Genomic DNA, 144,179 nt, shown 5'->3' with positions numbered 1-144,179 from the left:
TTTAAATTAGAGACCATGTCTCCTAAGGGATTAAATATAGAATATCCGTGTGGTCCACATATATAAGGATGGGCCCTCTATTCTCTCCCTAAGATCGATAGAGATATGATTGGTTGACGTTCTCATAGGTGTAATTTTGTGTTCTTGATGTATGTTTTTTGAGGTCCGATTTTGACCTCTTTTCAACATGCATTTTTATATTTATATTTGTTTTTATATTTCATATACATTGTGTATTTTCTTTTTGTATATTTCAGACACACAATCACATGTCAAGCAATTCTTGAGAGATATTGGAAAGCGGCAGAAGTCTTCTTGTTTCTATTTATAAAAACGTCAAATTTATGTTTGGATTATACATGTATTGAGCCACATGAGATAGCTTATTAAAAATAACATGAGTCGTGGAGAATCATATATTTGGATCTTATGGTCCTCATATTGTGGATGTTTGTATCTGCATTTTGGGCATCTGTATCTATGTCGTATTATTTTTTTCAAAATGTGGGCGCAGTATCAATATTTAACGCATACTGTCTTATTCAGACAGATGCGCTTTTCCTTGAAGGTGACATTCACGTGGGAATGTTATATTCCTGTTTGAATGTTAAACTTCCCTTATAGCACAATATTTCCATTTTTTTGCCCCATTGGTGATCATAGTTAATAACAGTGATCCATTATGACATACAATTTGTTCTTTCTATCAGTGGGGGGCGCCAGAGTACACTATTAGTAGTGTCTTTTCAGCTCCCTTTGTCTAAATCTCCCGATTTGGTTCTAAACCCATATATTTCTGTGGGGGTTGAACCTTATAATCCACGATATCATGTGGATTACGATAAATCACAGCTTTGTTTTTAATTTAGCAATCTCTGCTCTGCATATCTTACGAATCCCAGCTGGCGCGTGCGCAATAGAGGTGGAACGCATGTTCCGATTTGGCGCATGCGCAGTGGGGATTTACTGCCAGATGCGTTCCACCGGACTTAATATCCGGTTTGGGCGCCATCTTGGGACATGCGCAGTTGACACACATGTGTGTGTCGGGCGCAATTCCCTATCCTCGGCATGGACAAACGTTTGTACAGTAAGTACACTTCTGGTTAGATTTAATGAGCCTCTGCCTGCTTCCAATCATTCACAATTGCCCCTAATCATAGCACTTTGTTTGTTTATCACCACACTGTTATATGTATCTCATGATATCTATATGCTTTACAGTGGGAGAATCATGCACATGTTTTATATGTCGTTTTGCATAACTGACACATTTCTATGTATATGTTTTGATGGTATTATGCATTTAATTATGTAATTGCCAATTTATGTATACTCCTCCTATAAATACTTGACACTTTGTTTAGTTTGTTATGGCTTGAGAAAGGTTCCTGTTGAACCGAAACGTTGCTTTACTGAGGTGAATAAATCCACTTTTTGCTTTCATCTACTCTGAAGTCCTGGTGCCGTTGCTGTGGTCTATGTTTCTCTCTCTATATATATATATATATATATATATATATATATATATATATATATATATATATAGTACATCTTGCACAGATAGTGTAATGATGGGGGTAAGGATACAGACAAGTGAGCCCTAATCTACCCACCACTCAGTCCCTGCCTACTTGCAACGACCCGCCCTAGGCGACGGGGTACAACTGGGCGACGGTCCCTACGCTCAATAAGTGCAAGACAGACAAACAGACAAGGGTACACAGAAGCAAGGGAAAAGGGGCAGTTGCCCACGGCAACACCGTGAGCAACAAGAGTGGTGAACGAGCCGAGTCAAACCAGGAGTGTACGAGGTACCAAACGCAGAGCAGGAGAGAAGTGAACAAGCCGAGTCAAACCAGGAGTGTACGAGGTACCAAACGCAGAGCAGGAGAGTAGTCAGTAAGCCAGGGTCAATATGAAGCAGGGTCAAATGGTTCAAGAAGCTGCAGCAGGGCCAGGAAACCAACAGAGAAGAATCACAAGCAAGGAGGAACAGGAAAGGCAGGTATAAATAGACAGAGGGTGGGAGCTAGCGCCGTCTGGCCAGGCTGTGATAGGCTCTCCCACTCCTAAGCCTGCCATCCTGAGTGGTGGAAGATGGAGTCAGTCTCACAGACATAGAAGCAGGTGCAGACTGATTACCTATGGGCGTGGATACAGAAGCTATGCCTGGCAGATCCTTAACAGATAGACATCATGATATCTACACAGGATAAGGATATATTCTCTAGGTCAGTGGACAATTTTTCCATGGACCGGTAGGGGGGGATCATGCTCATTATAAAACAGAGTAAAGTGCATATTATATAATTGAATTATTACATTTATAATGTAAATGTGATTTAAGTCACCATAATGCAGAACCAGTGGGAGCACTGAACTTGTTCCCCTGCAAAGAAACGGTCCCATCTTGGGTTGATGGGAGACAGTGACATCTGAAGAGTGTTCCTTATATCCAGTCTACTCCGTAATCTTGTTTTAGTTGCTATCACTGCAGAAAAACCTGCTTCACAAAGATAGGATGTTGTAAATGGAAATGGGTTTTCAGTGCTTTTGTGGCGATCTCAGGATATTCTGTCTTGACTTTAATCCAGAATGTTGGGAGATCTGAAATCTTAAACATACTTTTAAGGCCACCATCATTTGTGATCTCAAGCAGTTGGTCTTCTTCCAGCACAGACAAGGTCTATTCACCCGGCTTGTTCACAAATGGTCGCAGATCCATTTCTTTCTAGTTCGCAGGTCTTTTGTCGTTGGAATGTAAAGCTCAAACTCTATAAAAGCTGAGATGTTCTGGGAGTGCAGTCAAAATGAGTAGAAATATAGTCAAATAATCTTAAAGGGGTTTTACAGTCTCAGGATAGGCCATCCTGAGGATAGGCCATCCATTTTTAGGGACTGGAAAATCCTTCTAATGTGTCATAGATACATGTGAGAAGATCACATTGGTAAAGTTTGTTATCTTGAACAAAAGGGCTCTATAGAAAGTTCAAACCCCTTTGGCACTGTTCAGAGATTTCTGTTATTGGAAATCTGATACAACTTTCTATGAAAACGTCCATTCAAATCAATGGCAATTAGAATGTTGTGTCAGATTTCCAGTAAGAGAAATCTCCAAGCAGTGTCAAAAGGGTTTGAGCTTTCATTCCAGAAATAAATAATAGTCTGAGATAGAATTCACCAATGTCATCTTCCCACATGTATCTATCAGATATTACAAGATCATTCTTACTGGATTTCCTTTAAAATGTGCATGTGCTCCCCATAATTCTGTGAGTTTGCTGATTTCCTATTAAAAACCCTCTGAGACAAATGTTAGCCGAGGATTTATGCTGCAGGGGTGACATCTTTGTAGCCAGACTTCCATATATACATAGCCACCCTAACTTGTCACCTGCAGACAAACCCTACTACTTACGGGGCGTAACTAGTAAAGACTGGGCCCCATAGCAAACTCTTGACGGGGCCCCCCCAGGCGCCACACAGAGCCCCCCCTTATAGATATTGCCATAAAGCCCCCTGTATATAGCACCATACAGCTCCCTCTGTATATATAGTGCCCCACAGCCCCCTCCCTTGTATATAGTGCCACACAGCCCTCATAGTAGATAGTGAAACACACAAACCCCTGTAGATTGTGCCACACACAGCCCCCTGTAGATAGAGCCACAGCCCTCTGTCTGGTAAATAGTACCATAAAGCTCCTAGTAGATAGTGCCACATAGCCCCCGTTAGTTGTGCCACACAGCGCCTTGTACATAGTGCCACACAGCTCCCTGTGTATAGTGCTGCACAGCTCCCCATTATGTATAGTGCCACACAGCCCCCCTTGTATATAGTGCCACACAGCCCCCTAAATAGTACAAGGCAATGGCGAATCCGAGAAAGGGTGATGTCAATCAAACAATGAAAGGTGGGTTTGGAGGCAGAACTATGTGACTCTTCGGGGCAGCGTCACCACCCCATGACCCTTTAAACACTTTTTGATCACTTTTTATTTAAATTTTTGGAAGACAAAGTGACAAAAAAAACAGCAATTCTGGTAGTATTCTTTAGGTTTTTTTACGGCGTTCACTGCGCGGAACAAATAAAATATTATTTTTATAGTTCAGTTTGTTACGGATGCAGCAATACCAAATATGTATGGTTTTATTATTTTCTTCAATAATAAATCGATAAGGGAAAAAGGGTGACTATTTTATTACTTGAAACTTTTTTTTTATTTTTTAGAACTTTTATTTTTAAATTTTTTACTCTTTTTTTTTTTTTTACACTTTTCTATAGTCCCACTAGGGCACTTGTATATCCAACTGTTTGATTGATTTTCTAATACATTGTACTACCTATGTAGTGCAATGTATTAGAACTGTCAGTTGTTAACTGACAGCAAGCTGATCAGGCTCCGCCTCCTGTCAGGGCCTAATTGGCTTCCCTAATATCAGATAGGAGGCCATTGTTAGGCCTCCTGTTGCCATAGTAGCAGGGCAGGCTGCCGATTTGCTACAAACCACTAAGATGCGGCGATCGCTTTCGATCGCTGCATCAAAGGGGTTAATGGCAGGGATCAGAACTAGCTCCAGTTCCTGCCATTACAGCGGGGTGTCCGCTGTAACATACAGTGGGCACCCACTGCTAATGACGCCGGCTCAGCTTCTGAGCTGGAAGCTGAGTCGGCGCCATCTTGCCGATGGTACCGGAAGACTTTAAGGGCATGACCACACGTGGCGGAATTGCTCTGGAATTCCGCTGCGGACAGTCCGCAGCAGAAATCCGGAGCGTACACGTTTCTCCATAGCCTTCCACAGCTTTTTAGTTGGGTTCGTTTACACGTTGCGGACAATTCCGCTGCGGAGCATGGGCTGCGGTGCGGAATTTGGTGTCCGCAGCATACACTGGTTGTTGCGGACGTGTAGCGGACTTGTTGCGGACTCATTGCGGAATTTCTCCATTGACTTCAATGGAGAGTCAAAATTCCGCAATGAAGTCCGCAGATGTTATGTGTGCTGCGTAGCGTATTGGTTTTACATCCATGACATTTCTTCATTCTGGCTGGACCTATGTATTTCTAGGTCTACAGCCAGACTGAGGAAGTCAACGGGGCTCCCGTAATTACGGGTGACTACGTGTGTGCACCCGTAATTACGGGAGCGTTGCTAGGCGACGTCAATAAATAGTCACTGTCCAGGGTGCTGAAAGAGTTAAGCGATCGGCAGTAACTGTTTCAGCACCCTGGACAGTGACTTCCGATCACAATATACATCAACCTGTAAAAAAAATAGAAGTTCATACTTACCGAGAACTCCCTGCTTCTTCCTCCAGTCCGGCCTCCCAGGATGACGTTTCAGTCCAAGTGACGGCTGCAGCCAATCACAGGCTGCAGCGGTCACATGGACTGCCGCGTCATCCAGGGAGGTCCGGCTGGATGGCGAAAGAGGGACGTGTCACCAAGGCAACGGCCGGGTAAGTATGAATTTCTTTTTACTTTTACTAGGGAAAGGGCTGTCCCTTCTCTCTATCCTGCACTGATAGAGAGAAGGGAAGCCCTCTTCCCCTCAATACGCAATGGCTAGTCCGCATCAATTTAATGGCCATTTTAGGCAGAGCCGCAACAGAATCTGCAACGCAGATTCTATACGGCATTGATGCGGACAGTGGCGGAAGAACTCCGCCACGTCTGGGCATGCCCTTAGGAGGCTTCCATTGCTGGCCAAACGGGAGGCCAGTATTAGGCCTTTGGTTGCCATTGCAGCCACCGGCAACCCAGCGATCACGTTGCTGAGGTGCCGGTGGCTACAAATCCCTCACATGCTGCGATCTCTATTGAACGCAGCATCTGAGGGGTTAATCGGCCGGATCGGAGGCTAGCTCCGGTCCTGGCAGTTACATCAGGGTGGCAGCTGTAACATACAGCTGGCACTCGGCGGTGTGGTAAGGGTATGTGCATACACACTAATTACGTCCGTAATTGACGGACGTATTTCGGCCGCAAGTACCGGACCGAACACAGTGCAGGGAGCCGGGCTCCTAGCATCATACTTATGTACGATGCTAGGAGTCCCTGCCTCGCTGCAGGACCACTGTCACGTACTGAAAACATGATTACAGTACGGGACAGTTGTCCTGCAGCGAGGCAGAGACTCCTAGTATCGTACATAAGTATGATGCTAGGAGCCCGGCTCCCTGCACTGTGTTCGGTCCGGGACTTGCGGCCGAAATACGTCCGTCAATTACGGACGTAATTAGTGTGTGTGCACATACCCTAATAGTACTGCGTTTATACGGCGGATGTCGGGAGGGGGTTAATAACGAAACAATTTTTTACGTTTTTCCATCGTCGCATTCAAAGAGCTATAACTTTTTTATTTTTCGTCGACATAGCTGTATAAGGACTTGTTTTTTTTAGTAGCACCATTATGGGGTACTTATAATTTAATGATTAACTTTTACTAACTTTTTTGTTGGGGTAATAGGAAAAAAGACTGAAATTTCGCCAAGCTTTTTAGTGTCTTAAATTTACGCCGTTTACCGTGTGGTATAAATAACACAATAACTTTATTCATCGGGTCGTTGAGATTACGGCGATACCAAATTTATATAGTCATTTTACTACTTTTACACAGTAAAAACACTTTTTTATTTTAAATTATTTGTTTTTATATCACCGTATTTTAAGAGCCATAACTTTTATCATCTTCTGCTGACACAGTTGTATGAGGGCTTTTTTTTTGCGGGACAACTTGTAGTTTTTATTGGCACCATTTTGGAGTAGATGCGACTGTTTTTATAAAAAAAAAAATTTGAAGGCAGGATGAACAGAAAACAGCAATTCTGGCATTGTTTTTTATTTACATTTTTACGTCATTCGCCGTGCAGGCTAAGTAATGCAATTTTTTTATAGTTGGGGTCGTTACGGACGCGGCGATACCAAATATGAGTAACTTTTTACTTTTTTTCAGAATAAAGTATTTTGTAAGGGGAAAATGTGGGTTTTTAAGTTTTTTTTACTTGGGACTTTTATTTATTTATTATAAACTTTATTAAACTCTTTTTTACTTTTTTTTGCTCCCCGTAGGGAACTTCACTATGTGATCTTTTGATCACTTTTATAATACACTGCAATACTTCTGTATTGGTCTCCGATCGATACCCTGCAGCCAAAGGCTTCAGGAGTACCCCGCATCATGCGGTAAAACTTTTTCTGAAGTGCATGAAAATTAAGAAATTAATCAGCACAGAATATTGGACCTAAAAACAACATGGCGTTAAACAGTGAACATTCACTTTAAAACAAACCTTGGTGAACCTTTTGTTATAAACTAGAGAATTGGAGTATCAGATATCAATTATACAGTATTTCTGTTACCCCCATTTTTATGGGTGGGAAATGATCAAGGTTATTAGAGACAGCAGCGAGAAAATTTAATTCCCTAACCTTTCTCTTCCTAGTGATTTCAAAATTCAGGTATTTTTTTTTAGCACTGCCTGTACTCCATCAATGGAGAAAACAGAGGGACTAATAGCCACCATGATACCTCTACTACTCTCTCCATTGACAGACTGTAAATGACATAGACCCTTTCCCAAATTGCGCCTTTAGAATAAAGTGATATAAAAACTATGAGAACCACTGGTTCAAAACTGGCTTTCCGTCCAGGCATCAAACCTACAGTATGGTTATGTCATGACCTGTATCCATGGCAGGTAGACTATTAGGTAACAGGGCTATGCACAGTATTTGATAATGGTGAAGAGAAGGTCTAGTTATGCTAAGCATCCCCAAAATGACATGGAGATTTTAGCATCATCTGGTGTATGAGGTGCAAAAGAACAAGCGGAGAGTCGTGCGGCTCCATAGACTAACATTAGCAATAGAACAGGTCAAACTCACATCTTAGAGGAAATGCACCCAAAACAAGTACCCATCACTGGGTCCGAATTTATTATGTATTTACACCAGCATTAAAATAATTTAGCATGTATTAGGACAGGTTCTCTAAGGTTGGGTTCACAGAAAATCTGCCTCAAAATTCAGTTTCGAATTTTGAGGCAGATTTTCCTTTGCCTGCACGCCGATTTTCACTGCAGTTTTCACTGCGTTTTTGAGCGCCGCGGGCAAAAAACGCCGCAAAATACGCTTTCTTTGCCTTCCATTGATGTCAATGGGAGGTCAGAGGCGTAAACGCCCGAAGATAGGGCATGTCCCTTCTTTTTCCCACAAGCCGTTTTTTTCCGCTCGCGGGAAAAAACGCCTCCGCCTTCCATTGAAATCAATGGGAGGCATTGTCGGCCGTTTTTTGGCACGTTTTCCGGCACGGTTTCCGCGTCAAAAAAACATATAAAAAAACTCAGTGTGAACTGACCCTAAGAAAGGAGTATAGGTAAAGAAAGTGAAATGTTGCATTACATAAGTATAAATATTGATGCATTTTAGTGACATCAAGAACCTGGCCTATATGATGATGAAGATGTGCCATATGTGCGCCAACTTGCTAAATTTGTTAAAAGTACTGACAATTATTTTAACATTAAAGACTATGCACACTTTTTTTCAAAAATGTTTTTCCAATAAAACAGTGTATCGGTGTGATTGGTGCAACTTTCTAATTACTTTTTCATAAAAATAATTTTTACTTTTTGCGATACAGCTTCTTCTATCCTGTATACAGAGCAGCTGTATCTAGCGCTGAGACCTGAATCCGTCAGGTCAGCGGCACTGACGGGTTCAGTGACAGCAGGTCCTGCGTGTCTCTGTCACGCAGGATCGAGCTGTTATCGACCATATCTAAGTTCATAACTATCTGAAAAAGTAAAAACTGTTTTTAATAAAAAGTAATTAGAAAGTTGCACCAATCACAATGATACGCTGTTTTATTTAAAAAAAAAATATATTTATTTATAGACTTTAAATTCATCATGTAGGATTTTATAAATGTCGGCTATTCTGTTTATCCCATTCTGTGAAATTGAAACCACCTAGAGTTAAAGGGGTAAGTAGAAAAAATCTGAGCTTTGTGGATGGCAGTAGAATGAGTGCAGTCCTAATGCATAGTGCCATCCGGCAAATATAGTGGAGGTAGAAAAATGGTCTACTATTAGCTTCTCGCGGTTAGTTTCCACCAATGACATTCCAGAGCAGCAGTCGTCAATCCATGGCTCCCTAGCTGTTACAAAACTACAACTCCTAGCATGCCCTGACAGCCTCTGGCTGTTAGGGTATGCTGGTAGTAAGAGTTTTACACAAGTTGGCCACAACCGTTCTAGAGAGTTGAATGACTTAATTTTGGTGCTAAGAGGGTTGACAGATTCAGCATAAAATGTACAAACCACACTCAATGGAAGAACTTCCCTGACCTGCACAGAACCCAGACCCCAATTCCTATTGATCTGAACTCAATTACCCTCTATCAAATATTCATGACTACAAGTATGCAAGTGCAGAATATGTTTGTAGCCTGAAGTTCCAGTTCTCCAGTGCAAAATCAGTACATGTGCCCCTTATCTACCCCCAGCCATTTCTGGTACTAGTGCCCTCTTATTTGGGAAAGAGACCTTTGTGCCCCCTCAGGCACAAGGACCTCTGTACCCTCTATAGCTATACCACTGTCTGTTTCCATTTAATGGATAGCTTGTATTAAATACTGGTTCATCCCACATGAATGCTTCTCATACACAGTAGCACTTTATATAAAGTGCAAAAAGTATAAACCGTAAATTAAAAAGTAAATCATAAAATGTTATATTTAATGTTACAGTCAGCGATATAATACCATGATGCAATAAATATAGAAAATAAATACATAGACTTTATAACATACTACTTTGTATTCACAGTAACTATATCTATATCGTTATACGTAAGAGCACTTGATTCATTAAAGCAATGAAACCAACCACCTTTATGAGGTAGAGCACTACAGACATCAATGTAGGGTATGTATTATTCTGCTGGGGTGGGGGTAGGGCTGGTAATGTTCTGCTACACACGTTGGGCACTGTGGACATCTCACAAGCAGCATATAGGGCTTTGTATCATGAGTTGCTTTTTTGGTATTATGTGTTTTAGAAACATTGAGCAGCTTTACAGAAGGATTACTCCGTCTCACGGACAGCAATGAGTGATTATAGCAGTGGATGCCTTATTGTGAGCCGGTTTAACCCCTTCAATAGCAGATGGGAATCCGGTTTAGGTTTTACATTTATATAACATTTGGTCTTACATAACCTGCTTGTTAGTTGAGTAACGGTGAAGCTTGATGGCATCTGGAGGGACAATAAAGCAGATAAAATATATTAAGGGTTCCATCATGGTTTTACTACAGAGCAGCTGGATGTTATTTCAGGCTGCAATAATATAAAAAGAAGTGCAAATAAAAATAATGGTGCTGGCCATGACAAACAATCAGATAACAGGCGGACCGGGCTAGTAGATAAAGGAAGACATCTGGCTGCGTGTCAAGGACAACATCACTTGTCTTCTTCTGCACCACTTTCATGAATGCCCCCAATGAGATGTTAGCTATTGCTGTATCATATATATATAAGACCACTCTTAGTAAGACCATACGTTAAAGATAGGACACCTGGGAGTGTGGTACCATGACCCGTGTATTGCCAACATGTTGGCTTAGATGGGCTTGGATCTCAGTAAAGTGCTTAGACCAAGGTCTAGTTCTTATACATATTAATGAAATAATGATATTGTCCCCGTATATACAACACACGAACACTCACATAACTTTAATATACGTATACCATAGTGTCATCATAACTTTCTTATTTCAAATGTAAGGGAATGAATGATGGCACCAAATGATAATATCACTATAACCAGACATGACTTGATCAACAAGAGATACTGTTTAATGGAATCCATTTGGCATGGAAGGCGTAATTTTATGAAGTGAAATCTCTGTTTCACAATCCAGGTCACACATGGAACTGGTGGCCATCTCAATGTTTGCAGAGGTTTGTGAAATCTGAGACATGCGGTCAAAATTCTCATCATTGTCATCTATACAATCCACCACATTGGGTATCATGTTGACATAGGCTGTCACAATATCCTTGTGGAATATAGTATCTTGGTTGTAGGATATTAGTTCGTTGCTTATGTTGACTGTTTCTACAGGGGTGGTAGAACACAAATGTCCACATCCAAGAAGACTGGAGAAGACCTTGCGGAAGTCAGCATTGAAAGCATAGATAATAGGGTTCAAAGAAGAGTTAGCCCAACCAAACCAGACAAAGATGTCAAATGTGGTCTCACTGACACAGGGAAGTCCAGCTTTGGGATCTGCAGCAGACCTGTCACAGAATGGAACCATGCAGTTCAAAATAAAAAATGGCAACCAGCAACACACAAATACCCCCATGATCACAGACAGTGTTTTTAAAACTTTTGTCTCCTTTTTGATGGAAGTTCTCAGGCTATTATGGTGGTTTCTGCAGTCAACACGGTTGCTCCTGCAGCTTTGGGCATGTTCAGCTGCTCTTTCCAGGATTGATATTCTCCTGATCTGGATCTGTGCGATCCTATAGATCCTGGTGTAGGTGACAATCATAATAGCTACAGGTATGTAAAAACTGATCAGGGAGGAAGAAATTGCATACGTCCTATTCAAGCTAGAATCACAATTTTCTGCAGTCTGGTTATTCTTTGTTGGAATATCTTTCCTATTTCTATGCCAGTTTAACTGAACTGGTATAAATGAAATTAAGATAGACAAAGTCCAAGCAGCACTGATCATCAGCATTGCCACCTTCTGGGTCATCTTCCTCTCATATCTAAAAGGGCTGGAGATCGCCCAGTACCTGTCCACACTAATGACACACAGGTTCAGGATGGAAGCTGTGGAGCACATAATGTCAAAGGCCACCCAGATGTTGCAGAACCCTCCGAATGGCCAGTGACCTGCAACTTCTGCTACAGCTTTCCAAGGCATCACCAGGAGGGCTACCAGAAGATCAGAGACAGCTAAAGACACAATAAAAATGTTAGTTACTCTGTTACGCAAGTGTCTGAATCTCATGACAGCTGTACATACCAAGATGTTACCAAAAAGGGTCCAGAAGATGAGAAGGGACAGAAGACTCCCTGTGACTACTTGTCCTGCCACCAGTTCCCTTCTCTGCTGCACTTCTTGGAGAAGGCTTATATTCATTACCATCTCTGGATACTTTACGCAGTGTTACTCCTTTCCAAGCAGAAAAAGGGAAAGCACAGAACCCATAGTGCCACCCTGGTGGAATGGGCAGCAGGATGGGCACCCTCCATGTGAAGCAATCTTCTTCTAGCCCCCGGCGTTGTCTTCTTCTCTGGAGAGCTTGCAGTCTATGCTCAGTGCTGTCTGTATGGCACAGCTGCAGAAAGCAACCCAGCTGGGTGCAAGAGCGCAGCTGGAGACAGAGCAGCTTCCAGATCCTTGTGCCTCCTTATACATTATTATAACCAAAAGCTTGCAATCCACACCCTTGGGCTGACACTCTTCAGCTGCTCTTGGGCAATTTTCTTAAACACTTGCTGGACTCATAGCCATCCATCATGAAAAGTCCAGGTTGCATCCACATTCTGGAGCGCATTTTACAGACTCTTTTCCATTCTGCCTCCAAGTCTGCTCTGCTGCAGTCTAATCATTAACTCTTTGAAGGTACCAGGCACAATGAGAAAGACCTGCCTTGTGGCTCTGGTGTGTGGCAGTGAATTCCTTAGGACACAGCTAGAACGTCACTCCAGATGCAGTCAGCCCCAAGTGAGATATGAAGGACATTTATTGATGCCTTAAGGCCAGCTGTGTCCTCCACCCCCTCCTCACACAGTGCTGGGCTATTTCTGCTTCACATAAAAGTGTCTCCATCAGTCATGTTTTATCCAGGTTTTATATAGTAATGACATTATTGCAACAAGCACATACACAAAGCTTCTTCCACCTCTAAAACCGTCACATTGTTACGCTTCTTGGTCATTTCCATCTCAACACCCACTTTGTGCCCAGATTGTATGACTGTGTGCGGCTATTTTTTGCTGCCTATGACCTGAAACCTTCTGAACCTATCAAGATCACTGGTATTTTCCACTTCAATATCACCAGTAAAAGATTTCATCTTCATAGGGAGAAGGCAATGAAAAAGATTTCTAAATGCAGAATGACAAGAGTAACTGTATATAGCACTATTGTTCCGGCATTGTATAATGGGGTGATAACTATCTTCTATACTGGTGTCAGTGTCTGCAGGGACATATAGCGGGATGTCTTCTTTTATGGTAAAACTACAAGTTCCAGCCAGCCCAATAACTTCCTATAGTCACATTTACATCCTACAGCTTTTTATATAGTGTGCCCTGTAAAAGAGGGTGACAGTAAAGGGTTCTTAAAGGAATATCTATTATAACAATAATACCTATGATATATTTCTGTAGGAGCAGTCAGGTGTATTGATAGAACTGTAAGTCCCAGCATGTCCTACTAGCCCCTGATCTATAGCCATTACATTATTCAGCTATTACATAGTATGCACTGTAAGAGAAACAAATACATTATTTTATCACATTACTATATAGACTATATGTGTATAGGAGCAGTCAGACAGACGTGGTAGAACTGTAAGTCCCAGCATGGCCTGACACATTTATAGCCATCATTTATATGTACAGTAACATACAGTATGCATAAGTCTCAGCAGGCTTTAATAGTCTAATCTATAGGTACCTTACAGCAGTTTATATAGCGTTCCCTATAAGACAAAATAACAGTAAGGAGCTCGATGTTATAATAATACATTACTTTACTGTACAGTGTATCTCGATCAGTCAGCATGATGTCAGTGGTATTCGCAGAACTGTAAAGCCACATAGACACGTTGTGTATTTTGCTGCGGAAAATACGAACCAAAACCGCAGCAATACGCAGGAAATTCGCAGGAAAAAAATTAATCATGCGTTTTTCAGTGCGGTTTTTACATTTTGATGCGTTTTCGGCACGTTTTCATGCTGCAGGTTTTGCTGCGATTTTCTACAGCACTAGGCAGATACAATTCTAAGTGGAAACGCCAGATAAATTAACATGCTGCAGATTTTAAAATACGCACCGCAATTTCCGACCCGAAAAATATTACAACGTGTGCATGAGATTTCCTGGAATCTCATTAGCTATGCTGGTACTGTATTACGCTGCGGATTTGCCGCAAGCAAATCTGCACGGCAAAACAGCACATAATACGCATCGTGTGCATTGAGCCTAAGGGCTTGTAGACACGTAACGGAATTGCTGCAGGAAATGTATGCAGCAATTCCGCAGAATTTCCGCTACGGCAAAACCGCATTATTTCCTGCGTTTTTTACTGCTGAAAATGATGCGTATTTTTCTGCATTTTTCTCAATGCTGGTACATGGTGACATCTCCTCTGAAAAACGCAGCAATTCAGTCCACTTTCTGCAGCACTTTGACATGCTGCAGTACGAAAAATACGCACATGAGGTCAATTTCTGGTCTGAAATTTTACGCAGTGTGTGGATGAGATTTGTTAAATCTCCCCCACTATGCTGCTACTGTATTCTGCTGCGTATTTTCCATCTTCAATTCCGGACGGAAAATACGCAGCAATTGCGCTACGTGTGGACAAGCCCTTAGGCTCAGTATGCCCTAATGGACTCGGCCTAGCTATTAGCCACAATTACATTATTCTATGGTTGCTTAGGGCATGGCCAGACGTGGCGGAATTGCTATGGAATTCCGCTGCGGACAGTCTGCTGCAGAAATTCGCAGCGTACACGTTTCTCCATTGCTTTCCACAGCTTTTTAGTTAGGTTCGTTCACACGTTGTGGAAAACTCCGCTGCGGAGCATAGGCTGCAGTGCGGAATTTGGTGTCCACAGCATACACTGGTTGTTGCGGACGTGAGGCGGACTTGTTGCGGACTCATTGCGGAATTTCTCCATTGACTTCAATGGAGAGTCAAAATTCCGAAATGAAGTCCACAGATGTTATGTGTGCTGCGTAGCGTATTGGTTTTACGAACATGATAGTTCTTTATTCTGGCTGGACCTATGTATTTCTAGGTCTACAGCCAGACTGAAGCACCATGCACACTAACGTAAAAAGGCCCGTAATCACGGGCCGTTATTACAGCATGGGCAGGCCCATAGAAGTCAATGGGGCTCCCGTAATTACGGGTGACTACGTGTGTGCACCCGTAATTACGGGAGCGTTGCTAGGCAACGTCAGGAGATAGTCACTGTCCAGGGTGCTGAAAGAGTTAAACGATCGTCAGTAACTGTTTCAGCACCCTGGACAGTGACTTCCGATATCACAATATAGATCAACCTGTAAAAAAAATAAAAGTTCCTACTTACCGAGAACTCCCTGCTTCTTCCTCCAGTTCGGCCTCTCGGGATGACGTTTCAGTCCAAGTGACGCCTGCAGCCAATCACAGGCCAATCACAGGCTGCAGCGGTCACATGGACTGCCGCGTCATCCAGGGAGGTCGGGCTGGATGTTGAAAGAGGGACGCGTCACCAAGACAACGGCCGGGTAAGTATGAATTTCTTTTACTTTTACTAGGGAAAGGGCATCAATTTAATGCCCATTTTAGGCAAAGCCGCAACAGAATCTGCAACGCAGATTATGTGCGGCATTGATGCGGACAGTGTCTGCAGAAATACGCCACATCTGGTCATGCCCTTAGGAGGAACAAATACAATAGATTATCACACCACTATATAGTCTTTATCTGTGCGGGAATAGTCATCTATCGGCTGTTTCCATCAGTCCCGTAGACATTGAGGCTCCTCCTTACTGCTGGGGAGAGGGGTGCAGTGAGGAGGAATGGGGGGCTCAGGACCCACATTCTGGCGCTCGGTGGGGGTCCTATCGATGGGGGTCCTGGCGGATAGGTGATAATTGTGGGACAACCCCTTTAAGTCATGTATGGCTTTAAAATGTTTGCCTGCTCTTACAAAATAAAGTAGAACATTGGCACCAGTGGTGTAGCTACCACTGAGCAGCCATAGCGGCTGCTATGGGGCACGTGGCATGAGGGGGCTCCACCATGCCGATAGCTCCGCTAGCAGCAGCTATGGCTGATACAGTGGTAGTGACACCACATTCAATAGTATCTGCGTCCTTAGAACGCAGATACTATTGAACACTATGACAGAGCAGTGATGACGGCACTGCATCACGCCGGCCTATGCAAGGATCCCGTTGGACTTGTGGAGCAACTCCGTTCATCGTGGGAACGGGGCCTAGGTAAGTAGAATGTTTTTTATTTTATCTGTTTGGGGGGCAATATATGGCACTATCTACAAGGGGGAGCACTCTACAAGGGGGGCTGTATAGCACTGTCTACAGGAAGGAAGTATAGTACTGTCTACAGGGGGATGTATAGCTCTGTATACAGGGGGAGGCTGTATAGCACTGTCTACAGGGGGGCTGTATAGCACTGTCTACAGGGGGAGGCTGTATAGCACTGTCTACAGGGGGAGGCTGTATAGCACTGTCTACAGGGGGATGTATAGCTCTGTATACAGGGGGAGGCTGTATAGCACTGTCTACAGGGGGGCTGTATAGCACTGTCTACAGGGGGAGGCTGTATAGGACTGTCTACAGGGGGAGGCTGTATAGCACTGTCTACAGGGGGGCTGTATAACACAGTCTACAGGGGGGGCTGTATGGCACAGTCTACAGGTGAGCACTATCTACTAAGGGTGTAGCACCTAGGGGAGGGGAGGGGGCCCAGTAAAAAGTATGCTATGGGGCCCAGTGTTTCCTAGTTATGCCCCCCCTTGTCCCTTTTTGTGTGTCCACCTAATTAACATATAAATGTGCATACAGTAATTTACGTATGAATGCAGACTGTAGCCCCAGGACTGCCTATAGGCACAGGCCTTCATATAGAAAGGGGCATCCTTATACTGTATAGTGCCCTGTGTTGTACCTTCTGTCGGCATCCCTCCCCCCTTTGGTGCACTGTTATACAGTGTTTCAATAACCATACCATACGGTGCCCAAGTTTAAATGACAATAAGTATGGTGCCCAAATAACAGTGCCATACATTAGCCAAATAATACTTCCATACAGCCAAAATAATATACTGTACAGTGCCAAAGTTGTAAAGACACACAATGTAAATACCCCAACATTCAGTGACCAAATAACAAATAGTCTAATAACAATGCAAGATCTGTGGTGGTCACAAGCCTCATGTCCCAAGCCATATGAGGTAAAAGGTTGCACGTTCCTAAGACTGGCCCGTCCTATAGGCAAATCCAACCCTGCTTATATGTCAGTATGATGAATTAGTTTATCTTAAAACCGATACAGAAGTCAAATCCCAGTCCGTCATGGTGCAGAATAGATGCAGCTTTCTATTCTATGAATACATTGTTTAGCAGATCCACATACAGTATATAAATATACACATTGACAATGGTAACAATTGTATTCACTGTCTAAATCTATTTCATAAGTTATACCTGTATTTTCCATTCCTCACATGAGATAATATCATCAGTTTCTGTACCAGTATCGTGATTTTCATTAATTGACCTGAATTTCCCAGAATATAAATAGACGGAATATGTCATTGATTAAATAAATCAAGAATGATACCTAACGTTAGATAAAGTGAATACAGGCTGTATTGTTTTTACTTTAGAGGAATAGGGGCACTACTACTGTCACCCATTGTCATTGTATAGCAGACTGCTGTATGAGAACTCTGAAAAGCTGAGAGAGACAGTACATGTCCCCACCAATAAAGGATAAATGTACTCCCCTGTAAATCGAAACATCTACTATTGTGAGGAAACGTCACTGCTTATGCCAAGTAGTCTGAACTGATTTATTAGAGACAGATATGACGTTTTAAAGCTGAGGGACTTTGTAGAAACTGCATTCCAACAATTAAATTACCTAGCAACCACCTGACTTCCTGCCTCGGTGACTACCACTTACCTACAAGTAATCAGAGGAAGTTCTATTTGCTGTACGATATTTGTCTCTCCAAGCTGTACAGAATTTTCTTATGCCCCCCTCACTTGCCAAAAAAGACTGCACAACAAATCTTGCGGCTTTATGACATCATACGTGGACAGGAACAAGAAAGATTGTAAGTTATCTGCTGTTGCAGCTATGTATTGGGAGAAAACATTTTACGGGGTTGTCCCATCAGGAGAACCCTTGTCCATAGGCTAAATAAGGGCACATGGACATCAGAGAGGAAGTCCCCTACTTGGAAACCCCTCTATGAGTCTTTAAGGGATTGCAGCCACAAAAGTGAACTTGGACATTGTTCCACACCCCTTACACCGCAGTGCACTTAAACTGTTTTCCTGTTGCTCTACACTCCAACAGTTGATGTCTCAGTGAAGTTATCTGGTTCTGTGCTAGGGTAAAGCCAGACTATAAAGGTGTTTTGGCATACTTTGTGGTCAGTGTGTCCAGTGTGATTGGGGAACGTACAGAGAGAGCCCGACGGGTGTGATTTAAGAGGTTGTGTGTATCCACCATTTTTGGCGTAAGTCCTGTACTCAGGGTGTCACCACTACCTGCAAGTGTGACCATTGACTAAGTACTAGAGACTGTAACCGCCAAGTACTGTACTGTGTCTGCTTCTATTACTGCACCATACTCAGGTGGGGTCCTTATGAGAGTTAAGGGCCAAACTAACTTAATACTGACATTCCTACAAGCCAAACGATGAGCCGCTAACAAGCACTGGCTCTCGCTCTGGAGGACTAGGGCTGTCCATGTAATACATATGTAAAACTACATTTCCCCACCAGACCGGCAGCTTCAGTGGTGTTGCCCGGCTGACTGCAGCATCCCCAAAATAAGCTGTTAGCTGTTTGATCCTGGCCAAACCCTCAGCGATAAGCTGGTTGTCACGGTGGCTCCAATGATGGAGGGGTTATTTGTGGTGAGACAACACCTTTACAGGTGTTCAGATAAAAAATACCTTTTGACATGGTACACAATCACAATGGAGGAGTCCGTAACTACCATCAAGAACATTCCAGAACAACAAGCGGTGGTACAATATGGATCGGTTAATTCCCTTAGGCATATTTAAATTGAGTGAAGATCTCTGACAAAGAATTCTAAAGCTGGCCATCATCGCTTACAATGATCGACCGACAATCGACCAACTGGTGTCTGTTGCAAAAGGGAACGGTTGTGTTGTTTTTTTTTAGCCAGTTTTTTGTTTGAGGCAAAACCACAAAAACATAGGTATGCAATGATGAAATGGATTACAGCTGTCCTTAAACTGCTACGCTGGCATGTTAATGGTAGGATAATTCTTACTAGAAAGCCGATATACCGTTGATAGGCCACATAGGAAAATTGTCTCGAGGTGGATTATGTGTTGCCATGTTAGGGAAGGCACCATTAAATTAAAGAGGCTCTGTCACCAGATTATAAGTGCCCTATCTCCTGCATAATTTGATCGGCGCTGTAATGTAGATAACAGCAGTGGTTTTTATTTTGAAAAACTATAATTTTTTTAGCAAGTTACGAGCAATTTTAGATTTATGCTAATGAGTTTCTTAATAGACAACTGGGCGTTGTACAGAGGAGTGTATGACGCTGACCAATCAGTGACCAATCAGTGACCAATCAGCACCATACACTTCTCATTGTTCCAGCCCAGCTTCTTTCACTGCACAGTGTGATTGTGCGGCACGATTGTGCAGTGAAAGAAGCTGGGCTGGAACAATGAGAAGTGTATGGTACTGATTGGTCACTGATTGGTCAGCGTCATACACTCCTCTGTACAACGCCCAATTGGTAAAAAGTAAAAACACGCCCAGTTGTCTATTAAGAAAGTCATTAGCATAATTCTAAAATTGCTCATAACTTGGTCAAAAATGATCGTTTTTCAAAATAAAAACCACTGCTGTTATCTACATTACAGCGCCGATCAGATTATGTAGGAGATAGGGCATTTATAATCTGGTGACAGAGCTCGATAATTTAGGACTTTAGCTGAAAATCACAGACCATTGGCTTTTTCCAGCATGTTTTAATTACATGGCAGAAGATCACTTTTTGGTGGGATTTCCCTTTAAGAAGACATTGCTGTTTTATGGTTATTTTTGCAAGCTGTGATTATATTTATGTGTGGTGGGGGGATATATTTAATAATTGTATGCGGTAACCTCAGATCATGTCTGTATTATTGGTTTTTATTTTCTATTATAGACCCTTTTATCTTCTAAGAAATGCTTTCCCCACAACCCAGAAAACGAACTTTCCCAATGTGTCCAATTATAACGCAATTATAATACCAAACGAAAATTTGCTTGTGCGACACATACTGCAAGATTTAATCAGACAACTTTTTATGTCACCTTTTGAGATTAGATTATAAAGTATTTCTTCTTTAGCACCTTTACAAAAAGTGAGATATTGAGATATTCGGAAATGCAAATTGACACTTAAGAACACTGGGAATATTGATGGATGATGGATTTCATATAAAAGGAACACTCTCCCTCCCAACCAATTCTCACAACTCAGGGATGTAGTTATTAGGGGTGCAAATGTAACAATCAAACCCAGGCACTGGTGTCTGGGGAGGCCCAAAGGCCCCTCTGCCACATATAAAGACACCAGTATTATAAATAGCACATGACAGGAAGGGAGCCCCACCATTGAGCTCCATGGTGACGGAAACGTTGCTAAAGGTTTCCGTTTGTCACCGTTGTGACGGGGTTCCATTCTTGACGCAACCAATAGCGCAGTCGGCTGCGCTATTGATTCAGTCAAAACAACGGAACCCCGTCACAACGGTGACAAACGGAAACCTTTAGCAACGTTTCCGTCATCATGGAGATCAATGGTGAGGGAAACGGAAGCTGAGTTTTCAGTTTTCCTTTCCGTTGAGGGGTTACCCGAAGGAAACCTCAGACGGAAGGGCAGCGGTGATGTGAGCAGGCCCTTACTAATGTTTTTTTTTTTGTGTTTTGTGTTTTTTTAAAGGTTTGGTCATTGGACTACTTTGGATTCGAGGACTACTTAGATGACGGCTTTTTTTATTATCAATAAAATGGTTAATGAGGGTGTGTGGGATTTTTATTTAAATAAATCTGTTTTTTCTATGTCTTTGTATTTTTTTAAACTTTATTACTACCGCCTTAGTAATGGCCGCTGACTGATTGACATCATCAATTACTAAGGTGGGGCTTAATTTTAGCCGCTACAGTGGCTAACACTAACCCCCATTATTACCACGGTACCCACCGCCACTAGAGGTGCTGGGAAGAGCCGGGTACAATCCAGTACCCGACCATCTGTAGCATAGGCTGGGCACTGGGGTGGCCGCAGGCTGGTATTATTAGGCTGGGAAAGGCCAAACACAGTGGCCCTTCCCCCCCCCCTGGCAATGCTAGTCTGCTGCTGCTATGTTGTATCTGGCTGGTTACCAAAAATGGGACCCCACGTCATTTTTTTAAAATAAATAAATAAATAATTGGAAAGAACGATGTGGGGTTCCCCCATTTTTATAACCAGCCAGATACAACATAGCAGCAGCAGGCTAGCATTACCAGGGTGGGAAGGGCCACTGTTTTTGGGCATTCCCAGCATAATAATACCAGCCTGTGGCCGCGCCAGTGCCCCTCCTTCACTACAGATGGTCGGGTACTGGATCGTACCTGGCTCTTCCCGGTACCCCTGGTGGAGGTGGGTACCGAGGTAATAATGGGGGTTAGTAATAGCCTCTGCACCGGCTAACACTAAGCCCCGCCTTGGTAATGGACGTTGTCTACTAGCCAGCAGCTATTAATAAGGTGGTAGTAATAAAGTTTAGATAAATACAAAGACATAGAAAAAATATTTTAGTGAAATAAAAATCACACACATCCCTCATTACCATTTTATTGAGAATAAAAAAAACGCCGTAACCGAAGTAGTCGTCGAATCCGACGTAGTCCAACAACCGAACCTGTAAAAAATCATAAACACACAAAATAATTAGTAACACATAAAAAAGCAAAACACTTATTATACTTACCTTTCCTGGGTCCAGCGCTGGAGCCACAATGTCAGCGAGCTGGGCCCTATATCTAATCCTATCATGTGTGATACTGTCTGTTGAGCCAATGTATCTAATCCTATAATGTGAGATACTGTCTGATGAGCCACTGTATCTAATCCCATCATGTGTGATACTTTCCGCTGGGCCTTATATCTAATCACATCATGTGTGATACTGTCTGCTGAGTCACTCTATCTAATCCTATCCATAGCTATAGGGTTGTAATGCTATAGATATGCTGTCTCCTATATACACATATAGATATACACACACATATACATACACGCACACATTTTTTCGGGGTGGACATATGTATTGGGGCTATTCTCCTTGACGTTTTAAGACCTTAGCTACGCCCCTGGCTGCCAGTGCTGCATTGTTGGATCACTTAGGAGACCCAGCGATGCAGCTAAAAGCTACGGGCCTGGGCCAATGAGAAGTTTGGGGGGGCCTTTGCATTGGGGCCAATGAGCCTTTAGCTACGCCCCTGGCGGTGACCTAATAAATGTATGCAGGATTAATACAAACAATTGTCTGATTTTCTTTCTAAGTTTTGTGCCATGCCATTTACAGAATAAGATCAGGTGCAGAGACAATGTTCCTGATACAAATAAATAGCTTTACGTCTCTTATGTGTGGGTGCAAGATGCTTAAAAAAAACTGATGGAAACAATATCTCAAGCTGAGAATAATGTGTAGCCATAGATAACAATATTGGAGTAATTCTTCAAGAGAATGAGATCAATAGTACAGTAATTATAGGGTCAAGAAGGATTATGCTGGTCATGCACATTAGGTAAAAATTCGGCTGAACTCTGGAATTTTGGCACGATCGGCCTACTATCTTATATGTATGGGGCCTCATGACTCTCCCGCGACAGTATATATGTCAATGAAAAGTAGGATCAGATTATTGTATTTCTGTATCAATCCTTTATTCCTGTGGATTCCCCTCACCCCGGGTAAAATAGCTGTTGGCCTAACAAGCATTCGTCCCACAGCTAATGCATGGAGTATGGCTGCTTTCGTTTTTTTTTTTGTTAGGTTATATTTAAAACTGCTTTTCCATAACTTTGATCATACTACTTCTTGATCAACATGGCCCATTAGTAAAAAAAATAATACAAAACTATAATATAGGTTTAAAATCCAATAGATGTTGTCCATGTGAATATTTATTTTGTACTTTCCTATTTCTACTATAGTCATTTTGCGTGTCTTTTAATGTTTTGTCATCTATTGAATTCAGAAAAACAGTCACAACGTACTTATTTTACAATCACTAACAGTGGTAGTAAAAACGTTTAGTTCTTACAATTGGAAATCTGCTTTATTGGTCACAATACTTATCATTTACGGTTCAAAAATGTCTCAGTTATTATTGGTACATGCTAGGATGGACCAAGAGAAATGAATTTTGGATCAAAAAATGTAATGATATTTCACATAATATGAAGAATTATCATTTGTATCCTGGGAAATATTTTCCCAAGGAGAATTCACATCTGAAAAAAAATCTGAATCTTATCGTAACTAAATCTTAATGTCAATGGGCAGCTTTAGTCTTATTTAGAGGATGATACCTTATAGATTTGTAGGGCATATGTGGTGATGTCTAAAGATGTTGAAATTATGATGATCTAGCAATTTCAGTTAGATCTTCTAGTTAACATTAATTTCTAGTGCCGAAAGGTTTTATATTTTCTTTCCCCTGCACAAAAGTAAGGGGAAAGGAGAGCGGTGGAAGACACAAGTCAAGTAAATGTTTGATTTTGATGTTTTGCCACTCTGAATTATGAAGTCAAGACGCAATTCAAGCTTATGAAAGAATTTAGTTGAATGTTTTTTTTTTTGTGTATTTATCCCCTAGTTCTGTAATTCTACAGAAATGCTGATTGAACCCATAAATTCAGGGTAGAACAACGCTCTACCAGAACATTTAATATATAAATACTAGAGGAAAAGAGTCCATAACTATCAAGTTTGAAAAATATATCTTTATTATTAGCAAAAAATGAGAATCTAAAACACGTCTATTTCTGGATCAGCGTTTTTTGAAAAAGCTACATGCGAAACGCGCGTAGGGGCGCTACTTCACTCTCCTGGTTAAGCTATCATGCCACTGAGCATGGGTAAGCATACCACCAAGGTTCTGTCAGGTCTTATATATAGCCACTGCACCTGTTATTTTTATCAGATGTAAGTTTCTATTCCGAGCTCTTTTACTTTGCTCCTTCTGTCCTGACACATACCTACCTATGTGGATGTATTCCTGATTTGGGATATAACTATTGCATGACTCCCTATGCTATACATTGTGTGTACATATATTTGTTAATTGTACATGTAAATGCTGACCCAGAAATAGACATGTTTTAGATTCTCATTTTTTGCTAATAATAAAAATATATTTTTCAAACTTGATAGTTATGGACTCTTTTCCTCTAGTATTTATATATTAATGTTGGAGTTTCTATCTCTAATAAATGTAGTAGGTGGTTGTGACTTTTGCTTCCCACCTTGATATTTATGTGTCCTGTGAGACTTTTTTGTCTAATTCTACCAGAACATTGGCTGATGAAATGTCATGGTGTAATGTTTTTTGTCTGAAGACTTCCATCATTAACATCATTCAGATTGCTTGATATTTCCTGTACATTGTGTCACTATGCTAAATATTCTTGTGATATTTCATATAATTTTAGGGCAAAGTATCCGAAATTATTAAATATTAGGAAAAGTATATAAATTTGCATTTGACATTTTCAGTTGACCTTTTAGAAAACTGTATAACCATAAATCTAAATTGGAGTCAAAGCTATTACACTGTTCTCCTTTACGTTTGATGTCGTTCTTAGTCATTTAATTATACTTCTTTGCTTTCAACTTTTTGCAAAAAGGACATAGAGGTTCTTCATAGTTAAGGTAGGGTGAGTAGGCTTTGCATTCATTGATTAAGATGACCGCGTAGATACTACATGGCTTTATAATTTCTTGAATTTCTTCCTACATTTAGTCTTCTTTGTGGATCACCAGGCTTCTAAATAGTGTTCACGATTTCTGTGATGAACTGCCCGGACACCATCTTAGTTTGTGTACTGAAGCTTTATAACACTGCTAGGACGTTGCAACATGGCTCTGCCCTGCGTCCTGATACTGGGGTACATCGCATACCTATAAAAGGGAGGTGTGTCTATCAATGTGTGTTTGGTGTGCGGGCAATGTAGCAAGAACAAGTTGCTGCAAAGAGCTGCTAAGGGAGAAAAAGATGTTACCCATGTGTGTTTTAACTTTTTCTTTGGTAATAAAGGGGTGAATATAAGAAATGTTTTTAGGTACTGGAGTGATAATGGAGTTGTTGACAGAAATCGAAAAATCAGATGTTGGTGTGCTGGTTGTAGATAGGAAAGCTAGAAGTTGTATTTTTAGCTAGATTAAGTAATAGTGGGATTACATCATATAGGAAAAAGTCTCATGTGTTCTGTATGAGCGAAGGAGCAAGGTCAAGAAAAGAGACGTAGAGGTATGAAAAGAGACGTATGACGTAGAGGTCATATTGGTAGCCAAAGTTGCTGTTGAACTTGCCAAGGAGAGAAGAGCAGATTGAGAAAAGAAGCAGGAACAGGACAAAGCTATGAGGCACCACAAACTATGGAGAATACAATGATAAGGTAGAAAACACTAAATGAGCGGCTAGACAGTTAGAAAGAAAGCCTGGATAGTACAGTTCCACTTTGTCGAAGGGAGGAAGAAGAATTTGGTGATCTACGGTGTCAAAGGTTGCAGAAAGATCAAGAAGGATGAGCAGAGAGAAGAGACCTTTTCCCATAGTGCACAGAAGATCATTAGAAACTTGGTGAGGGCAGGTCCTGCAGAGTGCATTGAGATGGAGAGTGTGTGTCGTGAGATAGCTGGTATGTCTGTTATAGACAAGTCTTTCAAGAAATGTGGAAAAAAAGGTAAGTTAGAGATAGGTCATAATCATCAAAAGAGGGGGGATCAAGGAAGGAACTTTTAAGATTTGGATTTAATAGGGCATTTTTGAGGGAAGAAAAAAAAATGCGGCTGTGAGAGACAGATGTTCAACCAATAAAGCTGCACTTTCTGTTGTCCCTATTGTAAAATTGTCCACTACAACAGAACAGAAAAATATCTTTGTATGTAAAAGAAACATAATTACATATGTGTCCAGGGGCGTAACTAGGAAAGACTGGGCCCCATAGCAAACTTTTGACTGAGGCCCCCCCCTCCCCTGAGTGTCCCACAACCCCCCCTGTAGATAGTGCCTTTTTTACAGCCCCCCCAGTAGATAACGCCATACAGCCCCCCTGTAGATAATGCCATACAACCCCCTCTGTAGATAGCACCATACAGCCCCCCTGTAGATAACACCATACAGCCCCCTCTTTAGATAGCGCCATACAGCCCCCTCTGTAGATAGCGCCATACAGCCCCCTCTGTAGATAGCGCCAAACAGCCCCCTCTGTAGATAGCGCCATACAGTCCCCCCTATAGATAACGCCATACAGCCCCCTCTGTAGATAACGCCATACAGCCCCCCCTGTAGATAACGCCACACAGCCCCCTTTGTAGATAACGCCATACAGCCCCCTCTCTAGATAACGCCATATGGTAGTTACGCCACTGTATGTGCCCTTCCTTACCTTTTCTCATATCTCGACATATCCTGAGATGTTTGGCTCGAAAACACCAGCTTTGAAAAAAAACATGATTTCGTGATACTCTCTCATGAGATGTCTATGCTATATGTGTCTATGTCTGGCTACCCAGTGGTCTTGATGTGGATTGCAGCCTTTCAAGGGTTTTGCAAGAATGTTGCGATATTGTATTGAATTTGTTTCATGACAAATTAGAGTCCTTAAAGGGGTTTTCCCACGAGAGACATTTATGATTACAGATGATTAGTCTTGCAAATGGTCCCTTAGTTGTTATCCTGCTCCCAGTGTTCCTGTTTCCTGTATGCCGTAATTGTGCTTGTACCTGAGCTGTATCTAGATTTGCAGTCGTGTTGTTATCTACCTTGTTCCGAGTCATTGGCCACCTCTGGTATCATCTGCCACGTCTGGTTTCATCTGCTACGTCTGGTGTCATCTGCCACGTCTGATATCATCTGTCACATCTGGTGTCATCTGCCACATCTAGTATCATCTGCCAGGTATGGTATCCTCTGCCAAGCATCACCTTTGCCATGTGTCTGCTACTCCGAGCATCTGTCTGAACATCTTCCCAGGTACTCTTACCCCAGAGACTGTTATTGATTTTAGTTTGGCCAAATGCTACTCCGCTGCAGCGGAGCGGCATAGTGGATCCACATACCCCACAGTCATGACAATTCTAAAGTATTGTGAGGTAATGTACAGCACTATACTCAAGACACTCTTGTGAAGGAATTTCAAACTTCTACATGTACAAGTTCTAAGGCAGAATCCATCAAATGTGTTCCATTGTTCCAAAGTGACAGACAGGGCTGAGCCCAGTACAACAAGATACATGGCAATTTGTCAGTGCTAAGAACATGAACATACATCCCTAGTTCTATTTTTTATTTTTTTTACTTGGTTCATAAGGGAATAAAGCCACATCAGATTAAATTGCATGTTACTAACATTGTGATTTCAAGAAGTAGCATTTACCAGCACCGAGTACACATATACTGCAACCACTGATTTTATGATTTTAAAAATTAAGATGAGTAATTAGAAAGGAAATTCTGTTTATTTTAAAGTAAATGTCCACATTTCAACACTGTGTCTAACTCTAGGTCCAACACCCTGTGCTTATTAACATCTTAATATTTATTTATAGGATCCAGAACTTATTTTCGTGATACAGAGCTCCAAAACCCCTAAATAGGCAGTCATACACAAAAATGATAAAATTCTGAATGCCTTTTGCCACCACTAGGGGGGGCTTAGAAGCCTACTGCATACTGCATGTTTTAGTATTGAGTTCAATGCATAGACAGTATGCAGTAAGTTCCTAAACTCCCTCTAGTGGTGGCTGAAAAAGACAGAATATGTTTCTGTAATTCATAGTCGGAAATCACACGCTTCAGATGATATTCAGTGATATGTCATAAATGTCTCTGATGGGAAAACCCCTTTAAGGGTGCTGACTGTTGTATTTAGAGAATTTTTTAAATCAGGACTTATATGCTACTTTTTTCAAGGTTGAAACACTGATATATAGTTTTCTATGATTTTATTCAGTATTTTGATGTAAAAAGCCCCCACCTACACAATATATGTATATAAATTTATACAGTTAGAGCTGTCAATCACTGTGTGGTATTTATTTAAACAGCTTTATACATGAAAATACTGAATTAAATCATAGAAAACTATATATCTCCGATAGAGATGAGCGAACTTATGAAAAGTTCGGTTCGGCTGGTTCGCCGAATTTCATGAAAAAGTTCGATTCGGACCGAACTAGTTCTGACAGAACCTGTAATACAAGAAAGCCCCTAAAAATCGTGTATAACACTGTTTAAAAGCCCTAGAAGCTCTGTATAACACTCTTAGGTCACCCATGAGTGTATCCAAGTACTTTGAGCTGTCTTTAAGGCAAAGTTAGTGTCAAAGTTACGCCAACATGTATGGCTATAGGAAAACGGATGGGACACGGTGATAACTAACAGAAACCACTGCACTTGTGCATGTTGTATGCTTAAAGAGGCTCTGTCACCAGATTTTGCAGCCCCTATCTCCTATTGCAGCAGATCGGCGCTGCAATGTAGATAAGAGTAACGTTTTTTTTCTTTTCAAAAACGAGCATTTTTGGCCAAGTTATGACCATTTTTATATTTATGCAAATGAGGCTTTCTTAAGTACAACTGGGCGTGTTTAAAGTTATGTACAAGTGGGCGTGTATTGTGTGTGTACATCTGGGCGTTTTTACTTATTTTACTAGCTGGGCGTTGGGAATAGAAGTGTATGATGCTGACGAATCAGCATCATCCACTTCTCTTCCTTAACACCCAGCTTCTGGCAGTGCACAGACACACAGCGTGTTCTCGAGAGATCACGCTGTGACGTCACGTCCTGCCCCAGGTCCTGCAACGTGTCGGACGAGCGAGGACACATCGGCACCAGGCGACAGAGGCTACATCGACTTACCTGCAAACGCCGATGCTGCTGCAGAATCAACTGTAGCCTCTGTCGCCTGGTGCCGATGTGTCCTCGCTCGTCCGACACGATGCAGAACCTGGGGCAGGAAGTGACGTCACAGCGTAATCTCTCGAGAACACGCTGTGTGTCTGTGCACTGCCAGAAGCTGGGTGTTAACGAAGAGAAGTGGATGATGCTGATTCGTCAGCATCATACACTTCTATTCACAACGCCCAGCTAGTAAAAGAAGTAAAAACGCCCAGACACACAATACACGCCCACTTGTACATAACTTTAAACACGCCCAGTTGTACATAAGAAAGCCTCATTTGCATAAATATAAAAATGGTCATAACTTAGCCAAAAATGCTCGTTTTTGAAAAAAAACAAAACGTTACTCTTATCTACATTGCAGCGCCGATTTGCTGCAATAGGAGATAGGGGTTGCAAAATCTGGTGACAGAGCCTCTTTAATGCATTGTTAAAAAAGGTACAAAAATTAACCATTTTTGGCGGCAGATGCCTGCCAGGGTTCATACATATAAGGTGGTAAAAGAAGAAGCAATGGCTTTTGACAAGCCCTCAAAAAATTTACCCTTTATGGTGGCAGATGCCTGCCGGGGTTCATCCATACATGGATGTAAAAGCAACAAGCAATGGCTTTTCACAAGCCCTCCAAAAATGTACCCTTTTTATTGGCAGATGCCTGCCGGGGTTCATCCATACATGGATGTAATGTAAAAGCAACAAGCAATGGCTTTTGATAAGCCCTCCAAAAATGTACCCTTTTTATTGGCAGATGCCTGCCGGGGTTCATCCATACATGGATGTAATGTAAAAGCAACAAGCAATGGCTTTTCACAAGCCCTCCAAAAATATACCCTTTTTATTGGCAGATGCCTGCCGGGGTTCTTCCATACATGGATGTAAAAGCAACAAGCAATGGCTTTTGACAAGCCCTCCAAAAATGTACCCTTTTTATTGGCAAATGCCTGCCGGGGTTCATCCATACATGGATGTAATGTAAAAGCAACGGCTTTTGACAAGCCCTTCAAAAGTTTACCCTTTTTATTGGCAGATGCCTGCCGGGGTTCATCCATACATGGATGTAAAAGCAACAAGCAATAGCTTTTCACAAGCCCTCCAAAAATATACCCTTTTTATTGGCAGATGCCTGCCGGGGTTCATCCATACATGGATGTAAAAGCAACAAGCAATGGCTTTTCACAAGCCCTCCAAAAATATACCCTTTTTATTGGCAGATGCCTGCCGGGGTTCATCCATACATGGATGTAAAAGCAACAAGCAATGGCTTTTCACAAGCCCTCCAAAAATGTACCATTTTTATTGGCAGATGCCTGCCGGGGTTCATCCATACATGGATGTAATGTAAAAGCAACAAGCAATGGCTTTTCATAAGCCCTCCAAAAATTTACCCTTTTTATTGGCAGATGCCTGCCGGGGTTCATCCATACATGGATGTAATGTAAAAGCAACAAGCAATGGCTTTTGACAAGCCCTCCAAAAATTTACCCTTTTTATTGGCAGATGCCTGCCGGGGTTCATCCATACATGGATGTAAAAGCAACAAGCAATGGCTTTTCACAAGCCCTCCAAAAATGTACCCTTTTTATTGGCAGATGCCTGCCGGGGTTCATCCATACATGGATGTAATGTAAAAGCAACAAGCAATGGCTTTTGACAAGCCCTCCAAAAATTTACCCTTTTTATTGGCAGATGCCTGCCGGGGTTCAGCCATACATGGATGTAAAAGCAACAAGCAATGGCTTTTAACAAGCCCTACAAAAATTTACCCTTTTTATTGGCAGATGCCTGCCGGGGGTTCATCCATACATGGATGTAAAAGCAACAAGCAATGGCTTTTCACAAGCCCTCCAAAAATATACCCTTTTTATTGGCAGATGCCTGCCGGGGTTCATCCATACATGGATGTAAAAGCAACAAGCAATGGCTTTTGACAAGCCCTCCAAAAATGTACCCTTTTTATTGGCAGATGCCTGCTGGGGTTCATCCATACATGGATGTAATGTAAAAGCAACAAGCAATGGCTTTTGACAAGCCCTCCAAAAATGTACCCTTTTTATTGGCAGATGCCTGCCGGGGTTCACCCATACATGGATGTAAAAGCAACAAGCAATGGCTTTTCACAAGCCCTCCAGGCCTGCTTGTAGCAGACGGCAGTGGAGGTGTATTGGTGGTAGTAGAGGTAGCCAACGGACAGCAAGGGTGGTAGTAGTAGTAGCAGCACATTAAAAGAGACTGGACAGTCACAGGACAAAGCCCTGTGGTGGGGCAGGCCTCAGGCCTGCTTGTAGCAGACGGCAGTGGAGGTGTATTGGTGGTAGTAGAGGTAGCCAACGGACAGCAAGGGTGGTGGTAGTAGTAGTAGCAGCACATTAAAAGAGACTGGACAGTCACAGGACAAAGCCCTGTGGTGGGGCAGGCCTCAGGCCTGCTTGTAGCAGACGGCAGTGGAGGTGTATTGGTGGTAGTAGAGGTAGCCAACGGACAGCAAGGGTGGTAGTAGTTGTAGCAGCACATTAAAAGAGACTCGACAGTCACAGGACAAAGCCCTGTGGTGGGGCAGGCCTCAGGCCTGCTTGTAGCAGACGGCAGTGGAGGTGTATTGGTGGTAGTAGAGGTAGCCAACGGACAGCAAGGGTGGTGTTAGTAGTAGTAGCAGCACATTAAAAGAGACTGGACAGTCACAGGACAAAGCCCTGTGGTGGGGCAGGCCTCAGGCCTGCTTGTAGCAGACGGCAGTGGAGGTGTATTGCTGGTAGTAGAGGTAGCCAACGGACAGCAAGGGTGGTAGTAGTAGTAGCAGCACATTAAAAGACACTGGATAGTCACAGGACAAAGCCCTGTGGTGGGGCAGGCCTGCTTGTAGCAGACGGCACTGGGGGTGGATTGGTGGTAGAAGTAGTAGCAGCACCAACAGCGGCACATTAAAAAAAGAGTGGACAGGACAGAATCCCGTAGTAGCAGGTGGCAGCAGCAGGCGGCAGCGGCAGCAGCAGCAGCAGCAGCAATGTCAGATCCAATCAGTGGCATCAGGCACAGGGGTTTTAAAATCCTCACCAATCCACGCTTGATTCATTTTCAGAAACGTGAGATTTTCCAAGCTGTTGGCGGACAATCTTGTTCGCTTAGGGGTGACGAAGCCCCCTGCCGCACTGAATACCCTCTCTGACGCTACACTGGAGGGTGCACAAGACAGTACACCCATGGCAAACTGGGCCAGTTCTTGCCAATGATCCAATCTGCTCACCCAGAAGTCCATGGGGTCTGGGATCAGCATTTCTGACGGAGAAAGGGCACAGTCCAGGTACGAGTGAACCTGGTTGTTTAGGTGCTGCACCTGGTGATGGTGAACATCCCTTTGGTGACTACGATGTGTGTCAGGTCGGGGTATTGGATCTAAAAATATTGTCATCATATTTTCCAAACTGAATTGGCTGCTGCTGCTGCTGCTGCCGCCTATTGCAGAGGTAGCTCTGCCAGAGGCGGTGGAACGATGAGACAGTGGGGAGCGGAGAGTGGCCCCCCGGTCAGACATGCTTGCAGAAGGTGTTTGCCGTTTGAAAGCCGTGACAAGCTGGCTGCATAGCTTCTCTCGATAATAAGCCAATTTTGCCTCCCTCTCGGAGTGCGCAAAAAACTCCCCCTTTCTGGCTCTATACCGAGGGTCTAAAAGTGTGGCTATCCAGTACTCATCTCTTTGCTTCATGCTAACAATACGACAGTCAGCGCGCAAGTAACGAAGCATACAGCTCGCCATCCTGGCCAGCGTTTCAGAGGGCCCGGTTGGTTCCATCTCTACCCCATACTGCCATGGTTGTCCATCATCAAGGTCGTCGTCAGACTCGTCATCACCATCACTGTCATGCGGCTGCCTCGTCCCCTATCCCTTCCTGTGATTCCATCTCCAAATCCAGCTCCTCTTCAGGTCCTGTTTCCTCATCCTCATCCTCCTCCTCCTCCTCCTCAACATCCATAGCCAGATGTGATCCTTCCTCCATCCTTTGCTGAATCATCGCTGTGAGCGTTTGCTCCATAATGAATATCAGCGGCATAACATCGTTCATTCCGCTAGTGTCACGGCTCACAAATCATGTGGCCTCTTCAAAGGGCCTCAAAACGCGACATGCGTCTCTAACCAGCTGCCAGTGCCTGAGCTCGAAATTAGACTGGCTCCAAACGCTGCCCGTCTGCTGCATCAGGAAATCATTCACGGCTTTCCGCTGTTCATACAGATGGTCCAACATGTGCAGGGTGGAATTCCAGCGTGTTGGAACGTCGCAAATCAGGCTGTGTTCTGGGAGATTGTTTTGACGCTGCAAGTCCAGGAGGGCGTGCTTAAATGCATACGAACGTCTAAAGTGAACGCAAACCCTACTGGACATGACCAGCACACCCTTCAAACCAACATATGACTTTAAGAAGCGTGTTATGACCAGATTGATCACATGTGCCATGCAAGGAGCGTGTGTCAGGTGACCTAGACGCAGTGCAGCCACAACGTTATTCCCGTTATCAGAGACAACATTGCCCAATGTGAGTTTCAGAGGAGACAGCCAGCGTGCGATTTCCTCCTTGATGCACAGCAGCAGCTCCTGCCCTGTGTGGCTTTTCTCGCCCAGGCTTAGCAGGTGTAAGACAGTGTTGTGGCGCTTCACCTTGCACCTATGAAAAGAGGAGGGAGGAGGAGTGGAAGATACGCTGTGTCCTGTCGGGGACGGGAAGACCTCCATTGAGGAGGGCAAGGAGGAGGAGGAGGAGGATGGTAGGCACCTGGTGTCCGGAGTTGAACCAGAAAGATACAAGCGTGGCGGTGGTAATGCCTGGCATTGCTGCGGTGGTGCATCGGACTGCAAAATATTGACCCAGTGGGCCGTGAAAGACATGTACTGTCCCTGCCCATAGTTGCTGCTCCACGTGTCGACGATGGCATGTACCCTGCTGCACACGGATAATTGCAAGGACTGGCACACCTTTTCCTCCACGTGCTTGTGCAAGGCAGGGACAGCTGTTTTGGAGAAGTAATGTCGGCTAGGTATTCGCCACCTAGGCTGAGCACACGCCATCAATTGCTTGAAGCCGGCGGAGTCGACCAGGTGGTACGGCAGCGACTGCACCACCAACAACTTAGCCAGGTGTGAATTAAGCCGCACGACAAGTGGATGACTGGGTATATATTGTTGCTTATTGGACAACGATTCCGTAATGGATAACTGACGGGACGTAGGAGGAGCACTAGATGACAGTGATGATGATGATGACAACGACATGGTGGATAAGGCCTGGCTACTACTTAGATGACAGGGACTCGGAGCAGCAGCAGCAGCGGCAGAGGGGTCTTCATTAGATGTACATGATGATGGTGGGGCATGTCGATTGTCCCACATGGCCTTGTGATGCCGCTCCATGTGTTTACGTAGAGCGGTAGCTCCTACATTGCTGCCCTGCCCACGCCTTACTTTCTGCTTGCAGATACGGCACTGTGCCATGTTTTCGTCCTCCGGGAAGGTACAGAAAAATTGCCACACGGCAGAGTACCGTAAAGAGGTAGTACCACGTCCACTACCACCACCACCACCACCACCACCACCACCCGAGCTTGCCCCTTGTTTGGCAGGCTTTTTTCGGGAGCCTACACCAGCATCAGTGTCGCCGTCACCGGCTCCTGAGCTGATCCTACCGCTGCAACGTTTTGCAGATTGACTTCTGCCCCTACCTCGGCTTGGCTGTTTATCACTGCCAGTGCCGCCACTACTACCCTCCTCCTCTGACGCCGTCATCACCTCGTCACCTGGTTCCCACGTCCTGTCTAAAACAACATCATCATCATAGCCCTCCTCATCATCCCCGCCACTTCTGTCACTGTGTTGTGAATGTGATGTGACATCATGGCGGGCTCCATGCGCCCCCTCATTACTGCGTCTGCCACCACGGCTACCACCACCAACACCCCCACTACCACAGCTATGCGTCTCGGACACCGCTTCCACCTCTACCACCGCCGCAACACACTCCGTTGGCTGACTCGCGGAAAACAAATCATCATCACTATGTTGTTCAGTATCTTCCTTCGCACCCGAGGAGATGTCTCTTAGGACTCTCAGGAAAGATGGCTTCCCGCTAGGAAGGGGGAGTGAAGACATAGATGATGGAATGGAAACGCTAGAAATACCCATATTACTACTGTCACTGTGCCAAGGAACTGTAGAGGATCTGGAATCCAACGAAACCTGGCTTGAAGCCAGATCGTCAGAGTCTTCCTGCTGAGATGACCGCGAGCCAGACAACCAGTCCACAATGGCCGTATTGTCTAAAGTAACCCGCCCACCGGAGGAGATGGACAAGTCTTGCTTGCTGATACTGCTACTACTACCAGCAGGCACATGGCTGCTGCTACTAGTGGAACTGGGCACATGTCTTGTGCCACAAATGCTGGTACTGGGTTTGGCACCAACAGATCCAACATTTGGACTGGAAGAGGACACGGCATGGGTGTTTTTTCCTCTACCCCGTCCTTTCACAACCTTTTTTTTACCAGACATTTCACTGCTGGAGTGCAGCAAGTTGAATCAAAACCCGGGGGATGAGCCCCTTCTAAAAGCGTATTCACACACTGGCTTGGCAAATGGCAATGAATGAGAATTTCTATCAGCCACGCCGCGGTGCACTCAGGGAATGCTGGGCGTTGTAGTACTACTACAAAGGCTGCCTGTATTGCAAGTTGGATTGTTATTTGTTTGTTATGTTAACGGCCGGGGATGAGCCCCTTCTAAAAGCGTATTCACACACTGGCTTGGCAAATGGCAATGAATGAGAATTTCTATCAGCCACGCCGCGGTGCACTCAGGGAATGCTGGACGTTGTTGTAGTACTACTACAAAGGCTGCCTGTATTGCAAGTTGGATTGTTATTTGTTTGTTATGTTAACGGCCGGGGATGAGCCCCTTCTAAAAGCGTATTCACCCACTGGCTTGGCAAATGGCAATGAATGAGAATTTCTATCAGCCACGCCGCGGTGCACTCAGGGAATGCTGGGCTTTGTAGTACTACTACAAAGGCTGCCTGTATTGCAAGTTGGATTGTTATTTGTTATGTTAACGGCCGGGGATGAGCCCCTTCTAAAAGCGTATTCACACACTGGCTTGGCAAATGGCAATGAATGAGAATTTCTATCAGCCACTGTGCACTGACTCAGGGAATGCTGGGCATTGTAGTACTACAAAGGCTGCCTGTATTGCAAGTTGGATGCAACGGGGATGAGCCCCTTATAAAAGCGTATTCACACACTGGCTGAGTAGTGAGTAGTGGATGAGCCCCTTCGATTGCTGGATTCCTGGCTTTTAGATTCCTAAAGCTTTCCCTTACTGCACAGAGATGCTATCCCTACAGCTCCTGTCTCTAAAATGGCCGCTGAGCTCCGTGCATAGACTTTTATTGCAGGCTTGAGCCCGTCCCTATGCTGCCTCCCGATTGGCTGGGAGAGCCATTTGCAAGGCATTATGGGGTAGCCTGATGTCAGGTGATATTGTGAAATCCTTCATTTTATATCTAACATGTGGCAGGTGCCAAAATGTAGCCGGGTTCGGTCAAAACGGGGTCGGCCGAACCCGGTGAAGTTCGGATTTGCTGCGAACCGAACTTTTCCCGATGTTCGGACCGAAACCGGGTTCGGTTGTCCCGATTCGCTCATCTCTAATCTCCGAGCCTAGCGCCCCCTTCCCGGTCATATGTTCAGCTAGAGTAAACAGAGTGTCACGCGGTCCGTAGACAGAGTGTCACGAGATCTGCAGAGGATGGTGTGAACACACAGTTTTACCAAGGGATTTAATGTGACGCTAAACCTGGAAGCGGTTTCTAAGGGGACCCTTATTACTGTTAATACCTGTTCTCCATTGAGTTGTATTATTCTTTTTTTGCTTTATACCGGTCGTCTAGCCTCAAACCTGTAGACATGATTTATAATAAGAAAATATTCAGCACTGCATGCTTATTACAAATTTCTGTGGGAAGTCCGCAATTTCTTGCCATGCAGAGTAATCAGCTGGAAAATTTCCATTAGGAAACAAAAACACAGCTCAGTTGTCACAAATGTAATTATTTTCTTGTTCTTCACGTGGAATGTAAATGATGTACATTAATTGTTTTACTGTATGCCAGCGGTGACTCACTGAGTAACACACATAAATAATGCTCAAGGATTGATTTTTTTTAAACCTGTTGAATGTCCATTTTACACCATAAAGTTTTAAAATCCAGCATTCTGTGCTGATTAATGTCTTAATGTATCTTTACATGGGTCGTAGCTCAGTTTTTCTGATAAAATGCGTAAAAACTCATCTTAGCATAAATTTAAAAGATGGAATTCTGTCTGCCTACAACCACCACCAGGGGGAGCTTAGGAGCGTACTGTTTTTATTTTATTTTTTTAGTTCAATGTACAGTATAACTGTATGCAGTAAGCTCCTAAACACCTCCTAGTGGTGGCTGTCGGTAGACATAAATTTACCATTTAACTCTGTCATTATTTCACTGTGAGTGACAGCACTTTGAAGAAATGTAATTTGATTTCGGAACTGAAGTTGACATTATAACATCACAATGGGCAAGGCTATATTGTAGTTTCACTCTGCATTTGGAGTCACCTATATTTGCTGATCCGGCAGCAGCTGCATTTCTGTGGAGCCTACATTTCTTTACTCGTCTCCATATGTGTTGGAGTTGTCAATATGTTCTTTATCATGCCCTTCCATTACTATACCTAGGTCCTTTACCATGCTGGATTGACAGTCCCCGGCCAAGATTGATTATATGTAAAGGTTCAGATAGCACCAGATACGTGGAAGGGTGAGGTTTTGCACGGATAGGGGCCCAACTCAAACATAAATATAAAAGAGTATCCGGCACACCAATATAGAAAAAAAGGTATTTTTTATTTTGTTTTTGTTTCTAATGCCAGTGGCAGAGTGCGATGTTTCAGGCACTGGAATAATTAAAGAACAGTAATCAATATGAGAATATATATCATACAATACAAGATATAGGGGAGGGGGGGGGGAAAGGGTAAAAAATAACTGCATAAATACATGTTACTCTGAACAAGTGTATAAAGACGTTACGTTTTATCAAACTCCAAAGGCAGAGAAAACAATAATAAGCGAAATAATAAGTAAAAATAAACATAACTACAATCAGGAGTGGGTAGAAAACATCCAAATACAGGTATGGATAAAGCATTATATTGTCATAGCAAGAAATACATCAAAATATCAAAATAAATTTGAACAAAGTAGTACAATTGAGTGGTGGTATCGTGGTGGTTTAGTGGGTCTATGGTGGTTCTTGGTGGAACAGGGTAATTCAGTCAGCGTGTCTGGAGGAAAAGGCAATTGTATGGTCATGGTTAGAGCTACATAACAGTTTAGAATATATGGCAAATTAGGAAACAAATGTTGTATACAGTATGTGACTTTATAGGAAACTACTGAGTTCATAGTCCCTGTTCAGTCCCTTGGGTTCTAATGTTTGTAGTTTATGAATCCAGAATGCTTCCCTATGTTTGAGGGTTTTGATCCTATCGCCCCCTCTTCTCGGGGCTGGGATATGTTCAATAACCTGAAACCTGAGTTGTGCAATGTTATGATGCGCTTTGATGAAATGTGCTGGGATGGGGAGCAGTGTCTTACTGCATCTAATGTTAGACTTATGCTGACTGATCCGGTCTTTAACGCACTGTGTGGTCTCACCTACATAACCCAAGCCACACGGGCATTTTATCAAATACACCACATAGTTGGTGTTGCATGTGAAAAAGTCATGTATGGGTATACCTTGACCAGTCTGTGGGTGCTGTATCTTATCACCTTTGATGATGTGGGAACACTGCATACAGGATCGGCATGGGAAGGTACCTTTTTTGGGTGTACTCAGGAACGTTTGGCGTGGTAATTTTTTGGTAGAGCCTATGTCCGCCTTGACTAATTTATTCCTAAGATTTGGTGTTTTTTTTGTACATGGTAAGAATGGATTTTTGAATTCATCGATCTGTGGGTACGCTTCTTTGAGTAAGGGCCAATGTCTCCTTATTATGTGGTGTATTTTTTGTGAGCAGGGGTGGTAAGTGTGTACAAACGGAATACGTTTGTTTTCTTTGTTGGTCCTGACCGAACTGTTTTCCCTTGCCTTGATCAATGTGTCAACAGGATAGCCTCTGTTCCTAAATTTTCGGGTCATTTCATCCATTCTTTGGGATCTGGTGTGCTCATCATCCACAATCCTTTGTACTCGGTTGTATTGAGATTTGGGTATGGAATTTTTTATGGATTGGGGGTGGCAGCTAGTGTAATGGAGTAAGCCATTCCTATCAGTTTCCTTGATGTGTAGATCGGTAGTGAGCTTACCAGCCTCATTTTTTATGACCCGTGTGTCAAGAAAACTAATGGATGTGGTGTCATGAGTCATGGTGAATTGTAATTCAGGCCACACATTATTGAGGTAGTTAGTAAACTCCACTAATCTATCAAGAGGGCCGTGCCAGAGACAGAATATATCATCGATATATCTTTTCCACATGATTATATGTTGTTGGAAGTCAGTATGGGGGTAGATGAAGTGTTCTTCAAAACTGGCCATATAGCTGTTGGCATATGGTGGTGCAACATTAGAGCCCATAACCGTGCCCTGCTTCTGTACATAGTAGGTGTCCTCAAAAAGGAAGTAGTTCTCAGTGAGTATCAGTGTGAGTAGATCCGTACAGAGCTCAATAATTTTAGGGTCTTTACCTGATCTTGTCAAAATCTCATGTACTGCAGTCAAACCTTTGTTGTTTTGTATGGATGTATATAGACTGCATACGTCAAAGGTGACTGAGAGAGTGTCAGGTGGGATCTCATTCAGCGTATGTATGGCTATCAAAAAGGCGCTAGTGTCTAGAAGAAATGACTTCGTGTTTTTTATCAAGGGGGTTAGAAGTTTTTCCATAAAGATGGCTAGTGGTGACAGTATAGAGTCTGTGGAGGCTACTATGGGGCGTCCTGGAGGGTTCTCAAGTCTTTTATGGATTTTAGGTAGTGTGTAGAAGACTGGTGTGATCGGGTGTTGGTTGGTTAGGTAACTGGCTGTGTTCTGATCAATTGTGCCCGCCAGCGTGTGCTTCTCTATAGTAACCCTAATTCTGCTGGCTATCTTATGTATGGGGTCCTGATGGATGGGTTGATAGACCGTTCTATCTCCCAATTGTCTATGGATTTCCTCCACATAGAGGGATTTGTCCATAATCACCAACGCTCCTCCTTTGTCCGCTGGTTTGATGACCAGGTCTTTGTCATCCACCAGTGAGGAAAGAGCTTGTCTATCCAGGCTGCTGAGATTGGCTTGGCACTTGTAGTAGCCTAGGCCAAAATCATGGCTAAATTGATCCACATCCCTGTGTATCAATTTAATGAAAGTCTCAAGGGGAGGTGAGTTTTTAGGAGGTGAGAACAAGCTCTTGTTCCTTAGTCCCAAGTCTTTTGAAGTGACCATCGGGGTCACTGAGGTTGAGGTCCTTTCCTCATGTCTTGGGGTCTCCTCCTTATTGGAGAAAAAGACCCGGAGGCGCAAGGACCTATAGAAACGATTCAGGTCCATGTCAAGCTGGAACAGATCGTATCTATATGTGGGGCAGAATGACAAGCCTCTCTGTAGGAGGAGTAATTGTGCCGGGCCCAGGGATTTAGACGAGATATTCACAACTAAGGATTGTGTCGTAGGAGGGTATTACGGTATAAAGCATTTTTACCTATCCACTAAATAGGGGATACATGATTAACAGCACCCCCACCAATCATCAGAACTAGGGACCCCGGTCCCCCATTCCCTAGTGCAAACAAATGGCTAAGAGCTGTTTCAAAAAAGCGGCAGTCAAGTCTCGAGTTCATTTATGCTGTTCTAAATGGCGACTTTTAGAGAAAAAAAACTCTGTAACAAAACGTGTAGCATAAAAACACTTGCAACGTTTCAACCAATGCTTGATGAAGACCCATTCATGGGTTGAAACGTTACAAGTGTTTTTATGCTTGGTGAATAAATCAAATACACTTCTTCAGATAATCTTGAGTGCTGCAGTTACTTTCTTCGATTGCATATTGATGATCTCCCTTGGTCCTGGGATTCTTTGCTGCGTGCACCACCCCTGTTTGGGGAGTTGTCCTTTCACACTGAAGAATTTTTTGTGGCTGTGCTGCTGTTTTTTTGAATATCGTTATGTCTGTGATGTCATGTGCCCCGTGATGTCATGAAATATTATGTGATGTCATAATGACTGCCACTGCTATTTCATATTTAAAGTTTACAATAATAAAAGAAAATTTTAATTGGTTATTAAATTTGTGAAGGGGGAGTTGTAATTGCAATCAATGATTTTATTTACTATCATTGGCAATTTTTCTATGTTGCAGCTATTATAATCGCTGTTTATTCTTAGAGATACCATTTAAACAGGGTTTCTAAAGTTTTATAAGAACAAGACAAAGGACTTAACCAACACAGTTGATGAAATGGGCCACCTGTTTGCTACGTCTTACCCCTCAACCCAACCAGCTCCAAGACAATAAAATTGCCATGATCCCCACTCCAGTTCCTATCTTGTTTGCTATTGCTTCAGGGAATATACCTGGGAGTATTCCATGAAAGAAGACTGACCACTGTACGAGGGGGTGATATTATAAATTCCGAACCAAAAAGCCAAAACCTTCCAATATTATGTGGGTATCTATACTGAATGATGCATTTCATGTTATTTCATTTCATTTATTTCATTTCATTATTATATACATATGTACAATGGGTTTGTTATGACTTTTGACCCTTGAGGTACCTGTCCTATATTCACTGTCTACAAATTGGTGGTTAATAAATCTACTTTTACGCTTTATTTACTTGCATTTTTAATGCCTGAATTTTATAGAGGACAAGCCCTGTTAACATTATTTGCAGAGACATGAACCGTGTTTCTTGAATTTAAAATGTTACAGGGTGTCTGACATTTGAAAAGCTTCACTGCAGACAAGGCCCCGGGTCTGTTGTTTCCTTGGATATGTTCACTTCTTCAGTTATAATGTGGTCCTCAGTTGTATTCCACAATGTTCCCGAAGGTCTCGGTTTGACAGCGTGTGACTAATATCTTTTGATTTTTAAGCAGATGTAACGTAAAAAAAATGGAAATCCAATCAGGGCTTGGGAGTATTTGTTTTATCACATCAAGAAAGTTGAGTAAAACTGAGCCAGAGATTTTATTTAAAAACATACGTAATAGTCATAAATGTCAGATCAATGGGGCCCAACGGGACCCTCTAAAGAGCTCGAGAATAAGAACGTTCTAGTTTCCAACCTCTAGTTAGAAGAGACTTTACAAAAATTTCATACCCAAAATGTTTTGTACATTTTTTATAAACAGTCCAATATATTACAAAGTTGCAGAAGGGATTTACCACACGAGAAGTCTTCACTGTATGGAGTTCTGGGTGGTAAGGAAGAAAAATGTAGATCAAAAAGCTAGATTTGCATGTTGGTATACAAATGATACTAAGGACCATAAGGGCGGGTTCACACATGGCGGAATTGCACTTAAATTCCGCTGCGGACACTCCGCAGCGTTAATCCGCAGCGGAGCCGTTTCTACATTGACTTTCACTTTAATTTCGCAGTGTTCGTTTACACGATGCGTACAATTCCGCTGCGGAGCATAGGCTGCGGAGCGGAATTTGGTGTCCGCAGCATGCTCTGTCTGTTGCGGAGCAGTGGCGGACTCATGGCGGAATTTCTCCATTGACTTCAATGGAGATTCAAAGTTCCGCAATGAAGTCCGCAGCTGTCATGCACATGTCATGTGTGCTGCGGATGCGTCTTGCTTTTTTTACTTGACATTTCTTCATTCTGGCTGGACCTATGTATTTCTAGGTCTACAGCCAGACTGAGGAAGTCAATGGGGCTCCCGTAATGACGGGAGCGTTGCTAGGAGACGTCAGTAAATAGTCACTGTCCAGGGTGCTGAAAGAGTTAAGCGATCGGCAGTAACTGTTTCTGCACCCGGGACAGTGACTACCGATCTCAATATACATGTATCTGTAAAAAAAAATGAAGTTCGTACTTACCGAGAACTCCTTGTTTCTGTCTCCAGTCCGGCCTCCCAGGATGACGTTTCAGAGTAAGTGACGGCTGCAGCCAATCACAGGCCAAGCACAGGCTGCAGCGGTCACATGGACTGGCGCGTCATCCAGGGAGGTCGGGCTGGATGCCGAAGGAGGGACGCGTCATAAAGACAACGGGCGGTAAGTATGAATTTCTTTTACTTTCACTAGGGAAAGTGCTGTCCCTTCTCTCTATCCTGCACTGATAGGGAGAAGGGAAGCACTTTTCCCGCAGTCCGCAGCAGCTAGTCCGCATCAATTTTCTGCACATTTTGTGCAGATCCGCAGCCGTAATCCGCAACCCGGATTAGGTGCGGCATTGATGCGGACAGTTGCGGAGGAATTCCGCCATGTGTGGTCATGCCCTAAGAGTTGATGAGCTGGCCAAGACCAAGAATAGAATGGTCCACGAACAAACCCTTGAGAAACATCAACAGAGACGGTGAGTGTTGGAGGTCGTATGCAAGTGGGACAAATTAAACATCTAGCCCGACAACTTTGAAGTCATATGTGTTATCTGTGATACCAGGTTTTATACCATGGGATACGTGGTCTGTAGTAAAGGGGGGTGTTTGACAGTGTCAAAAGCTGGAGATGGGTCAAGCAGGTGAAGAATGGAGTAAGATGTATTCAATTTGCAAGATATGAGATCATGCGACTTTGATGTGAGCCATTTGCTGGCTAGTAGTGGGATTTAAAAGCCAGATTGTACCGTATATTTCGGACTATTAGCCGCACCTGACCATAAGACGCACCCAGGTTTTAGACAACAGAGAATAGAAAAAAAAATATTTGTTCAAAATTTTTTTATTCTGTGAGCCAAATTTTTTTTATATTTTTTTCATCGATTGAGCGGTGTCAGGGCTTACGTTTTGCAGGACGAGCTGTAGTTTTATTGGCACCATTTTTTGGTCCATACAATTTTTTTGATCACTTTTTTTTTATTTCATATTTTAAGCACTAAGGTGACCACAAAACTATTTTGATGTTTTACATTTTTAAACTGACCGATACCAAATAATTTTATTTTTTACATTGTGCTTGGGGAAAAATGGGAAAAGTTTTTTGTTTTTTTTAACTTTTAATATTTTTATTTGTATTACACTCCTGAAAATGTATCTAACATTTTTATTTTTTACACATTTTATTAGTTCCCCTAGGGGACTTGAACCAGCGGCCACTTGGCTACATGTTGAGTTACTGAAACAGCGTAACTACGCTGCTTCCCTAACTCCCATAGTAGTGAATGACAGTTATGGAAGAAGCGTAGCATGCGAGCTACGCTGTTTCCGTAACTACTGTTCAGTTCTATGGGAGTTAGGGAAGCAGCGTAGTTACGCTGTTTCAGTAACTCCACATGTAATCAAGTGGCCGGGAGAGCACAGAAAGCTAGAACAGGGTTTAGGGGGCCCCATTCTAGAGATCGGTTTCGGGTTCCAGAGGTGGAACCTGCATCTATCTGACATTTATGACATATCCTGTGGCTATGTCATAAATGTCCTTCATAGAAAAAACCCTATAAATGCCACGGTCGCTATTGATAGGGACATTTAACTAGTTAAAGGGGTTTGCCATAAAACACATTTATCCCCTATCCACAGGCTAGGGGCTACATGTGAGATCGCTGGGGGTCCCAGCAATAAGAACAGGGGACCGAAAGTCACCCAGAGCGCTACATGTGAAGCCTGGACTTCCGGGTTCTGTGTCCGTCTTATCTGTTCCGCAGCTCCATAGAGATCAATGAAGAGCCGCTCGCGCATGCGCAGAAGAATCCCATTGATCTCTATGAAGCTGCCGGACACAGAACGCGGAAATCACATCTTCTCATGCAGCGCTCTTGGTAACTTTGAGTCCCCGTTCTTATCGATCACACATGTATCCTGTGGATAGGGGATACATGTGTTTTATGGCACAACCCCTTTAAACTCCCAGGAACAGCGAAATTGCTGTAGAGCAGCGTGTCAGAATCTGACACCTGCAGTGTATGGAGGGGGCTCAGTGCGTGAGCCCGCTCCATACATTATCCTCCGCACTCCATGATGTGCCGGCATGGGTCGGGAAGGGGTTAAGTAATGAAGCGATCATGGCGCCCGGCGATGCCGGGTCCCTTGACTGCGGACTATAAGACGCAGGGACTTTTTAGCAAGATTTATTCTTGCTAAAAACTGCGTCTTATAGTCCGAAAAACTTGTCACTCTGTTACATTCTACTTGTACAAAGCAAAAACACCGAAGATCCACCCAGTCACAACGTCATCAGCCATCTTTTCCTAATTTTGTGTTGTAATTTTACATATATGTGTGGGAAATTAACCCTTTGAGGACCAAGCAAATGTTTATGGTTTTTTTATCATCGCATTCCAGGAGCCGTAACTTAATTTTTATTTTTACTTTTTGTGAGACAAGTTGTATTTTTTAATGGTAGACATTTTTTAAAGTTAACATATTATTTACGCTGCATAGTAAACGGCGTAAATTTATAACGTGAAAATCAATGCTGGAATAGCTGCTTATTTTCAATTCTCTCCTAAAATAAATTTAATAAAAGTTAATCGATATATTATAAGCATCTAAAAAGGTACAATTACAAAATACTTGTCCCGCAAAAAACAAGCCCTTATACGGCTATGTCGACGGAATAAAAAAAAAGTTACGACTCTTGGAATGCGACCGTGAAAAAACAAAAAAATAATCCTTGGTCATTAACGCGCAAAATGGCCTGGTCATTAAGGGGTTAAATAATTTGTTTTTGTGTTGCTGTATTCCAAGAACCATAAAATGTTTGTTTTTCTGTCAACTAAGCTCTCGGAGGGCTTTTGTTGTTTGCAGGACAAATTGTAGTTTTTGTTTGTATCATTTTGGTACACATATCACTTGTTGATCACTTTATGTTAGATTTTTTGGGGATGCGGGATGAACAGAAAACAGCAATTCTTTCATTATCTTTTAGTCTTTTAGGTTTTTTTTTAGTGTTCACCGTGCAGGATAAATAATATTCTATCATTTTATAAGTCGAGTTGTTCCAGACGTAGCATTACCAATTATGTGAAGGTTTTTTTTTCTAAAATCAAGGTTTTTGTTAGGGAAAAAGGCGTTTTTGAGACTTTTTTAATTGTCGTTTTAGCATTACTGTGTATCAACAGATGTTCCGTTCTAAGAAATGTAAAGGCAGGGCATTGATTATTGTTTTTTTTTTAATCTATAAATTGCATCCCTACCTCAAGCCAGGAATAATTATGGTCAGGAATAGACCATGTGATGCCGTCAGATCGTCCTTATGCAAAACATTTGCATTTCTGGCCCAGGAACAGGTATCAACAACTACAGTTATGCCAGATGATAGAAAGACAACTGTTTATTCCTTATTAAGATGGGCTGCTATTCTAACAGTCCTTTCTAGACCTTATTATTTTCATTATTTCAGCAGAATTTGAGAATTTGAGACAGATATATAAAACCGCCTCCATTGTGTAGCTCTAATTTTGTGCAGCATGTGTATGGACTACACAGACACATTTGATTTATTGACTTTCCTGTGCCAACATTTTGGATAATTGATATTATGATGACATCCATTGCAAATGTAAAATATCACCATATGCTTCCCTTTAACTGGTGTGTTCATTATAAAGTGATCATCTTGTAATATTGTATTATCTAGGTGAACGGCAATGTCAGAGGAGTCTTAAAGAGGCTCTGTCACCACATTATAAGTGCCCTATCTCCTACATAAGGAGATCAGAGCTGTAATGTAGGTGACAGCAGTGCTTTTTATTTAGAAAAACGATCTGTTTTTACCACGTTAGGAGCAATTTTAGCTTTATGCTAATTACTTTCTTAATGCACAAGTGGGCGTGTTTTTACTTTAGACCAAGTGGGCGTTCTACAAAGGAGTGTATGACGCTGACCAATCAGTGACCAATCAGCGTCATGCACTTCTCTTCATTCATTTAGTCAGCGTATAGTGACACTGCGTTGTTCACTATGTGCTGTCTTATACTGATACATTAACGTTACTGAAGTGTTTAGACAGTGAATAGACATTCCTTCCAGCCAGGACGGGATGTCTATTCACAATCCCGACACTTCGCTAACCTTTCTGTGGGACTTACAGCAGAGCAAAGCGTAATCTCGCTGTAACCTGTCATTTACAGCATTATCTCGCGAGATTACGCTTGCTCTGCTGTAAGTACCACAGAAACGTTAGCGAAGTTTCGGGATTGTGAATAAACATCCCGTCCTGGCTGGAAGGAATGTCTATTCACTGTCTAAACACTTCAGTAACGTTAATGTGTCAGTATAAGGCCTCATTTACACGAACGTAATATACGCGCGTGCGACGCGCGTGCTTTGCACGCATGTCGTACGCACCTATATTAGTCAATGGGGCAGTTTAGACGATGCGTGAATTGCGCTCAGCGCGTGTGCGCAGAAAAAAACTCACGACATGTTCTATAATCGTGCGTTTTTCGCGCACTCACGCACCCATTGAAGTCAATGGGTGCGTGAAAACCATGCATGCCGCACGGAAGCACTTCCGTGCGAACTGCGTGATTCGCGCAAGAGCTGTCAAACTCCTGAATGTAAACAGAAAAGCACCACGTGCTTTTCTGTTTACAAACATCCAAACGGAGTGTCAAATTCGAGATGAGCGCACCGAACTTCACCGGGTTCGGCCAAACTCGTTTTGACCGAAACCGGTAAAAAATGTTCGGGTACGCGACGTCAGGAGACAGTCACTGTCCACGGTGCTGAAAGCGTTAAACTGGTTCAGCACCATGGACAGTGCCTTCCGCTCCGAAAATCCATGAACCTGTAAAAAAAAAAAGACGTTCTGACTTACCGATAACTCCGGTCCGACCTCCCGGGATGACAGTTAAGTCCAAGTGACAGCTGCAGCCAATCACAGGCCAAGCACAGGCTGCAGCCAATCACAGGCTGCAGCGGTCTCATGGACTGCGGCGTCATCCTGGGAGGTGGGGCCGGATGACAAGAGTGGGACGCGTCACCAAGGCAACGGCCGGGAGCCCGGACTGGGGGAAGCAGGAAGTTCTTGGTAAGTATGAAAGTCTTTTTTTATTCACAGGTTGGTGTATATTGTGTTCGGCATTCACTGTCGAGGGTGCTGAAAGAGTTACTGCCGATCAGTTAGCTCTTTCAGCACCTTGGACAGTGACGGGCGTCGACTAGCCTCATCTCTATGATGGCGGCTGCGCGAAAATCACGCAGCCGCGCATCATACACGGATGACACACGGAGCTGCCAAGTGCCTTTTGCGCGCGCAAAACGCAGCGTTTTTTTCGCGCGCAAAACGCACACGCTCGTGTAAATCAGGCCTTAAGACAGCACATACTGATCTAGCAGGATCCCTATGCACTAAGGAAATTAATGGAGAGAAGTGCATGACACTGATTGGTCACTGATTGGTCAGCGTCATACACTCCTCTGTACAACGCCCACTTGGTCTAAAGTAAAAACACGCCCAGTTGGGCATTAAGAAAGTAATTAGCATAAAGCTAAAATCTCTTGTAACGTGGTAAAAAATAGATTGTTTTTCTAAATAAAAAGCACTGCTGTCACCCACATTATAGCGCCGATCTCCTTATGTAGGGGATAGGGCACTTATAATCTGGTGACAGAGTCTCTTTAAGTAACAAATGTTAACAAAATCCTTAAAAGGTACTTGTCATCAGGTCCCAGGGGTCCTATATTCCCAAGGAATCCTTTGATTTGTAAGCTGACTACAAGGACTCCACATGCATCTGCACAAAGCAGTCAATGCTAATTATTTCACATCTGTATTACTGTACTTGACACCCAGCAGCAAGACAGGAGTGTTTAACAGACTAAGCAGATTTGGTGATTTATTGCATGACCTATATAATAGTCGGATACATATTGCTTCCTGGGAATTAATTGTCAAATCCCACATAATATGAACTAGCCCTGGCGTATAGAAAAATATATATATTCAGGGTTTGAGAGAATATATCAGTTTTAATTTATTTTATTTTTCTTCTTTTTATTGGCCTCTATTGATTTTGAGACAACATCCCTGTATTCAGTGTAGAGCTCTGCCAAATGTACTACAATTAAAGTTAATGTCCACCATTCCAGGTTTAGGTACACTATTCTAAGCTGATGAATTTCATAACATACTGTATCTGTTAGGCCGTGTTCACATCAGCGTTTGAGATTTCTCTAGGGGCCACCGTCGCAGATCCGGACAAGATTACGGACTTGCATGGTACGCTATTGTCTCCGGTAAAAATCACAGACACCCCAACGGAAAGCTGACACAACCCATTAAAGTCAATTGGTTTTCGACGATCGTTAGTGGTGTCCGTTGTGCTTACGTTATTCCTTTGTTCTGCTCCTCTGACGGAGCAAAACAACGGAGCACACCAACGCAGGTGTGAACATAGCCTTATAGGGGAGCTCTGTTCTGACTTGCTAAATTACTTAAATCTGGCTGCATGCACCCACCATTCGGGGGAGCTAACTGCATATGGATTTCGTAGTATAGTTTTTAGTAGAAACTATTTAAATGGACACTAACTTTTCAAACAACTTATGCTAATCTAAGAGGATACCTGATAAAGAACAACTTTGTAATTTACTACTGTTAAAATTGTGTTATTCTATCCATGCAAATTCTGTGTGAAGTTATTGCCACTAAGGTAGTTGTCTCTCTTGTGTAATCTGCTGTCCACCCCCTTTTGTCAAGCAAAATCCACTCCTAGTTATAGAACAGAATTGAGGGCTGTAGAAAGTTGGTAGGTGTCTCTTCGCCTGTCTATACAAGTCCATGGAGAGGGGGAGCAGGAGGATTGTGCAGAGAAAGACACAGACGCGCTGCCCATACAACTCTATGGAAAGATAAGGGAGGAATAGGGGAGGAAGCAGGATCAGAGGGAGAAAGACACAGACTGCTAGTAAGATTTCTATGTCACCCCAGTGATGGATTCTCAGCTACATTGCTCATTACTGCTGTATAATCTCCTCCATGCTGCAGCAGCTTTTATTTATATAGCAGAAAAAAAAAAAATATATATATATATATATACACATACATAGGGTCAGTTTTAGACAAAGCTTTAGTTTTAGACAAAACCGTTGAAGAGGCTAACACTAACCCCCCATTATTACCCCGGTAACCACCGCCACCACGGGTGTCGGGAAGAGCCGGGTCTGAAGTGATGGTCAGGCACTGGGGCAGCCGCAGTCTGGTATTATTAGCTGGTAAAGCCCAAAAACAATGGGCCTTCCCACCCTGGTAATGTTTCCACTGCTCCAGAGTCCAGCGGCTGCTATACACCATTCTAGCCGACGCTTGGCATTGTGCTTGGTGATCTAGCTTACATGTAGCTACTCGGCAATAGAAAACCATTCCATGAAGTACCTGGGGCACAGTTTTTGTGTGGATGTTAATGCCAGAGAAGGTTTAGATCTCTGCAGTTATTGAGTCAGCAGAGCATTAGCAACTTTTATGCACAATGCACCTCAGCACTCGGGAATCCCACTTTGTAACTTTATGTAGTCTCCACTTCATTCAGTTCCTGTCGTTCCTAAATGCTTACATTTTGTAATACTACCACTCACATTTGACAGTGGAATATCTAGGAAGGAAGACATTTCTGAAACTGGCTTGTTACAACAGTGACATCCTATTACAGTGCCACGCTGAAATTTAGTGAGCACTTTACAACAACCCATATTTTCACAAATATTTGTAAAGGCGACTGCATGGCTAGGTGCTGAATTTTCTATAACACTTTTGTCCATATAGTGTATGTTCATCTTTGAACGTAATTTTCTAATACTTCCTTTCTCCTGTGGTGGCGCTGCAGGGTAATTGAACACATGATGCCAAATTCCACTCCACATTACGGCTGATCACTTGGGGTCTACTAACAAGAAGGAATTGTCCAAAGTGGACAACCCCTATAACAATGAGACAGAAAACAAAGCTGTCGTCAGATATACTGTAAGATCTGCCTTCTTGTATATTTATCTACAAAAGGAGGCACAATATTAGTAGTGTTTAATGATAACCGTAATATAAATATTAATATGGACTAGACATATATAATATATGCAGACATTGATATTGAGTATTCAGAATGGCCTCCTGCATCATTTATAAACTGCTATAATAGTGTCAGATTGAAGCATCTGGAGCGTTTCTGACATGCCGGTTTTAGTGAAATACAATGAAATAAAAGTCTGTTGTGTGTTATTTTGTACCCACTCAGTAAGTAAAGGTCTGTGATAATGACTAGTAATGATGTGCGGCTCTGAGCATCTCTGATAATGACGAATCTTTGGAACACTCAATGACAAATCTACATTTTACCCATCAGTCATGTGCATGCAAATTATTTCTGAAACACGGTAACCAGCCAGGTGGCGGAGATAGAGACAGGTTTTATTCCCTATAGTCCATGTATGAATGTGCTCCGCTCTTTATTTGCCTGTTTTAAACACTATACTAAATGTTGCAACTGCAAATCTAGACAATGATTAGATGGTCAATGGAAACTGAAATATGCAGATGTGCTGAGTACAGGGGCGTCCGCTCCTGGGGCTGGATAGTGACAATGTGATTCTTGTACTATCCGCAATTGCTATCATTGTGGTGTCAGTTTAAAGCCCTGAACTGGTTCACACCGCCATTAAGAAAGGGAATGGTGTTGACTTGGAATGTGGGGGTCAATTATGCACACTGCCTGTGACATGAATGCAGCTGCATAGGGCACAGCGCGCAGCCATTCATGTGCCTTTTTTTGTTTCTTAGACAAGCATTTGCAGCTCTGCAACATTATGCTTATGATGTATTCATTGATCTATATTATTATAGGTTTGATGTAATCTAGTCACACTGCCCTACGTGATGCGTCGGTACGGCATCATGAGATATGTTGTTACTAGAGCTACTCCCTGCAGAAAATGATTTCTGCAATTAACACAGAGATTAAATTATTCTCTTTTATATTATCTTCCAAAAAGCAAGTCAGAGACGGATATTGAAGATCATCCCTGTAACGGGACAGTAGCTTTGTGCTTGTTGATCTTCATACCCATCTCTTGCAGAACAAATGGTACTTATGGAGAGGTAGCCTTGTGTAAGTTCACACTACTCATGTAAAAACAGGTCCTTCATAGGCCATATAGCAGCCTCTTTGGCAGCCTCTATGATATGTATGCCACTGCAGCAAAGTAGAGGCAGAATGGTTGAAAACAGAAGAATACGGTTATATCGTGGGCTGGGTTAGGCGGTGGTGATATTTATTTCATGTGTCTGCTGGATTTTCTCTTTTAACAGGGTCTCCCACAAACATTCATTGCATGTCAATCAGGTATGTTATAAAAGTAAGACCAGGGTGGCAGTCTTCATTTTTAGTGGAAAGGTCACCACTCAACCATATACAGTAGGCTGTTATCTTATTAGGCAGAAGGAAAAAAATGGTAGTCAATAGTAATTAGCTCACAAAGGATTGCGAAGACTTCAGCTTCTGGATTTAAAAAAAAGAAAGAGAATGTATCCATTCACTGACAGTAAACAGTGATCTTGAAAATGATAAGGAATGTTGACACCCAAAGTATATTAGAAGGCGGCAGAATATAATATCTTAAGGCCCTTTTACACCGGCCGACACTCGGCCGGTGCAGTGAGCGCCGATCAACGAGACATTGTTGCTCGGCGCTCACTTGCTCCTGTCACACGGAGCTATGGATGGGGACGAGCGGTCATTACTCCGATCGCTCGTCTCCATCCATTATTATCATGCCGGCAGTACGTCTCCCTGTTTACACAGGGAGATGTGCTGCCGACAACGATAATATTTTACTTTATTAAAACGATACGACCAGCAGATGATCGAGCCAGGGCAATTATGTGCAATGAGTGTTATATTAACGCTCGTCTGCCCGATAATCGTCCCGTGTAAAACCCCCTTAAGACTGGGAATGATTAAACCCTTTAGAAGACCCCTTTGATTTGTATAGATAGAGCTAACAAGTTTTTCTGCTCCCCATGCTGCATGGTGTGTAAATATCCTCACAGCTTCCTCTATGTCTCCTTAGTTCCTATATTTACTGTGTTGATTCCCTTTTGTAAAGAAGTTTTTCTATTTTTTACAGCAAACAAAGATCTTGAAAGTGGTGAGGAATAGAAACACAGCTTTACTTGTCCTTCTTAATTCTTGGTAGATTAACTTCATTTTTTTGTACATTTTAAAGCCTAGTTTTGCTATAATATTTATATCTTTAAGCATAATGGTCATGGGCGTGAAGTTAAAAATATAATACTCAGTATATATTTTAGCCTTAATATTAACTATTCACACCCAAAGGCTAACTAGCCCCATATTGTTAACAGCACATGAGCAAATAATCTATACAGATGGACATTTTCCTGGGAAAAATCTCTAGACCTTGGCACATCCCTGGATATTAGGAGAGTTACAAACTGGGAAAGAAAGTGAAATGTTTGGGAGGCTCGCCAATGTTGGCAACAGTTTATGTCTTGAACGAACGCAGCTCAAGCTGTACAACTATAATAACTCACTATAGTCGGCTCCTGAAGGTATACATTCAGCCGTTACTAATGGATCACAGCTTCTGTATTATGTTTTATTATATCACTTTGAATTTCACTTGAAAACTCTTGAATTTGTTACTGGCAATCTCCTAATTTTAATAGCCGTGTGCAGACAATTTACATACAGTTCTTTATAAAATGCATTTTAATAATACTACACTGCCCTCTAGTGGACAATGTAGAAATGCATGTAACATAACTTCTTAAAGGGTAACTAAACCTTCAGCAAACTCATGTCATAGTGACATATCAGAAGTTTTGATCGGTGGGGGTCTGAGCAGTGTGACCCCCACCAATCGCTAAAACAAGGCAGCTGAAGTGCTCGGGTTATTTGCTGATCCACTTAGTTTCTGATCAGCTTTTTTCGGAAAGGCGATGTAGAGGTGTACAGGCCCAGAGGCGTAGCTAGGTTCTCCAGCACCCGGGGCAAAGATTCAGTTTGGCGCCCCCCCCAACCTCTTTCCCGACATCTCCTTCCCCCTCACCATATTTGTTTTCTCTACCAATCAATGACATGTCATTTATTTTCCACATTTCTTTTTATGTAACGCGAGCATAAAAACATTTGTACATTTTACAAGCAATATAGTTCTATACACAACACCAGAATAGTGCTCAGTACATAAATACAACCCCAGAACCAAGCTCAATACATATATACATCTCCAGCACAAATACAGCTCAATTTAGTGCAACCCCTGCTGTACAGGTTTGTACGGAGTAAAACTACAACTCCCAGCATGGCCCGAACAATGGTGAGGATATGCTGGGAGTTGCTGTTTCACAAAAAATAAATCCTATCATAATCACACCACCCATCATCTCGCTGCAGATCATACAGTGACTACATTACTGATTAGAGGCAGAATAAACATTGACATTAAGTGACTCACCGGTGACGTCTCAGATTCTAGTTATTTTTCTCGATCCGGTCCAGACCTCTATGATGACTTCTCCCAGTCACAGCCCATTTCTGCAGTTTGCTGCTCAGATGTCTTCAGCTTCTCACTTTTCCAACATTTCTATTTCAAGTTCTCAATATACCACACACTACGCCCCTAAATATAATAGCGCCATACACTGCACCTGTAATTATAATAGCACCATGCACCATGTCCCCCACACACACACTGTGCCCCCTGTAGATAGTGTCTGCCATAGAGCCCCCTGTAGATAGTGCCCCCATATAGCCCACCCCTGTATATAGTGTCCCACAAATAACTCCCCCTATAGTGCTCTACAGATAGCCCACCCCTGTATATAGCCCCCTGTAGATATAGCCCAGCCCTATATATAGTGCTCCACTTATAGCCCAACCCTGTATATAGCCTTCTGTAGTTATGTGGTGCTCCATATATAGCCCACCCCAGTATATAGCCCCCCCTGTAGATAGACACCCCCCCCGTAGATAAAGCCCCCACGTGTAGATAAAGTCCCCCCGTAGATAAAGTCCCCCTTGTAGATAAAGCCCCCCCCCGTAGATAAAGTCCCCCCTGTAGATAAAGTTCCCCCGTAGGTAAAGACCCCCCCATGTAGACAAAGTCGTCCCCCCCCGTAGATAAAGTCCCCCCCGTGTAGACAAAGTCCCCCCTCCGTAGATGAAGTCCACCCCCGTAGATAAAGTCGCCCCCGTAGATAAAGTCCCCCCGTAGATAAAGTCGCCCTTGTAGATAAAGTCCCCCCCATAGATAAAGTCCCCCCTCCGTAGATAAAGTCCACCCCCCGTAAATAAAGGCCCCCTCCGAAGTTAAAGTACCCCCTCCGTAGATAAAGTCCCCCCTCCGCGCAGGTCTCCTGGGGGTTGAACGCAGCGTCTATGAAAGGCGCTGATTGGCTTAGCAGGATGACTTTCCCTGTCACTCAGCGCCTTTCATCGACGGAAGCTTCACTGGTACAAAAGGTACCAGTTGCTTCACTGGTGCAAAAGCGCTGAATAGCCGGGCACGTTCCGTGCCCGGTCATTCATTGCTTCTAATTGTACCTGTGTCCTATAGACACAGGTACAATTATAGTGCAGGAGGTGGTGGCGCTGGCGCCCCCCCCCCCCCCTAAGTTGCGCCCGGGGCACATGCCCCACCTGCCCTCCCCCGTAGCTACGCCACCTATGCAGGCCTATAGTGACATGTCAGAAGTTTTGATTGGTGGAGGTCCGAGCACCGAGACCCGCACCGATCAAAATATCTGACATGTCACTATGACATGTCAGAAGTTTGTTAAAAGTTTAGTTACCCTTTAAAGGCTATATAAACCTTTGCACACTTTTAAAAAAAAAAATTTTTTAGGATACATAGAAACTGTATCTCAAAAAGTAAAACTGTTTTTTTAATAAAAAAAATAAATATTAAAAATCTGTTTAAAATACCATAAAACATTGTTTTATTTAAAAAAAAAAACGTCTGCAAAGCATTTAACCAGGGAAATTGACCTTTTACTATAAATCATGTTCATAAGATGAGTGGTATACAATTTTTACAGTGAATAACTGTGTAGCAGGCATCGCTTTCCTATACAGCAAAAAAAAAAAAAAAGGTAAATCAACATATACAGTACTTGCCTAGTGGATGACAAAAGGAGACTCTTTTGACACCTGCCGTGAGCACCTTCATAGTTGTAACGTCTATGGTCGCGGACCATCGTCCTGACTTACCCTCTGACGGCCGCAGCCATGGACGAGTGAGTTCCCGGCGGCATCTCCCTCCCGAGAGACGCCGGCACTCACTTCCTGGTCCGGACACTGTCTACGCATGCATGGCCTTAAAGGGCAGAATATCTGCAATTAGCCCAGAATGCTGCTGGACTATAAACGGGGCTCTGCCCTCTGGATCCTTGCCTGAGCGTTGTTGTGTTACCTAAGTTTGTAATTGCAAATGGTCTCCTAGTGTTTTCCAGTTCCAAGTGTTACCTGTTCCTGCTGCCTGTACCCTGTATCCCGTGCTACCGTGCCTCTGTGCAGTCAAGAGTTGGAGTCGTATTGTGTCCTCCGCTGCATCTATTGTGTCGCACCCCGCCGAGTGTCTGTATACTGTCGGAGCCTCATCTTAGCCTGAATCCACCGCTACTGTCTACATTGCCTCAGGTACCCTTTCTGGAATATAGACATTGTATTGCACCTGTTTGGCCAGCTGCTATCCCACTACGCGGTACGGCCCAGTGGGTCCACACCCTGTGTCGTGACAGTTCGCTCAGGCCATGGACCCCGCTGGTCAATTCAAGGGCCTGTCAACCTCCCAAGCCATGCAGGCGGACCTGCAGGACCTGCGAGAACGACAGGATCGACTTCTTGTGGCAATAGACTCCATGGCACAGCAGCTAGGGGTGCTTCCTTCTCTGCTCCTGTTCCAGCTTCTCAGACTGATCCTCCTGCTACACCTCCTGGCAGCACTAGCTCTGATTCTCGGTTCTCTCTGCCACTGCCACCTCGTTTCCATGGAGACGCTAACGCGTGCAGGGGATTCATTAACCAGTGTCATATCCACTTCAACCCTGGACGCCATAGAATTTCCTTCAGACGGAGCCAGGATCGCCTTCATTATGTTTTTACTTGCTGGCAAGGCCCTGGCATGAGCGAAACCAATCTGGGAACGACAGGGCCCGAGACTTCCAGGGGTTCATACGGTTATTCTGCACTGTGTTCGAGGAACCTGGACGAGTCTCGTCGGCAGCTACTTCTATGCTGAACCTTCGCCAGGAGGACACCTCTGTGGGCGAGTACACCATCCAGTTCCAGACCCTGGCAGGAGAGCTGTCCTCGAACAACGAGGCGTTAGTAGCCTCCTTCTGGCATGGTTTGTCGTCCGAGATCAAAGACGAACTGACTGCTCGTGATCTACCACCTACCTTGGATGACCTAATTCTACTTGCCACCCGAGTGGACATGAGGCTCAGAGAGAAATTCCAAGAGGTTTGTCAAGAGAGAAGGCTTCCTAGGTTGGCTCTCAACTTCCAGCAACCCCTCTTGTCTTCATCTGCTGCTCCACCCGAGGTCCCGATGCAAGTGGATTGGCTTAAACTGTCTGTCCAGGAAAAACAGCGCAGGCGCACTTCTGGACTCTGTCTATATTGCGGCCTCGCTGGCCATGTCGTGCATCTGTGTCCCCAGAAACCAAAAAACTCCAACGCCTAGGATTGGTTGGAGAGAACTGTCCTCCAAGTGGTTCATCCCTGTGACCATTGTCACTAGCGAGAGGCCCCATCTGGTCTCTGCCTATCTGGACTCTGGCTCCGCAGTCAATTTCATATGTAAAGACCTTGTGGATCTTCTTCACTTGCCTACTACCCTTCTGGAGAAGCCGTTGGTCATTGCCTCGGTGGATGGACTGCCGCTGCCCGACCCAATATTGTCTGTGACCAAGCCGCTGAGGCTTCAAGTGGGAGCCCTTCATTCTGAGCTCATCTCCCTGTTTGTCCTGCCCAAGGCCGTCAACACCGTGCTGCTGGGTTTGCCTTGGCTCCGTTAACATGCCCCAGTCCTGGATTGGAACTCCGGAGAGGGTCTCCAGTGGGGTCCAAAGTGCCTCAACCGCTTTCTGGGACATATCCATCAGCTTCAGCCTCCTCCGCATCAGTCATTGGCAGGGTTGCCCTCCTGCTACTCTCAGTACTCGGATGTCAAGAAGGAGGCGGAGACGTTGCCACCAAATCGAGCGTATGATTGTCCTATTGACTTGGTTCCTGATTGACTGATACCCTCTCAATGAAACCCAGTCAATGTCTGCCTATATTAAGGAGAATCTAGAGAGGTGCTTCATACCCAAATCCTCATCCCCGGCCAGGGACGGGTTTTTCTTTGTCAAAAAGAAAGACGGATCCCTCCGGCCCTGCATTGACTAACGGGGTCTCAATCAGATCACGGTAAAGAACAGATACCCATTGCCTTTAATCTCTGTACCGTTTGATTGCATACGGGGGGCAATTTATTTTTCCAAACTAGACCTACAATCTAATCCGGATTCGTCAGGGTGATGATTGGAAGACTGCATTTAATACACGTGATGGACACTACGAATACCTGGTTATGCCCTTCGGCCTATGTAATGCACCCACGGTTTAAAAAAAATTTGTCAATTACATTTTCCGTGATCTTCTCTATATCTGTATTGTGGTGTATCCCGATGACATTTTGATTTTTTTCCCCAGATCCAGTAACTCATCATAGACATGTCCGCCTAGTCTTGCTTCGATTAAGGGAGAATCACCTATATGCCAAGCTGGAGAAGTGCGTGTTCAAAAGAAAGTCCCTACCCTTCCTGGGCTATATCATCTCCGATCAGTGCCTCAAAATGGATCCTGAGAAGGTAAAGGCGGTCTTGAAATGTCCACGCCATCAAGGCTTAAGGGTCATACAGCGCTTCCTGGGATTGGCCAACTTCTACCGGCTGTTCATCCCCAACTTCTCCTCACTGACAACCCCCTTCATAAATGCCAAGGTGTGGACTCCAGAAGCAGAGGCCGTGTTCAAAAGCTTAAGGAAGGCCTTCACGTCAGCCTCAATTCGTCATCATTCTGATGTATCCCTGCAGTTTTCGTTGGAGGTCGACGCCTCCTCTGTTGGTGCTGGCGCACTTCTGTTCCAGAGAGGTTCCAAAGGCAAGTCTGGTATGTGGCTACTACTCTAAGCTTTTTTTCTCCCGCAGAGCGCAACTACTCGATTGGGGATCGGGAGTTACTGGCCATCAAGCTGGCTCTGCAGGAGTGGAGACACCTACTAGAAAGCGCAGCTCATCCAATCCTGGTCTTCATGGATCACAAGAACCTCACCTATCTCCAGATGGCTCAACGGCTGAATCCTCGTCAAGCCAGGTGGTCGCTGTTCTTCGCTCGGTTCCAGTTTGAGCTCCACTACCGACCTGCCGACAAGAATGTGAGGGCTGATGCCTTGTCTAGGTCGTTTGAGACAGAGGACACTGTGGAGTCCCCACAGAATATCATTGACCCTTCCTGCATCATCTCTGTCAACCCCCTGCAAGTTAGAGATATTCCTCCGGGAAGTGCCTTTGTACATCTGGCTGACAGAGGAAGAATCCTTTGCTGGGGACACAATTCCAAGCTTGCCCGTAAGACCTGAGAACTAATTGCCCGTCAGTTCTGGTGGCCTGAGGGGACAAAACAGTGGAAACCCCCCAAAAGTGACCCCATTTAGGAAACTACATCCCTCAAGGAACTCATCTAAGGGTATAGTTAGTATTTTGACCCCACAGGTTTTTTGCAGAAATTATTGGAAGTAGGCCGTGAAAATGAAAATCTAAATTTTTTTCAATAAAATGTAGCTTTAGCAAAACTTATTTCATTTGCACAAGTACTAAAGGAGAAAAGGCACCCCAACATTTATAAATAAAATTCTCCTGAGCACAGCAATACCCCATATGTGCTTATAAACTGCTATTTGGACACACGGCAGGGCTTAGAAGCGAAGGAGTTCTATTTGGCATTTCGATTTTGCTAGATTGGTTTGTGGCGATATGGCGATATTTGCTTAGTCCCTGAGGGACCAAAACAGTGGAAATCCCCCAAAAGTGACCCCATTTAGAAAACTACACCCTCAAGGAACTTATCTAAGGGTATAATTAGCATTTTGACCCCACAGGTTTTTTTGTCTGAATTTATTTTAATTAGACCGTATATATACTGGTATTTCAATATATAATGTCGGGGCATGTGTATGTTGTGAAAAGCAAATCAGAGTATAATAAAGGGGTACATTAATAATAAAATTAATAATTCATAGATGTGTGGTAAGCCGTGAAGCAATCCTTTATGCACAGGCCAAGTTTTTCGGGGCAGGTGTCGCACTAATAAGTGGTGTCCCTTCTTATGCCCCTTTTGCTACACACTCTGAACCTTTTTTGGGATCTTCCCTTGTTTTTAGTTTGGGAAACGATGCCGGCAAAGTATTGCCCTGGTAAAATACGGGCACCCTCGCTTTCAGCAGATGTGCTTGGGCCCTTCCCTGCCTGGTTTTCAAATACAAGCATCTTGATAATCTCCTCTTGAAAATTAAGGAATGACCCTGTCTGGCCTGAACATTTGTATAGCAAGTAAGCGTTCTATAATTCCATCTGTACCATGTGCACGGCCACCTTTTTGTACCACACCCTTGTTTTTCTCATGGTACTATACGGCTCCAGCACTTGATCTGAGAGATCAAGCCCTCCCATGTACATGTTATAGCCCACAACGCAATCTGGCTTGTGGGTCACTGTGGTGGTACCTCGTACAGGGACAGGGGTACTGCCGTTCCCATGTATTGTGGAAGAGAAGGACATCCGTCTTGTCTTTATACTTGACGAACAACACGTTCTCGCTGCATAGTGCCCTCTCTCACCCCTTCTGACACGTTGGCCAAGCAGTGTTTTAGGGAGACCTTTCTGTTTTTTGCGCATGTGCCGCATGCTGCAGTACTTCTGGTGGAGAGGCAGTTAAATAGTGGGATGCTGGTGTAGAACTTATCCACATAAAGGTGATACCCCTGGTCTAGTAGTGGGTTCACCAAATCCCACACTATTTTACCAGTAACTCCCAGGACGGGGGGCATTCTGGGGGTTCAATCCTGGAGTCCTTCCCTTCATAAACCCGAAATCTGTATGTGACAAACATCATACTATAAATTTCTAAAATAAAGTTGTATTTATTATTTATTTAGTTATTAATGTATTTATAATAGAAATAAAGTTCCCACAAATAAAATGTAGATATTAGGCATATATTTTGAAATAAGGGACTGATTTTGTGATTGTAAATATACATAGGATTTAGGGATAAAAGTTGCATTCAACAAATTTCGATCACACTTGAGTTTCCCATTGTTAGAGGCTGTCTCATCTCAGTTATCAATGCCATATTCTCAGGAAATGTCATACATGTCTGACAACTGGTTGTCCCTCCTCCGAAAACCCCATGAGAAATCCGGGGGGGGGACCCTGTCCAGCAAGTCAAGGCAGCTGGCAGTGGTGGTTTACATGAGAAGTACACATACACTGTAAAGAGAGAAAGCCCACATCTTCAGGATGCAGCTGCCACCGGCTGTCTTGATTTGCAGATAAGTGCAGCTTCCAGAAGTGGAGCCAGTAGACAGATATTTATGCCATATTCTGTGGTGATACCATAAAGGTGGGACAAACCCCTTAAAGAAACTCTGCCCTAAAAATAAGACTTGTATATGCTCATCAATTATGTTCTTTTTCTCTTGCTTGCACAGTACTTTACTTTATTAAGAAGCAGTCTGTGCTCCAGAGCTGCTCTTCTTTAATTAGGGAGAGGACGTTATAACTATTGTGAGCCATAGTTACACTCCTGTGCACTCCATGTCTACTTGGATTATTACTACTACTTTTATTATTACACTGATCATATAATGTTGTAAGAGTGCATCGGAAGGTCCAGCACCACAGAACAATATAAATAGTTGAAAATATACTAAGCTAATCTTTAAAAAAAATACTGTAACTTTTGGCTAGAGACTACATTTGGTTCACTATTAAAAATAATCTTAAAAAGAGTGAAGCGCACTTGAGGCTATGTGCGAGTTAGAGTCATCTCTAGCATTAAATAGGATTGGGACAACATGCCAGTAACATAGAGTCCCCTACAAATATGTAATATGGAATTAATAGGAACTAAACTTTGGTTATAAAAAAGGGAATGGTGGATATTAAAGGAGTTGTCTGTTTAAAAAAAACCTTGTCATTTATCCTGTTAAGAAATTATTGGTAAACAGAGGGGGACACTCATTTGGGACTTACATCAATTAGCTACAAAAAGCATCTCTTGCTCACTCACCCTGGAGGACCTGGCATGTCCATTATTATACAGACAGCCCTTTGTTTTCAATTGGCTCCATGTAATGATTAATTTCCCCTGTGGTGGCGCTGCATGGGAAGTGAACACTTGATAACAAGATGTACCTCAGATTACAGCCATACTTACCAACATTTGCAAAGGGACATCAGAGAGATTATGGCAGGGGACTCACATTTTTGGGTTTGTGCCCCGCCCATTTATATGACATGTCCCCAACCTACTGCATTTGAATTCCAAATAGTGCATATGACGAAGGATCACATCCCAAAATGAATACAGTCTTCCTTAACGGTTACAGACACTAGACCCCCTAAATAAATACAGACCCCAGACCAGACACCCTAAATAAATACCGGACTCCTTACATAAAGACCCTCTAGAGCCCTTAAACTAATACAGATTATGGCCTAGACACCCCCTAAATAAAGAACCCAGGCAAGAGTCTCCGTAATTAAAGACTGCAGACCAGATTAACCCTAAATTAAGACCCCAAACCGGACTCCCCCTACATACAGACCACAAACCAGACTCACCCCAAAAAATAGCCCAAACCCGACTGCCCCTAAAAAAAGACTGAAGGCCAGACTCCCCCTAAAAAAAGACTCCAGACCAGTCTATCCCCTTATACACATCCAGACCAGACTATCCCTTTAATACAGGCATGCAGAATCTCACCTCTCCCCGTTCTCCGTCATTCCTGGGTGACACTGCAGACAACGTCCTGACGCTAGGACCAGCATCAGGTTGTTTTTTGCAGCGGAGCACAGGAGTCAAGAGAAGTGCAGGAACGGGGAGAGGTGAGTACAGCATATTCGGTGTCCAGGAGATTTGCCTTTTCTTCCAAGTGAGAAGTGGGGGTAGGCCCTATTATGAATTTTGCTATTTTCCCCTATAATTTCTGTGTACGCCCCTGCACGGAAATGATGATGATATATTATATTAAACCCCTAATTCTTGATGAGTTTCAGGAAGCACCAATTTTACAGTACACGTCAAACAAGGCATAACTTGAATGCATTCTGTAGAAGATGGAAAAGGGGACGGCAACGTCAATAACAATAATCCAGGGTATGAACCCGAACACAATAGCTTCCAACCCATTATCATACTGGGGACGACATCCAAAAGCTGGAGGAATCCAGAGCTGGAAAAAAAGAAATGGTAAAAAGCATTCTTCAATAGTCATTATTAGAAATAACACATGTTTAAGTTCACTGACTCTTCTAATGCTAGCTGGCTGACTAGACTTTTTTTTTTTGTCTGTTTTTCCTGTTTTTATAAAGAGTTTTTCTTATGTTAGTTTAATCTAAATTTTTATTTTGCTCTTGTACTGTCAATATGCTGAAATTATTCACATTTAGGGCATAGTAACCTACTGTATCCCTAACACCAACAACATTATTAGATCATTTTAAGGTCCTCTCTAGGTCAGAGGGGCTTTCATATCATGTATAGTAAGACACCTCAAGTGAAAGGGTATATATACCATAGAGGCAGCTCCTGGAGAGAGGGGCCCATTCCAGGTCACCCATTTTAATGGGTGATGAGAACCTTCTCAGGGATGTGTACATTAGAGTCAGTGAAAAATGTACTAGAGTCATGAAAATGAGATGGTAGACACCAGGACGTCCTGTTTTGGGTGGCGAGGTGGGTGGTGTTGTCAGGCAGAACCTATAAGGGGCCTAATTGTTTATCTTTCTATGGGGCCACCCGCCCTCTATATACACCATTGCCCAAGTAATAACAAGGTTTCCAATGAGGAATAAAGTTAGGTTCTAACATATGAAAACAAGGGCTTTCTCTTATTTCTCACCATTAGAATAGAATAGAACGTCCTGTTTAATATCATGTGCTGCAGGAGTGCTGTGTACTTCAGGATGTACATATATACCGTGATGTGCTGTCCCTACCAATTCATGTAGGAATGTTTACTGCATCATTGGTGTTGATATTTAGCTATATTTTCTCTCTCGTATATGTGCAGTATTAAATTCCCGCTGCATCATTTAACGGTTAAATTGCATTACATCTAAACCCTCAATAATAGTAATTAGTCTTCAGTAGGTGCAATATACTTGGAGGCTGCATGTGGATGTTTATTACCTAAGAAAAAACAGACCCAGGTTGTTCTACTTCATCATACCGTTGTGTTATATGCAGAATGAGACCTCAAGCATACGAGCATATTATGACTCAGAACAACCTCCAAGTTGTATGGAGCCATAATAAGGCATATGTAACAGTCTATGTATGACTCAGATTTCCTACGGAGGTATACAGAGGATGCCTTATTACATAGGACCTCGTATTATAGAGGTATTCCCCCCTAGTATTGCTTGTAGCCAAGAATGTTTCCATAATACATTGCCATATGGAGGTCCCTGTGGGTAGAATTGGGAACAATGGCCGGACTGGTGTGTGACCCTGATAAAGATGAGGCCTCAGATAGCATGGCACGTGAGGCCTGAGACCACCACAAATCTTCATTTTAATTATATAGCAGAATTATTTTGACATATACCACTGTTACTAGATTTCTTTATGCATGAAGCTGCTATGTGGTGACTGTACGTTGGCATTATTTGAGCACTGTATGCTGTTATTATTTGAGCACTGTATGTAGGTATGTACATTGTGTGGCACTAGTACTTAGGCACTGTATAGTATATTATTTTTGCAGTGTTTGGAGGTGTCAGCCGTGTATAGCAACATTATTTAGGCAACTGTATGGAAGTGTTATATGGCCAATGTGTGGCAGTTATTTGGGCACAATTCTGTATGGCACTTATAATTAGGCACTACTGGCTTTTTGTACACTGTATGACAGTTTGGCATTTGAGAGTGTGGGGTGCCAACAGGGCATCATTCAACATGAGGCCGGCCCATGACGGTACAGAGTGTACACACAACCATATTCCGTAAAATAATTCTAGAGAACTCTGAAACATGTTTTCTTTATCCAAAACTGGTTTGATTCTATTCAACTGAATATACTTACTGAAATGTTGCATAGAAACAAGGCAACCGTAATATTTTTCAGCACGACTGTCTTAAATATCCCGGTATTTGAGTTTGAACTGGGATTTTGAGGCATATCAGTAGGAGAAATACACTCTTGCTGTAAGGTGTTGTGGTTGTTGTGGTGGTTGCGACTGTGGTTTTTCATCTTGTTTTCATTGCCAGCTCTAAATTCTGTACTTTCAGAAGGTACGCTGATTTCCCCTGATACCGCAGGTATTTCCATGTGTGTTATTTCTGTATTGTGCTTGTCTTTTCGGTTCAAGTATGTAATTATGAACAGGTTTTGTACATATTTCTCCAGTATCACTAGGATGGAGTAGGGTAGGTTGTACCAGGTGTAGGCGGGGTGGCTCTCTGCACATACTGTTGCAATAATGGAACCCCATGACGTAATCCAAGATCCAATGGCAGAACCCACAAGTAGGTCTTCATCCAGCTTTATGGATGGGCTTTTCTCTTTCATTGTAGGTATCCTATCCAGTTTATATATCACAAGACCAATTAGCGAGGCAATACACATGAAGCCTAGGACGGCAATTGAATAAAAGTAGAAGATACTCAGAGCAGACTCGCTGCTGTTCTTAGTGCGTCCAATATTCAATAAATATATTACAACTATCACAATTGTGGCAGCCATGACCATGAGTCCTAAAAGAGTACCAGTGACCACCCCTTGGAAATTAAGCTTAGATCTTCGACGGCAAGGTCCAAGGTTGTTCCCTATATTCTTCCACAGTACATACAGCATAGCTGAGGCTAAAACCTGATATTCAATGAAGAATGGGTATATGTAGTAGATTCCTTTTTTAAAACTCTCGCACAGGTTATAGGTACAGTTACACTTTACGTGGTCTTCATCTGTAATATAAATGTACACAAAATAAAGCCAGAGTAAAAGTTGGAATCACACATGCAGCTTTTGTGAAAGTTTTCATTGAAGTTTTTGGTGCAAAAAGTGGATCCGAATGGAAAGGAAAAGTATAAATCTCCTCGCTTTTGTATTCACTCTGGTGTTTAGTTAAACAAAACTGCATGAAAAAAACTGCTCCAAAGACTGCATCGATCACTGCATGTGTGATTTCAGCCTAACTGCTCAGCTGTTGGATAGTAACTTTTTAAATTAAATGCATACATGATATGTTTGCAATTAAGCAGGCAAATATTTAAAAGTAGCAAACTATGTTTATAATGTTTAACACGAAATTAAAGTATATTTCCACGTTTTCCAACAATTTTTTTATTACTCCAATGCATCTAAAATAAAAATACATTTACAGATGTAGCCATCTTTATCTTGACTGTGATAACTTCCTGCAGCATGATATCACACAACAAAAGCCATTGAAAAGTCATTGAAAACCTCAAGATAAAGGATCTTGCCACTGTGTATTTAATGCATTAAAAGTCAAGGTAAAGATTGCTACATCTGTAATGTTTAAATACCTAAGGGGTACTGTTTCAGTGTGTAGGGAACTAAGGGGACACTTTTACATTGCATGTGGCGCTTAGGGGGACAGTTACAGTGTGTAGAGTACTAAGGGGAACAATTAGTGTGTTGGGCACTAAGGTGGCTATTACTAAGGCACTATTACCGTCTGCGGCAATATTTGGGCACTATTACCATCTGGGACTTTATGTGGCACACTACTACTGTCTGGGGCACTGGGAAAGGGAGAAGCCAAAGATGCTTTGGCAGGAAACTCTGCAGAAACAAGTCGTGGCTGGAACAAGTCTTAATGGAGATCTGGGCAGGAAAGAAAAGAAAAGGGAAAGAGAATGACTCCAATCTGAGAAGACGTCATCAGTGAGTCACTGGTTGTTACTGTGCTGTAATCACTTATTTGGTTTGCAGAGCGTCTAAGTAGAACTGGTATCTATCACTATATAGTCACTGTATGGTGGTAATATGAAATGATCTGCAGAGCTCCTGTAAAGGATCTGCCAGACACAGCTTCTGTGTCGATGCCCGTGGGTAATCAGTCTGCACCTGCTCCTAAGTCTGAGAGAGTGACACGATCTTCTACCAGTCAGGCTGGGAGGCTGAGGAGTGAGAGAGCCTATCACAGCCTGGCCAGACGGAGCTAGCTCACGCCCTCTGTCTATTTATACCTGCATTTCCTGCTCCTCCTTTGCCTGTGATTCTTTTCTGTTTCCTGGCTCTGCTGCTCCTGCTATGATTATTGACCTTGCTTCATTTTTGACCCTGGCTTTACTGACTACGCTCCTGCTCTGCGATTTGTACCTCGTGCACTCCTGGTTTGACTAGGCTCGTTCACTACTCTTGTTGCTTACTGTGTTGCCGTGGGCAACTGCCCCATTTCCCTTAGCTTCTGTGTACCCTTGTCTGTTTGTCTGTCGTGCCCTTATTGAGCGTAGGGACAGTCGCCCAGTTGTACGCCGTCGCCTAGGACGGGCCGTTGCAAGTAGGCAGGGACTGAGTGGCGGGTAGATTAGGGCTCACCTGTCTGTCTCCCTACCCCGTCATTACAGCTCCTATGTAGAACTGGTATCTACCACTATATAGTCACTGTATAGTGGTAACATGAAATGGTCTGCCGTGCTCCTGTGTAGAACTGATATCTACCACTATATGGTCACAGTATGGTGGTAGTATTATATGGTCTGCAGAGTGCCTGTGTATCAGTCACTGTATGGTCACTGTATGCTGGTAATATTGGTCTTAGTATAGTGGTTCTTATTCAGTAACAGTATGGTGGTATTATACAGTCACTATGTGGTGGTAATATGTGAACATGATGTAGTGGTATTATTCATTAACAGTATGGTGCTAATATTCAGTCACTATGTGGTGGTAATATGTTATAATGCTGTGGAGGTATTATTAGTGGTATTATGTGGTAACTGTGTGTAACTGTGTGAATGTATTATTCACAGATATGCTATTATATATACATTAGTGTTTATGACAGGGCAAATCATTTGGGGGCAGAGCTAATGCATCTATTGTTGCGTGTTCCATGCCCCACAGTGCTGATTTTCATTATAAAATAATATTCAGGGACAGTCTTATAGCTATGCGTTCTTGACTATATTTTGTAATAGCCATGTGCTACTCCTTCTCATCTTCTTTTTCTTGTTAACCTACAAACAGTAAAAGAGGGGACAGGAGGATCAGAGGGTTTGTTTGTAGTTTATAACCATGAAGACATATAGGTCTGCATTGGACCTATGTACATAAAACGGTAGGAGATTTTTAATTTATTAACGTAACAAAGTTACTTAAGGTATTTTTTAATTTTAGATACAAAAGTATAATTTTAGATACAAAAGTGTATCCTTGAAATTAGGATTTAATACTCTCAGGTAAAATTGATTCACTGAGTCTTCACACAGAACATCTGATTCTATCCTCACACCCTCTTCAAGAGAGGAAAACAGAGAAACGTCATAAAAACATGGGAAGATACAATCTGAAAATGTAAAGTAGGTCCACTGTATTGTGAACATGTGATCTCTATTCCTTGCCCATATTAAGTTTTAGAGGCACATCCTAACAATCTAATGTTAAAGAGGCTCTGTCACCAGTTTATAAGTGCCCTATCTCCTACATAATCTGATTGGTGCTGTAATGTAGATAACAAAAGTGTTTTTTCTTTTGAAAAACGATAATATTTGAGCAAGTTATGAACAATTTTAGATTTATGCTAATTAGTTTCTTAATAGTCAACTGGGCATGTTTTAACTTTTTTACCAACTGGGCGTTGTAAAGAGAAGTGTATGACGCTGACCAATCAGCGTCATACACTTCTCTTCATTACAGCCCAGCTTCTTTCACTGCACAGCGTGGTCTCGCGAGATCACGCTGTGCTGTCACATACTCCCACACTAACTTTACCGAAGTGTCTTGAGAGTGAATAGATACTGCCTCCAGCCAGGATGGGATGTCTATACACACTCCCGACACTTTGGTAAAGTTTCTGTGGGACTGTGAGTACAGATGGACATGGATGACAGTGTCACATTGGGTTCGTGGACCCACTGGGCCGTACCGCCTTGGCAGTATGGCAGCTGGCCAACAGGGTGCATCTATATTTCATATAGGGTACCTGTGGCAGCTCGGATAGTAGCAAGGCAGGCTCGGCTGGGACTAGGCAGCAGGTAGATGTCAGGCATGGTGAAGCAGGACAGGCATGGTATACAGCACAGCACGACTTCAGCTAAGCACGGCACTTGACCAGGAGAGCACAGGATACAGAAGCAGGGAACACTGGGAACTGGGGAACACTAGGAGACCATTTGCATAGACAAACTTAGGGTATGACAACAATGCTCAGGCGTGAGAGTAAGCGGCTGAGCCCTTGTTATAGTCCAGAGTGCAATAGGCTAATTAATCAAGAAAGTCCGGTGCGCGCGCTGCCCCTTTAAGAGCGGGCACGAGCATGTGCGCGCTCCCTATGGGACCCGGCCGAGGTGAGCGGAAGTGAGCGCTGGTGTCTCCTGAGCAGGAGACTGGGGCTAGCGCTCGCAGATCCATGGCAGCGAGCATCATGAGGTGAGTGAGCCTGACGGCCCGCGGCCATGGGCATAACAGACAGCACAGTGTAATCTCGCGAGATCACGCTGTGCTGTGTGAGTAAGTCACACAGAAACTTTACCAAAGTGTCAGGAGTGCGAATAGACATCGCATCCTGGCTGGAGGCGATGTCTATTCACTCTCATGACACTTCAGTAAAGTTAATGTGTGAGTGAGTGACTGCACAGCGCGATCTTGAGAGATCACACTGTGCAGTGAATGAAGCTGGGCTGGAATGAAGAGAAGTGTATGACACTGATTAGTCGGCGTCATACACTTGTCTTTACAATGCCCACTTGGTCAAAAGTTAGAAAAGCGCCCAGTTGGGCATTAAGAAACGAATTAGCATAAATCAAAAATTGTTCATAACTTGCTCAAAAATTATTGTTTTTCAAAATAAAAAACACTGTTATCTACATTACAGCGACGATCACATTATTTAGGAGATAGGGCACTTATAAACTGGTGACAGAGCCTCTTTAAGGATCAAAAAGGTTGGATTGTTACCGGTCCCATCCTATTGTTTCCCTCATTATAAGTGTATAAGAGGTGTCAGGCAGTCACTTATCTCTTCTATTGAGGCAACATACACGTAGCTGAGCTGACCATGTAAGGTTGCGTTCACATTCCCATTGGGTTCTGTGTTCAAAGCCTCTGTAGCAAATTCCATCCGATTTGTCAAAACAACAAAAGCCACAATGGAACTCGACGGAGTACATTATTAGTAAAAGGGGTCAATCCGGTGCCGGTGGTATCTGCTGTAAGATGTGAACAGAGCCTCAATAAATTATTGAGATATTTATATATTGAGACGTAGAGTCTTCTTCTCAACTTTGAAAACCCTAATGAACCGGTTTTTGTATGAATCTCAGTATGTACAGGGTCTATCATTAAATGTCAATGTATTATAACTTACGTAGAGATATGTTAACAAAGCCGAGGGACGTCAGTCTACCCATGTGCTCTTCCAGTTGATGGTCAGACTCGGTTGCTACTGCACTGGCCCAGAGGAGTAAATTTGTATACACAGAATGGATTAAGCCAAACCTTAAAATGTAGAATAAAAAGAAAACAATAACAGAAATAATAAGACGAGCACATGGTTGATTTCTTCATTTAGAGACAGACAAATATTTGTATGGCTGCTGTTCTAGTTAATCTGGTCTTTATGTATGATACAATATACAATTTGTAGAACATTTATCATTCACACACTATGCAGCTTATTGTATGGAATAATGTCCGCCCATGACCATATACAAGCACAAGTGTTGTTATAAAGGTCAAGGAGTGCTATAAATGACGTCTAATATTGTTTATAAGTCAAAGAAGGAACTCATTATTCTGTAGAATACTAACCTCAGCTGCTCGATTAACGAGTGCAGTCCCCTGCACTCACAGTTCTTGTCCACCAGGCAATCAGTCCTTCTGCCACGGATGCTGGGACAACCATCTCCCATCTCTGTGTACTTGACTCCACTTCAGCTTCCTTTACAGGCTCCACCAACTGAGAAGCAATCGCTAAGGCCTCATGCACATGAACGTATTTTTGTCCTCCCGTAAATACTGGCGTAAATACGGGTCCTTGGTCACACGTATTCGACCCGTATTGCACCAGTATTTACGGGTCCGGTGTCACCAGTATTCCATCCGTATTTACGGGCAAGTTTTCGCTGCAAAATTGCACTGCACTATTCGGCAGCCCTTCTCTCTATCAGTGCAGGATAGAGAGAAGGGACTGCCCTTTCCGCAGTAAAAGTAACAGAAATTCATACTTACCCGGCCGTTGTCTTGGTGACGCGTCCCTCTCTTGACATCCAGTCCGACCTCCCTGGATGACGCATCAGTCCATGTGACCGCTGCAGTCAGTGATTGGCCTGTGATTGGCTGCAGCGGTCACATGGGATGAAGAAGAAGAGGAAGAAGAAGATTTCTGGATAAGTTAACTTTTAATACTATTAGCTCCAGCGGTAGTCACGGTCCCAGGTGCTGAAAGTTACTGCCGATCACTTAACTCTTTCAGCACCCTGGACAGTGACAATCCCCTGACGTCGCCTAGCAACGCTCCCGTAATTATGGGTGCACACACGTAGTCACCCGTAATTACGGGAGCCCCATAGATTTCTATGGGCCTGCCCGTGCCATAATTACGATCTGAAATAGGACATGTTCTATATTTTTCAACGGCACGGGCACCTTCCCGTAAGCATACGGGGAGGTACCCGTGGCCAATGGAAGTCTATGGGCCCGTAATTACGGGCCGTAATTACGGCCTGTGATTATGGGCGTTTTTACGTTCGTGTGCATGGGGCCTCAAGGCCAGGCATGCCCCTCTCTGGGCTGGACACAGAAGCCAAGACCAGAGCCCTTGAGTTGATGGCACTGCACCGCCTTGCCACACACAGGACCATCTTTCAGTCCTGATGTTGTTATCTGACAGGAAGGTCCCCTGCTGGCCCCCGCCAGACTGGGCTTGTCGGATTCTGGCTGTACTTGTAAAGGAAGTTCTGAGTGAGTCATTTGTTGACTGGACTTGTCGACTACTGCATAACTTTTGACTCTCAAACTCTCTGTAGTGGCCACTTTCTTCGACTTATAGGAACACAGACATGGCCGTTTCTGGTGAGGTTCACTTTAACTGGGGCCCTTCCTGAAACAGTAACATCAATAGCCAAGTCACCCTTTTCGCCTTCGACTAGCACAAACTCTACCGTCTCTCCCTCTACGAGACTGCCAGGGCACTTGGTCATACGGCTTTCCTTCAGAGCCGTTCGGCGGACAAATATAGCTTTATAAGTGAAGCTCTGGCTTATGAATCCATATACCCTGTGAGCATTGAACCACTTTACTGCCCCTTGTACACGGACAGCTTGCACTTCTCCCAATGCCTGATTGTCCTTTGAGGTATTTTTGTTCAATTGGAGCAACATGTTTTCTGTGGCCTTTTAGAGACTGACACCTTCTGGAAAAATGTTCAAGCTGACCACTCCTCCAGCCACTACGAGGGCTGACTACTTCCTCACTGGGGTCATGGACACAACCTCCACTGCTTGTACTTGCCTCTTTTAGCTGGGCAATGTCTGCTGCAAGTTCTTCTAGCCAGCCCACAACATCTTCTGCAAATTTCAGGAACACTGTCGCAGGGACTGTGGGTACATTCGTGGATGATGCAGGGGGTTGACCCATGGAGACTCATCCTGACGACTACGCCAAGTGTTAGAGGGTGCATGGGGGGGGGGCCACAAACGCAAGTGGCTAACTTATCAAGTCTGGTTTGCCACTAAATATTCCACACCAGGAGAAATTGCAGGCCCCCTTTATACAGGTATAAGAATGTCGCAGACACAGTTGATTCAATGTTCAAACTTTACTGGAGATAAACTCTCTTGGAGAGGCAAAATTCTTGAACGTTACAAATGCAATAACACACTCTCTTAATAAATGCAACTATATACATTGGCTGACAACCTGGTCATTACTAGCCCTTGACGGCTTGTGCCCCGCATGGCAATCCAGCACTTATATCTATTCAGCGGCTCCCGCCCCGCCTGGCAATCAAGCACTGAGGCTTATTCAGCGGCTCCCGCCCCGCTTAGCAATCCAGCACTGAGGCCTGTTCAGCGGCTCCCACCCCGCTTGGCAATCCAGCACTTAGGCCTATTCAGCAGCTCCTGCCCTGCTTGACAATCCAGCACTTAGGCCTATTCAGCGGCTCCCGCCCCGCTTTGCAATCAGCTAAGCACTGCACACACATCCTTATCTGTAATCCGGGTGGCCATCTATTGTGGTCACTTACTTCACTCGTGTCCTCAGGAGAACAGTCCGTGGCTATCAAAAGGGGAGGACAAGTCTTTCCATATGTTCCATAAACTGGCTTGAATCTTCATGTCATTACTCGGACTGAGTGGTACAGCACCCCTCAGTACTCAGGGTTTTCAGGTCCCTCACTCAAGCCCTTGCCACGTGTGTATATTGCAGCTCACCCGCTTACTCCATGGTGTCAGTGTTTGGGCCTCCTTGCTCACACACTCAGCAGCCCCTCAGAGTCTGTCTCCAGTCACACTGCACTGCACGTCACTTCCTCCTTCCTATCTCTTCCTGCCAGTATGGAGCCATGTAGTGGCCAATGTAAATTATTACAGCAGATACACATGCAATACATACAAGGCAAAACAAATAGACAATGGAACAGACTTAATAAAAAGCATACACACAGTTCTTTTACATAAGGGGAAGTACAGAGTACGACCCCCTTACATGCAGATCCTCTTTTTGAAAAGAGGGAGATTTCTGTATACCATTGGTTGATATGAAATGCCCTAATCCTTTTCAAAAAGAAGGTCTGCAGCAGCTGGGGTTTGTATTATGTTGCTCTGCAGCAACAGGGATGCAGAACTGTATGAGACATACTGCAGCTGCTGACAAACTTATTTTTTAAAAAGAGGAGGAGCACTACGTGTCAGTTAGTGATTGCCACAGGAGAAGGAACTGAAAAAGCGATCTGTCACAAACTGCGGGAAGAGAAAAGTAGTAATAGTGGTTTCCGTTTGCCTTTGTTGTGCACTGGACCCATCGTTTTGCCGGAAGCAATAGCGTAGTCGACTACCTCTGGTTTTCGTTTGTGTCAGTTTGCATCTGTTCAGGGTCCCGTTCTGACGGAAAGCTCAGACGGAACGTCAGAACGGGACCCCAACGCAGATATGAATGAGTCCTAATTGCTTGATTCTGAGATGAGAAGACGATGTGGAGGCAGATTGTTACAGCAAGAGCAAGTGTTCTCTGACCCTGCAATCCAGTATTCCAATGTGGGTTACTTTGGCATCACATGCATTCATACAACGACATTACACACTGCAGTCAGCATGGCTCCAGATACCTGAGACAACCTATCAGCACCTTACACCTTATTGAGTCACTCCCAGCCGGTCTGGCTGCTGTCCGTGCTGCACACGGCGGTTACTCTGGATATTAGCTGCTGGTCACAATATTGTGATTCAAATGTATATATATATATATATATATATATATATATATATATATATATATACACTACCGTTCAAAAGTTTAGGGTCACTTAGAAATTTCCTTATTTTTGAAAGAAAAGCACAGTTTTTTTCAATGAAGATAACATTAAATTAGAAAACACTTGAAAACGCTTGTGCAATTATGTTAGCACCGCTGTAAACAGTTTTGCTGTTTAGAGGAGCTATAAAACTGATCTTCCTTTGAGCTAGTTGAGAATCTGGAGCATTACATTTGTGGATTCGATTAAACTCTCAAAATGGCTAGGAAAAGAGAGCTTTCATGTGAAACTCGACAGTCTATTCTTGTTCTTAGAAATTAAGGCTATTCCATGCGAGAAATTGCCAAGAAACTGACGATTTCCTACAACGGTGTGTACTACTCCCTTCAGAGGACAGCACAAACAGGCTCTAACCAGAGTAGAAAGAGAAGTGGGAGGCCCCGCTGCACAACTGAGCAACAAGACAAGTACATTAGAGTCTCTAGTTTGAGAAATAGATGCCTCACAGGTCCTCAACTGGCAGCTTCATTAAATAGTACCCACAAAATGCCAGTGTCAACGTCTACAGTGAAGAGGCGACTCCGGGATGCTGGCCTTCAGGGCAGAGTGGCAAAGAAAAAGCCATATCTGAGACTGGCTAATAAAAAGAAAAGATTAATATGGGCAAAAGCACACAGACATTGGACAGAGGAAGATTGGAAAAAAGTGTTATGGACAGACGAATCGAAGTTTGAGGTGTTTGGATCACACAGAAGAACATTTGTGAGACACAGAACAACTGAAAAGATGCTGAGAGTGCCTGACGCCATCTGTCAAGCATGGTGGAGGTAATGTGATGGTCTGGGGTTGCTTTGGTGCTGGTAAAGTGGAAGATTTGTACAAGGTAAAAGGGATTTTGAATAAGGAAGGCTATCACTCCATTTTGCAACGCCATGCCATACCCTGTGGACAGCGCTTGATTGGAGCCAATTTCATCCTAAAACAGGACAATGACCCAAAGCACACCTCCAAATTATGCAAGAACTATTTAGGGAAGAAGCAGGCAGCTGGTATTCTATCTGTAATGGAGTGGCCAGCGCAGTCACCAGATCTCAACCCCATAGAGCTGTTGTGGGAGCAGCTTGACCGTATGGTACGCAAGAAGTGCCCATCAAGCCAATCCAACTTGTGGGAGGGGCTTCTGGAAGCATGGGGTGAAATTTCTCCCGATTACCTCAGCAAATTAACAGCTAGAATGCCAAAGGTCTGCAATGCTGTAATTGCTGCAAATGGAGCATTCTTTGAAGAAAGCAAAGTTTGAAGGAGAAAATTATTATTTCAAATAAAAAACATTATTTCCAACCTTGTCAGTGTCTTGACTATATTTTCTAGTCATTTTGCAACTCATTTGATAAATATAGGTGTGAGTTTTCATGGAAAACACAAAATTGTCTGGGTGATCCCAAACTTTTGAACGGTAGTGTGTATATATATATATATATATATATATATATATATATATATATATATATATAATAACAATAAGCAGACTTTAGCCTCTCAAAGCACTGTGGCGTAGTAGCACCCATGATGTACTATTAGGTCAAGGGAAATGCGTGGCCACTTCACTACTGCTTACGTTTGATTCAGAAACACATCAATTCGTAGTAGGAGTCAAACAATAGAGCAGTCCCATGATACGTTCCCTTTAAAGAATGATTCCAATATTATAAAATGATGGTATATCCCAAGAATATGCCATCACTTTCTTATCGGGAGTGTCCGACCTCTGGCACCCTCACCGATCCTGAGATTAACCAGTTCAGGACCGGGCTATTTTGAGCCTTCAGGACCAGACACCGTTTAGCACTTTTTAGCACGTGTTAGTTAAATGGCTTTAACTTTTTTATTTGTTGGGCTAACGACGTGATTTTTGCGATGTTTTTTCCATAGACAATGCAGGTTTCTTTTTTTTATCGTTTTTATACACATCCTTTTTGCTATTTTAGAATTTAAAGTTTGAAAATAATAGTAAAAAAATAAGCTTTTTTACATTTCAGCTATTTTTTTTGGGTAATAACATAGTTTTACCCTAAAATAGACCTTTTATTTGTGGTCGTCATTGTCTACCATAAATTTTAATATATTACATGTCTATATTAGGATAATTGGGTCAGCGCTAGAGTTACAACAATGATTGGCGGGGGGGAACGTTTTTTTTTTGTTGTGGATATTTTATGTGTATTATTATTCATTTTTTTTGCACTTTACTTTACTATTTTTTTTATTACTATGGTCTGTCCCTCAGAGGTCAAAAAAGACCTTTGGGGAACTCTATATATTTTTTTTCTTTCTTTTACACCATGCTTTTCCACTGTAACTGGAGCTGCACAGCAGCCCCAGTTACAGGGGAAATCAGCCCTCTCATAGTGACGATTGTCATTAACTTGGCTGTGCTGGGTCTAGTTAGACCTAGCATCAGTCTGCCACTAGCGGCATCCCGGCGATCATGTGACCAGTCACATGAACACCGGGAGATATAGAGACAGCGGCACGGCCGCTGCCTCTATTCCTATGCACAGCATTCATTGAGCGCTGTGTAAAATAGATCGGAGAAGACAGAAGACAGAAGCTTCTATTCTCTCCTCAGGGTCCCCGGCAGTCACTGACAGCCGGAGACCCGACATTCAGCTGCCCGATCGCTCGGGCAGCAAGTTAAAACCCGAGCCGTAAAAAGTCTATGGCTCGGGTTTTAAGGACCCTGACCGCTGGCCGTAAAAACACAGCCAGCGGTCGGGAACCAGTTAAAAGGGTTGCAGCTGATTTAGCACTGAAACACTCAATTTCCCCAGTACAGCAGCACCCCTGGTACCAAGCTGTGGAGGAAACCTCAGCCCTCGCCATTCACCTGAATGGGGCAGTAATGCAGTTCCCTGTACAGTGGGTGCGCGGGCTGTTGCTGTGGCAGAAAAATAGTAAAGGGGACACAGCGCTACATCAGTGCTGCAGCCTCTTCATACTCAGGATCGGTTGGGGTCCTAGATTCCCACTGATCATAAATTGATGGCATATCCTAGCGATATGCCATCACTTTATAAGATGAGAATAAACCTTTAAAGTGGTTCTCTGCTTTGGCCAATCCCTATTTGTTAGAAGGGTCCTTTGACAATAAGCTGATCACAAAGTGTCACAAAGTGTCCCCTGCTGGACCCATAGGTCAGCCATAATCTGTGGGGAAACCTAGCACCTAAGTCTTTCATTTTTCTGCAGCGCCATCACAAGGAAAATTAAAGAGGCTCTGTCACCACATTATACATTCAAGAGAGGAAAACAGAGAAATGTCATAAAAATATGGGAAGATACAATCTGAAAATGTCAAGTAGATCCCTCTAGCCTGCCCACTGTATTGTGAACGTGTGATCTCTTTTCCTTGCCCATATTACGTTTTAGAGGCAAATCCTAACAATCTAATGTTAAAGATGCCCTATCTCCTAGATACAGACAACCCATTGGTATGAATGGACACTGTGTAATGTTTAAAGAGGCTCTGTCACCAGATTATAAATACCCTATCTCCTACATAATCTGATCGGTGCTGTAATGTAGATAACAACAGTGGTTTTTATTTTTATTATTACATTTTTATGTTATTATTTAAGTTATGAACAATTTTAGATTTATGCTTATTAGTTTCTTAATGCCCAACTGGGTGTTTTTTTTAAATTTTGACCAAGTGGGCATTCTACAGAGGAGTGTATAAGGCTGACCAATCAGTGACCAATCAGCGTCATACACTTCTCTCCATTCATGTCCATTTGTACTCAGCAAAGCGAGATCATGCTGTGCTGTCACATATACTGACATTAAGTTTACTGAAGTGTCTTGAGAGTGAGTAGACATCAACTCCAGCATGCTATCATTCACAGCGTGATCTCGCGAGATCATGCAGTGCTGTAAATGAAGTCCCACACAAACTTTACCGAAGTGTTGGAAGTGTGAATAGACATTGCGTCCTGGCTGGAGGTGATGTCTATTTACTCTCAAGACACTTCAGTAAACTTAACGTGGATATATGTGACAGCACAGCGTGATCTCGCTGTGCTGAGTACAAATGGACATGAATGGAGAGAAGTGTATGCGTCATACACTCCTCTTTACAACGCCCACTTGGTCAAAAGTTTTAAAAAAAGCCCAGTTGGGCATTAAGAAACTAATTGGCATAAATCTAAAATTGCTCATAACTTGCTAAAAAATGATAGTTTTTCAAAATAAAAAACACTGTTGTTATCTACATTACAGCGCCGATCAGATTATGTAGGATATAGGGCAAATATAATGTGGTGACAGAGCCTCTTTAAACATTACACACTGTCCATTAATACTAATGGGTTGTCTGTGTAATACAGGACAGGTCAGGTCCTCCAGAGATTTTCTTTGTAACCGCTCTCCACTCTGGTCAAGAGATGAGAATCCTAACCAGAGGACCCCGTATATTAACTCAGAATTTCCTAATAGAGTATATGAACATGGGTTCTCTCAACTGCACAACCCCTTTATGTAGCCATATGTCAGGTGTTCTATAGAGCATTCAGAATAGTCTTCATGTGAAATAATCTGAATTATTTTTCATTGAATAACGACAATTTGGGTTAGTGCTTAAAGAGGCTCTGTCACCACATTATAAGTGCCCTATCTCCTACATAAGAAGATCGGCGCTATAATGTAGGTGACAGTGATGCTTTTTATTTAGAAAAACTATCTATTTTAAACCACTTTATTAGCAATTTTTAGCTTTATGCTAATGAGTTTCTTAATGCCCAAGTGGGCTTGTTTTTACTTTCGACCAAGTGGGCGTTGTACAGAGGAGTGTATGACGCTGACCAATCAGCGTCATGCACTTCTCTCCATTCATTTACACAGCAGCATCGCGTTCTTACTAGAACACGATGTGCTGCCACATACACACACATTAACGTTAATCAAGTGTCATGATAATGAATATACATGACCTCCAGCCTGGACGTCATGTGTATTCAGAATCCTGATACTTCTGAATCTTTTCTGTGAGATTTCCAGCAAGGCAAACGAAATCTCGTTTACATCGTAATCTCGCGAAATTACACGTGGCTTGCTGGAATCTCACAGAAAAGATTCAGAAGTGTCAGGATTCTGAATACACATGACGTCCAGGCTGGAGGTCATGTATATTCATTATCAGGACACTTGATTAACGTTAATGTGTGTGTATGTGGCTGCACATCGTGTTCTAGTAAGAACACGATGCTGCTGTGTAAATGAATGGAGAGGAGTGTATGACGCTGACTGGTCACTGATTGGTCAGCGTCATACACTCCTCTACAACGCCCACTTGGTCGAAAGTAAAAACACGCCCAGTTGGGCATTAAGAAACTCATTAGCATAAAGCTAAAAAAATCGCTAATAAAGTGGTTTAAAATAGATAGTTTTTCTAAATAAAAAGCACTGCTGTCATCTACATTATAGCGCCAATCTCCTTATGTAGGAGATAGGGCACTTCTAATGTGGTGACAGAGCCTCTTTAAACAGAACATTCTTTACTGACTGAAAACCCTCACCTTACTATGACTGACATTTACAATAGGTCTACTGGATATTCACAGCACAGCACTATAACATAGAATGTTGCCCATTGAGTTGCTTTACTTTACTCTTCATTGCTCCTTGTATCAAGTTACAGTTACATTGTCCAGGTCAGTTCAATAAGCAAGTCCAGTTTTATTATGAGAAATGCTCAAGTTTCCTATTCCTTCCCTATCCCTATTCTTGACTCATGGAACCAGGGATTTCACAACATACGAGGAACCTACAATTTAAGATTATAGGCATTAATTGTAATTAATTGGTAGCAGCAAGATATGTAGACAATGACTGTTTTATAACATCCCGGAAATTGCACAGAAGTCCGACAGAAAATTAATCTTCTCAGTGCTATGGAAAGGTTATGAGCAAGATGTGTCAAGATACGTACATACAGTAGATATGAGATAGATAGACAGATAGATAGATAGATAGATAGATAGATAGATAGATAGATAGATAGATAGATAGATAGATAGATAGATAGATAGATAGATAGATAGATAGATAGATGTTAATTCGGTAGGTTACTCGTAGCAGGGTTATTATAGTTTGGAAGCTTTTCTGAAGAGGTGGGTTTTCAGGTTGCTTTTCAATATTTGAAGAGCAGGGGTTCCAGAACAGAGCCTTGAGAGACACCAACAGAGAGGGGGCGAGACGAGGAGGTAGTGTGTGAGTGGAAGACACTAAATGACCGGTTGGTGAGGTATGTGGAGATCCAGGAGAGGATCAAGTCTGTGATACCAAGAGATGAGAGAATTTGTAAAAGGAGGGAGTGGTTGACTTTGTCGAAGGCAGTGGATGGGTCTAGGAGGAGGAGCACAGAGTAAGTTTGTGAGGTTAACAGATCATTAGTGACTTTGGTTAGGGTTGTTTACAGATAGATGGGGTCGGAAGTCAAATTGTAGATGGTCAAAAAGGTAGTTGGATGAGTGTTGGGACAGCTCAAGGTGGAAATGATGTTCAAGGAGTTTTGAGGCAAACGGGAGGAGTGAGACAGGGCGAGAAGGACGGGTTGAAGGGTTGAAGGACGGCTTCAGGTAAGAAAAGTACAGCACTCCAATGCAAACGTAAGCTGTGAGTATTTATTAACTCCACAGCACAACAGCAACATTTCAACCCTTAAGGGTCTTTATCAAAGTCCATGGAACTGGACCTGATACCTGCATATTCTTCTGAAAAGAATTGTATGTGCTGCTTTTCTTCTGCATAATATATTCTTAAAGCACAACATGGTGTGATGTATAAAGCGGGCTAACGCGCTGAGCGCACTTAATATGCTTCGGGTGTCAGCTCTGTATTACAGCTGACACCCTGCACTAACGGCCAGGAACAGTGATTGTGAACAGTGTTGTTCCTGACCGTTTAACCACTTAGATGCCTCAGTCAATCAGAACTGCGGCATCTAAGCCAGTAAAGGTCCCCAGGACTGATTTCACTCTGCCTCTGTTAAGCCCTGCCTGCTTGTAAAAATGACAATACACCGCATTCCAAATTATTATGCAAATGTTATTTTTCGCTGATTTTCCTAAATAGTCAATGCAAATGACAGTCAGTATAATCTTCAAGCCATCAACCGTTGGAGTATAATGCGAATTTTATTGAACAAAACTAATGATAAAAGATTTTTTTTTAGAATTAAAAAACTCAAAATGCACTGTTTCAAATTATTATGCACAACAGAGATCAAACCATTTTAAAGGTTGTAAAGAGAACTAAAATGGTAATTTATTGAATTTGCAGCATCAGGAGGTCATATTTACAGAAATCAAAAGCTCTTTCAATCAAAAAAACACATAGCAGTCATAGCAGGCCAAGTTACATGTTAACATAGGACCCCTTCTTTGATATCACCTTCACAATTCTTGCATCCATTGAATTGTGAGTATTTGGACAGTTTCTGCTAGAATATCTTTACAGGATGTCAGAATAGCCTCCCAGAGCTTCTGTTTTTATGTGAACTGCCTCCCACCCTCATAGATATTTTGCTTGAGGATGCTCCAAAGGTTCTCAATAGGGTTAAGGTCAGGGGAACATGGGGGCCACACCATGAGTTTCTCTCCTTTTATGCCCACAGCAGCCAATGACACAGAGGTATTGTTTGCAGCATGAGATGGTGCATTGTCATGCATGAAGATAATTTTGCTACGGAAGGCACGGTTCTTCTTTTTGTACCACGGAAGAAAGTGGTCAGTCATAAACTCTACGTACTTTGCAGAGGTCATTTTCACACCGTCAAGGACCCTAAAGGGGCCTACCAGCTCTCTCCCCATGATTCCAGCCCAAAACATGACTCCGCCACCTCCTTGCTGACGTCGCAGCCTTGTTGGGACATGGTGTCCATTCACCAACCATCCACTACTCCATCCATCTGGACCATCCAGGGTTGCACGGCACTCATCAGTAGACAACACGGTTTGAAAATTAGTCTTCATGTATTTCTGAGCCCACTGCCACCGTTTCTGCTTGTGAGCATTGTTTAGGGGTGGCCGAATAATAGCTTTATGCACACTTGCAAACCTCTGGAGGATCCTACAACTTGAGGTTCGCGGGACTCCAGAGGCACCAGCGGCTTCAAATACCTGTTTGCTGCTTTGCAATGGCATTTTAGCAGCTGCTCTCCTAATCCTATTAATTTGTCTGGCAGAAACCTTCCTCATTATGCCTTTATCTGAACGAACCCGTCTGTGCTCTGAATCAGCCACAAATCTTTTCACAGTACGATGATCACACTTAAGTTTTCTTGAAATATCCAATGTTTTCATACCTTGTCCAAGGTATTGCACTATTTCACGCTTTTCGGCAGCAGAGAGATCCTTTTTCTTTCCCATATTGCTTGAAACCTGTGGCCTGCTTAATAATGTGGAACTTCCTTCTAAGGCCCTGTTCACAAAGAGTTTTTTGACAAGTTTTTTGACGCGGAAACCGCGCCGCAAAACTCCTCAAAAACCGCCCGAAAATGCCTCCCATTGATTTCAATGGGAGTTGGACGAGTTTTTTTACCGCGAGTAAAAAAAACGTGTTGCGGTAATAAGAAGGGTCATGACGGATCTTGAGGCGGTTTCCGCCTCCATAACCCCATTTCAATTACTCAGAAAGAGGGAAAAAACGCCTTAAGTAGTTTTCCTTTGATTGGGCCCACCTGGCAAACTAATTATCACAGGTGTCTGAGATTGATTACAATGATCCAAAGAGCCCTAAGACACAATACCATCCATGAGTTTAATTGAAAAACTAAAAATTAAATGTTTATGACACTTAAATCCAATGTGCATAATAATTGGGAAAACACTGTATACTGTAATATATTAGTATTGCAGTGTATTGTATCAGCGATCAAACGATCGCTGGTTCAAGTCCCCTAGGGGGACTAATAGAATATGTAAAAAAAAGTTAAATAAAGTTGTTAGTAGTGAAAAAAAAATGATTAAAACTTTTCTCTAAATCGATGTAAAAAAAATAAAAATAAAAATAAATTGGTATTGCTGCGTCCAAAAAAGTCCAAACTCTGGTTTTTGGTCAATTTAGCGGTCGAAAAAATAAAAAGTGATCGAAAAGTTGTATGTACCAAAAAATGGTACCAATTAAAACTACAGCTCGTCCCGCAAAAATATGCCCTCAAACTGCTCAATCGACAAAAAAAAGCAAAAACTTATGGCCCTCGAAATATTTTTTTTTTCAGTTCCCCAGTACATTATATGGTACTTTAAATGGTGCCAATAAATACTACAACTCCTCCCGCAAAACATAAGACCTTACACCGCTCTATTGACGGAAAAATATAAAAGGTATGGCTCTTGAAAGGCAAGGAGTGAAAAACAAAAATGAAAAAGGGAAGACGCCAGTAACTAGTTAAAGAGAATGGTTAGGACTGGAATGAACACAGCAGTATTGTTGGGGAGATAGAGATGAGATAGAGATGAGAGATGAGAGATAGAGAGAGATGAGATGAGAGAGAGATGAGAGAGAGATAGAGAGAGATAGAGAGAGATAGAGAGATATATATATATATATATATATATATATATATATATATATATATATATATATAGAGAGAGAGAGAGAGAGAGAGAGAGAGAGCCTCCCTATTATAAGTAGATTTAGCATATAATGCATATTTGTTTATATTTAGCGGTTTAGGTTACATTAGTGTTCACAGTGTGCTGTCGCCATTTTTTTGTTAGATAGATAGATAGATAGATAGATAGATAGATAGATAGATAGATAGATAGATAGATAGATAGATAGATAGATAGATAGACAGACAGACATGTGAATGAACATACAGATAAACAGTAGCTCATGTATTATGTATTATGTGAATTCTTCGAGTGAATCCTGTTGGACTTTGCTAAAGAGTGAAGGGGGCCTTCACTTCAACCAGGGGTGTAACTATAGTGGTTGCAGAGGCTGCGGTCACACCCGGGCCCTAGAACCTGATTGAGCCCAAATAATGCCTCTGCTCCACGTAAGGAGACCACTAATATAAATTGTGATTCACAGTTGGGGACACTGTTGCATTGGGGCCCAGGAGCTTCAAGTTACATCTCTCCCTCTTTCCATGTTCAATACATCACTTTCTGCTGGAGTCATGGTCATGAAAAAGTGCTGACCCATTCCAGCCTTTACTTTGAGGCCCCATGGTTATGCCCCTTTTGACAAAAGATTATCCAGTCAAAGAACAATTTGTGCCAATAAATATAAAATTTGATAGAAAGTAATTAATTAATGCCTTGTCGTCTTGATATGATTTGTGAGGCTCAGGACATTATGGAAGTTATAGGTTTCTAACCAGGTACATTGTATAATCAAAGTAACAAATAATCAGTTGTGCAATGAGATTCTGAGTCATTTCAATTAGGACGATCCTCGTAGCCGGTTGTGGAGCGATATATTATTGGCTAGCTAAATCTATAGACGTGCTGTTGTACATGTCGCTATGGCATTTACATTTACCAACGGTGTTGCCAATAACAATAATTAAGGTAATTATTGTCTTAGAAATGTTTCGTTAAATTAGTTATTTAAAAAAACAAACTATAGCCATGGGTTTCGTCATACTGCAATAATTCCCATCCCAACAGGAAGAATAATATGAAATCTAATACTCTTACCTTTCAAATGTTTTAAAGGACTTGATAATGTCTTTTGAATGCCGCCAAAGGAAATATACCTGTAATTTAGAAAACATGTATAAATATTTTGTTTTGCCAGAAACACATACATCTTAAGATGTATCACCAGCAACAGAGGGAAAAAAAGTAAAACTTTAAAAATAAACTTGTTCTACTATTTGTTTAAAGGGGTTCTTAAGATAGGTCATCAATTTCAGATCCGTGAGGGTCGATCTCCCGACACCCCCACTGATCAGCTGACTGAAGAGGCTGCGGTGTTTGTCAGTGTTTACCAGGCACAGCGCCGTACACATCCGTAGCAAATGTGCCTGGGATTGCATCCCATTCACTTGAATGAGACCGGAACTGCAATCCCAGGCATATTTGCTACGAATGTGTACAGCGCAGTGCCTGTAAACTGTGAAAAGGCCGCGGCTACAAAGGCCATGGCCTCTTCACTCAGCTGGTCGGTAGGGGTGGCGGGAGTTGGACCCCCACCGATCTGATATTGATGACCTATCCTAATAACTCCAAATCCATGACTCTTAATATTAAATTGCCTGACCATATGATTAAACTATTAATCTTCATTTTGACTATCAGTGGCGGAGTACGAGTATTCCGTATCTCAGAGTCCATTTAACCGTGACAATTGAGACTTTGTGTAATGCACACGGACGCTGGCAGTTCTCACTTACCGGCAGCCACGACCGCAGGTCTCTGAAGACTTGCCGGCGTCTCCTTTCTGGCCCCTGCTCTTAAAGGGCCAAAGCCGCACCAGGAAATTCTCCCCCAACCTATCCCAACACACCTGGAATTTGAAAAGGAACTCTGCCCACTCTCTCTTTGCCTGAGCAATATTGTGTCTTCCCAATGTGTATCTTGCAAATGGTTCCTGTATACTGCATGCCGTATCCTGTATCTGTGTCCGGTTCTTTTTTTTTTTTTAAAAAACATTTTTTATTAACATTTTACTTGCAACATTTTTTCTTTCTGTGTTATTACAAGGCACAAGGTATGGCATTGCCCACATCTTGTCAAAAGTAAATACATACATAGTTGTTCATATCAGTATATTTGTTAATAACATCAGAAGCAGATATGTTGGTTTTTCATTACATTGCGAACTTCAACTTAAACAATAAACCTTTTAACCATTTAAACCTATACCCTTGGTAGTCTTATTTATGCCTTATCCTTATTTCCTTTCAATGCATCTATGCATACCCTTACTCTCTCTATTTCCATCTACTTTCTTGGTGGTTTGACTTTCAATTTCCCTAAGGATCCCTTCAGATCTTCTGTCAGATACCATTTTGTTTGTTGAAATCCCGCCATTACCATCTCAATATCCAGTTCTGACATCTGTTCCAAAAACGGTTTCCATTTCCTGAAAAAACTAGCCGTTTTCTGCTCTTTGTGTATTAGGGCATCTGTTCTATCTGAATATAGACATGTTTTCAATTGCTGTATGAGTTGTTCTAATGTCGGTGCATTGGGTTCCAGCCAGTTTTTCAGTATACATCTTTTTGCAATGAGTATTATTATATGTGCTAGCGGAGATATGTGCGTTACCGTTCCCTCTTCCTCCACTTCCATTGATGCTCTGGAGTGGAACAAAAGAAGTATGGGGTTTAGCGGCATAGATTTATCCCATAATTTCGCCATAAATGCCAGCACTAATGACCAATATCCTTGTGTATTCGGGCATGACCAAATTCCATGATGCAGATCTGTATGTGGTTGAGCACACTTCGGGCAAACATGCAATCGGTCTGGGTTGCTATCATTTGGCGGTATGTTAAAAGCGTAAATAGCTGCATGCATTAGTTTAAACTGTGTCTCCCTCCACACCTCATTAACTACATGCTTTCTCACTGCTTTCCATCCCTCTAGTATTTGATCGTTTACATCTGTTGTTTGAAAAACACGTCTCCAATAAGGGAATTGTTGTTTTGGGTCTATTTTTATGTAAATATCCTTTATTGCCCGATATAGTACCGACAATGACTTCCTATATGATTCTTCTACCAGTGTATCAAAAGGATTATCTACTATCTCCCTTTCCAAGTTTCCTACCTCCCTAGCACAGAAAGATTTAACCTGCATGTATTGTAAAAAGTGTGTTGGCTGGATCCCAAATTCGTTCACTAGCTCTGGCAGCGTCTTTAGCCTCGGTTCCGTTGTGTGCAGTATCTGCTTTACTGTGGCTATCCCCCTCTGCTTCCATGTCTTAAATAAACTACTTGTCATGCCCACTGGAAACTGTATATGTGACCATAATGGTAAGTATTTAGATAACTGAAAAGATAGGCCCTGCTTTTTCCTCACTTCCTTCCAGCACATAATTGTGTCTCGTAATATGACTGAGGATTTAACATGGCACGGGAGGTGCTTAAGTTTTGTGTGCAATAATGCTTGCAGGTCATATTTACCTGCCAGTGCTGACTCTAGTTCCTGGTTGGAGTAATGATTAGTTTTGTGTATCCAGTCTAACACATGTCGGAATAGACTGGCTATATTGTATCCCCTTAAGTGCGGAATGTTCACCCCCCCCTGCCAGTGAAACCCCTGCAACTTCGTTAGCGATATCCTTGGCCGTTTATACGACCATATAAATTTCGTTATAGTGGAATTAAAAATTTTGACATCCTTATGCTTCAATAGAACCGGCAGTGTTTGCATTGGGTACAATAATCTAGCGAAGGAGATCATCTTGACCAGATGACATCTACCGAACATAGAGAGCGGCAATGTCCTCCATCTTTCAAGTTCCAGCCTTATTTTGTGGAAGATGGGTTCATAATTCAGATGATATAAGGTTCCCGGGGTTTTCCCGATCCGTATCCCCAAATATGTTATTTGTGATTTAGCAATTTTTATGCCTAATTGCTGTAACCTCTCATCTGCTGTATGATTATGCTGTGTCAAACCTAATAGTTCGCTCTTGAGGGGGTTAATTTTGAGACCCGCGAATAGCCCATAGTTATGTATCACCTCAAAAACCCTAGGGAGATGCCTAGACGGTTGAGAGAGAAACAGCAGGATATCATCTGCAAAGACTGCCGCCTTAACCTCAACCTCGCCAACTCTAATCCCATTAAATATCCGCCCCTGTTCCAGGATCTGTATCAGAGGTTCCAATGCTAGGTCAAATAAGAGTGGTGATAGTGGGCACCCCTGTCTCGTTCCCTTATGTAGCTTAAACGTCTTTGACTTGATTCCTGGCGTGCACACAGCCGCCGTGGGGTTCTTGTATAACGTTTTTATGTAATTTCTAAATGCCCCTTGTATGTTAAATTTATCCAAGACCATGTCCAGCCACTGCCACTCAACATTGTCAAACGCCTTTTCAGCATCCAGCAACACAAGTGCCGATTGGTTGAATGACTTTGGCTGTGCTGCCACCCCATCCATAACTCCTAATACTTTTCTAATATTTGTAACTGCCGATCTAACTTTAATGAAACCCACCTGCGACGGCCCCACCAGACGAGGCATTATTTGGGCAAGCCTATTTGCCATGATCTTGGACAATATCTTGATATCCTGATTTATTAAGGATATGGGTCTGTATGAGCTCGGTAGTGACAGATCTTTCCCATTTTTTGGTAGCACCTTGATGTATGCTGTATTTGCTGCATCAGGAATGTTCCCACCCTCCAATAGAGAATTAAAATATGCTAATAACGTCGGCGTTATTTGTTCCTGTAGTATTTTATAGAATTCTGCCGGGTAACCATCAGGTCCCGGCGACTTCCCATTTGCTAATGACTTTATGGCTGTCTGTAACTCTACCAGTGTTATTCGTGCGTTCAAGTCTTCTAATTGCCCCTGGTCTAAGGTAGGTAATGTGATATCTGCCAGAAACCGGTCACCCCGCACATCGCCCGGAACCAATGTGGTTTCGTACAGCTGCTGATAGAAAGCCTGAAAAATGTCATTCATCTTTTTGGGTTCCGTTTGTACACAGCCCTTGTGATCTCTTAGTTTGGTTATATGTGTGGGTGGCCGAAATCCCCTAGCCAATCCCGCCAACAGTTTTCCTGCCTTGTTGCCAAAACGAAAAAGTTTGGCCTCATAGAGTGATCTCCCAAACTTCTCCCTTTTATCCAACCATGACTCGAAGTGTTTCCTCGCATCCACCCATTTGTGTTTTTTATCTGTCGACGGATCAGCAAGGAAAGAAGAATAAGCTGTTCTAAGGTTATCACTACACTCTCTGTATTTTTGTTGGATCTGTTTTTTCTTAAACGTTACGTACGATATGAGCCTTCCTCTCAGGACCGCCTTAGCCGTCTCCCAGTACAGGGCCTGATCAGCCGCATGTTCTGCATTATCTATAGCATATTCTAACCACCATCCCTTTATTCGTGCTTGAAAATCTTCATCTTCTGCTAAATTTGCCGGAAATCTCCACTGAGTAAACTCCCCCCTGGGGTGTGTATCTGCCAACACCAATCGTACTGGCGCATGATCAGATATGATCATGTCTGTGATGTCTACCTGTTCTACTCGTTGTAACATATGTTGGCTTAAGTAAATGTAGTCTAATCTCGACCAGGACTTGTGATATGGTGAGAAGTAAGTGTATTCCCTGTCATCCGGATGGCTGTATCTCCAGCTATCAGTTAGTTGTGTGGTTTGTGAGAATTCAGGCAATATGCCATCTGTAGCCAGTGTCGGTGCCTGTGCATCTCTCTTCCTATCTTCATCTGCATATTGTACTGAGTTAAAGTCTCCCCCTACCAGCCTCATTGCACATGTGTCAGCTAGGAGTGTAATCTGGAGGTTCTGAAAGTAAGTGCGATTATTTGTATTGGGCGCATATACATTATATATACTAACTTCCCCCCATTGTGTGTCTAGCAGGATGTGCATCAATCGTCCCTCTGTGTCCACATATTTTGAGCGTAAAGTGAAGGCAATATTTTTGCTTATTAAAATTATCACTCCATTTTTTTTTGAATAGCTGGGGAACCATAAACATTTCCCACCCAAAGTTTACGCATTCTAAAAAAATCTTTTTCTTCCAGGTGAGTTTCTTGAAGCAAAGCCAGGTCAGCCTTCAGTTTGCCAAGGTGACGCAGGACCATTGACCTTTTGTGTGGGGACAGTAGTCCCTTAACATTCCATGTCACTACTCTCATAAAGAGAAATTAAGTTATTCGTTAGCGGAGACTGGCTATGCTTCTGCATCATATATAGGATGTTATGTATTAATAAGGAATAAATTGTGACTCTAATGTCTGTGCAACTCAGCCCCCTTGAACTAGGGCTAATACGACTACCAATCAACCATTGATCCCCACTATGTGAGAACACATTAACTCTCCCCGACTCCCTCGGAGAGCCCCCATTTTCCCTCTCATATTTCCTCAGGACTTCTCTTTTTTCTGCCATGTGACTTACTCTCCTCTACCTACAGATAACATCTCGTCAGCATAACACATTTAACATGGTTTAACAATATCTCAGCTGTCAATATATTTGTGCTTATCTTTCTTGTTCTAAACTGTTTTAAATTAGGCCCCAATGTCATCACCAAGTAACTTCCTTTGTTACATACGTCAGCTATTAGACACGTTAATACATGAACAAGTTCCAATTTCACTCGACGGTGGTACTCACGACTCTCGTCTGCCGAGGAGTCGACTGACAGTTGATTCTGGGTGTACACTAGCCGTGTCGTGGAGTCTGTGGCAGTCTCTTTTCCTTGGGTGGCTGACCCTTCGGATGTGTCACGTTCTGCTGTGCGCTTCCTCCCGAGAAATCTCCATCTGCTGCTGTAGGCGCTGTTTCCCTGAACAAATCTTTGTACACTGCCTCCGCTTCCTGGTGATCTGTATAAACTTGTAGGGTGCCACTTGGAGTTGTTACCTTTAGAATCGCTGGGTATAGCAATTGGAACTTAAGTCCCCGCTTGTGGAACGCTGTGCAGATTCTGCTGAATAGCTTTCGTTTCTTTGAAACTTCCGCGGAGTAATCACTAAATAACATGACTGTGATGCCGTTTAATTTCGTCGGGCCCCGTCTGGTTTTGTACATGCGTAGCAGCACTTCCTTGTCAGCATAATCAAGATAGCGTACTATGACTTGTCGCGCTCTCTTTAGTGCGCCTTGATGTTGCGGCAGTGTCTGTCTGTCTGGACCCACTCTATGCGCTCTTTCAACTTTACATGGCCCCTCCATATTCAGCATCTTTGGTAGATCATATTCACAGATGTGCTTTAGTTGCTTGGCTGGTACTGATTCTGGTATTCCCACTATTCGCACGTTGTTTCGTCTCGATCTGTTTTCCAGATCATCTATTTTGGATAACATCTTTTGTTTTTCGGCCAATAGCTCCTGAAGTGCGCCATGCGTGTCTGCTGCTTCATCTTCTAACAGGGATATTCTTTGCTCTACTTCATCTAGACGTGTACCCTGTTGTGATACCTCGCTTTGCAGTGCCTTCAGTGAGGTTGATATGGTATTAGCCAGTGTGTCTTGTATGTCGGGTGTTATACGCTTGGCTACCTCCATAGCCAGTTTTCTGTAATCAATTTTCATTGAACTCGAGGTCTCCTCCCCACCTTCCTCATCTGACATTGTCTCTTCCTGGTCTGTTGATGGCCTACTTGCTGCCTGCTTGTCTTTTCTGGTGACCGGTGGCATTTTTATTTGCACCCGTTGCTCGGCCCCTTGTGTCCGGTTCTTGTGCCAAGTCAAGTGTCCGTGACGACTTCACCATCTGTGTTCGGTGTCCGTGCCAAATCAAGTGTCTGAGATTACTTCACAACATGTGTCTGGTATCCGTGTCAAGCCGAGTGTCCGAGATGACTTTACCATCTATGTCCGGTGCCCGTGCCAAGCGGAGAGTCCGAGATGACTTCACCATCTGTGTACGGTGCCCGTGCAAATCGAGTGTCCGAGGTGACTTCACCATCGGTGTCCGGTACCCGTGCCAAGTCAAGTGTCCAAGATAACTGCACTACTCCTGTCCGATGTCCCAGCCAAGTCCATTCTTCTGGCCGACACTTTTATCCAAACTGTGCGTTCCACAGCACCATGGTAACCTCCTGTGTGCGTTTCAACGACCGATACGACAAAACCTCGTAATGACGCAGGCGCATGCACAGTACATCAGAGTACGCAGTCAACGTCTACTTGCGGCTACGATTTAAAGGAACACACAATACAGATATCCGCATTGCATATAGAGCGTGTGGCTGACGCCTCAGTACCAAGTCCTACATTTACTTCCAACAGGTAACAGGATTCTCCTTTAATAACATACCTCTTTACTGCTTCTATTTACTTACCTATCCACACCACCGCTATCTTATGGTAGGTTCCTGAGGGGTACTTTGACAGTACCCCTCCATCTACTAAATATGTATTATTTCTATGTTTAACAAGTTATTAAATTTAATGTATTTTGCTGCATGCGATATCTCGTGTATCCTATTATTTATAGGCAATACCGTTAAACTGATATATATTTTGTGTGTTTTTCTTGTCATCTATTTATTTGCTTTGTAACATATCTCTCAATAATGTACGTCAACGTGAGTGGAATATGTCTCCTCTATATGTATTTTCCAAACATCCAGTGAACATCTTGTTTTTTTGCATATCTTGTATATATATATATATATATATATATTGTATGTATACATTATTACTTATACTTAGTAATTAGTTAAAGCGATTGTGATAAAGGCCTGGATTGGCCGAAACGTCCAAATAAATCGCCTGTAAAATAAATGCCTTCAAAACACTACTTGAAGAAAAGTATTTGTTCAAAAAATACCTTTGTGAAGAAAAAACTAAATAAAAAATATTACATTCATTTATATGCTTGAGTGTTTGGGTTGTTTGTTCTGCATATATTGTGGGTTGTCCAAACCCGAACCCTCACAGCACCTGAACATTCCAGCCAGGAGTGCCATCCATCATTTTTTACCTACTCTGATTGTCTGGCACAAGCCCACTTCTGACAATCCAGGTACTTTCACCTCACTGACTGCCATAGACTTTGTTGATCAGCAGCTGCTCTGTTACGGTGGAGTGGCCCAGTGGGTCCACATACCTGCTAGTCCTTACACTTTGTAACAGACCAATTACCCATCTCTATTACGACGTTTTGAACAGGAATTTACCCGGGGGTCCATTGGCAATTTGAAGTGGCTTGGGAGGATACACGCTATAAAAATGACCTAACTTCCCTAAATCTTTTACCCCTTCTGCACTCTCCCTATCCCAAGACCTACAATGGTTCTCAAAAAACTTCAAGTTCAGCTTTCTTATTTTATTTGGTAGGCAATTTGTTGCTGTATTCCTCAAAGCACTCTTTATTCACCTTGTTTATCTGGTGGCTTGGGGTTTCCCCATTTACTTAAATACTACCATGTTGACCATAGTATAGACATCTCATTTTTTGGGTGACCATTCCCGTATTTTTTCACATTTTCTTCATACCCTTCATTTAATGTGTTTCCCCTGTAATGTCTATCTTTAACCCATATAATGATAATAGGTAGTTTGACCCTATGTCAATAATGGCGGTTTTGGGTTTCAATATTCTTTGCAAAAAAGACTTTTCTTATTGTATCAAAAGAGATTCAGTTAACATCAATAAATAGGAGTAATTTAACTTCACCCAGGGTGCCAAGCATTGAGAAGGTTGCACCAGCATAGCAAGACGCCAATTATCCCTCCTCGTGGAGTCTCTGCACAGTATCCATAATTCATGGAATAAATCCATCTGGAATCTTTATGGACTTTTGGCACCTTGGGTGAAGTTAAATTACTCATATTTTATTGATGTTAACTGAATCTCTTTTGATAAAATAAGAAAAGTTTTACGTGCTTTACTTCATTGCCTTACCTTTAAAGGGGTTTTCTCATCAGAGACATTTATGACAGATCCACAGGATCTGTCATAAATGTCAGATAGATGCGGGTCCCACACCTATCTCTAGAACGGGGCCCCTAAACCCCGTTCTGCCGCTCTGTGTTGTGACTGAAGCGTGTGATTTTCTACCATGAATTACGGATACAGTGTAACTCACTGAGCTACGCTGTTTCCTTAAGTCCCATAGAACTCAATGTTAGTTATGGAACAGCGGAGCTCGCATGCTACGCTGCTTCCATAACTGGCATTCACTACTATGGGTGTTACGGAAACAGCGTAGCTCAGCGTGCTACACTGTTTCCGTAATTTATGGTCGGGAATCACACGCTTCAGTCACAACACAGAGCAGTAGAACGGGGTATAGGGGGCCCCGTTCTAGACAGGTGGGACCCGCATCTATCTGACATTTATGAGAATATCCTGTGGATCTGCCATAAATGTCTCTGATGGGAAAGCCCCTTTAACTCACGTCTTGTCTTTCTCTTGAGTTCTAGTTCTTGGGCTTTAATGGGAAACCTTACATTCTCCTCTGCACTTTATTATGACAACAGGGAAAAGTGTGATTATATATTTGTTAATATACATTCCGGTTTTCCTTTAGGCGCACCTTTTCGGTGGAGATGTTACAATTACAACTATCCTGTATTTTTGTGTTATATTTTTTGTAACCTGAAGCTCCAGAAGATGTTTTTATGGTTACATATGTATATTAGATATTTTTGATTGATGCCTGTTATCTATTGTGAGAGCAGAGTTCCAGTTTTCTGATACATTGATCCAAATCCCCTGCATACATATAGAATTACGTGAGAATATTCTAGCTGCTGGCAGCCACCACTAGAGGGAGCTAACTACATACTGTTATACATTGAACTCAATAATAAGACAGTATGCAGTAAGCTCCTCCTAATGGTGGCTGAAGGCATTGAAAGTTTGTTATCATTTAGTTCTATGCTATGCAGGGAATTTGGAGATCTATATTAAAAAAATGGAACTCCGGCCGCTATAAAGATATGTACTCGCTATCTCTGTCAGTACCATACTCTTTGAATGAAGCGGCACCGTGCATGCTTCACCACTAAATTTTTCTATATACATTTTCACCTATAATGCTGTATAGGTTTTGACCAAGACCTTTTGCTGAATATTACCTGTCAGTCTCATTCTTCAATTGTACTTGTGGAAACTGTTTGAGGGTTTTTTTTCTTTTAGTTAACCAATGAATTCTTTACTTTTTGCCATTTGCCTTAGGCCGAGATCGGTTTTACATACAAATTTATAAATATTTGAGGAATGTATAATTACTGGATGCACTTTCTTTTCTATGAACCTCATTGTTTGCACCTGTAACTAAACAGCTGAAATACTGTATTGAATTACTGAACTCTTTCATACTATTGGTTTACATGTTGTCAACATTTCATGATGCGATGTATGTTAGGGCCTGTTCACATCAGAGTTGGCTTTCCATTCAGGGGTTCCTTCGGAGGTTTCCGCCGGGTGAACCACTCAACGGAAAGTCAAACGGAAACCTTAGCTTCCATTTGCATCACCATTGATATCAATGGTGACAGAAACATTGCTAATGGTCGACTGCGCTATTGATACAGTCACAAAAACGGAAACTTACCGGAATTGTGACAAACCGAAACCATTAGCAATGTTTCCGTCACCGTTGATATCAATGGTGATGCAAATGGAAGCTAAGGCTTCCGTTTGACTTTCCGTTGAGGGGTACACCTGACGGAAACCTCAGACGGAACCCCTGAACGGAAAGCCAATGCTGATGTGAACAGGCCCTAACGCTAATACTTCAAATAACCATTATTTGTGATCTAAAAAAAATAATAATCTTTCTTTGTTACCAACAAGCCATCTGCTCTTTTACAACCAACACCAGGTACAAAATAGTGGAAATACTGATTTGCATTCTTCATAGCTAGTTCAGAGACAAGAACTGCAAATTTGTTGTACCATTTATCAGAAGAATGAACACATTCGTTAACAAATTATAGAACACATGGGGAGAGATGTATTAAAACTGAGGAGTCTTAATAAAAATCAGGCTGGAGTTTACCTCTTAATAAATATTGTTGTATCTTTGGCTGTCCGTGCGCCACTGAACAGATTTCAGCTATATATTATGGCAGATTCTAGCGTAAATTATAGTAAATGCATTGGGTGTCGAAAGGCCACGCATCCTCCTGAGCTCTGCCCGCTTTTTTTTTCAAAGTTCGTGACTTTTGGGATGTTTCTACGCCAGAAAACCGACATAGAAACGTTCTTACATTTCCCCAAAAGAGTTAAGTAATAATATTCTAGTTGTTGGCAGCCACCACTAAAGGAAGTCTTAATTTAAAAAAAAAAATATTCGGCAGCTTTTATTTAAAATAAAATTAAGCAAGAATGGGGAAAAAAAAACTTGAGGTGGCTAGATAATACTTATTTATGTTTAATTTTAATTAAATCATGACTGCCTATTTTTACATAATGACAGAAAGTATTTAATGTACCAGGCGCTGCTGATCATTAAAAAAAGAAAGCTTAACCCGGGCACATCCAATTTTGACCTTGAGGACACAGGAAATTTTTCAGTTTTACCTAATTGCGTTTTACTTTTTTATTTTTCGATTTACATATGAAAATATGTTTTTTTCTGTACAAGTTATAATAATTAAGGCCCTGTTCACACAACAGACTTTTTGCGGCAGAACACACTGCGGATTCCGCCACAAAATTCCACCTCCCATTCATTTCAAAGGGAGTCGGACACTTCTTTTTCAGGACCCACCACATAAAATCCGCCGTGAGAACAAGGCCTAATAGCACCATTTTGGGGTAGATACATCTTAGCGTTTAACTTTTATAATGATGTTTGGAGGGTAATGCAAAAAAAAAAATCCACTATTTATTTATTTATGCTGTTAACAATGCAATATAAATAATATGTTAACTTTATTCTGTATATGTGTCGGTTTTTGTTTTTTTGTTTGATCATCCCTTTTATTTAATACATGCTATTTTTTTTTTAACTCGTTTTATTGAAAATAAACTGTCAGAGTCAAACTGTCATATACAGCAGTATAACAGAATACAGCCATCCATCTAAATACAATAAGAATAGATACATATATACAGGTGATCAAGCAAGAACATACATAACCTGTCCATGGTACGCAGATCACGTAGTCACAATACAAATGAATCAAAACAGTATTATTAAATGTACATTCAAATACAAGAAATAAATGCCTGCATTCCAATAGCATTCAGATAAGAACCAAACATCTCATATACAAAAAACATCTGGATATGCATCCACCCTTAACCATGTCCGCCCCCGGCATGTGAAAAAGCAGCCGACAACCCTTGGACCGTACAGTGAGTGAGATTCGATGAGCACCAACCACCCCAGATCAGGTCAAATTTAGCCGGTCTTCCCTGATGTTTATACACCACTTTTTCAAATGAAAGAATGTAATTAATCAATTTACACCACTGTGCCACCGTCGGTGCTCTATCCGCCATCCAACGTATAGCTACCGCCTTCCTTGCCATAAAGAGTGCTTCCCTAAGAAAGGTCCTTTCGTGTACCGACCACTGCTCCTCAGAGATCAGTCCCAGCAAACACACCTCCGGCCTGCGAGGTACCGTCTTCCCCATCACTGCCGTTAATAATACGACCACCTCCTCCCAGAAGCTAAGGATCCACCGACATCCCCACATAAGATGAATAAAATCTGCCCCCTCCTCCCCACACCTGTGGCAGTGTGAGGATGCCATCCATCCCATACGGTGTAATCTAATGTTAAATAACATTGGTGTAAGATAAATAGTTGTACTAGTTTATTATTAGCAGCAGGTGAAACCAGCAAATTGGACCACTGGGCCTCCCTCCATTCCTCATTTGTGAGTTGTGGAATAATTTCCCGCCATTTATCCTCAACCGCTAGGGGTTCAAGGCGCAATTTAGCGTCCAGTAAAAAGGAGTAAATTTGAGATACAAATCCACACATAGAATGAGTACCCAAACGTGTCACAAAGACATAGCTAGAGAAAATGGTAGAATTCGGTGGAAATTGTGCTAGCAACGCATGTCGAAGTTGTATACAGTATATCTCCTCCCCCGGTGGTAAATTAAAAGCCGCTCGAATCTCACTCACCGACATAACAGAACCGTCCACTGTAAGCAGTTGTGATAGGGTATGTACATCTCTTGAAGTCCAATAATTCCTCCCCAATAAACCAAAAAGATGAGAAAAGCTCGGATTACCCCACAGCGGACTCTCCGCCACCACCCCCTCAAATCCCAGTACATCTTTAGCCTGCTGCCAAACACGCCTGGCCAACCTATGCAATGGTAACAGAGACCGGTGTCTAAAGTCCTGCGGCTCCAATATCGGCCATAAGCTTTTCAATCCCAGGACCCGAGCCAGATAACACTCAGCATTAGTCGTCAGGGGGGGACCCAAGATACCAGATACCGGAGCTGACCTGCCAAATAGTATAAAAAAACATCCGGTAATGCATCCCCTGCCTCGTCTTTAGGTCTTTGAAGGGTAGAGAGTTTAAGTTTGGATCTCCCCCCCCCATACAAACGGCGCAAACAGCGAGTTCACCATTTTTAAAAAACGTTTAGGCACTAGCACATCCGAGTGTTCCAAAACATAGAAGAATTTGGGTAAAACAATCATCTTAAAGGTAATGTGTCGCTAGAAAAAAATTTTTTTTTTTTTTGTTAAACAGTTGTGTATAAATTATTAAACATTGTTCTAATTTTTTTTAATTTTTTCACGAGTCAGGAAATATTATAAATTAGATTCTAATTTATAACATTTCCCAGTGCTGGTCACTAGATGGAGCAATTCCCAAAATTGCAGCATTGGCATGTGGTAAAGCAACCACATTGCTTTATGCTGCAAAATTTGAGAAAACACACTCGCTCTAGAGAGCTCACAGAATCCCCCCTCCCTTATCCTGGCTAGTGAAGGGGATTGAACGGTCAAACCTCCTACACTGTGTGTCGCCATTTTTTGAGCGAACACACAGTGTAGTAGGTTTACATACAGTAGTAATCACACACTAAAACACGTACATACACAGAAATAACTTACCTGCTCCTGCCGCCGCCGCTCCCTCCGGTCCGTCCGCTCCGTCTGCTCCCTCCACTCCAAGTGCTTGCATTAGAACACAAGTCCGGAAGCCGTGACCGTAAGTAGTAATCTTACTGTCCGGCCGCGGCTTCCGGTCCACAAGAAAATGGCGCCGGACGTCGCTCGGCCGAAGACCTTCCATTTGGACTGTGTGGGAGCGGCGCATGCGCCGTTTCCACACAGACGGCGTGCAGCATAGTGAATGGAATGGGTCCCGTTCGCATTCACTGTGGGGCTGTATGTGCCGTATTCCATGTCTGTATGTGTCGTTAATCGACACATACAGAGATGAAAAAATAAATGGCAGCCCCTATAGACAAGAAAAAGTTCAAAAATAAAAAAAAAGTAAAACACAAACACACAAATAAATAATAAATTTTTTAATAAAACACTAAAAGCAAATTGATATAAAAAAAAATAATTTTCGCTACACCATTCCTTTAAGTATATTAACACGTCCTGCCATCGACAAAGGCAGACTTTTCCACACCTGCACTTTATCCCTAAGGTAGGTCAATAGGGGCGCTACATTTAGCTCATACGATCGAGAACATTCTCTAGCAATAATAATTCCCAAGTACTTAAAGTCAGGGTTTACTTTCAAGCCACAAAACTCAGTGCCCCACCCACAATCGTCCCGCCTCAGAGGCATCAAATACGACTTTTGCCAGTTAATCAATAAATCAGAATAGCTCCCGAATTCATTGATAATAGAAATGGCCCTTGGAAGAGTGGCATTAGGATTAGCCATGAATAACGCCATATCGTCTGCATACAGCCCTATACGGTCATCTCTGGAATCTATTCTAATCCCCATGTATGCGGGATCACGCCTAATACTGATAGCCAGTGGTTCAATGACCAGCGCAAAAAGAAGTGGCGAAAGGGGACACCCCTGCCTCGTGCCCCTATGGAGGCAAAAGGAAGGAGACAATACCCCGTTCACTAACACCTGAGCCCTAGGAGAGCGGTACACCAAGGAAACCCATTTAATGAAACCCTCCCCAAACCCAAACCTGCGCAGCACTGCCAGTAAATAAGGCCATTCAACCGAGTCAAAAGCCTTGGCTGCATCCAGGGATGCCAAAGCCCAGTCCTGTTGCTCTCCCCAACCAATCTGCGACACAACCTGCACCCGGCGTATATTCTCCGAGGTAGATTTGCACGGTATGAAACCACACTGATCCGGATGAATGACCTCCTTTATCACAGTACAAAGCTGATTAGCTAACATCTTGGTCAAGATCTTGTAATCTACTGTCAGCAGCGAAATCGGCCTATATGAACCACACTCGTCAGGGTTTTTCTCGGGTTTTAACAATACGATTATGGTGGCGTCACTCATAGAGTCCGGAACAGAAGAACCCCTAAAGCTATGCTCAAATGGAGCCAACTGTTGAGGAGCTAGCAGCTCAGCATATTGTAAATATACTTCAAGGGGAATACCATCCGGCCCTGAAGCCTTCCCCGTAGACATAGACGCCATCCCCGCCAAAATTTCCTCCACAGTAAAAGGCGCATCCAACATCGCCACCTGTTCAGTCGTCAAAGTAGGGAAAGCTATTCCATCCAAATACATCTCCAACTCATCCAGCGTATTATCAACCCGAGAAGAATACAGATTATCATAGAATTGTGTGAATTGCGCAAGAATGTCCCCCGGAGAGGTGCTCATGCTATCGTCGGATCCAACTATACGCATCACATGAGGTGATCGAGAGCAATTCCTCACGACATGAGCAAGAATTTTACCAGATTGATTGCCTAATTCAAAATGCGATTGCTTACTAAAATATAAGCTGCGAGAGGTTTTATCCTTCAAGACCTGTAAATACTGCCTTCCTAGGTCTAACCATGCATTCCTATCAGAAGGTGAGGGATCCAGGACAAACACACCCTCCGCCTGCGAGCACCTACATGCCAAGTCCTCCTCCTGAAGGGCCGAGGCGCATTTAACATACGATATGGAGGATCGGAGACACCCCCTCAAATAGGCCTTTAGAGTATCCCACACCAGAGAGCGGTCCCTCGTTTGAGCATGAGCTTCTATGAAAATCGATAACTGGTCAGGTATTCGATCATTTTGCTGAATGAGCTGAAGCCAAAAAGGATGAACCCTACCCACCCCTCTCCTGCCTGTCTGTGGTCTCTTTAAAGTCAGCAATACTGGGCTATGATCCGATATTCCCCTTGGTAAATGTGTAATAGATTCTACTTCCTGGAAGATAGCAGGCGAACCAAAAATGTAATCGATTCTGGACAACGAATTATGTTGTGGGGTGTGACACGTGAACTCTCTAACACCCATGTGAGTCGCCCTCCACAGATCAATCCACTCCATCTCTTGCATAAGTAGGCCTAACCGAGTCGGGCCCTCAGATCCTCGCCCCTCATTTCCCTGAAAGTGGTCTAAACCAGGTTCCATAAGCATGTTAAAATCCCCCATCATAACAACACGGGAACCCGGATATGAGGACACAAATCGCATTGCTTCCTGAAGTATCTCCAAAGATGCAGGCGGAGGATTATACACCCCCAATATCACATAGGGAGAGTCATCAATAACCGCCTGCAGAAAAATGTATCTCCCGTGAGGGTCTAAGTTGGACTGTAGCAGTTTCCAATGGAGCTCAGAGTGCACCAAGATAGCCACCCCCCTAGAATAGGAAGTGTGGGAAGCATGCCCCACCCACTGTACCCAGGGTTTACTCAAGCATCTCATAGTATCAGGTGTCAGATGAGTTTCTTGCAAGCAAGTTAAATGAGGGTGGTGTCGTCTCACAGCAGAAAATATCATATGTCTCTTTTCAGGAGAGCCCATACCCCAAACATTCCAGGACATTAACCGTAGTCCCTCCATTTCTCACTATCAAAATATATTATGCAGCCATACCTCTGAGTCTCTCCCACGAACCCCAGGGGACCTACCTTCCCAAGCCATTGTATAAACCAGAATATGTCCCATACATGTACTATGTATATAAATAGCTCTACCGCAACATGAGTTGACTCAAAAACCTTCAGAACACATTCATTAACATACATTGCTCAACAGGAGCAAACCTTTGTAGCCAATAATCTAGGGGGTAGTCTCTACGGCTAGCGCATTTCTGCCGTACAAACGCAAGTTATATTCAAGTGATGCAGCTCCCCTCCCGGCCAGCACCCATTACACAGAATAGGTGATAAACATAATGAAACCTGACTGTCGCTGAAAGCCCCGCATACCATAGTTGCATTACACCCGGTAAGGAAAGGAAGAACATAAACATCCCAAGATACACCACCCATACCCTGTATACCATGCGGTTATTGCAGCAAATAAGGTACAGAGCCATAACTTTCTCACAAAAGGATGCCTCCAACAGGAGACGCTGTGAGGTTAAACAATATGGGATATCCATGAGTTCCATATATCAGTAATAATCACCCAGCCTGGATAGCCATCGCGATCAGCGACGAGGAGAACGTCTGTTCTTTTTTGTGAGCCATTCATCCGCCTCAGCAGGATCAGTGAAGAATAAAGCACGATCTCCGTCCACAACCCGAAGTCGAGCGGGATAAGCCATGGAGTACGGAATCTGTAAATCCCGAAGACGGCGCTTAATGGGAACATAGGACGTCCTCTGTCACTGCAAATCAGGAGAAAAATCAGGATAGATGGACACTGAAGCATTATCAAAGCGGATCCCTCCAGCCTTTCGGGCTTCCAGAAGGACCGTGTCCCGGTCTTTACAATTCAGGATCCGAGCCAGTAGAGGTCTTGGGGGAGCACCCGGGATGGGTGGTCTCGCTGGAACCCTGTGCGCCCTCTCTACCGCAAAAGCCAACGAGAAGGAGGCAGTCGGGAAGGTGTCACGCAGCCATTTCTCCACTAATTCCCCAGGCCTCTGCCCCTCCGCTCTCTCCGGCAATCCCACGATACGGAGATTATTGCGGCGCGACCTGTTTTCTAGGTCATCGGCTTTCTGCCTCCATAGATCCACTTTACGATGTAAATCCTGAATAGCAGCAGGCATACTGGCAGTGAGGTCCTCCAAGGATGAGATCCGGCCCGCCGCCTCAGTAACTCTCTCCCGCACATTCTGTAAATTCTGCCTCAATCCAGGCCCACATCCACTCTCACCTCATCGATCTTGGCAGTGAGCGACGTATGAGTCTCCAGGATGGCTGTCAGCAGTTTGTCCGAGGCCTCCTGCAACGTGATCCCCGCATCCGGCACTGAGGGAACAGGAGTGGAAGTCCCAGCCCCAACTTCAGCAGTCCCCTGTGTCGCGGAGCTCCCGCCGGCGCCATCTTGGATCACCACGCGGGCATATGATTTCAGCTTTTCAGCTGCATCTATCGCTTTAGGAGGGCTCATCTTTTTCCTGGAAGATATCCTTCCCTTTCGACGCAGCAGGTAAGGAATTTTGGCTGTTTTTAGCGGATTCAGCACCGTCAGGAGGATGTTATACAGGATGCTGGCCCGGAGCTATCGCCACACGTGTCCTCTCACATCCGCAGCTGGCCACGCCCCCCATAAATGCTATTTTTATGGGAGAAAAATTAACAACGTTATTAAATTTTATTAATATTCTTCTGTCTATCCTACTAAGGAACCATTACTTAATAATTTTGCCTTAACAAGCAATGCATTGGAATTAGTGCCTGGCAGTGAAAAACTAACTGGCAGCTATTAGGCCATGGCTAAGGCTCGGCCTAATAGACGACTACATATGGTAGCCATTGTGGCCTTTCTTTTTTGTTTGATTGTTGTTAGGAAGCGTCTGTGTCTTTAAGATCGCCATGACTACTGATCTAGCTTGTGGGCGGTTCTGTTTACTTCCTGAGCCTATCCTACTGCTCTGTCTTCTTCCTGTCAGGTGTAGGGTGGGGTGTAGTGATCAAGATCTCACTTACCCTGTGCCCTAAACTTCTGAACTTCTTGGAAACTGACCTTGGCTTGTCTTTCGTTAATCCCTTGTGTACCGATTTTGATTATCTGCTCCCGGTTGGCTCTGACCTCTGCTTTACCTGATTTTCACTCGCTCTGTTTTGGACTTTCTGCTTATCCTCTGGCTGTCTGGTTACCTGTTCTGGTATTGCCTCCATTGCACCCCTTACCCAAAACACTGAACTCTGTTAGAACAACGTGGGTTCTGTGCATCAAAAACCATCCCGCCTTGCGGTGGGCTCTGGCGAATACCTCAGAGTCTCTCGATCAGAGTTGTGACGGATTATGGGTTGCGGTTTTATTTGCACGCTTACTTCCGAAGTCTCCAGCAGCCTTTTGGGTATTGCGCAACCAGTGATTCCATAACAATCGTGTCGTGGGGGTTTGTGATTAGAAGTTAAAGGAAGCCCTCATTATTGATCATCTAAGAGGTTAAAAAGCTGAGATTGGAGTTATCTTCAATCTTGTCAAAGTCCCGGGAGGTCAATGGCATGGACAGAGCTCCTGTGTCCACGTTCTCATTGTGTCGACCAAACTTGAACACTACAGGGTGATTAGAAGAGGATGGTGCAAAATTAGAGCCTCGGTATTCATAAACGAGAGAACATAACACAAATCTTTTAACATGAAAAGACACACTATCTATCCAAGTTTTATCTATACACTACAAATGTTCAAAGTGATTTCCATTATGGCATATGTCTAGGCGGTAATTCTGTGAACGTTGGCTCAGTGGTTAGTACTATTTCCTTGCAGTGCTGGGGTCCTGGGTTCAAATGCAACCAAGGAAACATCTTCATGGGGTTTGTACGTTCTCCCTGTGTTTGTGTAGGTTTCTTCCCACACCCCAAAAACATACTAACATACCAATAGGGAATTTAGATTTTTAGGCACAATTTGGACATTAAGTGAGGACCTCTGTACAGTGCTGTGGATTGTGTTGGTGCTATACAAGTAACATAAATAAATGCCTGCCAAAATATCCTCGGATATGGACTTCACAGTTTCAGTGATGTCTTGTCTCAGGTGGTTCAGATCATGAGGCTGGGGGGCAGATACACTAAATCCTTGATGTAGCCCCACAGAAAGTGTTAGATCTGGCGATCTTGGAGGCCAGCGCAACATTGGTGAATTCTTTTTTCCAATGTTCCGGTAGAGTTTCATTCAGGTATCGGCGAACATCCAAATGGTAATGTGGAGGTGCACCATCCTGCTGATAGAGGAAGATCTGCCAAACGTAGTCTATCTGTGGATTAAACCGTTCCTTTAACATGTCCAGGTAGGGGTGGCCAGTGACAGTATCCGCTGCAAAAAAGAAGGGACCGTAGACTTTGCATCTGCTCATTGCACAGAACACTTTTACTTTTCTGAGCCCCAAATTCTAACGTTGTGGCAATTGACATTCCCACTGAGGTGAACGATAGCCTCATCGCTGAACCCTGGCCTGTAATAGAATTCGTCCCTTTCCACTTGGCACTGCAAGTCAATGCAAAAGTCACGGCGTTTTCATTTGTCATCTGGTTTCAACTCCTAAAGAAGATGTCATCTGTATGGCTTACCATGCACACATTTTCGTAAACTATGGCATACCGTGATTTGTGGCACCTGTAGTTTCATACTAGTCAAACTGGTCGACTTTCTAGGACTACACTCGTACACGACTCGAATCCTGTTCACTTTCTCTTCCGAAGTCTTTGGGTGGCCCATATTTTCCCCATGATATAAACACCCAGTGGTTTCAAATTGGTTCACCCAACGCAAAATGCAGTTTCTATGCGGAGTACTTTTACCAAATTTATTCTGAAATTTTCACTGTAGTGTCACAACAGACCCCATTCTTGCAAATTCCAACACACAAAAAGCTTTTTCTTGCTTCGATTTCGCCATTTATGTCACTCTATGTAAGCACATTTCAAATTTGGCTCTTGAGAATGAAAGCTGTGCTGTGATTGGCTGCTATGGGCAACTAGGCCAGTTTTGCTTTGATTTTCAGTCACTGGCCATTTACCACTGATGTTACTTTAACTACAGGCCTTTACTTTTGCACCATCTTTTTTGAATCACCCTGTATTTTGTTTTGTTTTTTAATCTATATATTCTAAAATTATGTGCTGAATAATTTCTTAATAGCAGTGGAGACTTCAGTTTTCTGATACAGATCTCCAAATCTTCTGCATAGACATAGAGTTAAATTATATATTTCATGAAGTCTGCGGCCACCACTAGGGGGAGCTTAGGAGCTTACTGCATACTGTTATACATTAAATTCAATCAGTATGCAGTAAGCTTCTGGGCTTCCTTTAGTGGTGACAGGGATCTTTTTTTTTTACCAGGATCTATGAAGGGGATTTGGAGCTTTGTAACAAATATGATAAATGTTGGAACTGAAAACAACACAGTGTTAAAAAGTGGAGATTCTTTTTAAGGTATAGAATGATGTCAGCAACTTTCTCTGTAATTCACTTTAGATTCTCTCTCATAAGAATTGTCCAACTTAGTCTTTTCTATTCAAAAGTTTAGAATTACATCAGATTCACTTTATTCTTTTATTCCAAGCATCTTTCCCTTAGAAAAAGTAAGCGCTGAATCTAAAGATAGAGCAGGCATTGAAGTTCACAAAAGTCCATACCATTATTGTCTCGCCATTGTAATTGTTTCAAGTGAAATATAATCACATATAAAGGATCTATATTACTAGTGACCTAATCCTCCTTATACTACCCCTGGCCTTACTCCAAAATACATGATTGTAATGTGATATGGGATTATTATTTTTTTTTGTCTTCTTAGGGCTTGTCCACACGTAACGGAATTGCTGCAGAAAAATTCAGCAGAAACTAGCAGAAATTTTGCTGTGGAAATACTGCACCATTTCCTGTGTTTTTTACTGCAGAAAATGGTGCTGATTAAGTTGCGTTTTTCACAATGCTGGGAAATGGTGATATATCCTCTGAAAAACGCAGCAATTCAGTCCACTTTCAGCAGGAATTGACCTACTGTGGTACGAAAAATACGCACCGCAGGTGAATTTCTGCTCGGAAATTTTACACAACGTGTGGATGAGATTTGTGAGGTCTCACCCACTTTGCTGCTACTGTATTCTGCTGCGTATTTTCCGTCCGCAATTCCAGATGGAAAATACGCAGCAATTCCGCTACGTGGGGACAAGCCCTAAAGGTAAAGTACATGCAAATACCCCTGTGTGTGGTATGGAAAAAAGCCCCAAACAAAGTTGCCCTGGGCCAAGGTAAAGCTAGAGAGGAGGGAGAGTGAGCGGAGTAAGTAGCTTTTCTTGACTGAAGGTTTGAATACATTTGCTAAAATGTTAGGCTCCATTAAGAAAACATATGGAAAAACATTCAGTGCCAGATTATAGGGAGGACACAAGGGGCAGAGCCTAATGAGCAGGGTTTAAAGGGGTATTCCCACTAAAATAAGTGATGTATGCCACTAGGATATGCCATCACTTACTGATTGATGGGGGTCCAACTCCTTGGACCTTCACTTATCCTTAGAATGAACTAACGCTGCGGATCCTTCTCTGATTTTTCCCTGCAAAGCAACGCTTCTGATAGAAAGCTCCAAATCCCCTGCATAGGACATAGAGTTGAAAAAAAAAAAATTCTGTCTGCCTGGAGCCACCACTAGAGGGAGCTTACTACGTAATGTTATACACTGAACTCAATAATAAATCAGTATTCAGTCAGCTCCCTCTAGTGGTGCCAGGTTTTTCATTCAACCCTATGTCTATGAAAGGGATTTGGTGCTTTGTATCAGAAAAATGGAGCACTGACCGTTATAAACATATATGATTAAATAAATCAGCACAGAATGTTGGACCTCATTCTTTTTAAGGTATAGAATAATGTAAAATAAGTGATGGTATGTCACTAGGATATGCCATCACTTATTGATCGATGGGGGTCCAACTCCCTGGACATCCTCCGATTCTTAAAATGAGCTAGCGCTGTGGCTGCTTCACTGATCTGTCCCACTTTTTTCCAGATTTTTTGATAATTTTTTGCTTAGCAACGCTCCCAGCCTTTGGCTGTGCAGGGAACTGCACTTGAATGCAGCTATTCTGCCGTTCCCTGCACAGCGGGTGTCTAGGAGCACTGCAGTTCAGAAGAAATAAATACCTATAACTGTATGTGAAGACAAATCAAATCTCCCAAAAGGGAAAAATAATGACACCAAGTACAGTAAGTAACTTGCAAAAAATATAAATTCTTTATTACAATATACATAAGAACATGTTGGCCATCAGGACCTAAAAACCACAGACAATTAAAATATACAATGTGGAGAACATGAGGCTACTCAGAATGGCCTATATTCAACATTCAATAATACCGGACAGGGTCACTATGACAGTCATGCTATAAATGTACAGTACAAGGATAACCGACACCACAAAATGTGTCTCCAAAAAGCATGCTGAAACAGAACAATGTAATACAGACCCTGTAAAAAATAGTATACATGAGAGACTTGTAGCTAACACTGAAATCTCAGTGTAAATAAAGTGGTATAGAGACCAGGGTATCACCAAAAATCAGAGTAGGTCCCAGAAGCCATACCAACCCGTGTATTGCATATCAAGCCAAAAATGAGCTCCACAGCAAGAGCCCCGACGCACGTTTCGCGGTAGCTTTTTCAAGGGGTACTGACTAGTAAGGTGACCGGCGTTGTATTTATACTCAGTGGTGGGAGAGGTTTATTCAGAGATAGCAAATAGCAGCACGACATTCTCAAATCCCCAATGCTGAACACCTAGGCCATTCTGAGTAGCCTCATGTTCTCCACATTGTATATTTTAATTGTCTGTGGTTTTTAGGTCCTGATGGCCAACATGTTCTTATGTATATTGTAATAAAGAATTTATATTTTTTGCAAGTTACTTACTGTACTTGGTGTCATTATTTTTCCCTTTTGGGAGATTTGATTTGTCTTCACACACAGTTATAGGTATTTATTGTCTGTTTTTCCTTGATATGTGTGGACGTTTACTATAACGTTTATCGTTAGGTCTGGTTCTATATAGGTATTCATTACTGCTTTTGTCTTCTTAATAGGCCTAAATACTAATATGGATTTCCATACACGTGAAACCAATTGGCTGTCAGTTGTGACTCAAGTTTTTAGCAATGATGCTGTAGGACCTATGGGTGTAACCCATATGGGAATATTTGAAACCCAAAAGAAATTAAAATAATTACTTAAACGAAGGATGCGAGTATGGTGGAATAAGGTGGCCTTAGAGCAATATCTTACTAAGGACCTGATCCCCAGAGGCCTGCGGGTTCAGGTTTTTCCCTCCTTCACTTTTGATGACACCATGTTTCGGTCTCGATGGGAAGAGGCATGCAAATCCTGCTCACGGACGTTCATTGAGCTCTTGATTGGTTGGGATAAGAAGCAGTTGGAGGAAATTGAAAAGCTGATATTGCCTTTACAGGAGAAAGTGAAAACGGAACTCACTTCAGACCTTCTTTCCAAATTCGAACATGAATTGAGCCTTGAATATACAAAATGGGAGAATGACATCAAAGAACTCAAATCCAAGAAGTACCAGCGTGATTTGATGGACTTCCAGGAACAAAGGGTGTACAAGTGGCAAAGACGTGGTGTCAATACGATGTTACGTTCCGAATCCCTGTCTTCACTGGATAGTGCAACGTCTGGGGCATCTCAGGGGAGCCAACCTATGAAAACTAGGAGATATGAAACCAGACGTAATCCCACAAAAAGAAAGTTCAACCCTTTGGATGACAATGTAGGAGGTGAACTTAAGGTAATCAACCTCTCAGATATAGTATTTACTCCTAGTCAAATCTCAGTGCTCTCCTTGGGTCTGTCATTCTGTCCTGTGACAGGCTTTGATGATTTTCTAGCCATCAAGGATGTGTTTCTGTTTGCACGCAAACTTATATACAAAAAGTATCACTCTAAAAATGAACCTCATCATCTCTTTACAGCACAGGAGGAATTGGAAGCGGTCCGGGCGCTAGAATCTCTACTCCAGGAGCAGGAAGTCAGTAATGGTAGGTTTCCAGATACCATTCGCCCTAGGTCCACCACATTTCCTCCCTTGTCACTAAATCCATCGGTGGAGATGTTCGTCAGAATGGTGGTTGACGAGCTTCGGAAGTTGCCACAGGATCGTGGCTATGATAATTTATCTTGGGCCCAGCGAAAGGCTTTACGTGAGCTTGAGCAGATGAAGGGCATTGTGTTTAAACCGGCTGACAAGGGTGGAAATGTGGTGATATGGCCTATTGAGATGTACGAATCAGAGGCATATCGGCAATTACGGAATATGGAGTGTTACAAGCGTTTGACATATAACCCGACTACTGACTTCAAAGGACAGTTGGATGCGATACTAATGGAAGCTTGTGATAATAACATCATCACTAAAAAAATCATGGATGGGCTCACTGTGAAGTTTCCCATCACTCCCACACTATACCTCCTACCAAAGGTACATAAAGATCATAAGAAACCACCAGGCCGGCCTATTGTGTCAGGATGTGGGAGTTTGTGTGAGTCTATCTGTCGCTTCCTGGATTTTTATCTCCGTCCATGCGTCGAGAATCTACAATCATATGTGAAGGATTCTACGGACGTGTTGAAACGCCTAGATGGGGTGACCATTGAGCAGGATATGTATTTGGTATCCTGTGATGTGGAATCCCTGTACACCTGTATTGACCACGAGTTAGGGCTGCAAGCTATTCAATACTTCTTAGGCCCATGTGATCACGATTTTGAATTTGTTCCAATTTCTGATCCTCCTTTTGCGTTTTGTCCTTGAGCATAATTATTTTGTGTTCAGGGACAAACACTATTTACAACTTCGGGGGACGGCAATGGGTGCCACCTGTGCACCTTCATATGCGAATTTATTTTTGGGCTACTGGGAACAGGAAATTGTACGGGAGGCCATGGATATGGTGTCTGGATGTGTTGTTAGTTGGATGCGTTTTATCGATGACATCCTTTTTATTTGGCAGGGTACGCGAGCAGACCTTGATCAGTTTGTATCCATTTTGAACAATAACACACAGAACATCAAATTAACGAGTAAGATCAGTCAAACCAACATGGATTTTTTGGATATCAAAATGACAGTACAAGATACAGGTAAGCTCAGCACCACCATTTTCCGTAAGGAAACTTCTGTAAATTCTCTCCTACATGCATCGTCCTTTCATCCCTCTCATGTTATACGGGCTATCCCTACGGGGCAATTCCTGAGGGCCAGACGTGTATGTGACTCAGATTCTAATTTTGAAAGAGAATCACAATGTCTGAGGACCCGTTTCATACAACGAGGGTATCCTAAAAAGGATATCGAGAAGGGATATCATAGGGCTTGTCACAGTAATAGGAATAATCTGCTTACTCAACAAAAACGTAAGAACACGGATGATATAGTGAGACTTATTACTCCATACAACTCGCAATGGATGGAGATAAGAAATATTGTGACTCGCTTTTGGCCAATTCTGCTCACGGATCCAGATTTGAAAAAACATCTACCCCCGAAGCCCCAACTTACAGCCAAAAGAAGTAAAACCTTGGGTGACCACTTAGTTCGGAGTCACTATAGTGCTCCTAGTCCCAAAACCTATCTTTTTGGCTCTAAAGGGCCGACGTGGGGATCTTTCTCTTGTGGTCATTGCTCTATTTGCAAATTGATTGTGAAAACTGATACATTCACTGATTCTGAAAAGAAAAAAGTTTTAAAATTGTACACTTCATCAATTGCAGTACTACTGGTGTAGTGTACATGGCAACATGTCCATGTGGCCTGTCTTATGTAGGCATGACCACAAGAGAACTTAAAATACGAATTCAAGAACACGTGAGGGACATTAAAAAGGCTGGAACAATAGAGGGTAACAACTGGGAAGAAATCGATAAATTGAAATCTATCCCCCGACATTTCCGCGATTTTCACAATAACAAGTGGCAGGATTTAAAGGTTCATGGCATCGATAAAATTATTGTTGGATCACGTGGAGGAGACACTTTCCGTAAATTAGAACGGATCGAATGTAAATGGATCACAAAACTGAAGACTAGCGCGCCTCTGGGGCTCAATGAGAAAATGTCCTTCGCTTCCTTCCTATAACAATATTTTCTTTTTGGGTCCTATAGCATCATTATCTTTTAACTTTTTAAACCTGTATATATTTGACTGGTATGGTTGGACTGTGCTGTTAATAATTGGTGGGCTTGTCGGTTTAAGCATTATTGCGTTTTGGCTGTATCCATATTTGGTGGCATTTTTAATATCATCATTTTTGTCTTTTTATAGGGGCCATACGATCTGTATTTATTGGGCTGAATAGAATACCAAGTATCACATATTATATCTCAGAATAATGTTTTTGGTTGGACTCTATTCAACAATACGTTTTGAACATACTCTAAATTTTGATCATTTTTTAGCTTTTTTCATGGGGTACTTATTTTTATTCGTGTGTTTGTGCACACACTGCACACATATTTATTATACATTATTTATTATCCACTTTATATATCCTTATATAAATTTTGTCATCACACTTGTTATGTTGTGTATATATATATATTTTTTTATATTTATATTTTTATTTACTCACATTTATGTTTACACATATTCACTCTCAATATATATATATATATATATATATTTTACACGCTTGTTATTTATATACATGCTAACAATAAAATCACATATGTCTTATCATTATAATTTTTTTGAGCATATTAGAACATATCACATTGTACATCTGTTACATTATTGTATGTATTATTTATATTAATAAATAGAATTGTATTTTAACTGCGGTCTTGTCACGTGTGTTTCACTTTATTTATTTTGTTTTTTATTTTATCACCACACTGTGCACGTGTGTTCACTCACTTCTCACTATCATTTATTATTTATTATTATTTTTTATGAAATAATATTCTTTCATAAATTGTTTCCCCGGTTTACTATATGTTATATATATTTATTTTTGTATATATATAAGTCAATATATGGTCTTTTTTGTATTGATGGTTTTATGAAATGACAGTATGACACTATGTTTGATGTATCATCAAATTATGTATATTTTTTCTATATATGTATTATTTTTTATATTTTGAGACATTAGAGTTCCATTGTATATTTATATTCTGTTTCTCACATAAAAAATCGGATCGTGATACATATGCCCTATACTGGTTCTTGCCATATAAGTTGATCTCGTATTGTCCTTGCCCATACTTAAAATGGCCACTATGGTGTGATACGTCATATATAAGCTATTACATCTGTTGTCTGCGGCGCTTGCGGTCTGATGCGCACGCGCATGCGCGTTTACATTCCTTGAGACGTACACTGGACATTTGCAATGGTGGTGTTTGCTGCTTACCGATCAGCATTCAGGTAACTTTAGACATGCTGATTCACCAATGTAGAACACCTGGTACATTTCAGGTGTTCAGCATTGGGGATTTGAGAATGTCGTGCTGCTATTTGCTATCTCTGAATAAACCTCTCCCACCACTGAGTATAAATACAACGCCGGTCACCTTACTAGTCAGTACCCCTTGAAAAAGCTACCGCGAAACGTGCGTCGGGGCTCTTGCTGTGGAGCTCATTTTTGGCTTGATATGCAATACACGGGTTGGTATGGCTTCTGGGACCTACTCTGATTTTTGGTGATACCCTGGTCTCTATACCACTTTATTTACACTGAGATTTCAGTGTTAGCTACAAGTCTCTCATGTATACTATTTTTTACAGGGTCTGTATTACATTGTTCTGTTTCAGCATGCTTTTTGGAGACACATTTTGTGGTGTCGGTTATCCTTGTACTGTACATTTATAGCATGACTGTCATAGTGACCCTGTCCGGTATTATTGAATGTTGAATATAGGCCATTCTGAGTAGCCTCATGTTCTCCACATTGTATATTTTAATTGTCTGTGGTTTTTAGGTCCTGATGGCCAACATGTTCTTATGTATATTGTAATAAAGAATTTATATTTTTTGCAAGTTACTTACTGTACTTGGTGTCATTATTTTTCCCTTTTGGGAGATTTGATTTGTCTTCACATACAGTTATAGGTATTTATTGTCTGTTTTTCCTTGATATGTGTGGACGTATACTATAACGTTTATCGTTAGGTCTGGTTCTATATAGGTATTCATTCATTTCAGAAGAAATGCCTGATTGGCACGAAACCCAGAGGTCGATATGTCATAACATTAATTTATGGGAATGCCCCTTTGCATACCAGTCTCGGATGCTTGCCTTAGACCTGAACACCGTTATCTGAGCATTGTATAGAAAGGTTAGTTATGCAGTTTTGGGTGGCATTATTAGGGAAGTGTTTTGATATTTTATTAAGGTACAGTATACGTCTATTATTTAGCTGCTGCGGTGGCATTATTTGGAAACTGCATGTCACTGTTATTTGTGCACCTTATGGTTTAGTTTTTGAAAAGACTGTTTTGTATTTTTTTTAATAAATCTAACAACTGGCTTATATTACTGTAATAATGGGCTGTGTTGTGTTTATAAAAACAGATCACTGTCTGAACATCAAGGATGGGATGACACGAATGTTGGGAATAGTGAAGGGCAAGGTTGACGGTTAAGGGGGTTGTCCACTTTGGACAAATCCTACTTGTTAGACACTACGTAGAAAACAAAGTGATCCCGTTGCTGGGACATCCAATGATCAGCTTTTGTAAGGAAAGTGATGAAACCTGGCTTAAAGTGTTCCGTTTCCCTGCAGCGCCACCACAGGGAAAATTAGGCATTACACATTTCTTTTTTTTTTTTATCAAATCTTTATTTTATTGAAGATATATAGCAAGATATACAACAAAAGAACATTCATACATAGATCATGGAGAAACGCAGAGAAAGCTTACGGCAAGCAGGCCGAAGTTCTTTTCAATAATGACAATGCAGGATGAGAAACAATAAAGTAGGAACGTTAGTAACTATAAACAAGGTACCCGTGTCATAGCGTGAGAAAATTGAGTCAAGAAGAAGATACAAGAGAGAAGTCTGATGTCATACAGAGTTTGAGAGAAAAGGAGTAGCGTTAGGGTCTTCACATGTGGAGGGATTCTGTGCAATCTTCAGGTAAACAACTCCAGCCACCCGCCAAAGATCATGAGGGGTAAGGGGAAACTCCGGTTGGGGAGGGATTAGAGGCGCGGAAAGTCAACCACGGAGTCCACACCTTCAGATAGCCATCATGCTTTCTTAGCTCCCAGCTCAATAGCTCCTCCATCCTGCCAATAGAGTCCATCCTATCTAACCACTCACGGAAAGTCAGGGGTGCGGTCGATTTCCAGTGGAGTGGAATCAGTAGTTTGGCCACTGTAATCATTTGAGTTATCAGATCATTACGTTTCGGGCGGAAGTTTTGTGATGGAGCCCAGAGGATGACAAGAGGAGCCCCGAGGGGGAGGATTTGTTTCGTAACTCTCTGAATTGTGTCAGTCACTTTATCCCAAAAGGGCCTGATCAAGGGGCAGTCCCACCAGATATGGGATATGTTACCCACATCAGCATTACATCTCAAACACTGGTTGGATGGGATCAAATTAATTTTGTACAGAAAATCTGGAGTTCTGTACCACCTGGTTGTGGTCTTAAAGGAGTTCTCCTGAATTTTAACACATCTAGAGAAGCCGAATATGTGTTGTAGAATAAAAGACATATCTTCCCTACTGAAGGTGACTTCTAGTTCCTTCTCCCAGGCTAGTAGAAAACTAGGCTTGGCAGGAGAGCCATCTAGAATCAAGCCAGAATATATCTTAGAGACTAGGCCCTTAGGAAGAGCAGGTAATAACAAAAATGTCTCCAACCAGGAGGGTTCTGAGATATCCAGAAACATCTTCAGGAAGAGGTTGCTTGTTTGTCTGAAACCCAGAGAGTGTAAGAAAGAGATCGTCGAGTGTGTATCTGTAGGTAAAAGGGATTGTAAGGTGGGAATTTGTCCATTTCCAAAAGTGTCAACTACAGTATTGTATTTTAAAGAAGACCAGAAAGCATCAGGGTTAGCTGTGCAATTTGTGAGGTGGAGAGGTGTAAGCGGTAGTATTTTTGTCATTGGGGTGCAACTGCAGAAAAATTTCTGAAATGCTAAAATGGTGCCTTTAATCGTAGGGCTTATGGAGTTTGCAAGACCAGTTTTTAAAGAAGGGCACCAGAGTCGAGCTTGTAAGCCTGGAGAAAGCAGAGCTCTCTCCGCATCTAGGGTCGGGGATGCGTCCTTGATTCTATTCAAGGAAACCCATCTGCCAAGGTGTATAGCTTTACAATAAGTTAAAATGTCCGGGAGGCCCATACCACCGGAGTTGGGTTTGAGAATCAGGTGTCTATGTGCTAGTCGTGGCTTTTTAGAGTTCCAGAGAAATTTGGAGAATAGGATGAATGGGTACAGTTTGAAGCACGTATAAGATTTGAGGAAGAATGTAAGCCTTCAGGTAGTTTTTCCTCCCCACCCAGGATAGAAAGGGAATCCGCAAGGAATTTAATTGGGTTTTGATCTTGTTTAGTAAGGGGATGAAATTTGCAGCATAAAGTTGTGAGGGTTTTTTAGTAAGCTTGATGCCCATATATTTGATGTTATGTTGTGGCCATTGGAACGGGGCTAGTTGTTGTATGTCACGTATATACGCCAGTGGCGCAGAAACATTAAGGACTTCTGACTTGGAATAATTAATTTTGAATTTGACACATAACTGAAGGAATTAAAAGCTTGTAGTATCAAGGGAAATGCCTGCTTAGGGTTTGTGATTAACAGCAGAAGGTCATCTGCAAAAGCAGCTGTTTTGTGGTTGTGGTTCCCCAGTTGTATGCCTGAGATATCCGTAGTCTGTATAAGTTTCTGAATAAGTGTTTCTAAGGTGAGGATGAATAAGGCTGGGGAAAGGGGGCCTCCTTGTCTCGTACCATTATTTATGTCAAAAGTGGGTGAGATTGTGCGGTTTATGCGTAAGCTAGCCTTGGGTGGGGTGTATGGAGAGAAAACTGCAGATATAAACTTGTCAGGAAAACCAAATTTATGTAGAGTGGCAAGCATAAAGGACCACCTGACCCTGTCAAAAGCCTTCTCGGCGTCGGTCCCTAGTAAGACTAAAAAGATCCCCTTCTGTGTGGCATAATGAATTACAGTGAAGGAAATAAGTAGTTGATCCCTTGCTGATTTTGTAAGTTTGCCCACTGTCAAAGTCATGAACAGTCTAGAATATTTAGGCTAGATTAATTTTACCAGTGAGAGATAGATTATATATAAAAAAAAAAAAAAAATCACATAGTCAAAATTATATATATTTCTTTGCATTGTGCACAGAGAAATAAGTATTTGATCCCCTACCAACCATTAAGAGTTCAGCCTCCTCCAGACCAGTTACACGCTCCAAATCAACTTGGTGCCTGCATTAAAGACAGCTGTCTTACATGGTCACCTGTATAAAAGACTCCTGCCCACAGACTCAATTAATCAGTCTGACTCTAACATCTACAACATGGGCAAGACCAAAGAGCTTTCTAAGGATGTCAGGGACAAGATCATAGACCTGCACAAGGCTGGAATGGGTTACAAAACCATAAGTAAGACGCTGGGTGAGAAGGAGACAACTGTTGGTTCAATAGTAAGAAAATGGAAGACATACAAAATGACTGTCAATCGACATTGATCTGGGGATCCATGCAAAATCTCACCTCGTGGGGTATCCTTGATCCTGAGGAAGGTGAGAACTCAGCCGAAAACTACATGGGGGGAACTTTTTAATTATCTCAAGGCAGCTGGGACCACAGTCACCAAGAAAACCATTGGTAACACATTACGCCGTAATAGATTAAAATCCTGCAGTGCCCGCAAGGTCCCCCTGCTCAAGAAGGCACATGTACAGGCCCGTCTGAAGTTTGCAAATGAACATCTGGATGATTCTGAGAGTGATTGGGAGAAGGTGCTGTGGTCAGATGAGACTAAAATTAAGCTCTTTGGCATTAACTCAACTCGTCGTGTTTGGAGGAAGAGAAATGCTGCCTATGACCCAAAGAACACCGTCCCCACTGTTAAGCATGGAGGTGGAAAAATTATGTTTTGGGGGTGTTTCTCTGCTAAGGGCACAGGACTACTTCACCACATCAATGGGAGAATGGATGGAGCCATGTACCGTCAAATCCTGAGTGACAACCTCCTTCCCTCCACCAGGACATAAAAAATGGCTCGTGGCTGGGTCTTCCAGCACGACAATGACCCAAAACATACAGCCAAGGCAACAAAGGAGTGGCTCAAAAAGAAGCACATTAAGGTCATGGAGTGGCCTAGCCAGTCTCCAGACCTTAATCCCATCGAAAACTTATGGAGGGAGCTGAAGATCCGAGTTGCCAAGCGACAGCCTCGAAATCTTAATGACTTATAGATGATCTGCAAAGAGGAGTGGGTCAAAATTCCATCTAACATGTGTGAAAACCTCATCATCAACTCCAAAAAATGTCTGACTGCTGTGCTTGCCAACAAGGGTTTTGCCACCAAGTATTAAGTCTTGTTTGGCAAAGGGATCAAATACTTATTTCTCTGTGCACAATGCAAATAAATATATATAATTTTGACAATGTGATTTTCTTTTTTTTTTTTTATATATAATCTATCTCTCACTGGTAAAATTAACCTAGCCTAAAAATTCTAGACTGTTCATGTCTTTGACAGTGGGCAAACTTACAAAATCAGCAAGGGATCAAATACTTATTTCCTTCACTGTATATTAAGAAGTCTAGTGGTATTATGCTTGCCTTCTCTCGCGGGTACAAACCCCACTTGTTCGGGATTGATCAAGTGGGAGAGGAGAGGATTGAGTCTGTTGGCCAGAAGTTTTGGCCACCATTTAAGATCCGTGTTAAGAAGTGAGATGGGCCGATAGCTTCCATATTCTGCACTATCCTTACCCTCTCTAAGTAACAGGGTAATATGTGCTTCCAAAGCTTGCGGAGGTAGAGTAGAGCCCTCCAATAGACTATTGCATACAGTAAGGAATTTGTGTAATAATATCTGTTTACATTTTTTCTAGTAGCTAATGGGGAAGCTCATTACACATTTCGTATTCATATCAATGGGTTGTTGGTGTAATGCAGGACATGACCTCCATAGCCAGATGAGGATTCATGAACAGAGGACCCCCTCTATTAACTCAAAATTTCTAAATAGGGTATATGAAAATGGGTCTTCTAAAACAGACAACCCGTTTTAAATAGTGAGGACATCGGAATGTGAACTTGTGGGGAAAAAACCAATGGTAGCGCTAGATAGTAAAGTCATTAAGAGTAATTAAAAAAAACAAAACAAAAAAACACAATCGGTATAGCCACGTCCGTCAAAGTCTAAACTATTCTAATATTAGGTTATTTAATCCGCATTGTGAACGCCATAAAAAGTAAATAAATAAAACGTCAGAATTGCTGTTTTTTGATTACCTTAGTTAGATGTAGACATAAACTTAAGCTGGCCATACATTCGTCTAATGGCTATCTCTTTCCAACATGAATATGCATGCTCGGGTCAGCTGACCTTGCATGTTTATTTCCATCGGAGAAGGGAATAAGCTGCTGATTCAAAAGAACGGGCAAGTTGAAATCCAACATGCCCGATCCTTCTTTTCACTGACATCGGACGGAGAACAGCTAGGAGGTCCCCATACACAAATCATTGACCGATCCTGCTAAAATGAAATGGTTCGGATGCCATTTATCTAATGTAAATGGATAATTCTGTTAACCCAGAAATTTGGGGGGTAATCTTTATATTAATGATCCAGTTGTTTCAGATGATTGAAACAGAAAGTTAGATTGAAACATTTTTTATTTTGGTTTTATGGTGTAACAGAAATTAACAGAAATTGCTATATAGTTCATGTTTATTGTACTTGTTGTTTCTATTGTGTTATATTATGTACTTAAACCCTTTTCATATGTTCAGCACCCTGGAATGAATGGCTCTCTAAAAAAAACAACAATAATAATAATTTCGATCAATACAAAAATGCAATTGTTGCTATGAATTGGGCATCAATTTCTGGACATTATTTAACTCATGAAGCAAATAAAAAGCATTCAACACCTTCTTATGGCATACCTGAAAAACCGTGTGAATGATATGGGTGACCGGGAATATTCCTTCAATTATCGACTTGCATTTTGAATATCCAATAAAGTATCCTAACTTCAGAGCATGCATAACTATTGTGGTTCCTGCAAACAGAGCTATGCCACCTAGACACAGAATGAAAGTAAAAGATGTTTAAAATATTGACATGAAAAGTGTTCAGAAGACTCAGATACCCAATATGAGAGATACCAACAATTTTATCCACAGTGGGTCACCAACAGGATTTAATTGGATTCTATCGTATACTTACCTGGCGTTGTTGAAGTGGTTGTCTCACGAAAACCCGTGGTAGTGTATACCACCATGCAAACCACGCATTTGCATGGGGCCCCGGAGTGCAGGAGGCCCCTGTCAGTCCCCCTGACTGTGGCACAATTTTTAACTGTATCTGCATCCTCAGGAGGCAAATGCAGTTGTCGGACAGTGGCAGTGCTAGCACTGGGCATCCGGGGCATAAGGCCTATGTAATGGTCTCATCTCAGCATTTCATAGGTTACAGACCTAACATGGCTGAGGATGCCTGCTGTGCCACTCTGTTCGTCGTAAGAACGGGGCTACGTGAGTATTCATTTTATTATTTGTTTGGGGACTATCTACATGGAACATTGTGTGGCCCTATCTACCAGTGCCACGGTGTGTGGCATTATCTACCAGGGGCACTGTGTGTTGCATTATCTATCAGGGGCACTGTGTGTGGCACTATCTACCAGTGCCATGGTGTGTGGCATTATCTACCAGGGGCACTGTGTGTGGCACTGTCTACAGTGGGCAATGTGTGTGGAATTATCTACCAGGGGCACTGTGTGTGGTACTTTCTACCAGTGGCACTGTGTGTGCGTGTGGCACTGTCTACAGGAGGCACTGCGTGGGGAACTATCTACAGATGGCACTGTGTGTGGCATTATCTATCATGGGCATTGTGTTAGGCACTATTTACAGGGGGTACTGTGTGGCACTATCAACTGGGGGCACGGTGTGTGACACCCGCTACAGGTGTCTTTGGTTAGGGCCCCCAGACATAACTTTGCTTGGGGCCCCAGAAATGCCAAATCCGCACCTGGTGAAGGCAACCTCTTTTTAAAAAGTATTTCCCTCACCCCCGGCAATCAGCTATAATCACCTCGGGAAGCAATGTGTAAACATACATTGCCCCTGCAACAACCTTAATGTAATCCACGGTGGCACCGGGTCTAGAAGAGCGGCTCTATCTTCTGGCACATAGAGGGGGACTTGTTATGACACAATCCCTATATGTTGGCTGTCATTAAGTATATTTGGTTTGCACTTATGGGCAAAGATTCTCAAATCTCCCGGAGAATTATTCTTAAAAGTACACAAGTATGCTTTATATTATTTATCTCTAGTTCTGAGAACCTCCCAAACTATTTACATATACGTAAATTATATCATCATTGTTTTTTATTTACACATTTGCATTACACTTGTACTTTTTGATTAATGCTCCTTTTAATACGATGGGAGGAAGTAACACATTATGAGCTTTTGTTAGAAAATAAAATCAGGAAAAATAAAAAAGGACAGATGCATGTAATATAACATTGTATATAATGACACACTTATCATGGTAGTGTCGCCACATGCATTAAAACTGTTGTATGGAAAGTGTCTGTGTAGCCCATGGTGACCAATCAGATCGCCTCTTCCATTCTCCGAAATGCTCTGGGAAGATGAAAGCTGGAGTCTGATTGGTTGCGAGGGGTAAAACTGACACTGGAGCAGTTTTTATGGATGAGGGTGCTGTATGGTGTATTCATTATGTTTGATCCTAATCTTTTGCCTCTTGAGATGTAATTTTGCTGATCTTTAACCTTGGAGAATTTTCAAGCTATTTATTGTCATAGATACAACGAGGATCTGACCTATTTCATGAACAATTTATCAATGTCAAGCAAAGGGTAATAATAAAATATATGGTCCTGGCGCAACCATGTTATTGGAGGGACGTCTTCGGCTATAAAAACTTCTTCTAAATAATCTTCATATAGACATCAGTAACATATTTGTTTAGCATAATAATAAATTTACCTAAAACCAAAGGTCAATTCTTGGTGAAAATATGGATGAGCAGAGTGGTAACTATATCCATATACACAACTACTTATATACTCACTGACATTATTATATTTCCAGTCTCTATTATAAAAATTAAAAAAAGCTCACTATTTGTAGCATTAAAATACCTGTGTACAGATGTAGCCAAGTTTATCTTGACTCTGATAACTTGCTGCAGCGTGATATCACACAACAAAAGCCATTAAAAAAGTAAAGTTAAACTTTCCTGTCAACGTGTATTTAATGCGTTAAGAAACCAGATAAAGATGGCTACATCTGTATATTGTACCAAACAAATCCAATAGGAGCTATTGAAAATATGGACAAGCAGAACTGAGTTTGTGATTTGTTAACCTACTAAGTCAGTGCACAAACAATGCAGCCCTTAACCCTTTCACGACCAAGGACGAAAATGCACGTCCTGGTCGGCTGCTAGTTCCCGCACCAGGACGTGCATTTTCGTCCGCATTTCAAACTGTCACTCTGTGTAAACACAGAGTGTCCTAGACAGCTGAGACATCAGTCTCGCCGGACAGCGGACCATCGCCGCTGCTTTCGGCAGTTAACCCCTTAAGTGCGGCGACGGATTGCCGTCGCCGCATTTAAGTGGTTTGAAGCACATCAGCAGCCCCCACGAAGTGATCGTGGGGGCTACCGATGCTTGTCACGGCAATCGGAGGTCAGATAATGACCTCCGGGTTGCCATGCACGGAAGCCTCGGAGGAACAGCCTCCTGCCGCTCCTCCGAGGCTTCCTGTCAGTGTGACAGTTACGTCACAATGACAGTTAGAGTACATTACACTACGTGTGTAGTGTAATGTACTCTAGCAGCGATCAAAGCTGCAAGACTAAGTGTCCCCTAGTGGGACAAGTGAAAAAAGTAAAAAAAAGTAATAAAAATGTTTTTAAAAAAAGTGTAAAAATAAAAGTTCTAAGTTCTATAAACACAAAATGCTTTTTTTCCTATAATAAGACTTTTATTATAGAAAAAAAATTAACACGTTAAAAAAGTACACATATTTTGTATCACCGCGTTCGTAACAACCCAACTATAAAACTGTAATGTTATTTTTCCCGCACGATGAACACCCCAAAAAAAATCAATAAAAAACGACGACAGAATCACAATTTTTTTGGTCACCACCCCTCCCAAAATAAAGAATAAAAAGTGATCAAAAAGTCGCATGTTCCCAAAAATAGTACCAATAAAAACTTCAATCCGTCCCGCAAAAAACAAGCCCTTACACAGCTTTTTTGACTAAAAAATAAAAAAATTACGGCTCTCAGAATATGATGACACAGAAATTTTTTTTGTTTATAAATAAGTCATTTTATTGTGCAAACGCTAAAAAAAAGGACCAAACCTATATACATATGGTATCGCCGTAATCGTACCAACCCGCAGAATAAAGTAAAAATGTCATTTATAGCATACGGTGAGCGCCGCAAAAAGAAAACCTAAAAAACTGTGTCAGAATTCCTGTTTTTTGCTCAGGATTACAAAAAAATTGAACAAAAAGTGATAAAAAAAAAATCGCACGTACCCCAAAATGGTACCAATGAAAACTACAGATTGTCCCGCAACAAATAAGCCCTCACAGGGCTCCGGTGGTGAAAAAATAAAAAAGTTCTGGCTTTCAGAATATGGCGATATAGCAAAATGTTCCAAAAGCGGATAAGATCGGGCGCCATTTATCAGTGCGACACCGGCCACATATCTATGAATTATTATTTATTTACCCCATTATTATACCCTCTTATTATACCCTGATGTACCCCGCACAGATTACATATACCCTGATGTACCCCGCACAGCTCACATATGCCCCCCACATTATAAACTGAAATACCAGCGAAACCCAAAACAGAAAAACTACCAAGCAAAATCTGCGCTCCAAAAGCAAAATGGCGTCCCTCCCTTCTGAGCCCTGCAGCGTGCCCAAGCAGCAGTTTGCGCCCACACATACGGCGTCGCCATACCCGAGAGAACCCGCTTAACGTTTTATGAGGTATTTGTCTTCTGTGGCACACACTGGGCACAACATATTATGCACTAAAATGGCATATCAGTGGAAAATTGCAATTTTCACTTTGAACCATCCGCTGCGCATTAACCCCTTTGCGCACTATGACTTAATTGCCCGTCATGGTGCGGCGGTTGATGTATGGAGCCGGCTCACGTGCTGAGCCCGCTCCATACGCTGCGGGTGTCAGCTGTGTATTACAGCAGGCCCCCTCGGTACTAACGGACAGGAACAGCGATCGCTCTGTTACAGAAGCCTGTAAGAATAACAATATACTGCAATACATTAGTATTGCAGTATATTGTACCAGCGATCCAATGATCGCTGGCTCAAGTCCCCTAAGGGGATTGATTAATAAAATGTGTAGAAGAATTATAGTTATTAGTAGTGAGAATTTATTTTTTTAAAGTTAAAAGAACAAAACACCTTTTCGCATTTTTCTTCTAAAGTAATGTAAAAAAATGAACAAAATTTGTATCGCTACGTCCGTAAAAGTCCGAACTATTACAATATACCATTATTTAATTTGCACAGTGCACACCTTAAAAAAATGTAATAATTGAAACCGCCAAAATCGCAGTTTTTTTTTTTTTGTCACCTTCGCTCTAAAAAAAAAATGTAATACAACTTTTGAATCACTTTTTATGTACCAAAAAATGGTACCAATAAAAACTGCAGCTCCTCCCGCAATAAATAAGCCCTCACACCGCTCTATTGATGGAAAAATAAAAAAGCTATGGCTCTTGGAAAGTGGGGAGTGAAAATCTAAAATAAGAAAGCAAAAACTGGATCAGTCCTGAAAGGGTTAATTCATTTCTAATGAAAAAAACGTATGACCACATGTGGGGTATTTCCGTACGCGGGAGAAATTGCTTTATAAAAAATGGTTGTTTTTTTCCTCCTTTATCCCTTGTGAAAATGAGAAAATGCAACATTTTAGTGGAAAAAATTTTGATATGAATTTTCGCGCCCTAATTCTAATAAACTCGTAGGGTGTAAATGCTCACTATACCCCTAGAAAAATTCCTTGAAGGTTTTTCCAAAATGGGGTCACTTTTGGGGGGTTTCCACTGTTTTGGTCCCTCCAGTGCATTGCAAATGCGACATGGCACCGAAAACCATTCCAGCAAAATCATAAATCCAAATGGCGCTCCTTCCCTTCTAAGCCCTGCTGTGGGTCCAAACAGCAGTTTATTACAACCTATGGGGTATTGTCGTAATCGGGAGACATTGCTTTACAAATGTTGGGGTGCATTTTCTTCGTTATTCCTTGTAAATAATAACAATTTCTATGTTGTTTCAGAAAAAAAGTACATTTTAATTTTTACAGACTAATTCCAATATATTTAGCGAAAAACCTGTGTGGTAAAAATGCTAACTATACCCCTAGATAAATACCTTAAGGGGTCTAGTTTTCGAAATGGGGTCGTTTATGGGGAGTTTCTATCGTTCTGGCAGCTCAAAGCTTCTCCAAATGTACAGTGGGGCATAAAACATTTTCAAGCAAAATATGAGTCCTGAAAGCCTCCGGGTGCTCCCTTCCTTTGGGGCCCTGCCGTATGTCCAAACAACGCATTAGGGCCACAATGTGGGTATTTTTGAAAACAGGAGAAAGAGGGTGATAGAGTTTGGGGTGTGTTTCTTCATTTTCATGTTCGCTTTACAAAGAAATCGGTCTTCAAACAAATACTTTTATGAAAAAAGTGAAATTATTTTTTTTTTCACCTGATATGCATTACATTTAGCAAGGAACTGTGGGGTCAAAATAATTACTATACACCTAAATAATTACGTTATGGGGTCTAGTTTTCGAAATGGGGTAGTTTATGGGGAGTTTCTATCGTTCTGGCAGCTCAAAGCCTCTCCAAATGTACAGTGGGGAATAAAACATTTTCAAGCAAAATATGAGTCCTGAAAGCCTCCGGGTGCTCCCTTCCTTTGGGGCCCTGCCGTATGTCCAAACAACGCATTAGGGCCACAATGTGGGTATTTTTGAAAACAGGAGAAAGAGGGTGATAGAGTTTGGGGTGTGTTTCTTCATTTTCATGTTCGCTTTACAAAGAAATCGGTCTTCAAACAAATACTTTTATGAAAAAAGTGAAATTATTTTTTTTTTCACCTGATATGCATTACATTTAGCAAGGAACTGTGGGGTCAAAATAATTACTATACACCTAAATAATTACGTTATGGGGTCTAGTTTTCGAAATGGGGTAGTTTATGGGGAGTTTCTATCGTTCTGGCAGCTCAAAGCCTCTCCAAATGTACAGTGGGGAATAAAACATTTTCAAGCAAAATATGAGTCCTGAAAGCCTCCGGGTGCTCCCTTCCTTTTGGGCCCTGCCGTGTGTCCAGGCAGCGCATTAGGGCCACAATGTGGGTATTTTTGAAAACAGGAGAAACAGCGTGATAGATTTTGTGGTGTGTTTCTTCATTCTCATGTTCGCTTTACAAAGAAATCGGTCTTCAAACTGATACTTTTATGAAAAAAGTGACATTTTTTTTTTTTCACCTGTTATGCATTACATTTAGCAAAAAACTGTGGGGTCAAAATACTTACTATACCCCTAAATAAATACCTTATGGGGTCTAGTTTTCTAAATGGGGTCGTTTATGGGGAGTTTCTATCGTTCTGGCAGCTCAAAGCCTCTCCAAATGTACAGTGGGGCCTAAAACATTTTCAAGCAAAATATGAGTCCTGAAAGCCTCCGGGTGCTCCCTTCCTTTCGGGCCCTGTCGTGTGTCCAAGCAATGCATTAGGGTCACAATGGGGGCATTTTTGAAAACAGGAGAAACAGGGTGATATATTTTGGGGTGTGTTTGTTCATTCTCATGGTCGCTTTATACAGAAATCGGTCTTCAAAGTGATACTTTTATGAAAAAATTGTTTTTTGTTTTTTTTTCACCTGCTATGCATTAAATTTAGCAAAAAACTTTGGGGTCAAAGTACACACTACACCCCTAGATAAATACCTTAAGGGGTCTAGTTTTCTAAATGGGGTCGTTTATGGGGAGATTCTATCGCTCTGGCAGCTCAAAACCTCTCCAAATGTACAGTGGGGCCTAAAACATTTTCAAACAAAATATGAGTCCTGAAAGCCTCCGGGTGCTCCCTCCCTTTCGGGCCCTGTCGTGTGTCCAAGCAATGCATTAGGGTCACAATGGGGGCATTTTTGAAAACAGGAGAAACAGGGTGATATATTTTGGGGGGTGTTTCTTCATTCTCATGGTCACTTTACACAGAAATCGGTCTTCAAAGTGATACTTTTATGAAAAAAGTGAAATTATATTTTTTTAAGCCTACTTTGCATGAATTCTTACAAAAAAACTGTGGGGTCAAAATACTTACAACACCCCTTAATAAATACCTTAAGGGGTGTAGTTTTCAAAATGGGGTCACTTGTGGGGGTTTCCACCATTCTGACACCTATGAGCCTCTGAAAACCTGGCTTGGTGCAGGAAAACAAAATGTACTTAAAAATGTATAAAATGATTACTAAATTTGTAAGTCTTCCAAATTGCTCAAAAAAAAAATTTTTTTTTCAAAAGTGCTGCCAAAATAGAGTAAAGAGATGGAAATATATATTTAATTTAAAAAATTGTGCAGTATGTGTGTACATATGTGACATATTGCAGTTAAAAATAGGGAAAAATGATCATTTTTACAAAATTTCTTCAATTTCTCTATTTTTTAATTAATTTCCGCAAATCGTATCAGTCTACTTTTACCACTAAAATAAAGTACAACATGTGACGAAAAAACAATGTCAGAATTACTTGGATATTCAAAACTTTCACAGAGTTATTCTCTGATAAAGTCAGACATACCAGATTTGACAAATCTGGCTTGGTCATTAAGGTACAAACATGCCCGGTCATTAAGGGGTTAGGCAGGGGCGTAGCTAGGGGGGGGCAGGCGGGGCATGTGCCCCGGGCGCAACCCGGAGGATAGGGAAGGGGGGGCGCCGAAGATCAGCTGATCGCTGCTGACAGGCACCCCGTATGTGGGACACCTGCAACAGCTTAGGAAGAGCCAGGACATTACGGCGTTCTGACTGGGGTCTGTGACGGCCAGGGAGTGGACCAGTCCTGTCGTCAGTGACATGAGGTCAGATGACTCAGGTCAGGGGACAGGTCCACTCCCGTGCTGCAGCCTTCCAGCTCTGCCTCTACTCTGTGCTCTGTGCTCTGCCGAGAAGCAGAGAGAAAGCTCCGCCCACACACAGCCCTTCCTGACATGTCAGCAAGGAGACATGGTGAGTGTCTGTGTGTGTAGTGTGTAATGTGTGTCTCTGTGTTTGTATGTGTATATGATACAGTGTGTGTGTGTGTGTGTGTGTGTGTGTGTGTGTGTGTGTGTGTGTGTGTGTGTGTCTCTGTCTGTGTCTCTGCATGTGTTTGTCTCTTATATCTACTACATTATCTGTACTCAGAGAGTTAGCTCTGTGTTATCTGTGGTGTTACATAGGACTGCAGATAACATCTACTACATTATCTGTACTCAGAGCGTTATCACTGTGTTATCTGTGGTGTTACATAGGACTGCAGAGAACATCTACTATGTTATCTGTACTGTGTGCTAAATTACAATCTCAGCTCTGCTACACAGTACAGATAATGTAGTAGATGTTACCTGCAGTCCTATGTAACACCACAGATAACACAGTGATATCTCTCTGAGTACAGATAATGTAGTAGTATTACCTGCAGTCCTATGTAACACCACAGATAACACAGTGATAACGCTCTGAGTACAGATAATGTAGTAGATGTTATCTGCAGTCCTATGTAACACCACAGATAACACATTGATATCTCTCTGAGTACAGATAATGTAGTAGTGTGACCTGCAGTCCTATGTAACACCACAGATAACACAGTGATAACTCTCTAAATACATAGTAGTGTTACCTGCAGTCCTATGTAACACCACAGATAACACAGTGATAACTCTGATTACAGATAATGTAGTAGCTGTTGCCTGCAGTCCTACGTGACACCACAGATAACACATTGTGCTAAATTACAATCTCAGCTCTACTACAATGTGTTATCTGTGGTGTTACATAGGACTGCAGGCAACAGCTACTACATTATCTGTACTCAGAGAGTTACTGTGTTATCTGTGGTGTTACATAGGACTGCAGGTAACACTACTATCTGTATTTAGAGAAAAGACCACGGCGCCACATAGCGTAACTCAGTAGGGTAAACTGATGGAGGAAAACAATATCATGCTCACCAGATAGCTTTAGGATAAAAGCGGGTAAACCACGAGTGCTGCTGCCAGATCCAAACCGGTTGCCGAGGGAAACCGCTGATTTGATAGTAGGTTGGTGGAGAGAAAAACGGATCTATCACGGCGCTGCTGGGTGGTGCAAGACGATGGAGAAACAAGTAGTCTCTTGTAATATTTGCTGAAGGTTTTATTGCAGTAGCAACGCGTTTCGACGCCGAACTGGCGTCTTCATCAGGCATAAAATTGTTAAAAAACAGGACAGTATATATACACACCACTAAGTGGTGATTGGCCCAATTCAGATGAGGCAGAGGTTGACATAAAAAAACCGCCAAAACAACATTGGGGGTCAAAGTTCACAAATAAAAATAAAAATGAGCAAATAACAAAGAAAACAATATGCACTGAGGTTTAGGTGATAAACATAAAAGATACTGGAAAAACACATAGTTAAAATGTATAACAGAGGATAAGTCGAAAAGGAAAACGTGTCACATCTGGATTACGGGACTAATGAGAGATCGGTTTTTTATTAAAAAATATATATATGAAAAAGTATCTAAAACAGTGATAAGACGCCAAGGATGGTTGTTTATTTTTATTTTTTACCTTTTACTTTTTTACTCCTCTCGGGAGTTGACAACGTTTTAAACAATAAAAAACTGAAACTGACAAACTATCCCGAGAGGAGTAAAAAAGTAAAAGGTAAAAAATAAAAATAAACAACCATCCTTGGCGTCTTACCACTGTTTTAGATACTTTTTCATATATATATTTTTTAATAAAAAACCGATCTCTCATTAGTCCCGTAATCCAGATGTGACACGTTTTCCTTTTCGACTTATCCTCTGTTATACATTTTAACTATGTGTTTTTCCAGTATCTTTTATGTTTATCACCTAAACCTCAGTGCATATTGTTTTCTTTGTTATTTGCTCATTTTTATTTTTATTTGTGAACTTTGACCCCCAATGTTGTTTTGGCGGTTTTTTTATGTCAACCTCTGCCTCATCTGAATTGGGCCAATCACCACTTAGTGGTGTGTATATATACTGTCCTGTTTTTTAACAATTTTATGCCTGATGAAGACGCCAGTTCGGCGTCGAAACGCGTTGCTACTGCAATAAAACCTTCAGCAAATATTACAAGAGACTACTTGTTTCTCCATCGTCTTGCACCACCCAGCAGCGCCGTGATAGATCCGTTTTTCTCTCCACCAACCTACTATCTGTATTTAGAGAGTTATCACTGTGTTATCTGTGTTGTTACATAGGACTGCAGGTAACATCTACTACATTATCTGTGCTGTGTACATATGTGCCTGTGTGCGTATATATGGGTCTGTTTGTCTCAAGTTACATTAAAAAAATTGTGAACAAAAAATTACATCTCATTGATTGGTAGGGAAAGAAAACATGGCGAGGGGGAAGGAGAACCTAGATATGCCTCTGCCTTAAGAGCTAGATAGCAGGTTTAACTCTGCTACATCTATATGTAGATAATGCCTCTATCCCTACTCTGATGTTCCTCAGAAATACAGTCAAGAAACAATATATAACACACCCACAATTATATACCATTGTACTGAATGTTATTGTAAGGCTGGGTTCACACGACCTATTTTTAGGCGTAAACGAGGCGTATTATGCCTCGTTTTACGCCTGAAAATAGGGCTACAATACGTCGGCAAACATCTGCCCATTCATTTGAATGGGTTTGCCGACGTATTGTGCAGACGACCTGTAATTTATGCGTCGTCATTTGACAGCTGTCAAACGACGACGCGTAAATTGACTGCCTCGGCAAAGAAGTGCAGGGCACTTCTTTGCCACGTAATTTGAGCCGTTCTTCATTGAACTCAATGAAGAGCAGCTCAAGATTTACGAGCGTCACAGACGCCTCGTATATTACGAGGAGGAGCATTTACGGCTGAAACGACGCAGCTGTTTTCTTCTGAAAACAGGCTGTCATTTCAGCCATAAATGACAGCTAGCGTGTGAACATACCCTTAGATTCATGGGCTCAGAGAAGTGTACTATACATTTTGTACATTTACTGTCTGTCTGGTCACATTTGCCCAGAGGCCATGCCACCACCTAAACTTCCTTTCTTAAATTGGTTGTTCACTTTGAACAATCCCTTCTTGTTATAAGGACCCCTTGGCTATAAGAAGACCACAAAATTGTGCCCCTGCTGTTACCCCAGCGATCAGCAGTAATCTGTGTGGAAACCTGGCAATAAGTGTTTCATTTCCCTGCAGCGCCACCACAGCAGAAATTAGGCATTACACAGTACCTATTCATATCAATGGTTTGTCTGTGTAATGCAGGACGGGACAGTTCCTACAGGGATAGAGAGACACTCTTTGTAACCGCTCTCCACACTGGCCAAGAGATGAGGATCCTAAACAGAATACCCTTATAGGGTGCATTGATTTTGGAATTGGACAAGTCCTTAAGTTTTACTCCAGCGCTGTGTAAGTCTTTCCATCCGGCTATATCATTTTAGATTTGTTTCTCAGTATCAGTGTGTGGTAAGTCCTCAAATCATGAAAATTGGATGGCGGCATCAGAACCTCCTGTCATGGGTGGTTAGGACAGCGGTCGTGACAAGCAGAACCTTTAAAGGGCCTCATTTTTATCTTTGCCATGGGGCCTCCGGTCATTTATATACATCACTGGTCCACACCATGCAATATACAGTGGAGAAATAAAAGAGAATCCCATCCCGGTATTCTATTATAGGAGCTTTGGCTATTGGGGTTTTTCGGAATTACAGAGACCAAACCCACAGTGATCGTTCTAAGAAGAGCTTATCCAGATGGAAAAACCCTTTAATTGGCATCCTACAAAATTGGCCCATGTGCTTGAGATAGGGCCGCATTCCCTGCAGAATCTGTATACACTATATAAATTATAATAAGTAAAATCATAACATTATAATGATAATTTGATGCATTTTGACTTACATCTTAGCCACCTGGCACCGGCGTGTCCATCTCTCTCAGTAATAGCCCATTTCTTTCTATCACTCACAACCATATAAAATATCATCCACAGAACTTGTATCAGCATTAGGACTATCAAGAAGATCAGCCGGTCACTTTCAGTCAGGCCAACAATATTTAAATATGTAGCAAACATCAGGACAAGTCCAACAATGAAAATATTAACGCCATACTGACTGCTGGCAACCTCACTGTTCCTGTGCCGCCTGCCGGAAATTATTCTATCGGCTTCCATATTCTGGTCAGACATTATCGGTGGAGGAGGAAATATTATCTCATCTGATATGTTACTGGGGATGTAGAATTCTGCAATATCCATCATTTCCTGAGGGATTCCTTTTAATGTAGCCATTACTGTTATTCAGAGAAAGGAAATACCTGTAATAAACCATAGGAATTAAATACGTGTATTCTAAACAACTTCATACCGATGAAGCAGAGTTGTTTTTGTCATTATATCCCAATGTGCATTCTGTGTTTTTGAACAGAACTGCAACTAAACCTACTTCTAACTAATAATTCAGTCCCTAGTGATCAATTCAGCTCTACTACATCTGTATATAGAGTCTGAAATATATCGATAATAAATATAGCATAAATGTAATAAAAAAGGTATTTATTGTACAAATTCAGATTGTTTAAGTGTTTAAAAATATCACCTATCGATCTCAAAGAAAAGAAAATAACATGAATTTTCTGTAAAAAAAACAAAAAAACAAACAAAAAAAAAAAACAAGGGACCCTGATGCACTTTAGCATGCCTTTAAGTCCCATAGAATAGGATCCGCCATTTTTTTGTATAAGATAAAAACAAATAGCAAAAGAGTGTGATCCCAGCCTGACGCTCATATTAAAATGCATCACTTTAGTTTTGTCTGGATCAATTTTTTAAGCAGGATCCAAAACATTCAGCATAGTAAGTGATATGTAATAATGCAATTGCGCCAATTTGCATTAAAAAAAAAATGTGACTAACATATTCATGATGGTCCTGGCACATTTACTGATTGAAAAACGAATTCAAACTGTTGTTATTTTTGTCGATAGTCCAATCCCGAAAAAATTGCACATTTAGCCTAAAAGCAAATGTTGACCCATAAGACGTCAATCAGACAACCCTTTCCTTCTCGGTCGCAAACAATGCCGAGAACAAGTCGTTTAGGTTGAGTTACCCCCAAGTTATTTAACAGCTATTGTGCTTCTGCTCCAGGAATTCTATAGCTGTACATTTTACCAAAGACATTTGACATAAAACAATAATGTATCAGTGTCAGCTTGCAGTTATAAAGTCAGTAAAAAAACATTATTTGAGGATCCTGTGATATCATTTCAAGGTAAAGCATCTTCCTTACCTGACGGATGTAGAGGATGTAGAGTTCCCTGGTGAATCTTGTAATGTAGTTGAGCTGGTTCATGTGTGACGTTACAGTAGGATAGGATTGCATGAAGGATTCAATCACGGTGTGACAAACAATTGTTTTCAAATAAACAGAATTTTCAGAAGTAAAAATGTATTTCACTTGCTTACAGCATCCTCGATCCAGAGCTGATTTACTGTTAAAATAATACATATTGAGAAAACTTTTCTAAGCATATTTCTTGTTTTGTTGGGTCAGTTTTTTTGTTTTTTTTTATAAATCAGTAATGATATATAAAAACTTGACAGTGAGATCTTCCTCTCCTCCCAGAAGCCTGTATTCTCCCTTTCTCTGCCTGCAGAATTCTTGTAAATGTTCAGAAAAATGAGTAAAAAACAAAATCTACCTATCGGGGGCATTGCTAGGGTATTAAAAGATCAGGGCCCCGAGGCATATGATTTGCCCAACCCCAAAAACAAAAATTGTAGACCAGTATCCATGGATCCCTAGTTCCATACGCCAGTATAGGAAAGTAATTAAGAGGTGCAAGCCTCCTAATAAATTTGTTTCATCTTTGACTGTCCATGCTCCACTGAGTGAAATCTACACCAGCCGGGAGCTAATATAGATTTCTGCTATCATTTTTTTATTTTTTCTTAAAAGTAGCAAGATTGGCATAAACCACTCAGAAGTCGAAATTTTTTAAACTTTTGAGCCATTTGCGACTTTTCTACACCAGAAATCTGGCATAGAAAAGTTAAGTTTCCCCCGTTCTCTTTCCCTTTTCATCACCTTCTGGCCCAGATCACCATGTCAACTTCTCTCGTGTCTGCAGAGTTTGCCCCAGATATCTTTGGTTCTTCTCTGTCCAGCACATTCTCATCCTCTAAAAAAACTTCCCAGCCTCTTACCCCCTTTATCAGTGACCTAGTGCTACAAAAATAATAATGCCACACAGATATTGCCCCAAAAATAATAGTGTCAAACAGATAATAGTAGTGCCCCTCTTAGTGCTCCCCTGAGTGCCCCACACAGTAATATTGCCCCTAGGCCCTCAACAATAATAGTGCCCCCTGTGGACCAAAACAGTGTGTCGCGCATCTGCCGGGAGATACGTCCAGCACATCCGCCAAGCAGGTATATATGTCAGTATTTAAACCAAAAAATAATACCTATATGTCAGTAAAACTTTCTTTAAAACTGTATAGGAAAGCTTAGATGTTTAGGGTTGTGGCCGCCTGTTGCTGGTATGAAGCAAATTAATACAAAAGCTGTGGTAGTGCAGGGGAGTGTTGAGGACAGGAGCTGATCCACACAATTCATGGCATTCTCCTGCACGTGTCCTCCTGGCGGCAGAATTACACATCAGACGTTACGTCATTTAATACAGCCGGGCAGAGGTCACACACTATGCCTGTGCAAGAAACTGCCATGGATTGCATTGAACAGTTCCCGTTCCTGTCCTTAACCAGGCTTTCTGATAAAATATGGGGCCTGACTGTTTGCTGCAGCGCATGGCCTCATCCATACCTCCCAACCGTCCCGGATCCGGCGGCACCGTCCCGGGCGGTCTGCAAAATGTCCCGCTGGGTGCTGCAGCTGTATCAAAACCACTGATCGCTGCAGCGATCAAAAGAAGGCAGGAGTCTTGCGGCGGTGTTCTCACTGGTATCGATGCCTGCATGGGAGTGGACCAGTCCAGTCACCTGACCTGTCATCTGACCTCACCGGTCAGGTGACAGGTCAGGTGACTGGACTAGTCCACTCCCGGGCCGGCATCGACACCAGTGAGAATGCCACCGCAAGACTCCTGCCTTCTTCTGACGGTGAGTGAAAGCAGAGCAAAGAGTGGCAGCAGTAGGGCCGGCTACCTCTTATAAGGGGGTTGTGTTGCGCTACCTACAGGGAGCTATCTACAGGGGGGCAGTGTCTGGCGCCATGTACAGGGGGGCTGTGTGGAGCAATCTACAGGGGGGCTGTATCTGGAGCTATCTAGAGGGGGGCTATGTGTGGAGCTATCTGCAGGGGGGCTGTATCTGGAGCTATCTACAGGGGGGCTGTGTCTGGCACTATGTACAGGGGGTCTGTGTGGAGCAATCTACAGGGGGGCTGTGTTTGGCGCTATGTACAAGGTGGCTGTGTGTGTTGCTATCTACAGGGGGGCTGTGTGTGGAGCTATCTATAGGGGGGCTGTGTGTGGCGCTATCTACAGTTGGGCTGTGTGTGGCGCTATCTACAGGGGGGCTGTATCTGGAGCTATCTACAGGGGGCTGTATCTGGAGCTATCTACAGGGGGGCTGTGTCTGGCGCTATGTACAGGGGGTCTGTGTGGAGCAATCTACAGGGGGCTGTGTTTGGCGCTATGAACAAGGTGGCTGTGTATGGTGCTATCTACAGGGGGCTGTGTGTGGCACTATCTACAGGGGGGCTATGTGTGGCGCTATCTACAGGGGGGTTGTGTGTGGAGCTTACTACAGGGGGGCTGTGTGTAGAGCTATCTACAGGGGGCTGTGTGTGGAGCTATCTACAGGGGGCTGTGTGTGGAGCTATCTACAGGGGGGCTGTGTTTGGCGCTATGTACAAGGTGGCTGTGTGTGTTGCTATCTACAGGGGGGCTGTGTGTGGAGCTATCTATAGGGGGGCTGTGTGTGGCGCTATCTACAGTTGGGCTGTGTGTGGCGCTATCTACAGGGGGGCTGTATCTGGAGCTATCTACAGGGGGCTGTATCTGGAGCTATCTACAGGGGGGCTGTGTCTGGCGCTATGTACAGGGGGTCTGTGTGGAGCAATCTACAGGGGGCTGTGTTTGGCGCTATGAACAAGGTGGCTGTGTATGGTGCTATCTACAGGGGGCTGTGTGTGGCGCTATCTACAGGGGGGCTGTGTGTGGCGCTATCTACAGGGGGGTTGTGTGTGGAGCTTACTACAGGGGGGCTGTGTGTAGAGCTATCTACAGGGGGCTGTGTGTGGAGCTATCTACAGGGGGCTGTGTGTGGAGCTATCTACAGGGGGGCTGTGTGTGGCGCTATCTACAGGGGGGCTGTGTGTGGAGCTATCTACAGGGGGCTGTGTGTGGTGCTATGTACAAGGGGGCTGTGTGTGGAGCTATCTACAGGGGGGCTGTGTGTGGCGCTATGTACAAGGGGGCTGTGTGTGGAGCTATCTACAGGGGGCTGTGTGTGGAGCTATCTACAGGGGGGCTGTGTCTGGCGCTATTTACAGAGGGGCTGTATCTGGCACTATGTACAGGGGGGCTGTGTGTGGAGCAATCTACAGGGGGCTGTGTGTAGAGCTATCTACAGGGGGGCTGTATCTGGAGTTATCTACAGGGGGGGCTGTATCTGGAGCTATCAACAGGGGGGCTGTGTCTGGCGCTATGTACAGGGGGGCTGTGTCTGGCGCAATCTACATGGGGGCTGTGTGTGGAGCTATCTACAGGGGGGCTGTATCTGGAGCTATCTACAGGGGGGCTGTGTGTGGCGCTATGTACAGGGGGGCTGTGTCTGGCGCAATCTACATGGGGGCTGTGTGTGGAGCTATCTACAGGGGGGCTGTATCTGGAGCTATCTACAGGGGGGCTGTGTGTGGCGCTATGTACAGGGGGGCTGTGTGTGGAGCAATCTACATGGGGGCTGTGTGTGGAGCGATCTACAGGGGGCTGTGTGTGGAGCTATCTACAGGGGGGCTGTGTCTGGCACTATGTACAGGGGGGCTGTGTCTGGCGCTATGTACAGGGGGGCTGTGTGTGGAGCAATCTACAGGGGGCTGTGTGTGGAGCTATCTACAGGGGTGCTGTATCTGGAGCTATCTACAGGGGGGCTGTGTCTGGTGCTATGTACAGGGGGGCTGTGTGTGGAGCAATCTACATGGGGGCTGTGTGTGGAGCAATCTACAGGGGGCAGTGTGTGGAGCTATCTACAGGGGGGCAGTGTCTGGCGCTATGTACAGGGGGGCTGTGTGTGGAGCAATCTACAGGGGGGCTCTGGTGGATGATTTTTCCATTGACCGGTAGCAGAGTTACACAACTGGAAAAAAATAAAACCCCATCATGTAACTCTGCTACCTGTCAATTGAAAAGTCATCAACCACAGGGTCTCCCTCTTGACTTTCATTGTTCTCAGCCTTTTGGTTTGTCCTGCAGCTTCTGCCGCCATGATATCTGTGATATCCGGACAGTCTAGAGATCCGCAGTGACAATTTGCGCTTGTTATTTCCAGAAGGATCTGGCCGTGATTTGATGTGTTTATGCGGGATATTGGGCGTGGTTAGGGGGCATGGCTTAAAATGTCCCTCTTCCGAATTCAAAAGTTGGGAGGTATGCCTCATCTATTTACATAGTGGGCAGCGAGGATAGAGTTAGTGAAAAGGCCTGGAGAGGATCAGTCTTAGGGCCTGTTCACATCACCGTTCGCTTTCCGTTCCAGGGTTCCGTCTGAGGTTTCCGTCGTGTGAACCCCGCAACGGAAAGTGAAAGTGAAACCACAGCTTCCGTTTCAGTCACCATTGATATCAATGGTGACGGGAACATCGCTAATGGTTTCCATTCGTTACCATTCCGGCAGGTTTCCGGTTTTCCGACAAAATCAATAGCGCAGTCTACTCCGCGATTGATTCCATCAGAAAACCGGAAACCTGCCGGAATGGTGACGAACAGAAACCATTAGCGATGTTTCCGTCACCATTGAGATCAATGGTGACTGAAACGGAAGCTGTGCTTTCACTTTCACTTTCCGTTGCGGGGTTCACCCGACGGAAACCTCCGACGGAACCCTGGAACGGAAATGAACGGTAATGTGAACAGGCCCTTACGCACCGCTATCCTTTCCTCCTGCTTGCAATTTGTATGAGGCAGCTGACAGGATAAACATCTCTCTAGGACTGCTAAGAAAGCTGTGTATGTGCTGTGCAGGGATTGGGAACTGTAAATGTTAGGCGTTGGGGGGACTTCTTTATAGATTTTTTTCTTGGGGGGAACTTGACTGTAAATGCTATGTATGGGGAGAGGGGATTCTTTATAAATTGTTTTTGGGGGGTATGGTTGTAAATGCTGTGTAGGACATAAAACACAAAACCTAAATTACAAAATAAATCATACTAAACCCTCATACGTATATATTTTCTGAAAGCAGACACATGGTCATAATGGCACTCAGCACTTTATACACATAGTCACTTTGTGTCAAACTGTAATTTTTCACTAAAACTGAATAAAAAATTATATTTGAAGCTAAAAGTGGCACCCAAGCAGAAAAATCGATGCACCACACATCGATAAATATAAAAGTTGAATATGTGCAGGGTTTATACATACCATTTATGCATATATCTACATCTTTATATCTATATACAGTGAAGGAAATAAGTATTTGATCCCTTGCTGATTTTGTAAGTTTGCCCACTGTCAAAGACATGAACAGTCTAGAATTTTTAGGCTAGGTTACTTTTACCAGTGAGAGATAGATTATATAAAAAAAACAAACAGAAAATCACATTGTCAAAATTATATATATTTATTTGCATTGTGCACAGAGAAATAAGTATTTGATCCCTTTGGCAAACAAGACTAAATACTTGGTGGCAAAACCCTTGTTGGCAAGCACAGCAGTCAGACGTTTTTTGTAGTTGATGATGAGGTTTGCACACATGTTAGATGGAATTTTGGCCCCCTCCTCTTTGCAGATCATCTGTAAATCATTAAGATTTCGAGGCTGTGGCAACTCGGATCTTCAGCTCCCTCCATAAATTTTCGATGGGATTAAGGTCTGGAGACTGGCTAGGCCACTCCATGACCTTAATGTGCTTCTTTTTGAGCCACTCCTTTGTTGCCTTGGCTGTATGTTTCGGGTCATTGTCGTGCTGGAGGACCCAGCCACGAGCCATTTTTAAAGTCCTGGTGGAGGGAAGGAGGTTGTCACTCAGGATTTGACGGTACATGGCTCCATCCATTCTCCCATTGATGCGGTGAAGTAGAAATTTCACCCCATGCTTCCAGAAGCCCCTCCCACAAGTTGGATTGGCTTGATGGGCACTTCTTGCGTACCATACGGTCAAGCTGCTCCCACAACAGCTCTATGGGGTTGAGATCTGGTGACTGCGCTGACCACTCCATTAAAGATAGAATACCAGCTGCCTGCTTCTTCCCTAAATAGTTCTTGCATAATTTGGAGGTGTGCTTTGTAGGATGAAATTGGCTCCAATCAAGCGCTGTCCACAGGGTATGGCATGGCGTTGCAAAATGGAGTGATAGCCTTCCTTATTCAAAATCCCTTTTACCTTGTACAAATCTCCCACTTTACCAGCAGCAAAGCAACCCCAGACCATCACATTACCTCCACCATGCTTGACAGATGGCGTCAGACACTCTTCCAGCATCAATTCAGTTGTTCTGCGTCTCACAAATGTTCTTCTGTGTGATCCAAACACCTCAAACTTCGATTCGTCTGTCCATAACACTTTTTTCCAATCTTCCTCTGTCCAATGTCTGTGTGCTTTTGCCCATATTAATCTTTTCCTTTTATTAGCCAGGCTCAGATATGACTTTTTCTTTGCCACTCTGCCCTGAAAGCCAGCATCCAGGAGTCGCCTCTTCACTGTAGATGTTGACACTGGCGTTTTGCGGGTACTATTTAATGAAGCTTCCAGTTGAGGACCTGTGAGGCATCTATTTCTCAAACTAGAGACTCTAATGTACTTGTCTTGTTGCTCAGTTGTGCAGCGGGGCCTCCCACTTCTCTTTCTACTCTGGTTAGAGCCTGTTTGTGCTGTCCTCTGAAGGGAGTAGTACACACCGTTGTAGGAAATCTTCAGTTTCTTGGCAATTTCTCGCATGGAATAGCCTTAATTTCTAAGAACAAGAATAGACTGTCGAGTTTCACATGAAAGCTCTCTTTTTCTAGCCATTTTGAGAGTTTAATCGAACCCACAAATGTAATGCTCCAGATTCTCAACTAGCTCAATGGAAGGTCAGTTTTATAGCTCCTCTAAACAGCAAAACTGTTTACAGCGGTGCTAACATAATTGCACAAGGGTTTTCAAGTGTTTTCTAATCATCCATTAGCCTTCTAACACAGTTAGCAAACACAATGTACCATTAGAACATTGGAGTGATGGTTGCTGTAAATGGGCCTCTATACACCTATGTAGATATTGCATTAAAAACCAGACGTTTGCAGCTAGAATAGTCATTTAGCACATTAACAATGTATAGAGTATATTTCTGATTAATTTAATGTTATCTTCATTGAAAAAAACTGTGCTTTACTTGCAAAATTAAGGAAATTTCTAAGTGACCCTAAACTTTTGAACGGTAGTGTATATATATATATATATATATATATATATATATATATATATATATATGCTTGATAAAGGCCCCATGGAGTAGGGCTGAAACGTTGCATGTGGTGAATAAATCCACTTTCTTCACTATCTTTGGAGTGCTGTCTCGCACTTTGGAGGATTTTGACTACGTTTTCAGGGACACCGGTCACATGTCCTAACGAGAATATTGCACCCCATTCATACGAATCGAGAAATGGTGCTGCGTTTTTATCTCTTTTTTACATGTGCATATACACTATATATATATATATATATATATATATATATATATATATATATATATATATATGCAGAAAAAAGTAGTAGAAGTCACAGTAGTAGAAAGGCACAGAAGTAGAAAATCAAATTGGTGGGTGCAGAGCTTCACAGGAGCGACCTCTCCTGATAGATACCACAACACTGAAGATGAAGAAGCACTGCCAGATGAAATATCTTCCACATATGGGTTAAAAATATATACCGCACATAGCAAACAGCTACTATACCACAAAAATCTAATTTTTGGGAGAGAGCATAGTATACCGTGTATAAAAATAAAACTTAATAATTTAATATTTTATACACAAAACCACTGTCATGCAACTTTTCAAAAATTGCATGAAAATATTAATTTGCAATTAAAATGCGTACACATGTGGACCCCTAATGCAAAAAAAATGTAAGACGTAAGTTGTTCATACACACCACACATGTCTACGTTCACAGGTGCGTGTGTTAAAAGAAATGCCCAAATTGAAGCAATGCGACAAAAGTTTTTTAAATGCAAATTAAATTGGGGATTATATAGGTATAGAATTTTCTATCCACTATACAAAGTCTAAGGCTGTGTTCACACGTCACGGTCAAATCCCATTTTTGCAGTGCTTTTTACTAGAGATTGCTGCAAAACCCACGGCAAAAAACATGACCGTAATGTGTGAACAGAACCTAACCCTAATCAATAACTTCAAATCCCCAAACCTAATATATAGTGTTAACCAATACTAATTTTTTTAGTGGAACTAGTTGGAAACAATCCTTAATCCAAAAATGTAGACCCCAGACGAGACCCCAATATACCAGTCTCAGTGATCTTCTCTGTATATTTTAGAACACATGATAAGCTTAGATATACTGTCCCAGCAGTACACCGTCCCTGTATATTATATATGAAACTCAGAGCTGTGGTGCCTGGAAGCTGTATCCGTAAATGCATCGGTAACGACCAGCAGGTTTGTGGAACGACTGGGCTATACCAACGGATTGGCGTAGGGCCACTTCTAAGGGTGTTGCCTAAGCAGCCTTCCCGGTCTTCACCCTATACAGGGTTCTGGTCTTCGCTGTGGAGAGACTGCCAGGTCGCTACCTATTGAGGTGGTCCTGGCGGAGTAGCTGTTGGCCAGAAAGGTGCTTGGCAGACACAGGCAGATGGTACCTTGGTGGTAGCAGGATACATGCTAGTGCCGGAAACTGGAAGCAGGCTGGTGCCGGATTACTGGAAGCAGGCTTGTACTGGATTACTGGAAGCAGGCTGGTGCCGGATTACTGGAAGCAGGCTTGTACTGGATTACTGGAAGCAGGCTGGTGCCGGATTACTGGAAGCAGGCTTGTACTGGATTACTGGAAGCAGACTGGTGCCGGATTACTGGAAGCAGGCTTGTACTGGATTACTGGAAGCAGACTGGTGCCGGATTACTGGAAGCAGGCTTGTACTTGATTACTGGAAGCAGATTGGTGCCGGATTACTGGAAGCAGACTGGTGCCAGATTACTGGAAGCAGACTGGTGCCGGATTACTGGAAGCAGGCTTGTACTTGATTACTGGAAGCAGATTGGTGCCGGATTACTGGAAGCAGACACAAGGTACAGGGTACCGACAGGTAACGGAAACACAGGATGCAGGATACTGACAGGTAACGGACTCAGG

General features: G+C 42.5%; 3 protein-coding genes across 4 annotated transcripts; 1 reads left to right on the top strand and 2 right to left on the bottom strand.

Moving 5' to 3' along the window:
- Positions 1-9,760: 9,760 nt before the first annotated feature.
- On the bottom strand, positions 9,761-12,864 carry DRD5 (dopamine receptor D5). Of its 2 annotated transcripts, XM_075849100.1 has the most exons (2): positions 12,048-12,137; positions 9,761-11,977 (listed from the first exon to the last, which is right to left on the bottom strand). In XM_075849100.1, the coding sequence occupies exon 2, from the start codon at positions 11,943-11,945 to the stop codon at positions 10,863-10,865; it is 1,083 nt and encodes a 360-aa protein (XP_075705215.1). In that variant the 5' UTR covers positions 11,946-11,977; positions 12,048-12,137; the 3' UTR covers positions 9,761-10,862. The 2 variants fall into 2 exon arrangements, with proteins under 2 accessions (XP_075705215.1, XP_075705214.1); XM_075849099.1 differs by having other exon boundaries at positions 9,761-12,864.
- A 50,874-nt stretch (positions 12,865-63,738) lies between these two features.
- LOC142750024 (proton channel OTOP1-like) lies at positions 63,739-133,927 on the bottom strand. The gene is made up of 7 exons (XM_075859171.1): positions 133,537-133,927; positions 121,200-121,336; positions 86,062-86,120; positions 71,246-71,376; positions 65,888-66,653; positions 65,773-65,851; positions 63,739-63,918 (listed from the first exon to the last, which is right to left on the bottom strand). The coding sequence occupies exons 1-7, from the start codon at positions 133,925-133,927 to the stop codon at positions 63,739-63,741; spliced, it is 1,743 nt and encodes a 580-aa protein (XP_075715286.1).
- On the top strand, positions 110,280-113,611 carry LOC142760804 (uncharacterized). Its single transcript, XM_075863986.1, has 3 exons — positions 110,280-111,093; positions 112,066-112,195; positions 113,376-113,611. Exons 1-2 carry the CDS (start codon positions 110,280-110,282, stop codon positions 112,083-112,085), a joined length of 834 nt encoding a protein of 277 aa, XP_075720101.1. The 3' UTR covers positions 112,086-112,195; positions 113,376-113,611.
- Positions 133,928-144,179: the final 10,252 nt, after the last annotated feature.

Source organism: Rhinoderma darwinii, chromosome 1 (genome assembly GCF_050947455.1).
Source record: "Rhinoderma darwinii isolate aRhiDar2 chromosome 1, aRhiDar2.hap1, whole genome shotgun sequence".
NCBI classification, from domain to species: domain Eukaryota; kingdom Metazoa; phylum Chordata; class Amphibia; order Anura; family Rhinodermatidae; genus Rhinoderma; species Rhinoderma darwinii.
The sequence above is the reverse complement of the archived record's forward strand: the minus strand, read 5'-3'. Positions and strand labels throughout refer to the sequence as shown.

Coding starts and splice junctions, on each gene's coding strand:
- DRD5 (XM_075849099.1), bottom strand. CDS start 12,170: ATGGTAATGAATATAAGCCTTCTCCAAGAAGTGCAGCAGAGAAGGGAA.
- LOC142750024 (XM_075859171.1), bottom strand. CDS start 133,927: ATGGCTACATTAAAAGGAATCCCTCAGGAAATGATGGATATTGCAGAA. Junction 86,121..121,199: donor TCATTCACACGGTTTTTCAG/GTATGCCATAAG, acceptor TCTAAATTACAG/GTATATTTCCTTTGGCGGCA. Junction 65,852..65,887: donor CACAACACCTTACAGCAAGA/GTGTATTTCTCC, acceptor TCAAAATCCCAG/TTCAAACTCAAATACCGGGA.
- LOC142760804 (XM_075863986.1), top strand. CDS start 110,280: ATGCGAGTATGGTGGAATAAGGTGGCCTTAGAGCAATATCTTACTAAG. Junction 111,094..112,065: donor GGAGCAGGAAGTCAGTAATG/GTAGGTTTCCAG, acceptor TTTATTTGGCAG/GGTACGCGAGCAGACCTTGA.